Raw genomic sequence first — 107,036 nt, 5'->3', positions numbered from 1 at the left:
CCTTCAGTCGACTCCTTCAGACATTAAGCACCCCCACAGCCCAAATGGAATGATAAAAAAATATATATATTTAGTCTAATAGTCGACTAACGGCAAATTTTGGCCAATCATAGTCAACTATCCAAATCCTTAGTCGGGGACAGCCCTAGTAGTAATATATTTTCACTGTAGAAGTATAGGGTCTTAGCACAGTAGAAGTATAGTATCTTTTTACAGTAGAAGTAGAGTATAGTATCTGTTTACAGTAGAAGTACAGTATAGTATATGTTTACAGTAGAAGTACAGTATATTATCTGTTTACAGTAGAAGTGCAGTATAGTATATTTTTACAGTATAAGTACAGTATAGTATCTGTTTACAGTAGAAGTGCAGTATAGTATCTGTTTACAGTAAAAGTACAGTATGGTATCTGTTTACTAACAAAGCTAACCTGAACCAAGCTAACCTGAACCAAGCTAAACTTACCTGAAATAGTCACTGCAGTCACACAGGAGGGCCTTGTGGGCATTCAACTCAGTGCTGTTGACTTTAATAACCACATCACAGACCCTTCCCTCCAGACGCAGGTCATTAAGGATTGTACAGGACATTGTTTCCTTTTCCATGTGGGGATTTTAAATTGTATCTACAGAATATATTCAAGCTTACAGACAAGTAGCCGGAAACAACAAGTGAGATCTTCACTTGGTCTTCTGCGATCTGAGAACTTCTGAGAGAATTGTTGAATATATAATGTACCAAATGTTCTAGAATGTTCTATTATGACATCATACTGTGACATCACAAATGTTCTAGAATGTTTGATTATGACATCATACTGTGACATCACAAATGTTCTAGTGTTTGATTATTACATCATACTGTGACATCACAAATGTTCTAGAATGTTTGATATGACATCATACTGTGACATCACAAATGTTCTAGAATGTTTGATTATGACATCATACTGTGACATCACAAATGTTCTAGAATGTTCTAGAATGTACTATTATGACATCATACTGTGACATCACAAATGTTCTAGAATGTTCTATTATGACATCATACTATGACATCCAGTGATGGGAATAACGCGTTAGTTTTTTCAGTAACGAGTAATCTCGTATTTAATGTTGCCCAGTTGTGGCCTGTTGAGGGGCAATACATATCAAAAGTTCCAAAACAGCTATTGTGTTTGTATTTGTATGATCCACTATATAAACATAGTAATCATAATATCTACATACATGGCATTTGATTGGAGGCTAGTCTCACTTTGTCCCACAGCAACATTAAAATAGTTTAGATTTGTGTATGTTGTTTATGTAACAAATTTACTTGAAAGTAACGCAATAGTTACTTTCTGAAGTAACTAGTTACTTTTCTAATTTGTAACTGAGTAAGTAATTTAGTTACTTTTTGGAAGAAGTAACTAGTAACTGTAACTAGTTACTTTTTAAGAGTAACTTGCCCAACACTGCCTACCACACGATTAGCTTAGACTGTAGCATCTGATGAATATCTACCACACGATTAGCTTAGACTGTAGCATCTGATGAATAACTACCACATGATTAGCTTAGACTGTAGCATCTGATGAATAACTACAAACGATTAGCTTAGACTGTAGCATCTGATGAATAACTACCACACGATTAGCTTAGACTGTAGCATCTGATGAATAACTACCACACGATTAGCTTAGACTGTAGGTGTATTATGATCAGTAATGCCGGTAACGCGTTACTAAGTAACGCGTTATTGTAATCTGATTACTTTCCCCCGAAAATAGTAATCTAACGCGTTAATCTTTAAAAGCCAGTAATCTGATTGCAGTTACTTGTCCAAGTGGCTGTGCATTACTATTTCGTTACTATCTCATCATAAATTCATAATGCAGGCGGAATGCAGTATTTTATTTAGTTTTCGACAGTCAAAAATACATTTTTGAGCTGTTTTTCTTATTTGGGAGTGACGTGGTGTGGCAGTGAAAGGGTTACACAAGAATGTGGCCCGCGGCGTGACTGGACTCTCTGTCTGTGAGTGACTCTGCTTTGGCCCAATCACATTCCCCATCCACAGTCTGCGAATCAGAGGCAGAGTAGGGCGGGTCTTCACAGCACGTCATGTGACATATGCGCCAATCGTGTGACAGCAGGGCTCCGTTGCATTCGTCTGAGAATTCCACCCCAAAACGCTTACAGGAAGAAAAAACGCGGCTTATTATTATTACCGAGGCGCGCGGCTTATTATATTATTAAAACAGCTACTTGTGGGCACTCATAAAAACACCGTGGTCTACAAGTTGTTTAGCGAGAGAGGATGGTGGTAATGTGCTTCAATAGAACAATGGATCAATGCCATGTCAAAACTCGGCTCCGCTGATTTGAAGGGCTCTGCAGTGTACACACACAGACACACACACACGCGTGCGCGCACACACGGGATCGCAGCAGCCACACACACATTTCCACTGTCCAATAGACAAGCGCCCTTTTCGACCGCGTGACATTGTTCAGATGTTTCAACTTCACCCCCAGAACCGCACCGAGTCCACCAAAACTATATGTGAAAGCGACCTAAACGTAAATACTGTCTACCGCTAAAAACAGCACATCCAATTGCATTGAAAGCATCTGGAATCACAACACTACGACGCTTCGACTAGGTACAGGAGGACTCGGAGGCCAGCCAAACAGCAAAAGAGAGAGATTGATTAATGTATATTTGATGGTGGCAGAGCAAAAGCTCTTATTTGCCAGATTTACAGTTAATTTACATGTTAAAGAGAGACTGATTGTATGTTTATAGAGAGACATTTATAAAAACAATTTAATAGTTACAGTTGATATAATTGAATAGTTCAGCCTGCATTTGTTAGATGTGAATGGATACACTGGTTTTGTAAAACCACTGGCTGGCTGCTCTAATGCTGTGAGCATCATAGACTGTTGCTTTACCATACTTGATGGTACAGAAGCTGAAGCACTAGTTTAACAATTTACGTTATGTGCAGAGAAACAAGTTAAAAACAATTTATGCACTTTCAATAAAGCGTTTAAAAAAAACGGTTGGGGGAACGACGACGACTTCGTAACCTAGTTACTTTCAAAGTAACTAAGTTACTCTGATAATCAAGTAATCAGTAAAGTAACTTGGATTACTTTTTAAAGGAGTAATCAGTAATCAGTAATCGGATTACTTTTACAAGTAATCTGTGGCATCACTGATTATGATAATAAAATGTGTGTAGATGTAAAGCTGAGTAACATTAACATTGAGTAACATTAAAGTTAAAGAGTTGTCTCCCACTGCCAAGACCCTGCCAAGTCGTATTTGGCAAATTTACTGCATTTATATAGTGCTTTTATTTAGTTTATACCTCACATTCACTTACACATTCACACACCAACGGTAGTCGCAACCCTGCTCATCAGAAGCAGTTAGGGGTTAAGTACACTTTGACATGCTGTTGGGAGGATCTGGAATCGAACCAGGAACCTTCCGATTGCCAGACAACCGCTCTACCTCCTGGGCCACCTGTCACCCCCCTATCCTTGTAGAGACCAAGGATAGCTGGAAATGTGTAAATCTTGTGTCAATTTGACGTGGTGTAAAAGTTATTTCTTGTCAAAGTTGTACATTTTGATCTGTGATTATCGCACCACTATCTGGCCAATCAGTGTGATATTTGTTGCGAGGCATTAGTTCACCAAGATCTACCAATGTGGAGTTTTGAGAATAGCGCCACCGTGCCTGGTAGCAGGATTCCACTCCAGTAGGAGGTAAGCCAGAGCCATATTTTCTGAAAATGTGCCATACATACCCAAGTAAATGGAAGATTGCTCCACTTCGACATGGTCCATTTGCATGTTATTGGTATCTATGGACATCTATGGACCTCAGGGAATGTATTCCCAGTGTCAGAAATATTGTGTCTGTTACTAGGCTTGAGTAAATTGTAATGAACCAAAGGAGAATATAAATTATTATTATTATGTTTTTTCCCCCTTCATCTTTGATAGTGAATGCCACCATGCTAACATTGACCAGGCATGGAACATTGTCATTGAGCTCATTCAGCACCTTCTTGAGATCAGGTGTACTAGAAATCTAAGCATATTAACAAAGGGCAGATGATTTACAGGGCTTTTTGGAGATACAGTAGTGAATTTTCACATCCGGTCACATGCAATATGAATATAGAATATAAATGACATCTGACCCCGATTAGTTGAATAGTCGACTAATCGATCGAAAGGAGACGTAGTCGACTGCCAACCTCTTAGTCGAATGCAAAAATATATATATAATACTTTTTTTGTATAATTTTTTCCAAAAGCAAAGAGGCCTAGAAGCGTGGCTAACGCTAATGGTACGCATACCAGCAATGCTAACTGCCTAAGAAACACTGAAGGCACTGAAAGAGGATTTCACTCATCTAATGAACACACTAGAGTAGACAAATATCAAGATGTATCAATTGCATACTTTAGCATTCATTCGGGGGGTAGTCGACTATTAGTCGACTATCAGCCAATCAAAGTCGACTATCCAAATCCTTATGGCCAAGTCACACATCTATGGATCGGCCAACATTACCTGTCTATATAATTTGTTCCTCAACATTAGCTTCTAACTGTAGCAGGCTGCAGCTTGCTGGCTAACGTTAGCTTCTAACTGTAGCAGGCTGCAGCTTGCTGGCTAATGTTAGCTTCTAACTGTAGCAGGCTGCAGCTTGCTGGCTAACGTTAGCTTCTAACTGTAGCAGGCTGCAGTTAGTTTATAAAACATTACCTGTCTATATAACGTTGAGGAACAAATGATATAGACAGGTAATGTTTTGAACAACTATCGTTACGTTTAGAATGGAATGTATCGGCAAAGATCGTTAGCTCAAAGCTATTCCGGCCAGTTTATCAACTTCCTGTCATTTAGAAATATGATTTTATAGTGAAAATCATTACCAAAACGTCCGGAAAAACCTCACGGGAGCATTATAGACTGTCATACAAATGTACAAATGCTATAAGGTGGCAAGAAATGCACTATAAACAATACTTTGCGGCGTCGTTTCTTGCGCTAGCTCCTGTTAGCCAGCATTAGCCTTAATTAGCGTGAGCAAGTAAACTAACAGTAAACGTTTTTACATGAAATAAAGCCCAAAAACCCTGCTGACAAACGTTTGCTTATTAAATACATTCTATACTATAATAATACAAACGTTTCATTACCTCTCTGTGACGACAAAGTCGTTTAAATAACGGGAGAAAAGTAGCTAAAAACGATGTATTTGGATGGGACAGGAAGTACCATTCGCAACCTGAAGTCAGCCGGAAGTGCCTACTTTCAGGTTGTGCAAGTGGAGAATATGCATGATCGTGTGCAAACGTGCACACACACAAACATTACACACAAACATTGTGCAAATAATGTAAATATGCACACACATACACTTTTCAACAAATGTCCCCGTTTTGTTTTTAATGTAAAAAGAGCGATACCTTATCACCCAATCAAATGGTTACAAACAATGGCAGTGGACATGTTGCTAAACATTAAGAGCACGCAGGCTCCGCCCCCCATGATCACATGTATTCTTAGAGCACAATCATATATAAATTACATATATACCACACCACTTCTACCAAGACAATGATCGAGTAAAACCTTCTCGGTTGCTCTGGCACATGCGGGTGAAAATAAAATACAACCCTTTCCTTATGAATATGTATTTTTTTCTTTGTATTTAAAAAAAAAGGGGAATGCTTACATTGTCATAATTCACGTACATTCTTCCTGGGCCCCAGGACAGTTCAGTCTGTATTTGTGAGCATGAACACACCTCTCTCTCCTAAAGCTAGACATCAGAGAGAACCCTCTAATCAGTGATGTCACTGGGATGTAAAATCTGGGGGGCGCTTCATAGACAATGAAGGGGGCTCTGACAAAAATATTATATTGAATTTTAACACCCATATGAGGTTATGTTCTAGTATTACTAAAATATTAAGCAGAGTTCTCTCACCTAAATGTGGTTTATATTCCAGTGTTGCTAACAGCTTGGAACCAGCATTTAAAACTCATTTGTGTGTAATAGCTCAGACAAACATTTTACGGCCTCACAAATTCAGAGGCCCATTCATGGAGCAGAGATGGATTTTAAACCCAGATGACATCACAGGAAGAATATAAGTGAATACTTAAAGTGGGCGCCATTTCCCTTCCAGTGGGGGGGGAAGGTTACAGGACACATTCATTGCGGACACGATTCATTAACCCCGTCTGCTCCGTTCCCGTCGACCACTCCTTCCCGTCGGTTCAGTCCTTCCACCCGCTAAAGCGTTAAAGTCAACAAGTCAACAGTGCAAAACTGTGCTATTTGGTTAGCTAACGACCCGGCTTCCCTTTTATCTTTGTCTTTAAAAAAAAGAAGAAAAAAAAGGTCCTCCGTGTCCGTCGTCCTACCAAAAGGTTTCCGTGGGGCTTTCAGAGCCCGTCAGCCCGTCAGCAGGGCCACGTTAAGACCGGGTGGAAGGGTCCAAATGTGGTCCGGAGTCGCGCCATTTTATCCACCAGTAGCGGTACAAGAGGTGGGGCCTACTGGGACGTCCATCACCCCGACATGGTCATGTTCATTGGTGGTCATTAAGGTGGATCGGTGGGCGTTCTCTATAGAACCAAAGAGAGAGATGGGTGAATCGCTTCACGCCTTGAACACCACTGACATTATCGTTTGTCGATGGTACACAGGAGTCGGGACCGACCTGGAACTCTCCATATAACCCAGAGAAAGAGAGGTGAGCATATCCTGTGTCGGACAACACCCCTCACTACATCCTATGCCGTCTGCCCCACCCTCACTACATCGCTGGTTGTGTTGTGTTGTGTTGCTCCTCCTCCTCATCCTGCTCCTCCTCTTCTTCCACCTCCTCCTCTTCCTCCTCCTCCTCTTCCTCTTCCTCCTCCTCCTGCTCCTCCTCCTCTTCCTCCTGCTCCTCATCCTCCTCCTCTTACTCCTCCTCCTCCTCTCCTACTCTTCCTCATCTTCCTCCTCCTGCTCCTCCTCTTCTTCCCCCTCCTCCTCTTCCTCCTCCTCCTCTTCCTCCTCCTCTTCCACCTCCTCCTCCTCCTGCTCCTCCTCCTCCTCCTCCTCCTCCTCCTCCTCCTGCTCCTCATCCTCCTCCTCTTACTCCTCCTCATCTTCCTCCTCCTCCTCCTCCTCTTCCACCTCCTCCTCCTCCTGCTCCTCCTCCTCCTCCTCCTCCTCCTCCTCCTCTTCCTCATTCTCCTCCTCCTCATCCTGCTCCTCCTCCTACTCCTGCTCCTCCTCCTCTTCCTCCTCTCCTCCTCCTCCTCCTCCTGCTCCTCCTCTCCTCCTCCTCCTCCTCCTGCTCCTCCTCCTCCTCCTCATCCTCCTCCTCCTAGTCCTCCTTCTCCTCCTCCTCCTCCTCCTCCTCCTGCTCCTCCTCCTCCTCCTCCTCCTCCTCCTCCTCCTCCCCCACAGCGTACTGGCTCATGTTAGGCAGGCCATGCATTATGCAGCAGCTTAGGCCTCGGTGCCGGATATTCATGTCCTCGGCTGCAGTCCACCTGTTGCTGCTCTGGTCGTAGCGCTCCACCTTGGAGAGGGAGATGAAGCCATTGATGCCTCCGACCACGAAGAGCAGGTCGTCCAGCACCGCGATGCCAAAGTCGGTGCGGGGGGTGAGCATGTTGGGCAGGGCGCTCCAGGAGTCAGTCAAGGGGCTGAAGGCCTCCGCGCTACGCAGGACGTTTCCACCGTCACACCCTCCCACCTGAGGACAGGACACGAGAGGAATGTTTTAGTGTGTGGCTCAGGCAGGCAGACACTGTATTAATCCATTTAGGGAAATGAGGGCATCACAGAAGCATTGAAAGTCAAATGATAAAAATATCTAGTATAAAGCATTTGTCTCTGTGTGCACCTACCGCATAGACCTGTCCTCCATATGCAGCAACTCCTAGTCCCAAACGCCTGCTGCTCATGGGGGCGATCAGAGTCCACTGGTCGGTGTCTGGGCTGTAGCACTCAGCTGTGAGCAGACACCCCGTCCTGTTCCAGCCACCACAGATGTAAACCTGTAATAAGAAAGAATATTCTAATTTAGTTTATATATTCCATTTGATTTCATTCTACTTTAATTGTCTGTTAATGTTGATGCACCAAAGGACCCAGACACATCTTTTGTATGTGCAAGCTTACTTGGCAATAAAGACATTTATGATTTCTGATCTAACGTTCCTTGTGTTCATCTAGCACCCTGTGCCCCTCAGTTCCACCCACCTTGCCCTGGAGGGCTGCTGCCCCGGCGTTGCTCCTGCGCTCCAGCATGGGTGAGATCACTGTCCACTGGTCGGTTTCAGGCTCGTAGCGCTCGGCGGTGTTCAGTATCCTGTCTCCGTCCCACCCTCCCATGGCGTAGATACAGCCGTCCAACACGACCACGCTGACGTCACAGCGGCGTGAGTGCATGGGAGCCGCCTGCAGCCAGCTGCGAGTGACGGGGTTGAACCTGCTCACACTGCTGAGACGCTGTACGGCGTAGCCCAAGCCACCGACGCAGTAGACCAGACCGTGGAGATAAGCGGTGCCGTGGTCCCACCGGGGACTCTCCCCCTCAACGCTCACGTCCATCCATCCACCGGCTCGGATATCGTAAGCCTCCATGGTCACGCTGCCACCACTCCAGCCTCCGATGGCCAATAGGACCTCCTGGGGCAGGCGTGGGCGGGTCAGTGGGTTTGGGAGCCTGTCGGAGCCAGGGGGGTTCAGGACGCTGAGGATGAGGGGCCTGCAGTCGTGGCTGTCCCTCACCACAGGGTTGTTCTGGACGTTGTTCCTGAAGTAGTCAGGCCTCATCAAGCCCATGCGAACCTGGGAAGAGACAAGCAGACAGCGGGTACAACTTAGACATCGGTTGTAGACGGTTTCTGTTGCTAGGGAACAGTTTGGACCCAAATGTTTGAGAACCACTGTACTAGGGAACCTAGTGTTGTTTTAATGTAATGCACAGTAATACAATTTTTTTTTAAATTTTTTTATAAATGTTTTTATTTTATTTTATTTTCATACATAAAACAGAACATAACACTACAATAATAACAATAACAATAACAATAATAATAATAATAATAATAATAATAATAATAATAATAATAATAATAATAATAATAATAATAATAATAATAATAACAATGACAACAGCGACGACAACAATAATAACAGTAACATGAATCATAATGACCTTGACAAGAGACAGACAAACAAGAAAAAGTAAAATAATAAAAATAAAATTTAAAATAATGTGGCTCAGGCACTAGCAACCATGTTTGTGTATCCGTAATACAATTAGTTACCTTGGGCAGCAGCAAAGGGATGTGTGTTTTACGCTCCTCACGGGAGTGGTCGATCCAACGGAGGACGGCCTCGAACACCGTCTCCTCGCTCTTCACGTTCAGATCATCTCTCTCGATGATGTCCACCAGTTGCTGCGGGGACAGCTCCACAAACTCCTGTGAGACGTGCAACATCTCCTCAAAGTGGCACACGATGAAGAGATGGGCCTTGCGCCTCAGGTCAGGGCAGCAGTAGATGTCTGTGAACCTCCAGATGCCGACACAGTTTTCCAGAGACAGCTGGCCTTCTAGGAAGTCAGAGCACGCTCCTACTATGCCAGTGACGCGAAGCTGGTCTGCAGCCACCAGAAGCTCTTTCACGTTCTCTGCTGTCACCAGCACAACGCGTGTGTAGGCGTACTCTATGATGAGCTGCATCATACCCGGGGACACCCCAGGGATACTGTAGACTGCTTTCTCTGAGTCGCTCCAGCGAGTGAAGAGGGCTCTGTGGGACGCAGAGTACAGAGATATCTGATGAGTAAACAGTAAGCAACATTCTGTCCTGTGTAGTAATTAGGGCTGACCCCTATTAGTTGAATAGTCGACTAATCAGTCGAAAGGAGCCGTAGTCGACTGCCAACCTCTTAGAAGCGTGGCTAACGCTAATAGCACGCATACCAGAGGCCAACTGCCTAAGAAAACAGGCACAGAGGTACTGAACGAGGATTTCACCCATCTAATGAACACACTAGACTAGACAAATATCAAGATGTATCCATCAGTGGACCAATTGCATGCTTTTGCAGAGGACAACAAGCCTTCAGTCGACTCCTTCAGACATTAAGCACCCCCACAGCCCAAATGGAATGATAAAAAAATATATATATTTATTATACTTATTTTTATTTCTTTTATATAGTCGACTAACGGCAAATTTTGGCCAATCATAGTCAACTATCCAAATCCTTAGTCGGGGACAGCCCTAGTAGTAATATATTTTCACTGTAGAAGTATAGGGTCTTAGCACAGTAGAAGTATAGTATCTTTTTACAGTAGAAGTAGAGTATAGTATCTGTTTACAGTAGAAGTACAGTATAGTATATGTTTACAGTAGAAGTACAGTATATTATCTGTTTACAGTAGAAGTGCAGTATAGTATCTTTTTACAGTATAAGTACAGTATAGTATCTGTTTACAGTAGAAGTGCAGTATAGTATCTGTTTACAGTAAAAGTACAGTATGGTATCTGTTTACTAACAAAGCTAACCTGAACCAAGCTAACCTGAACCAAGCTAAACTTACCTGAAATAGTCACTGCAGTCACACAGGAGGGCCTTGTGGGCATTCAACTCAGTGCTGTTGACTTTAATAACCACATCACAGACCCTTCCCTCCAGACGCAGGTCATTAGGGATTGTACAGGACATTGTTTCCTTTTCCATGTGGGGATTTTAAATTGTATCTACAGAATATATTCAAGCTTACAGACAAGTAGCCGGAAACAACAAGTGAGATCTTCACTTGGTCTTCTGCGATCTGAGAACTTCTGAGAGAATTTTTGAATATATAATGTACCAAATGTTCTATTATGACATCATACTGTGACATCACAAATGTTCTAGAATGTTTGATTATGACATCATACTGTGACATCACAAATGTTCTAGTGTTTGATTATTACATCATACTGTGACATCACAAATGTTCTAGAATGTTTGATATGACATCATACTGTGACATCACAAATGTTCTAGAATGTTTGATTATGACATCATACTGTGACATCACAAATGTTCTAGAATGTTCTAGAATGTACTATTATGACATCATACTGTGACATCACAAATGTTCTAGAATGTTCTATTATGACATCATACTATGACATCCAGTGATGGGAATAACGCGTTAGTTTTTTCAGTAACGAGTAATCTCGTATTTAATGTTGCCCAGTTGTGGCCTGTTGAGGGGCAATACATATCAAAAGTTCCAAAACAGCTATTGTGTTTGTATTTGTATGATCCACTATATAAACATAGTAATCATAATATCTACATACATGGCATTTGATTGGAGGCTAGTCTCACTTTGTCCCACAGCAACATTAAAATAGTTTAGATTTGTGTATGTTGTTTATGTAACAAATTTACTTGAAAGTAACGCAATAGTTACTTTCTGAAGTAACTAGTTACTTTTATAATTTGTAACTGAGTAAGTAATTTAGTTACTTTTTGGAAGAAGTAACTAGTAACTGTAACTAGTTACTTTTTAAGAGTAACTTGCCCAACACTGCCTACCACACGATTAGCTTAGACTGTAGCATCTGATGAATATCTACCACATGATTAGCTTAGACAGTAGCATCTGATGAATATCTACAAACGATTAGCTTAGACTGTAGCATCTGATGAATATCTACCACATGATTAGCTTAGACTGTAGCATCTGATGAATATCTACAAACGATTAGCTTAGACTGTAGCATCTGATGAATAACTACAAACGATTAGCTTAGACAGTAGCATCTGATGAATAACTACAAACGATTAGCTTAGACTGTAGCATCTGATGAATAACTACAAACGATTTGCTTAGACTGTAGCATCTGATGAATAACTACCACACGATTAGCTTAGACTGTAGCATCTGATGAATAACTACCACACGATTAGCTTAGACTGTAGGTGTATTATGATAATAAAATGTGTGTAGATGTAAAGCTGAGTAACATTAACATTGAGTAACATTAAAGTTAAAGAGTTGTCTCCCACTGCCAAGACCCTGCCAAGTCGTATTTGGCAAATTTACTGCATTTATATAGTGCTTTTATTTAGTTTATACCTCACATTCACTTACACATTCACACACCAACGGTAGTCGCAACCCTGCTCATCAGAAGCAGTTAGGGGTTAAGTACACTTTGACATGCTGTTGGGAGGATCTGGAATCGAACCAGGAACCTTCCGATTGCCAGACAACCGCTCTACCTCCTGGGCCACCTGTCACCCCCCTATCCTTGTAGAGACCAAGGATAGCTGGAAATGTGTAAATCTTGTGTCAATTTGACGTGGTGTAAAAGTTATTTCTTGTCAAAGTTGTACATTTTGATCTGTGATTATCGCACCACTATCTGGCCAATCAGTGTGATATTTGTTGCGAGGCATTAGTTCACCAAGATCTACCAATGTGGAGTTTTGAGAATAGCGCCACCGTGCCTGGTAGCAGGATTCCACTCCAGTAGGAGGTAAGCCAGAGCCATATTTTCTGAAAATGTGCCATACATACCCAAGTAAATGGAAGATTGCTCCACTTCGACATGGTCCATTTGCATGTTATTGGTATCTATGGACATCTATGGACCTCAGGGAATGTATTCCCAGTGTCAGAAATATTGTGTCTGTTACTAGGCTTGAGTAAATTGTAATGAACCAAAGGAGAATATAAATTATTATTATTATTATGTTTTTTCCCCCTTCATCTTTGATAGTGAATGCCACCATGCTAACATTGACCAGGCATGGAACATTGTCATTGAGCTCATTCAGCACCTTCTTGAGATCAGGTGTACTAGAAATCTAAGCAAATTAACAAAGGGCAGATGATTTACAGGGCTTTTTGGAGACACAGTAGTGAATTTTCACATCCGGTCACATGCAATATGAATATAGAATATAAATGACATCTGACCCCGATTAGTTGAATAGTCGACTAATCGATCGAAAGGAGACGTAGTCGACTGCCAACCTCTTAGTCGAATGCAAAAATATATATATAATACTTTTTTTGTATAATTTTTTCCAAAAGCAGAGAGGCCTAGAAGCGTGGCTAACGCTAATGGTACGCATACCAGCAATGCTAACTGCCTAAGAAAACACTGAAGGCACTGAAAGAGGATTTCACTCATCTAATGAACACACTAGAGTAGACAAATATCAAGATGTATCAATTGCATACTTTAGCATTCATTCGGGGGGGTAGTCGACTATCAGCCAATCAAAGTCGACTATCCAAATCCTTATGGCCAAGTCACACATCTATGGATCGGCCAACATTACCTGTCTATATAATTTGTTCCTCAACATTAGCTTCTAACTGTAGCAGGCTGCAGCTTGCTGGCTAACGTTAGCTTCTAACTGTAGCAGGCTGCAGCTTGCTGGCTAACGTTAGCTTCTAACTGTAGCAGGCTGCAGTTAGTTTACAAAACATTACCTGTCTATATAACGTTGAGGAACAAATGATATAGACAGGTAGTGTTTTGAACAACTATCGTTACGTTTAGAATGGAATGTATCGGCAAAGATTTCATATATTTTATTTCATACTTATCTTGTCATGCACAGTCTCTGGAGCGCAACAGTAAGAAGCATTTTGTACAAAAGTATTCTGTACTTCTGTATGACAACTATTAAAGAAACTTGAAACTTGAAACTTGAAACAAAGATCGTTAGCTCAAAGCTATTCCGGCCAGTTTATCAACTTCCTGTCATTTAGAAATATGATTTTATAGTGAAAATCATTACCAAAACGTCCGGAAAAACCTCACGGGAGCATTATAGACTGTCATACAAATGTACAAATGCTATAAGGTGGCAAGAAATGCACTATAAACAATACTTTGCGGCGTCGTTTTTTGCGCTAGCTCCTGTTAGCCAGCATTAGCCTTAATTAGCGTGAGCAAGTAAACTAACAATAAACGTTTTTACATGAAATACAGCACAAAAACCCTGCTGACAAACGTTTGCTTATTAAACGTTTGCTTATTAAATACATTCTATACTATAATAATACAAACGTTTCATTACCTCTCTGTGACGACAAAGTCGTTTAAATAACGGGAGAAAAGTAGCTAAAAACAATGTATTTGGATGGGACAGGAAGTACCATTCGCAACCTGAAGTCAGCCGGAAGTGCCTACTTTCAGGTTGTGCAAGTGGAGAATATGCATGATCGTGTGCAAACGTGCACACACACAAACATTGTGCAAATAATGTAAATATACACACACATACACTTTTCAACAAATGTCCCCGTTTTGTTTTTAATGTAAAAAGAGCGATACCTTATCACCCAATCAAATGGTTACAAACGATGGCAGTGGACATGTTGCTAAACATTAAGAGCACGCAGGCTCCGCCCCCATGATCACATGTATTCTTAGAGCACAATCATATATAAATTACATATATACCACACCACTTCTACCAAGACAATGATCGAGTAAAACCTTCTCGGTTGCTCTGGCACATGCGGGTGAAAATAAAATACAACCCTTTCCTTATGAATATGTATTTTTTTCTTTGTATTTAAAAAAAGGGGAATGCTTACATTGTCATAATTCACGTACATTCTTCCTGGGCCCCAGGACAGTTCAGTCTGTATTTGTGAGCACGAACACACCTCTCTCTCCTAAAGCTAGACATCAGAGAGAACCCTCTAATCAGTGATGTCACTGGGATGTAAAATCTGGGGGGCGCTTCATAGACAATGAATACGACAAATATTATATTGAATTTTAACACCCATATGAGGTTATGTTCTAGTATTACTAAAATATTAAGCAGAGTTCTCTCACCTAAATGTGGTTTATATTCCAGTGTTGCTAACAGCTTGGAATCAGCATTTAAAACTCATTTGTGTGTAATAGCTCAGACAAACATTTTACGGCCTCACAAATTCAGAGGCCCATTCATGGAGCAGAGATGGATTTTAAACCCAGATGACATCACAGGAAGAATATAAGTGAATACTTAAAGTGGGCGCCATTTCCCTTCCGTTGGGGGGGAAGGTTACAGGACACATTCATTGCGGACACGATTCATTAACCCCGTCTGCTCCGTTCCCGTCGACCACTCCTTCCCGTCGGTTCAGTCCTTCCACCCGCTAAAACGTTAAAGTCAACAAGTCAACAGTGCAAAACTGTGCTATTTGGTTAGCTAACGACCCGGCTTCCCTTTTATCTTTGTCTTTAAAAAAAAAAAAAAAAAGGTCCTCCCGTGTCCGTCGTCCTACCAAAAGGTTTCCGTGGGGCTTTCAGAGCCCGTCAGCAGGGCCACGTTAAGACCGGGTGGAAGGGTCCAAATGTGGTCCGGAGTCGCGCCATTTTATCCACCAGTAGCGGTACAAGAGGTGGGGCCTACTGGGACGTCCATCACCCCGACATGGTCATGTTCATTGGTGGTCATTAAGGTGGATCGGTGGGCGTTCTCTATAGAACCAAAGAGAGATGATGGGTGAATCGCTTCACGCCTTGAACACCACTGACATTATCGTCCGTCGACGGTACACAGGGTGCTGGAACTCTGCATATAACCCAGAGAAAGAGAGGTGAGCATATCCTGTGTCGGACAACAACACCCCTCACTACATCCTACGCCGTCTGCCCCACCCTCACTACATGGCTGGTTGTGTTGCGTTGACGACGGTAACCGTTCCATACAGGCAGGAAGAAGTGGACATCCTGTATCTCAGGTATCAGGCCCCGATGGCCTCCATGGGTTTCATTGTGTGTATTGGTAGTGATTAGTTTGATACAGTATATAGGTACTCTGTACCGAGTGTGTTGTTGTTGGACCTCAGGCTGGCTTCTGTGGTGCTGTGTGCACCCTGTGTGTCCTTGGCCTCACCACAGTGTTACCACATGTTAATGGTGATGGGGCTGATTGGTGGGCATCGTCAATCTGCCCGGAGAGAGAGAGAGAGAGAGAGAGAGAGAGAGAGAGAGAGAGGGGCACACTACCCTCAAAGAGAGAGAGGCACACTACCCTCAAAGAGAGAGAGAGAGAGAGAGAGAGAGAGAGGTGGCACACTACCCTCAAAGAGAGAGAGAGAGGTGGCACACTACCACCAGAGAGCGAGAGAGAGATAGGTGCCACACTACCCCCCAGAGAGAGGTGCCACACAGAGAGAGGTGCCACACTACCCCCCCCCCAGAGAGAGGTGCCACACAGAGAGAGGAATGCCTGGTGTATCTCCACCAACACGTCGGGCTCTTCTCCTAGATGTTCTGAGAGAGCAGTCGGACCTTCTTGGCGCTGACCAGCCAGCTCCGGAGATCCTGGACGGAGGGAAGCTTCATCCGGTCTCTGTTCTTACTGTAGACGTTGAGGAAGATGCCGAACAGGACCAGCAGGCCGCCCCAGATGTACCTGAAGAGGAGGACACGGAGGGCACTTCAAGAAACAGCAACATTTGGGGAAACCACTGATCACTACACCATTGATCCTCTCCGTCAGGGTCTTAACCACTACATCATTGATCCTCTCTGTCAGGGTCTTAACCACTACATCATTGATCATCTCTGTCAGGGTCTTAACCACTACATCATTGATCCTCTCTGTCAGGGTCTTAACCACTACATCATTGATCATCTCTGTCAGGGTCTTAACCACTACATCATTGATCATCTCTGTCAGGGTCTTAACCACTACATCATTGATCCTCTCTGTCAGGGTCTTAACCACTACATCACTGATCATCTCTGTCAGGGTCTTAACCACTACATCATTGATCATCTCTGTCAGGGTCTTAACCACTACATCATTGATCCTCTCTGTCAGGGTCTTAACCACTACACCACTGATCATCTCTGTCAGGGTCTTAACCAATATACCATTGATCCTCTCTGTCAGGGTCTTAACCACTACATCATTGATCATCTCTGTCAGGGTCTTAACCAATATACCATTGATCATCTCTGTCAGGGTCTTAACCACTACACCATTGATCCTCTCTGTCAGGGTCTTAACCACTACATCATTGATCATCTCTGTCAGGGTCTTAACCAATATATATTGATAATCTCTGGACACAGTGTAAACTCTAACTCAAAGTTAGGTGAGCAGGACACTTACTGGAAGGTGAAAGGCTTTGAGAAGAACATGAAGGAGAGCACGATGGTCATGGCCTTCCGTCCGGTGGTGACTGCAGACGGCGTGAAGGAGACCGTTAGTTAGAACAACATGTCGCGTCCTCAACCTTCCCTGGAAACTGTAGCTTAAAAAGGGATCGTTCAGATTTGTTGGAACTCTAGCCCTATTCCCCCACTTGTCATTAGCAATGTTAGTCGAGCTCTTTCTATCCAGAAGGTCAAGGTTCCGTCTCTGTACAAGCTGACTGGAGAACTGGTCACGGTGCTTGGATATGTGTGCGAGATGATGTGCTAACTAAATCAGCATTCGTTTTCGGTGACCTGGGATAATAATAATAATAAATAATAAACGTATACGTTTACGTTGTATAGCACCTTACATACAAAAACTGCAGCTCAAAGTGCTTCACAACAGAAAAAGACAGACATACAATGAGCACATAAAGTGCAGACATATAAAATCACAGTTTTTCACATTAGGATCTTAACATCCCAACAGGCCACCTTGTTTATGGTTTGATTCAGTTTTAAAAATAGACAATAATAAAAATAATAAGATAGAATAGACAGAGTAACATAGTGCAGTGCAATAAAATAGTAGAATAGAATAGATATAAAATGAGCACATGAAGTGCAGACAGACACATACAAATGTTTTTACAGTGCAATAAAACAGTTCTGGATTACCGTTTTAACAGTTTAAAGTCGTCTTTACCTTCTCCGTTTGGTAAAACATAATAGATAACATAATAGGATAGAGCAGAACTGAACAGAATAGAATAATAGCAGCTCTCACCCGTGACTGCCACCAGGGCTCCGAAGAGTTTGATCAGCGCCAACACGAAGGAGATGCCGAAGTAACCCGTCAGGGAGAAGAAGAACGCGTAGCCGTACGTCGTCACGGGATGCTGAGGGGACAGAGGGTTCAGGGGGAGTTACTTTCACTGCCACACGACAGCCGGTTAACCCGTTCACTGTGGCAATACAGAAGGTTAGCCCTTTACTATCACACAACCGCGGAGCTAATGATGCTAATGATGGAGCATCACCGTCGGTTGTGTGATACCAAAGGGCTAACCTTCTGTCGTGTGACAGTGAAAGGGTTAAGGCGAGACAGCCTAAGGGCGAAGAGGCAAATATTATATTTTAATAGATATCACTATGAAACTTTCCCAACTAAGAAAAAATTTATTGCAAGTTTTCTGAGATTTTATGTTTATATATTATGCAAAATAGGCGTCACCTAATTAAATATGCGCTAATTTGCATCCATCACCAGGAACAGAATCACCAAACATAGGATGATGCCAGATTAAAGATTTTAGTTTCATTATGTTGAAAAATAAAATACAATGCATACGACATACATAGAATATACGATGGCGATAACAAACAGTTAAAACGGTCTGAAACGCTGGCGCCAGGGAGTAGAGATGGGAAAACAAAACAGCATGCAAAACAAAATACATTGAATGTGAATTCATAGTCCTGTCGTCAGGCGACCTCTGACCTCTGAACAGAAGGCTACTGCAGGGCCCAGACCCCCCACCATGAACAGGCCGGTCAGGATGTACAGGAAGCCGATGGAGTACGAGTACAGCACCTGCAACACAAACCAGTACAAACCAGTCACATCACACACACAAACCAGTACAAACCAGTCACATACCAGTCACATCACACACACAAACCAGTACAAACCAGTCACATCACACACACAAACCAGTACAAACCAGTCACATCACACACACAAACCAGTACAAACCAGTACACACCAGTCACATCACACACACAAACCAGTACAAACCAGTCACATCACACACACAAACCAGTACAAACCAGTCACATCACACACACAAACCAGTACATACCAGTTACATCACACACACAAACCAGTACACACCAGTCACATCACACACACAAACCAGTACAAACCAGTCACATCACACACACAAACCAGTACAAACCAGTCACATCACACACACAAACCAGTACAAACCAGTACACACCAGTCACATCACACACACAAACCAGTACAAACCAGTCACATCACACACACAAACCAGTACATACCAGTTACATCACACACACACCAGTCACATCACACACAAACCAGTACATACCAGTTACATCACTGTGTCATCAGCGTAGTTTGAATTGTACTGTGTCGTCAGCGTAGTTTGAATTGTACTGTGTAGTCGGTGTAGTTTGAATTGTACTGTGTCGTCAGCGTAGTTTGAATTGTACTGTGTAGTTTGAATTGTACTGTGTAGTCGGTGTAGTTTGAATTGTACTGTGTAGTTTGAATTGTACTGTGTAGTCGGTGTAGTTTGAATTGTACTGTGTCGTTTGAATTGTACTGTGTAGTCGGTGTAGTTTGAATTGTACTGTGTAGTTTGAATTGTACTGTGTAGTCGGTGTAGTTTGAATTGTACTGTGTAGTCGGTGTAGTTTGAATTGTACTGTGTCGTCAGTAGGGGTGTAACGGTACACGGAAGCCACGGTTCGGTACGTACCTCGGTTTTGGGCTCACGGTTCGGTACACAGGAAAACAATATTTATGATTATTATATATTTATAATAATAATTATTATTATATATCATTATTTTTTATTAAGTTATACTTAGTTCCACCTAGGCTTGCTAGTCAGTCAGTGATAACGGTGTCATTCTGTGTTCAGGAATCCACTCGAGTAAATTACTTGCCTACTGCCGCCTCCCCCCACCGTTGTATAGTTTCACTTTCACTTCTAGAGTAGATTTTACTTCATGTGACGCAGAGAAAGACTAGAGAAGAGATGCCATGTTACGCAACAATGAGAGGATTTATCAATGTTTTGGATTTAAACACCGGAGCAGCTCGACTGGAGAGGAGCTCAAAGGACCAGTCCAGATCAGCAAAAGTACGCTTGCGTGTTTTTATTTTGTTTCCTTTTTTTCTCTCGGATCAGCTGGAAAGTAGCGCAAAAGAAAGTTGGTGTGTTTGTGTGTGTGCGTGTCTTTCCATTGATTAACATTATTAGGCGAACAAGAAAACGATGAAAATGTTCAGCCTATTGTATATGCTGTGTTACAAACATATTGTATGTATGGTTTTGTTTCAGTAACGCCTGTAGGTAAGGGGAGGAGAGGAGAGGAGGGGAGGAGAGGAGAGGAGAGGAGAGGAGAGGAGAGGAGGAGAGGAGAGGAGAGGAGAGGAGAGGAGAGGAGAGGAGAGGAGAGGAGAGGAGAGGAGAGGAGAGGAGAGGAGAGGAGAGGAGAGGAGAGGAGAGGAGAAACAGCCGAGTGCAGCAGAGTGCGCGTTCATTTGTTCCGTCGGCTTGTTCATGCCTTTACAAGCTTCAACGTTTTATTCATCATCTAAATGTGGCAATCCAAGCTTGATATGCAACGTTAAATGAATGACCTTCTGACTGTTAGTAAGCCAGTGTAAAGTAAAGTAAAGATATTGAGCATAGCCTTTCACCTAGTGGTATGTATGAAACGTATTCTTCGTATGGCTGCACGTACCGCACCGTGAGACACGTACCGTAAATTCGCGTGACGAATACATGTACCGTTACACCCCTAGTCGTCAGCGTAGTTTGAATTGTACTGTGTCGTCAGCGTAGTTTGAATTGTACTGTGTCGTCAGCGTAGTTTGAATTGTACTGTGTCGTCAGTGTAGTTTGAATTGTACTGTGTCGTCAGCGTAGTAAGAATTTGTACCATTTCAGAGTTGGAGCCATTATGGAGCTTCATTGCTTTCTCCTGCACGTTCCCAATGGCAGCGTCCGCACATAACGCTAGGGATATGAGCATCACACCTGAAAAACACACACACACACGCACGTACGCAAATATTGTTTTAGAGCATGGAAATATGACCACATGTGTAAAAGGTGCTGAAGATCAAGCTTGATGCGAGTTTAATGCCCTCCTCAGAACATTTGTCCAGCCCATAATATTATTATTAATAAAAATATTATTTCTTGGTGTACATCGACAGCAGGAGACATATGATGAGAAAATAAACACAAGTCAGTCGCCTCCACAACGAGGCTGAAACGCGTCCTCTTTTGAACCCTTTGTGGTGTGAGATTCCTCCGACTTATATCTTGGAATTCTAGAACTATATACTGTAGCTCTCAACGAATTCTAGAACTATATACTGTAGCTCTCAACGGCCAGTAGTCACTATGACATCACCATTAGAATGGTTTCATTCAGAACACTTTAATTTATTTAGAAATACTTTATTTAGAAATACCTTATGTAGAAATACTTTATTCATCACAAGGGAAATTCTGCGTTTTCACTGGATGTGAAGTTGTTGAAAGACTTATTTTCATTTCCTTTTACAGTTCTTGAAACAAAACCCTTAACACATTCCCGCCCGACCACGGATAAATCCGTGTTTCGAATCCAACGGTTGAGGACCAATCACGGACATGTCCGTAGCAAGCTTGTTTTGGCTTTTATTCCATTTTAATAACCTACTCAATGTCACCGAGCAGCACTGCAGAAGTACCCTACTCTTTTGAATTCGAAAAAGTGCATTACCGGCCAGATCCTCTTAGGGCGCTATCTCGATAATGCAGTGTTCCCTGTGGCAGAAGTTGTCTTGTTTTTTATGGAACTCCAATGTAGTTTTCTGCTAACATGAAGCGATGCCTATAGGCTGTAGCTTGGAATACGTTTTGGGACGCGGATTTCAGTGTGCAGTAAAGGAATATATCATCAGCCAATGGACATATCGATCTACCAGATGGCGATCGATAACTGGGAAATCATTTGGGGAATCCAACCGGCCCACGGTAAGATCTTTTTCACGTAAATTACATGCTGATCAGGGCTTGTTATGATAGCCATCCACCCGGTCAGCGAATGTGGCTACTGAGGCTAACGCGGTTATTGGTAATCAATAATCAGAAACGACGTCCCCCGCCCCCCCCCCCTTTCATGCATTCATGGTGGACCATCATATCGATTATATGCAGTTTGAGTTTTAACTGTAGCTTCTGTATCCGAAATGCCATTGGATTTAACGTTAGTAGCTTAGCGGCCTGTATCTCGCCTTCCAGGAAATATACTAGACCAAATCCCTTATAACGCTTATATTCAAGACGCTATAAAATGAGAACGTATTGATGAAAATTTTTTTCTTTAAGCCATTTTGAAGGGACGGTTTATGGTGTCAATTGACAATGAGAATGGACAGATAGCAATACTATAAAGTATAGATTTAGCTCTACAAACAGCCCCACGGACTATGCAAGTCTATTATGAAATGCTGGCCGTCTAGAGTGATTTTAGACGGATCCAAGTGTTAAAAGGAACACGCCAACATTATAGGACATGTGCTTACCGTCTTCCCCAGAGAGAGACAAGAAGATGGATACCAGTTTCCTCTCTGTGCGTTCAGTAGAAAGCTATCCGGCTTAGCACAAATGAATGGAAGCGAATACGGACCAGCTAGCCTACAGTAGCTGTTGGCCAAAAACAGCTCTCGCAGGGGTGTTAAGATAGAATATAGGTCTGTATCCGCCTCCATTCATTTGTGCCAAGTTAGGCTAGCTTGGAGTCGGATAGCGTTCTACTGAACGCACAGAGAGGAAGTTCTTCTTGTCTGACTCTGGAGAAGATGGTAGTGCATTTCCCATAATGTTGGAGTGTTCCTTTAACCCTTTCACTACCACACTACAGACGGTTAACCTTTCACTACCACACTACAGACGGTAAACAGTCTGTAGTGTGGCAGTGAAATGGTTAACCTTCTGTAGTGTGGCTGTGAAAGGATTAGCCCGTTGTCGTGTGGCAGTGAAAGGGTTAACCTGATGTATTGTCGCAGTGAAAGGATTAACCATTTTGGTAGTGTGGCAGTGAAAGGGTTAAATGTGTTCAGGGTATTCTGGTGTGGTGTTGTGGCTTAAAACTGTTACTACCGGACCTCGTTCAGAACACGGCCAGCACTTCCACCACAGGACTCGGCAAAGTCAGCTTAAGTATTTCATACAATTTAATGTAAAATAAACTATTTGAACTATCCCTTTAAAACCCTTTCACTCAGGGACCGAAACTAAAGCCCGCCGCCCGCCAGGGGCGGTCAGTTTTTACCGTTGGCGCTTGACACTTAGAGGGCTGCCCGCCGTGTGACGTGTAATCAATCAAGTTCATAACGATACTCTTATTTTGAAAATCTGTGCAGGTCTCATTTCCGCCCCAAGCGCATCTCCAGTCATAATATCGATGGCTCTGGCAGTTAGCAACAATTAGGTTCGTATGATACTCTTATTTTGAAAAAAAACGTGGCAACGAGTCATATCCGCCCAGCCCTGCAGCGGGATACTATTGGCTAAGGGCTTCTGCTCGCAGTGCTCATGTCAACACAGGCAGTCTGCTCTAGAAGAGCGGACCTCCGTTACTGTTTAAACAATGACCCAGTCAACTATTCACTTTTAGTTTAATACATGACGAGGCATTGTCTAACGGTATCTAGCTGGCTAGCTACTGATAGCTGCTGATATCAACAAATGCTCCAGCAATAGTCGAGTGCGTAATACCTCCGTTCCCTCGTTAGCTCGCGTTAGCTAGCTCACGTTAGTCGATCTGTCCCAGTAAACTAAATTGTCTTAACGTTATCTACCGGGCTAGCAGTAGCTACAGATAGCTCCTGATATCAATGTCTTATAACATTGATTGAATGCGTATTCTAGCTGAGGGCATTTGCCTATTGTCAGCGACTTTGGGTCCTTGAAAAGCGCTATACAAAATAAATGAATTATTATTATTATTATTATTATTATTATTATTATGCGTGTGTGTAAATGCGTGCCTGTGTGTGTAAATGCGTGCCTGTGTGTGTAAATGCGTGCCTGTGTGTGTAAATGCGTGCCTGTGTGTGTGTGCGTGCCTGCTTGTGTATATGTGTGCCTGTGTGTGTGTGTGTGCAGTGTGCGCACGCCTGTGTGTGTTCCAGCAGTCCTGTAGCTGGGAGCCCTTGGCCCCCGGAGAAGAGAGCAGCCCTGTCAGTGTGTCATCATCCCGCGGAACCTGCCAGGCTTTTATGAAATACCAAATTACTAATTGGCCCGGCGTTGGGTTTCCCGCATGGCAGTAACAGTGTAATATCTGCTCCTCCATTAGAGGAGACCGACACTGTGAGCCACGTCCTCCGTACCCTCCTGCTGCGCTGGCAAGTCTCTGTCATTTCACACCGAGAGGAGCTGAGCCAGAGACACACGGACATAACAAAGACACACACACACACACACACACACACACACACAAGCAGGAGATCATCAAGGACGAAACAAAAGACTTTCCTAACATTTCCTGCCAACTTGGGATATCGCTGTTGTTGTTCTGCCTTCTGATGGCGTGTGGCAGCCTGTTAGCTCTGTGTGAGGCGTCACCGGAGACCTCCTGCATCTGATGAATCTACCACGCGATTAGCTTAGAGACTGTAGCATCTGATGAATATCTACCACACGATTAGCTTAGACTGTAGCATCTGATGAATATCTACCACACTATTAGCTTAGACAGTAGCATCTGATGAATATCTACCACACGATTAGCTTAGACTGTAGCATCTGATGAATAACTACCAAACGATTAGCTTAGACTGTAGCATCTGATGAATAACTACCACACAATTAGCTTAGACTGTAGCATCTGATGAATAACTACCACACGATTAGCTTAGACTGTAGCATCTGATGAATAACTACCACACTATTAGCTTAGACAGTAGCATCTGATGAATAACTACCACATGATTAGCTTAGACTGTAGCATCTGATGAATAACTACCACACGATTAGCTTAGACTGTAGCATCTGATGAATAACTACCACACGATTAGCTTAGACTGTAGCATCTGATGAATAACTACCACATGATTAGCTTAGACTGTAGCATCTGATGAATAACTACCACATGATTAGCTTAGACTGTAGCATCTGATGAATAACTACCACACGATTAGCTTAGACTGTAGCATCTGATGAATATCTACAAACGATTAGCTTAGACTGTAGCATCTGATGAATAACTACCACATGATTAGCTTAGACAGTAGGTGTATTATGATAATAAAATGTGTGTAGATGTAAAGCTGAGTAACATTAACATTGAGTAACATTAAAGTTAAAGAGTTGTCTCCCACTGCCAAGACCCTGCCAAGTCGTATTTGGCAAATTTACTGCATTTATATAGTGCTTTTATTTAGTTTATACCTCACATTCACTTACACATTCACACACCAACGGTAGTCGCAACCCTGCTCATCAGAAGCAGTTAGGGGTTAAGTACACTTTGACATGCTGTTGGGAGGATCTGGAATCGAACCAGGAACCTTCCGATTGCCAGACAACCGCTCTACCTCCTGGGCCACCTGTCACCCCCCTATCCTTGTAGAGACCAAGGATAGCTGGAAATGTGTAAATCTTGTGTCAATTTGACGTGGTGTAAAAGTTATTTCTTGTCAAAGTTGTACATTTTGATCTGTGATTATCGCACCACTATCTGGCCAATCAGTGTGATATTTGTTGCGAGGCATTAGTTCACCAAGATCTACCAATGTGGAGTTTTGAGAATAGCGCCACCGTGCCTGGTAGCAGGATTCCACTCCAGTAGGAGGTAAGCCAGAGCCATATTTTCTGAAAATGTGCCATACATACCCAAGTAAATGGAAGATTGCTCCACTTCGACATGGTCCATTTGCATGTTATTGGTATCTATGGACCTCAGGGAATGTATTCCCAGTGTCAGAAATATTGTGTCTGTTACTAGGCTTGAGTAAATTGTAATGAACCAAAGGAGAATATAAATTATTATTATTATGTTTTTTCCCCCTTCATCTTTGATAGTGAATGCCACCATGCTAACATTGACCAGGCATGGAACATTGTCATTGAGCTCATTCAGCACCTTCTTGAGATCAGGTGTACTAGAAATCTAAGCAAATTAACAAAGGGCAGATGATTTACAGGGCTTTTTGGAGATACAGTAGTGAATTTTCACATCCGGTCACATGCAATATGAATATAGAATATAAATGACATCTGACCCCGATTAGTTGAATAGTCGACTAATCGATCGAAAGGAGACGTAGTCGACTGCCAACCTCTTAGTCGAATGCAAAAATATATATATAATAATTTTTTTGTATAATTTTTTCCAAAAGCAAAGAGGCCTAGAAGCGTGGCTAACGCTAATGGTACGCATACCAGCAATGCTAACTGCCTAAGAAAACACTGAAGGCACTGAAAGAGGATTTCACTCATCTAATGAACACACTAGAGTAGACAAATATCAAGATGCATCAATTGCATGCTTTAGCATTCATTCGGGGGGGTAGTCGACTATTAGTCGACTATCAGCCAATCAAAGTCGACTATCCAAATCCTTATGGCCAAGTCACACATCTATGGATCGGCCAACATTACCTGTCTATATAATTTGTTCCTCAACATTAGCTTCTAACTGTAGCAGGCTGCAGCTTGCTGGCTAACGTTAGCTTCTAACTGTAGCAGGCTGCAGCTTGCTGGCTAACGTTAGCTTCTAACTGTAGCAGGCTGCAGCTTGCTGGCTAACGTTAGCTTCTAACTGTAGCAGGCTGCAGCTTGCTGGCTAACGTTAGCTTCTAACTGTAGCAGGCTGCAGTTAGTTTACAAAACATTACCTGTCTATATAACGTTGAGGAACAAATGATATAGACAGGTAATGTTTTGAACAACTATCGTTACGTTTAGAATGGAATGTATCGGCAAAGATCGTTAGCTCAAAGCTATTCCGGCCAGTTTATCAACTTCCTGTCATTTAGAAATATGATTTTATAGTGAAAATCATTACCAAGACGTCCGGAAAAACCTCACGGGAGCATTATAGACTGTCATACAAATGTACAAATGCTATAAGGTGGCAAGAAATGCACTATAAACAATACTTTGCTGCGTCGTTTCTTGCGCTAGCTCCTGTTAGCCAGCATTAGCCTTAATTAGCGTGAGCAAGTAAACTAACAGTAAACGTTTTTACATGAAATACAGCCCAAAAACCCTGCTGACAAACGTTTGCTTATTAAATACATTCTATACTATAATAATACAAACGTTTCATTACCTCTCTGTGACGACAAAGTCGTTTAAATAACGGGAGAAAAGTAGCTAAAAACAATGTATTTGGATGGGACAGGAAGTACCATTCGCAACCTGAAGTCAGCCGGAAGTGCCTACTTTCAGGTTGTGCAAGTGGAGAATATGCATGATCGTGTGCAAACGTGCACACACACAAACATTACACACAAACATTGTGCAAATAATGTAAATATGCACACACATACACTTTTCAACAAATGTCCCTGTTTTGTTTTTAATGTAAAAAGAGCGATACCTTATCACCCAATCAAATGGTTACAAACGATGGCAGTGGACATGTTGCTAAACATTAAGAGCACGCAGGCTCCGCCCCCCATGATCACATGTATTCTTAGAGCACAATCATATATAAATTACATATATACCACACCACTTCTACCAAGACAATGATCGAGTAAAACCTTCTCGGTTGCTCTGGCACATGCGGGTGAAAATAAAATACAACCCTTTCCTTATGAATATGTATTTTTTTCTTTGTATTTAAAAAAAAAAGGGGAATGCTTACATTGTCATAATTCACGTACATTCTTCCTGGGCCCCAGGACAGTTCAGTCTGTATTTGTGAGCATGAACACACCTCTCTCTCCTAAAGCTAGACATCAGAGAGAACCCTCTAATCAGTGATGTCACTGGGATGTAAAATCTGGGGGGCGCTTCATAGACAATGAAGGGGGCTCTGACAAAAATATTATATTGAATTTTAACACCCATATGAGGTTATGTTCTAGTATTACTAAAATATTAAGCAGAGTTCTCTCACCTAAATGTGGTTTATATTCCAGTGTTGCTAACAGCTTGGAATCAGCATTTAAAACTCATTTGTGTGTAATAGCTCAGACAAACATTTTACGGCCTCACAAATTCAGAGGCCCATTCATGGAGCAGAGATGGATTTTAAACCCATATGACATCACAGGAAGAATATAAGTGAATACTTAAAGTGGGCGCCATTTCCCTTCCAGTGGGGGGGGAAGGTTACAGGACACATTCATTGCGGACACGATTCATTAACCCTGTCTGCTCCGTTCCCGTCGACCACTCCTTCCCGTCGGTTCAGTCCTTCCACCCGCTAAAGCGTTAAAGTCAACAAGTCAACAGTGCAAAACTGTGCTATTTGGTTAGCTAACGACCCGGCTTCCCTTTTATCTTTGTCTTTAAAAAAAGAAGAAAAAAAGGTCCTCCCGTGTCCGTCGTCCTACCAAAAGGTTTCCGTGGGGCTTTCAGAGCCCGTCAGCCCGTCAGCAGGGCCACGTTAAGACTGGGTGGAAGTGTCCAAATGTGGTCCCCGTTCCGTGTGCCTGGGATCAGGCGGCCATTTTATCCACCAGTAGCGGTACAAGAGGTGGGGCCTACTGGGACGTCCATCACCCCGGGCCCGACATGGTCACGTTCATCGTGGTGGTCATTAAGGTGGATCGGTGGGCGTTCTCTATAGAACCAAAGAGAGAGATGGGTGAATCGCTTCACGCCTTGAACACCACTGACATTATCGTTCGTCGACGGTACACAGGAGTCGGGACCGACCTGGAACTCTCCATATAACCCAGAGAAAGAGAGGTGAGCATATCCTGTGTCGGACAACACCCCTCACTACATCCTATGCCGTCTGCCCCACCCTCACTACATCGCTGGTTGTGTTGTGTTGTGTTGTGTTGACGGTAACCGTTCCATACAGGCAGGAAGAAGTGGACATCCTGTATCTCAGGTATCAGGCCCCGATGGCCTCCATGGTTTCATTGTGTGTATTGGTAGTGATTAGTTTGATACAGTATATAGGTACTCTGTACCGAGTGTGTTGTTGGAACTCAGGCTGGCTTCTGTGGTGCTGTGTGCACCCTGTGTGTCCTTGGCCTCACCACAGTGTTACCACATGTTAATGGTGATGGGGCTGATTGGTGGGCATCGTCAATCTGCCCGGAGAGAGAGAGAGAGAGAGAGAGAGAGAGAGAGAGAGAGAGAGAGAGAGAGAGAGAGAGAGAGAGAGAGGGGCACACTACCCTCAAAGAGAGAGAGGCACACTACCCTCAAAGAGAGAGAGAGAGAGAGAGAGAGAGGTGGCACACTACCCTCAAAGAGAGAGAGAGAGAGAGAGGGGCACACTACCCTCAAAGAGAGAGAGGCACACTACCCTCAAAGAGAGAGAGAAAGAGAGAGAGAGAGAGGTGGCACACTACCCTCAAAGAGAGAGAGAGAGGTGGCACACTACCACCAGAGAGCGAGAGAGAGATAGGTGCCACACTACCCCCCAGAGCGAGGTGCCACACAGAGAGAGGTGTCACACAACCCCCCAGAGAGAGGTGCCACACAGAGAGAGGTGCCACACAGAGAGAGGTGCCACACAGAGAGAGGTGCCACACTACCCCCCCCCCAGAGAGAGGTGCCACACAGAGAGAGGTGCCACACAGAGAGAGGCATGCCTGGTGTATCTCCACCAACACGTTGGTCTCTTCTCCTAGATGTTCTGAGAGAGCAGTCGGACCTTCTTGGCGCTGACCAGCCAGCTCCGGAGATCCTGGACGGAGGGAAGCTTCATCCGGTCTCTGTTCTTACTGTAGACGTTGAGGAAGATGCCGAACAGGACCAGCAGGCCGCCCCAGATGTACCTGAAGAGGAGAACACGGAGGGCACTTCAAGAAACAGCAACATTTGGGGAAACCACTGATCACTACACCATTGATCCTCTCCGTCAGGGTCTTAACCAATATACCATTGATCATCTCTGTCAGGGTCTTAACCAATATACCATTGATCATCTCTGTCAGGGTCTTAACCACTACACCATTGATCCTCTCTGTCAGGGTCTTAACCACTACATCATTGATCATCTCTGTCAGGGTCTTAACCAATATATATTGATAATCTCTGGACACAGTGTAAACTCTAACTCAAAGTTAGGTGAGCAGGACACTTACTGGAAGGTGAAAGGCTTTGAGAAGAACATGAAGGAGAGCACGATGGTCATGGCCTTCCGTCCGGTGGTGACTGCAGACGGCGTGAAGGAGACCGTTAGTTAGAACAACATGTCGTGTCCTCAACCTTCCCTGGAAACTGTAGCTTAAAAAGGGATCGTTCAGATTTGTTGGAACTCTAGCCCTATTCCCCCACTTATCATTAGCAATGTTAGTCGAGCTCTTTCTATCCAGAAGGTCAAGGTTCTGTCTCTGTACAAGCTGACTGGAGAACTGGTCACAGTGCTTGGATATGTGTGCGAGATGATGTGCTAACTAAATCAGCATTCGTTTTCGGTGACCTGGGATAATAATAATAATAATAATAAATAATAAACTTATACGTTTACGTTGTATAGCACCTTTCATACAAAAACTGCAGCTCAAAGTGCTTCACAACAGAAAAAGACAGACATACAATGAGCACATAAAGTGCAGACATATAAAATGACAGTTTTTCACATTAGGATCTTAACATCCCAACAGGCCACCTTGTTTATGATTTGATTCAGTTTTAAAAATAGACAATAATAAAAATAATAAGATAGAATAGACAGAGTAAAATAGTGCAGTGCAATAAAATAGTAGAATAGAATAGATATAAAATGAGCACATGAAGTGCAGACAGACACATACAAATGTTTTTACAGTGCAATAAAACAGTTCTGGATTACCGTTTTAACAGTTTAAAGTCGTCTTTACCTTCTCCGTTTGGTAAAACATAATAGATAACATAATAGGATAGAGCAGAACTGAACTGAATAGAATAATAGCAGATCTCACCCGTGACTGCCACCAGGGCTCCGAAGAGTTTGATCAGCGCCAACACGAAGGAGATGCCGAAGTAACCCGTCAGGGAGAAGAAGAACGCGTAGCCGTACGTCGTCACGGGATGCTGAGGGGACAGAGGGTTCAGGGGAAGTTACTTTCACTGCCACACGACAGCCGGTTAACCCGTTCACTGTGGCAATACAGAAGGTTAGCCCTTTACTATCACACAACCGACGGCGATGCTCCATCATTAGCATCATTAGCTCCGCGGATGCTAATGATGGAGCATTACCAAAGGGCTAACCTTCTGTTGGAGGAGTGTGATACCAAAGGGCTAACCTTCTGTCGTGTGACAGTGAAAGGGTTAAGGCGAGACAGCCTAGAGGCGAAGAGGCAAATATTATATTTTAATAGATATCACTATGAAACTTTCCCAACTAAGAAAAAATGTATTGCAAGTTTTCTGAGATTTTATGTTTATATATTATGCAAAATAGGCGTCACCTAATTAACTCTTTCAGTGCCACGCCTGGTTTTCCGTTTTACCGCTTGAATGCCACCATCGGCGCCAATGTTAACGTTAATATCGCCTAATCTATGTTTTAAATTATGGCTAAGTGTCTAATCTGCCCATCGCATTATCAAAGACTATTTTCCAGTCAGTGCTGTGAAGACAGATTGTTTTTTTATCGCGTCGTTTCCGTTTCAGAGCAGTTAGAAAAGCCCCCGTTTTGATATAAAAACAGCTCATTCTGGAGCATTCTATGAAAATCGTCTTTTAGTGGAATATTCCACAACGTTGATATTCGTCGGCCTTTTTATGAATCGTTTTCAAATAAACGCTAGATGATCAATATTATACGTGCACGCACGCACATTACGGCCGCGCACTGATAATCGCTCCGTTGATTACCTCACGGAGTTTTACAGTGAAACCGAAAGAAGACATTTCACAAAACAGCTTATAACTTCATCAAACTTACTCCGATTATCCTACCACTGATAACATAGAGTCCTTACCTGACATCAGATGGTATCCAACTGGTATATTCCAATTCCTGATCACCATTCGAAAAAATCTATACGTGTATGGATCCAACGCGACACAGTAGATCTCTATGATCCGCGGGGATCTGAGGCTCCAGAATGAACTGTGGTAACCCCGGCTGGATCAGTGAACTGGAAAATGTGGAGTACCGGATTTTTTTCCCCATTCATTTTCATTGAGTCCATTCCAAAATCACTTATGTCATCTGGGAGACGACAGGGGGCGCTTTTTTCCACAGTGATCGTCGGCGCCCCTCGGCTATACTCGGGTAGGCTCGGGTGATGCAATAATTTTTCAGATCGCAAAAAAAAAAAAAAAAAAAATCCGAGAAATCTCGTGAGTGGCACTGAAAGGGTTAAATATGCGCTAATTTGCATCCATCACCAGGAACAGAATCACCAACGTTGGATGTGATGCCAGATTAAAGATTTTTGTTTCATCATGTTGACAAATAACACAATGCATACGACATACATAGAACATACGATGGCGATGGGTCTACAAACAGTTAGAGCGGTCTGAAAACGCTGGCGCCAGGGAGTAGAGATGGGAAAACAGCGTGCAAAACAAAATACATTGAATGTGAATTCATAGTCGTCTCGTCAGGCGACCTCTGACCTCTGAACAGAAGGCTACTGCAGGGCCCAGACCCCCCACCATGAACAGGCCGGTCAGGATGTAAAGGAAGCCGATGGAGTACGAGTACAGCACCTGCAACACAAACCAGTACAGACCAGTCACATAACACACACAAACCAGTACAAACCAGTCACATCACAGACACAAACCAGTACAAACCAGTCACATCACAGACACAAACCAGTACATACCAGTCACATCACACACACAAACCAGTACATACCAGTCACATCACACACACAAACCAGTACATACCAGTCACATCACACACACAAACCAGTACAAACCAGTCACATCACAGACACAAACCAGTACATACCAGTCACATCACACACACAAACCAGTACAAACCAGTCACATCACACACACAAACCAGTACAAACCAGTCACATCACACACACAAACCAGTACATACCAGTCACATCACACACACAAACCAGTACATATCAGTCACATCACACACACAAACCAGTACAAACCAGTCACATCACAGACACAAACCAGTACATACCAGTCACATCACACACACAAACCAGTACAAACCAGTCACATCACACACACAAACCAGTACATACCAGTCACATCACACACACAAACCAGTACAAACCAGTCACATCACACACACAAACCAGTACATACCAGTCACATCACACACACAAACCAGTCACATCACACACACAAACCAGTACAAACCAGTACTTACCAGTCACATCACACACACAAACCAGTACATACCAGTCACATCACACACACAAACCAGTACAAACCAGTACTTACCAGTCACATCACACACACAAACCAGTACATACCAGTCACATCACACACACAAACCAGTACAAACCAGTTACATCACACACACAAACCAGTACATACCAGTTACATCACACACACACCAGTCACATCACACACAAACCAGTACATACCAGTTACATCACTGCGTCGTCAGCGTAGTTTGAATTGTACTGTGTATTCAGTGTAGTTTGAATTGTACTGTGTATTCAGCGTAGTTTGAATTGCACTGTGTCGTCAGCGTAGTTTGAATTGCACTGTGTCGTCAGCGTAGTTTGAATTGCACTGTGTCGTCAGCGTAGTTTGAATTGCACTGTGTCGTCAGCGTAGTAAGAATTTGTACCATTTCAGAGTTGGAGCCATTATGGAGCTTCATTGCTTTCTCCTGCACGTTCCCAATGGCAGCATCCGCACATAACGCTAGGGATATAAGCATCACACCTGAAAGACACACACACACACACACACACACACACACACACACACACACACACACACGCGTACACAAATATTGTTTTAGAGCATGGAAATATGACCACATGTGTAAAAGGTGCTGAAGATCAAGCTTGATGTTGAGTTTAATGCCCTCCCTCAGAACATTTGTCCAGCCCATAATATTATTATTAATAATAATATTATTTCTTGGTGCACATTGACAGCAGGAGACATATGATGAGAAAATAAACACAAGTCAGTCGTCGCACAACGAGGCTGAAACGTGTCCTCTTTTTAACCCTTTGTGGTGTGAGATTCCTCCGACTTATATCTTGGAATTCGAATAGAATTCGCAACGAATTCTAGAACTATATACTGTAGCTCTCAATGACCAGTAGTCACTATGACATCACCATTAGAATGCTTTCATTCAGAACACTTTAATTTATTTAGAAATACTTTATTTAGAAATACTTTATTTGGTAGAAAAGAGGGTAACCACTGCGCTCAGACAGGTGCGTAGTCCAACATTAATTATGCGAAAAAAAGGGAGGTAGGGACCGCACTCGGAATATCGTTGTTTTTTATTTTACAAGTTGTTTAAAGGACACAAAACGTTTTCAGCCATCCGGCCTTCATCAGTGTGCTATACTTTATTTATCACGAGGGAAATTCTGCGTTTTCACTGGATGTGAAGTTGTTGAAAGACTTCTTCTCTTTTCCTTTTACAGTTCTTGAAACAAAACCCTTAAAAGGAACACGCCAACATTATAGGACATGTGCTTACCATCTTCCCCAGAGAGAGACAAGAAGATGGATACCAGTTTTCCTCTCTGTGCGTTCAGTAGAAAGCTATCCGGCTGCAAGCTAGCCTAGCTTAGCACAAATGAATGGAAGCGAATACGGACCAGCTAGCCTACAGTAGCTGTTCGCCAAAAACACCTCTCGCAGGGGTGTTAAGATAGAATATAGGTCTGTATCCGCCTCCATTCATTTGTGCCAAGTTAGGCTAGCTTGGAGTCGGATGGCGTTCTACTGAACGCACAGAGAGGAAGTTCTTCTTGTCTGACTCTGGAGAAGATGGTAGTGCATTTCCCATAATGTTGGTGTGTTCCTTTAACCCTTTCACTACCACACTACAGACGGTTAACCTTTCACTGCCACACTACAGACGGTAAACAGTCTGTAGTGTGGCAGTGAAATGGTTAACCTTCTGTAGTGTGGTTGTGAAAGGATTGGCCCGTTGTCGTGTGGCAGTGAAAGGGTTAACCTGATGTATTGTCGCAGTGAAAGGATTAACCATTTTGGCAGTGTGGCAGTGAAAGGGTTAAATGTGTTCAGGGTATTCTGGTGTGGTGTTGTGGCTTAAAACTGTTACTACCGGACCTCGTTCAGAACACGGCCAGCACTTCCACCACAGGACTCGGCAAAGTCAGCTTAAGTATTTCATACAATTTAATGTAAAATAAACTATTTGAACTATCCCTTTAAAACCCTTTCACTCAGGGACCGAAACTAAAGCCCGCCGCCCGCCAGGGGCGGTCAGTTTTTACCGTTGGCGCTTGACACTTAGAGGGCTGCCCGCCGTGTGACGTGTAATCAATCAAGTTCATAAAGATACTCTTATTTTGAAAATCTGTGCGGGTCTCATTTCCGCCCCAAGCGCATCTCCAGTCATAATATCGATGGCTCTGGCAGTTAGCAACAATTAGGTTCGTATGATACTCTTATTTTGAAAAAAACGTGGCAACGAGTCATATCCGCCCAGCCCTGCAGCGGGATACTATTGGCTAAGGGCTTCTGCTCGCAGTGCTCATGTCAACACAGGCAGTCTGCTCTAGAAGAAGTTTAAACAATGACCCAGTCAACTATTCACTTTTAGTTTAATACATGACGAGGCATTGTCTAACGGTATCTAGCTGGCTAGCTACTGATAGCTGCTGATATCAACAAATGCTCCAGCAATAGTCGAGTGCGTAATACCTCCGTTCCCTCGTTAGCTCGCGTTAGCTCGCGTTAGCTCGCGTTAGCTAGCTCACGTTAGTCGATCTGTCCCAGTAAACTAAATTGTCTTAACGTTATCTACCGGGCTAGCAGTAGCTACAGATAGCTCCTGATATCAATGTCTTATAACATTGATTGAATGCGTATTCTAGCTGAGGGCATTTGCCTATTGTCAGCGACTTTGGGTCCTTGAAAAGTGCTATACAAAATAAATGAATTATTATTATTATTATTATTATTATTATTATTATGCGTGTGTGTAAATGCGTGCCTGTGTGTGTAAATGCGTGCCTGTGTGTGTAAATGCGTGCCTGTGTGTGTGTGCGTGCCTGCTTGTGTATATGTGTGCCTGTGTGTGTGTGTGTGCAGTGTGCGCACGCCTGTGTGTGTTCCAGCAGTCCTGTAGCTGGGAGCCCTTGGCCCCCGGAGAAGAGAGCAGCCCTGTCAGTGTGTCATCATCCCGCGGAACCTGCCAGGCTTTTATGAAATACCAAATTACTAATTGGCCCGGCGTTGGGTTTCCCGCATGGCAGTAACTAGTGTAATATCTGCTCCTCCATTAGAGGAGAGCGACACTGTGAGCCACGTCCTCCGTACCCTCCTGCTGCGCTGGCAAGTCTCTGTCGTTTCACACCACGAGGAGCTGAGCCAGAGACACACGGACATAACAAAGACACACACACACACACACACACACACACACACACACACACAAGCAGGAGATCATCAAGGACGAAACAAAAGACTTTCCTAACATTTCCTGCCAACTTGGGATATCGCTGTTGTTGTTCTGCCTTCTGATGGCGTGTGGCAGCCTGTTAGCTCTGTGTGAGGCGTCACCGGAGACCTCCTGCATCTGATGAATCTACCACGCGATTAGCTTAGAGACTGTAGCATCTGATGAATATCTACAAACGATTAGCTTAGACTGTAGCATCTGATGAATATCTACAAACGATTAGCTTAAACTGTAGCATCTGATGAATATCTACCACACGATTAGCTTAGACTGTAGCATCTGATGAATATCTACCACACGATTAGCTTAGACTGTAGCATCTGATGAATAACTACAAACGATTAGCTTAGACTGTAGCATCTGATGAATATCTACCACACGATTAGCTTAAACTGTAGCATCTGATGAATACCTACCACCAGTGATGGGAATAACGGCGTTACTAACGGCGTTCGTTTTTTCAGTAACGAGTAATCTAACGGATTACTCTTCCAATCTTAATAACGCCGTTACCGTTACTGCCAAAAAATGCCACGCGTTACTATGCAGTTTTTTTCATCAGACAGATCTCTGCGCCAACACACACACACACGCCGCGCATCGCCAACACACACACGCCGCGGCATCGCCGACACACACACACACACACGCCGCGCATCGCCAACACACACACACACACACACGCCGCGCATCGCAGAAACACACACACACACACACGCACGTCGCCAACAAACAACAACAACAACATTCTCCCCGCTGGACTCACGCTGATCAAATAAAAAAAGAAACATACTTTTTCGGACTGATCATCTGAGCTCCTCTCCAGTTAAATCCAAATAATCCTCTGCCATTGTTGTAATATGTAATCTGTTCTCTAGTATTTAGTCTCGTGCAGTTAAATCCTCTCTAGAAGGGAAAGTGAAACTTACCAAGCCTATAAGTTGTTAAAGGGGCAGTAGGCAATTCATTTACTCTGGATGCCTGAACACAGAATGACACCAGTATCCCACGGCAAGCCTATAGAAAATTATTCTATTTAATAATAATAATTATAATAATGATCATAAATATAATATATTTAAAAAAAGTAATTAAAAAAATGTATTGTATTAATAATAATAATTATACATATTTTTTTTCTGTTGTACCAAACTCGTACCGAACCGTGACCCCAATACAGAGGTACGTACCGAAACGTGGCTTCTGTGTACCGTTACACCCCTAATCTATTGTGTTTGTATTTGTATGATCCACTATATAAACATAGTAATTATAATATCTACATATACATGGCATTTGATTGGAGGCTAGTCTCACTTTGTCCCACAGCAACATTAAAATAGTTCAGATTTGTGTATATTGTTTATGGAAAAAATGTACTTGAAAGTAACGCAATAGTTACTTTCTGACGTAACTAGTTACTTTTATAATTTGTAGCTGAGTAAGTAATTTAGTTACTTTTTGGAAGAAGTAACTAGTAACTGTAACTAGTTACTTTTTAAAAGTAACTTGCCCAACACTGGTCATCATACAGCATAAGTACATTACAATGAAAATAAGTGGGGCATCCAACCCGAGTGCAAATGTAACAGTAAAGTGCAATAGTAATATTAATATAGTGATTAAGCTGGGTATAAGATATATACATTTGTTCTACTGAGTATAATGCTAATCACATGTATGTACAGAGTTGTAATATATTTAAATGTTTAAAAAATGTACCCCAGTTGCTATTGCATGCACATATTTGTGTTTTATTACACGTATATGTACATACATACCAACTATTCACCTGTTTTATTCTCCACCCATCCATAGCAACACTATTATCACCGACATCCAAGAAGGGGGATCCCCCCTTGAACGGCCCTTCTAAGGTTTCTCTCCTCCACATCGCCTGTGGTGCTTTTTTCCTATTGCTATAGGTTTTTCCTTACCTTCGCTGGGGTATGTCTGGGAGTGTTGCATTTATTATTTTACATTTATTTTGGATTTCATGGTGGGTTTTTTGTTCTTGATTTATTGGGATGTTTCTTCTTGAATAGTTTAAAGAAGACTTGTCCGGCCCATGGGGACATTAACTTGTGATTTCGGGCTTTACAAATCAATTTGATTTGATTTAATATGCATTTATATGTCCAGTGATACAGGTATAAAGACACTATGGTCAGGCACTCTACTACTGGCCCCTGAGCAGCTAACACTGGAGCGGTTAAAGCTGAGGTGCCTTGCTCAAGGGCACAGCGAGCAGGCATGTGCACACATAGAGCCCAACAGGTGCACAAGCACCTGCCCTTTTGTGCCTCATAAAAAAGTGCCCTTTTTATGCCAATTATTTTTACCATACTTTCTTTTTTACCTCCATATAGAGAGAGTGATCTGCAATCTGCTTGGGTTGGGGGTGCAATTCCTAACAGGCTCAACCATATGGATAAAAGTTCCCATATTATGTGCATTACACAAACTAAAAACAGATATTACATTACATTACACAAACTAAAAACAGATATTACATTACATTACACAAACTAAAAACAGATATTACATTACATTACACAAACAAAAAAACGATATTGTCTGAATTACTAGAAGAAAGAAATGCACCACCTTTGGCTGATAGTAATTTATTAATTTCTTAGGATTTCTTTTGGTCTAATAAATGTTTAAAGGTCAACCTCCACGTTGTATTTTTGTTCAATAAACAATGTGGACTAGGCCAACAGTGACTTTCATGAAGAATTGGAAAAAAAAGTATTGAAATTGACCCAGTTTTAGCATTTTTATCAAAACATTTTGTCTGCCCAACACAATCAACATGCACATGCATATTTTAATCAATGGTTTATAACGTGCACGTGTAATGTCGTCACAACAGGTATTGGTCACCAGGGGGCTCACCAGTGGGCGCTGAGAGTCACACAGCTAGTGGCAGGCAGAGAGCCTTGCTACCATAGATATATGCTTGCTACTACTAGCCGAATGGAAATGTATCTGTTTCACCTCACTATTGCTCCGTGATTATAGCCATCCATCCATCTCTAAAGCTAACCACTATTTGTAAAAGCCACAACCACGTTACCATATTTGTAATAATGTAAATCATTGTGTCGTTGTACACATATTGTGTTTATAACGTTAGTAGATAACATAGCTTAGCTTGGTAGCTATTGTGCTAACAACATATCCCGACATCCGGCTCGCTGGCCGGCATGAACGGCCGACCCAAAATGGTTCTCTCCTCTCTGTACACCCCGACCCGTCCCCACGGGTGCCCTGCCGGGGGGCCCATGGACGCGACGGCGGCGGCAGCCGCAGGGCGCCCGAGCCCGCAAAGGCTAGTGTTACACGATAGCTATGAGCTAACTAGCGCTGCGGGCTCCGGCGCCCTGCGGCCGCCGCTGTTGTCGAGTCCACAAGCTTCACTCGGTGCATCAGTCACGAAAGGGGCTATGATGAGCTTGGCAAGCCAGAGTAAAACACAGTTTTCATTCAATCAATCAATAACAACATTAACCAGACTCTCGTTGTGTCTATTATGCTAACGCTAACGTTACCTCATTGTGTCTATTCTACACAGATAGCCTCTCGTGTCTATCTGCTAACGTTAGCATTAGGCTAACTAACGTTACGTCCCTAACCCCCAACAACAAGCGTAACTAATCAGCGATCTTTTTGTCAGACTAAACTCTCCGCTCGGTGGCAAATTGTGTTGATGTCGGTTTTGTTTCATCAATAAATGAGGCAGAATACACAGTGACTGTATCCTTTTTTATTGCACTTGTTTCTTGCTGCAAACATACAAAAGACATCCTACGCGAGACATTAAAGATGGCGGCGTTCTGTTTCCGTTCAGACTCCCCAAACAGTGACGTGTCTCTCTTCTGACCAATCAGTGGTCTGCAGTTTTTCACGTGTCATTTCTGGAGCTCTCATGCTGATCATCAGCAGCCCTGCCTCCCCACACGGAGACAAACTGAGTACTTTATTTTAGTGGAAAAGCAACATTAGATTCGGCTCATTAATATGCAAGCCACACCTGTTGTGACGTCGGCGTTTGATAAGCTTTTTTGATTCGCGCGTGCATGTTATTCGTGCATGGACCTTTTTAACTCTTTCAGAGTGGCATTTCCGGTGTCAAATGGAAAAAAATAAATAATGAAATTATATACCAATGATGTAAACTACCCATAATTGATCAGTAGGGTTTAACCTAGAGGTTGGGCTTTAAGGTTCTTAGATGGATCCCCTGCTGCCTCCTCCTCCTGCTCCTCCTCCTCCTCCTCTTCCTCATCTTCCTCCTCCTCCTCCTCCTCCTCCTCTTCCTCATCTTCCTCCTCCGCCTTCTCCTTCTCCTCCTCTTCCTCATCTTCCTCGTCCTCCTTCTAATCCTCCTCCTCCTCCTCCTCCTCCTACTCTTCCTTCTAATCCTCCTCCTCCTCCTCCTCCTAATCCTCCTCCTGCTCCTGTTCCTACTCTTCCTCATCTTCCTCCTCCTCCTCCTCCTGCTCATCCTGCTCCTGCTCCTACTCTTCCTCATCTTCCTCCTCCTCCTCCTCCTTCTCCTCCTCCTCCTCCTCCTCCTCTTCCTCATTCTCCTCCTCTTCCTCCTCCTCCTCCTCCTCCTCATCCTGCTCCTCCTCTTCCTCCTCCTCCTCCCTCCTCATCCTCCTCCTGCTCCTCCTCCTTCCTCCTCATCCTCCTCTTCCTCCTCCTCCTCTTCCTCCTCCTCCTGCTCCTCCTCTTCCTCCTCCTCCTTGTCCTCCTCCTCCTCCTGCTCCTCCTCCTCATTCTCCTCCTCATCTTCCTCCTGCTCCTCCTCTTCCTCCTCCTCCTCCTAATCCTCCTCCTCCTCCTCTTCCTCATCCTCTTCCTCATCCTCCTCCTCCTGCTCCTCCTCCTCATTCTCCTCATCCTCTTCCTCCTCCTCATCCTGCGCCTCCTCCTCCTCTTCCTCCTCCTCTTCCTCCTCCTCTTCCACCTCCTCCTCCTGCTCCTCCTCCTCATCCTGCTCCTCCTCTTCTTCCACCTCCTCCTCTTCCTCCTCCTCCTCTTCCTCTTCCTCCTCCTCCTGCTCCTCCTCCTCCTCCTCCTCTTCCTCCTGCTCCTCATCCTCCTCCTCTTACTCCTCCTCCTCCTCTCCTACTCTTCCTCATCTTCCTCCTCCTGCTCCTCCTCTTCTTCCCCCTCCTCCTCTTCCTCCTCCTCCTCTTCCTCCTCCTCCTCTTCCACCTCCTCCTCCTCCTGCTCCTCCTCCTCCTCCTGCTCCTCATCCTCCTCCTCTTACTCCTCCTCCTCCTCTCCTACACTTCCTCATCTTCCTCCTTCTCCTCCTCCTCCTCCTCTTCCTCATTCTCCTCCTCTTCCTCCTCCTCATCCTGCTCCTCCTCCTACTCCTGCTCCTCCTCCTCTTCCTCCTCTCCTCCTCCTCCTCCTCCTGCTCCTCCTCCTCCTCTCCTCCTTCTCCTCCTCCTCCTGCTCCTCCTCCTCCTCCTCCTCATCCTCCTCCTCCTAGTCCTCCTTCTCCTCCTCCTCCTCCTCCTCCTCCTGCTCCTCCTCCTCCTCCTCCTCGTCCTCCTCCTCCTCCTCCACGGGGAGCAGCGTACTGGCTCATGTTAGGCAGGCCATGCATTATGCAGCAGCTTAGGCCTCGGCGCCGGATATTCATGTCCTCGGCTGCAGTCCACCTGTTGCTGCTCTGGTCGTAGCGCTCCACCTTGGAGAGGGAGATGAAGCCATTGATGCCTCCCCCCACGAAGAGCAGGTCGTCCAGCACCGCGATGCCAAAGTCGGTGCGGGGGGTGAGCATGTTGGGCAGGGCGCTCCAGGAGTCAGTCAAGGGGCTGAAGGCCTCCGCGCTACGCAGGATGTTTCCACCGTCACACCCTCCCACCTGAGGACAGGACACATGAGAGGAATGTTTTAGTGTGTGGCTCAGGCAGGCAGACACTGTATTAATCCATTTAGGGAAATGAGGGCATCACAGAAGCATTGAAAGTCAAATGATAAAAATATCTAGTATAAAGCATTTGTCTCTGTGTGCACCTACCGCATAGACCTGTCCTCCATATGCAGCCACTCCCACTCCGCTACGCCTGCTGCTCATGGGGGCAATCAGAGTCCACTGGTCGGTGTCTGGGCTGTAGCACTCAGCTGTGAGCTGGAAGTAGCCACCACCAGTGATGCCACAGATTACTTGTAAAAGTAATCCGATTACTGATTACTGATTACTCCTTTAAAAAGTAATCCAAGTTACTTTACTGATTACTTGATTATCAGAGTAACTTAGTTACTTTGAAAGTAACTAGGTTACGAAGTCGTCGTCGTTCCCCCAACAGTTTTTTTTAAACGCTTTATTGAAAGTGCATAAATTGTTTTTAACTTGTTTCTCTGCACATAACGTAAATTGTTAAACTAGTGCTTCAGCTTCTGTACCATCAAGTATGGTAAAGCAACAGTCTATGATGCTCACAGCATTAGAGCAGCCAGCCAGTGGTTGTACAAAACCAGTGTATCTATTCACATCTAACAAATGCAGGCTGAACTATTCAATTATATCAACTGTAACTATTAAATTGTTTTTATAAATGTCTCTCTATAAACATACAATCAGTCTCTCTTTAACATGTAAATTAACTGTAAATCTGGCAAATAAGAGCTTTTGCTCTGCCACCATCAAATATACATTAATCAATAGGGAAAGTCCTCCTGTACCTGAATGAATGAATGAAAACTTTATTTAACAGATTGCAGAATGGGTACAATATACAGTACGGCTCAATACACACAATTGTTAAGGGGATGCAGACCAGAGAAAGACGTTTGTCTTGTTTACATCAGGGTCCCCCATTTTCAATTCATAGTCGAAGCGTCGGCTAGTGTTGTGATTCCAGATGCTTTCAATGCAATTGGATGTGCTGTTTTTAGCGGTAGACAGTATTTTGACTGAGGCTACGTTTAAACGAGCGTTTTGGGGTGGAAGTCTGAACAGAAACCGCAAAAGTCTTCTTGCGGTTTCACTTCGTTTAGACAAGCGTTTTGTAAATGAATTCTCAGACGAACATAACAACGGAGCCCTGCTGTCACCCGATTGGCGCATATGTCTCATGACGTGCTGTGAAGACCCGCCCTACTCTGCCTCTGATTCGCAGACTGTGGATGGGGAATGTGATTGGGCCAAAGCAGAGTCACTCACAGACAGAGAGTCCAGTCACGCCGCGGGGACACATTCTTGTGTAACCCTTTCACTGCCACACCACGTCACTCCATAATAATAATAAGAAAAACAGCTCAAAATGTATTTTTGACTGTCGAAAACGAAATAAAATACTGCATTCCGCCTGCATTATGAATTTATGATGAGATAGTAACGAAATAGTAATGCACAGCCACTTGGACAAGTAACTGCAATCAGATTACTGGCTTTTAAAGATTAACGCGTTAGATTACTATTTTCGGGGGAAAGTAATCAGATTACAATAACGCGTTACTTAGTAACGCGTTACCGGCATCACTGGCCACCACAGATGTAAACCTGTAATAAGAAAGAATATTCTAATTTAGTTTATATATTCCATTTGATTTCATTCTACTTTAATTGTCTGTTAATGTTGATGCACCAAAGGACCCAGACACATCTTTTGTATGTGCAAGCTTACTTGGCAATAAAGACATTTATGATTTCTGATCTAACGTTCCTTGTGTTCATCTACCACCCTGTGTCCCTCAGTTCCACCCACCTTGCCCTGGAGGGCTGCTGCCCCGGCGCCCCACCTGTGCTCCAGCATGGGTGAGATCACTGTCCACTGGTTGGTTTCAGGCTCGTAGCACTCGGCGGTGTTCAGTATCCTGTCTCCGTCCCACCCTCCCATGGCGTAGATACAGCCGTCCAACGCGACCACGCTGAGGTCACTGCGGCGTGAGTGCATGGGAGCCGCCTGCAGCCAGCTGCGAGTGACGGGGTTGAACCTGCTCACACTGCTGAGATGCTGTAAGGCGTAGTCCAAGCCACCGACGCAGTAGACCAGACCGTGGAGATAAGCGGTGCCGTGGTCGGCCCGGGGACTCTCCCCCTCAACACTCACGTGCATCCATCCACCGGCTCGGATATCGTAAGCCTCCATGTCAATGGTCACGCTGCCACCACTCCAGCCTCCGATGGCCAATAGGACCTCCTGGGGCAGGCGTGGGCGGGTCAGGCGGTTTGGGAGCCTGTCGGAGCCAGAGGGGTTCAGGACGCTGAGGATGAGGGGCCTGCAGTCGTGGCTGTCCCTCACCACAGGGTTGTTCTGGACGTTGTTCCTGAAGTAGTCAGGCCTCATCAAGCCCATGCGAACCTGGGAAGAGACAAGCAGACAGCGGGTACAACTTAGACATCGGTTGTAGACGGTTTCTGTTGCTAGGGAACAGTTTGGACCCAAATGTTTGAGAACCACTGTACTAGGGAACCTAGTGTTGTTTTAATGTAATGCACAGTAATACATTTTTTTTTTTTTTTTTTTATAAATGTTTTTATTTTATAATAATAATAATAATAATAATAATAATAATAATAATAATAATAATAATAATAATAATAATAATAATAATAATAATAATAATAATAATAATAATAATAATGACAATGACAACAGCGACGACAACAATAATAACAGTAACATGAATCATAATGACCTTGACAAGAGACAGACAAACAAGAAAAAGTAAAATAATAAAAATAAAATTAAAAATAATGTGGCTCAGGCACTAGCAACCATGTTTGTGTATCCGTAATACAATTAGTTACCTTGGGCAGCAGCAAAGGGATGTGTGTTTTACGCTCCTCACGGGAGTGGTCGATCCAACGGAGGACGGCCTCGAACACCGTCTCCTCGCTCTTCACGTTCAGATCATCTCTCTCGATGATGTCCACCAGTTGCTGCGGGGACAGCTCCACAAACTCCTGTGAGACGTGCAACATCTCCTCAAAGTGGCACACGATGAAGAGATGGGCCTTGCGCCTCAGGTCAGGGCAGCAGTAGATGTCTGTGAACCTCCAGATGCCGACACAGTTTTCCAGAGACAGCTGGCCCTCTAGGAAGTCAGAGCACGCTCGTACTATGCCAGTGACGCGAAGCTGGTCTGCAGCCACCAGAAGCTCTTTCACGTTCTCTGCTGTCACCAGCACAACGCGTGTGTAGGCGTACTCTATGATGAGCTGCATCATACCCGGGGACACCCCAGGGATACTGTAGACTGCTTTCTCTGAGTCGCTCCAGCGAGTGAAGAGGGCTCTGTGGGACGCAGAGTACAGAGATATCTGATGAGTAAACAGTAAGCAACATTCTGTCCTGTGTAGTAATTAGGGCTGACCCCTATTAGTTGAATAGTCGACTAATCGGTCGAAAGGAGCCGTAGTCGACTGCCAACCTCTTAGAAGCGTGGCTAACGCTAATAGCACGCATACCAGAGGCCAACTGCCTAAGAAAACAGGCACAGAGGTACTGAACGAGGATTTCACCCATCTAATGAACACACTAGACTAGACAAATATCAAGATGTATCCATCAGTGGACCAATTGCATGCTTTTGCAGAGGACAACAAGCCTTCAGTCGACTCCTTCAGACATTAAGCACCCCCACAGCCCAAATGGAATGATAAAAAAATATATATATTTATTATACTTATTCTTATTTCTTTTATATAGTCGACTAATAGTCGACTAACGGCAAATTTTGGCCAATCATAGTCAACTATCCAAATCCTTAGTCGGGGACAGCCCCAGTGGCGTCCTTTCAGTAGAAGGCAAGGTATGGCGCGGAGGGGGGGGGGGTGAAGGGGTGGTTTCCCCCCCCTGATAGATTTTTTTTGTCAAATCAGTTGTGCAATAGTCACTTTTGGTGAGTTGTTTCTATACAATTCAGTTATATGACATTTAGGTGACACAGGACTACACAAGCATTTTTAGTATAGAAATGTGTCGACAGACTAAAGCAGGGAACCACAATATTTTGCATACGAATTATGCAGAATGTAATATCATAACTGTCCATTACTTTTCTTGCAATTGAGCCAATTTTCCTTAGGTACGGTTTTGAGGTGTGTGTTCAACAGAATGTAGTATCAAAAACACATTCACAAAAAGTATGGGTTACTGAATGCTGAACTGCACTATTATAATCACTAAGCCAGACCTTACCTGTGTCCCTGTATCACTTGTCTCTGCTGCCCTTTGATAAAAAAAACTTCCCTATGTCCATTTTCCTTTTTTTTTGGGGCATATTTCAGTTAGTCACAGTAAAAGTCACCTAGTAAAAGTGAGATAATTGACAATATCAAAACATGCTAGGGCTGTACCGAATAGTTCGAAGCTTCGTTCATAATGTTGACATTCGAATTCTAAATCAACATAAAAAATTGTAAATTTTTTTTTTTTTTTTTTTTTTTTTACATTTTTATTTGCCAAGGTATGGCGAGTGCCATACCTTGCCATACCAAATGGACGCCCCTGGACAGCCCTAGTAGTAATATATTTTCACTGTAGAAGTATAGGGTCTTAGCACAGTAGAAGTATAGTATCTTTTTACAGTAGAAGTAGAGTATAGTATCTGTTTACAGTAGAAGTACAGTATAGTATATGTTTACAGTAGAAGTACAGTATATTATCTGTTTACAGTAGAAGTGCAGTATAGTATCTTTTTACAGTATAAGTACAGTATAGTATCTGTTTACAGTAGAAGTGCAGTATAGTATCTGTTTACAGTAAAAGTACAGTATGGTATCTGTTTACTAACAAAGCTAACCTGAACCAAGCTAACCTGAACCAAGCTAAACTTACCTGAAATAGTCACTGCAGTCACACAGGAGGGCCTTGTGGGCATTCAACTCAGTGCTGTTAACTTTAATAACCACATCACAGACCCTTCCCTCCAGACGCAGGTCATTAAGGATTGTACAGGACATTGTTTCCTTTTCCATGTGGGGATTTTAAATTGTATCTACAGAATATATTCAAGCTTACAGACAAGTAGCCGAAACAACAAGTGAGATCTTCACTTGGTCTTCTGCGATCTGAGAACTTCTGAGAGAATTGTTGAATATATAATGTACCAAATGTTCTAGAATGTTCTATTATGACATCATACTGTGACATCACAAATGTTCTAGAATGTTTGATTATGACATCATACTGTGACATCACAAATGTTCTAGTGTTTGATTATTACATCATACTGTGACATCACAAATGTTCTAGAATGTTTGATATGACATCATACTGTGACATCACAAATGTTCTAGAATGTTTGATTATGACATCATACTGTGACATCACAAATGTTCTAGAATGTTCTAGAATGTACTATTATGACATCATACTGTGACATCACAAATGTTCTAGAATGTTCTATTATGACATCATACTATGACATCCAGTGATGGGAATAACGCGTTAGTTTTTTCAGTAACGAGTAATCTCGTATTTAATGTTGCCCAGTTGTGGCCTGTTGAGGGGCAATACATATCAAAAGTTCCAAAACAGCTATTGTGTTTGTATTTGTATGATCCACTATATAAACATAGTAATCATAATATCTACATACATGGCATTTGATTGGAGGCTAGTCTCACTTTGTCCCACAGCAACATTAAAATGGTTTAGATTTGTGTATGTTGTTTATGTAACAAATTTACTTGAAAGTAACGCAATAGTTACTTTCTGAAGTAACTAGTTACTTTTATAATTTGTAACTGAGTAAGTAATTTAGTTACTTTTTGGAAGAAGTAACTAGTAACTGTAACTAGTTACTTTTTAAGAGTAACTTGCCCAACACTGCCTACCACACGATTAGCTTAGACTGTAGCATCTGATGAATATCTACCACACTATTAGCTTAGACTGTAGCATCTGATGAATATCTACAAACGATTAGCTTAGACTGTAGCATCTGATGAATAACTACAAACGATTAGCTTAGACTGTAGCATCTGATGAATATCTACAAACGATTAGCTTAGACTGTAGCATCTGATGAATATCTACCACACGATTAGCTTAGACTGTAGCATCTGATGAATATCTACCACACGATTAGCTTAGACTGTAGCATCTGATGAATAACTACAAACGATTAGCTTAGACTGTAGCATCTGATGAATATCTACCACACGATTAGCTTAGACTGTAGCATCTGATGAATAACTACAAACGATTAGCTTAGACAGTAGCATCTGATGAATAACTACCACACTATTAGCTTAGACTGTAGCATCTGATGAATAACTACAAACGATTAGCTTAGACTGTAGCATCTGATGAATATCTACAAACGATTAGCTTAGACTGTAGCATCTGATGAATAACTACCACATGATTAGCTTAGACAGTAGGTGTATTATGATAATAAAATGTGTGTAGATGTAAAGCTGAGTAACATTAACATTGAGTAACATTAAAGTTAAAGAGTTGTCTCCCACTGCCAAGACCCTGCCAAGTCGTATTTGGCAAATTTACTGCATTTATATAGTGCTTTTATTTAGTTTATACCTCACATTCACTTACACATTCACACACCAACGGTAGTCGCAACCCTGCTCATCAGAAGCAGTTAGGGGTTAAGTACACTTTGACATGCTGTTGGGAGGATCTGGAATCGAACCAGGAACCTTCCGATTGCCAGACAACCGCTCTACCTCCTGGGCCACCTGTCACCCCCCTATCCTTGTAGAGACCAAGGATAGCTGGAAATGTGTAAATCTTGTGTCAATTTGACGTGGTGTAAAAGTTATTTCTTGTCAAAGTTGTACATTTTGATCTGTGATTATCGCACCACTATCTGGCCAATCAGTGTGATATTTGTTGCGAGGCATTAGTTCACCAAGATCTACCAATGTGGAGTTTTGAGAATAGCGCCACCGTGCCTGGTAGCAGGATTCCACTCCAGTAGGAGGTAAGCCAGAGCCATATTTTCTGAAAATGTGCCATACATACCCAAGTAAATGGAAGATTGCTCCACTTCGACATGGTCCATTTGCATGTTATTGGTATCTATGGACATCTATGGACCTCAGGGAATGTATTCCCAGTGTCAGAAATATTGTGTCTGTTACTAGGCTTGAGTAAATTGTAATGAACCAAAGGAGAATATAAATTATTATTATTATGTTTTTTCCCCCTTCATCTTTGATAGTGAATGCCACCATGCTAACATTGACCAGGCATGGAACATTGTCATTGAGCTCATTCAGCACCTTCTTGAGATCAGGTGTACTAGAAATCTAAGCAAATTAACAAAGGGCAGATGATTTACAGGGCTTTTTGGAGATACAGTAGTGAATTTTCACATCCGGTCACATGCAATATGAATATAGAATATAAATGACATCTGACCCCGATTAGTTGAATAGTCGACTAATCGATCGAAAGGAGACGTAGTCGACTGCCAACCTCTTAGTCAAATGCAAAAATATATATATAATACTTTTTTTGTATAATTTTTTCCAAAAGCAAAGAGGCCTAGAAGCGTGGCTAACGCTAATGGTACGCATACCAGCAATGCTAACTGCCTAAGAAAACACTGAAGGCACTGAAAGAGGATTTCACTCATCTAATGAACACACTAGAGTAGACAAATATCAAGATGTATCAATTGCATACTTTAGCATTCATTCGGGGGGGTAGTCGACTATTAGTCGACTATCAGCCAATCAAAGTCGACTATCCAAATCCTTATGGCCAAGTCACACATCTATGGATCGGCCAACATTACCTGTCTATATAATTTGTTCCTCAACATTAGCTTCTAACTGTAGCAGGCTGCAGCTTGCTGGCTAACGTTAGCTTCCAACTGTAGCAGGCTGCAGCTTGCTGGCTAACGTTAGCTTCTAACTGTAGCAGGCTGCAGTTAGTTTACAAAACATTACCTGTCTATATAACGTTGAGGAACAAATGATATAGACAGGTAATGTTTTGAACAACTATCGTTACGTTTAGAATGGAATGTATCGGCAAAGATCGTTAGCTCAAAGCTATTCCGGCCAGTTTATCAACTTCCTGTCATTTAGAAATATGATTTTATAGTGAAAATCATTACCAAAACGTCCGGAAAAACCTCACGGGAGCATTATAGACTGTCATACAAATGTACAAATGCTATAAGATGGCAAGAAATGCACTATAAACAATACTTTGCGGCGTCGTTTCTTGCGCTAGCTCCTGTTAGCCAGCATTAGCCTTAATTAGCGTGAGCAAGTAAACTAACAGTAAACGTTTTTATATGAAATACAGCCCAAAAACCCTGCTGACAAACGTTTGCTTATTAAATACATTCTATACTATAATAATACAAACGTTTCATTACCTCTCTGTGACGACAAAGTCGTTTAAATAACGGGAGAAAAGTAGCTAAAAACAATGTATTTGGATGGGACAGGAAGTACCATTCGCAACCTGAAGTCAGCCGGAAGTGCCTACTTTCAGGTTGTGCAAGTGGAGAATATGCATGATCGTGTGCAAACGTGCACACACACAAACATTACACACAAACATTGTGCAAATAATGTAAATATACACACACATACACTTTTCAACAAATGTCCCCGTTTTGTTTTTAATGTAAAAAGAGCGATACCTTATCACCCAATCAAATGGTTACAAGCGATGGCAGTGGACATGTTGCTAAACATTAAGAGCACGCAGGCTCCGCCCCCATGATCACATGTATTCTTAGAGCACAATCATATATAAATTACATATATACCACACCACTTCTACCAAGACAATGATCGAGTAAAACCTTCTCGGTTGCTCTGGCACATGCGGGTGAAAATAAAATACAACCCTTTCCTTATGAATATGTATTTTTTTCTTTGTATTTAAAAAAAGGGGAATGCTTACATTGTCATAATTCACGTACATTCTTCCTGGGCCCCAGGACAGTTCAGTCTGTATTTGTGAGCACGAACACACCTCTCTCTCCTAAAGCTAGACATCAGAGAGAACCCTCTAATCAGTGATGTCACTGGGATGTAAAATCTGGGGGGCGCTTCATAGACAATGAAGGGGGCTCTGACAAAAATATTATATTGAATTTTAACACCCATATGAGGTTATGTTCTAGTATTACTAAAATATTAAGCAGAGTTCTCTCACCTAAATGTGGTTTATATTCCAGTGTTGCTAACAGCTTGGAATCAGCATTTAAAACTCATTTGTGTGTAATAGCTCAGACAAACATTTTACGGCCTCACAAATTCAGAGGCCCATTCATGGAGCAGAGATGGATTTTAAACCCAGATGACATCACAGGAAGAATATAAGTGAATACTTAAAGTGGGCGCCATTTCCCTTCCAGTGGGGGGGAAGGTTACAGGACACATTCATTGCGGACACGATTCATTAACCCCGTCTGCTCCGTTCCCGTCGACCACTCCTTCCCGTCGGTTCAGTCCTTCCACCCGCTAAAGCGTTAAAGTCAACAAGTCAACAGTGCAAAACTGTGCTATTTGGTTAGCTAACGACCCGGCTTCCCTTTTATCTTTGTCTTTAAAAAAAAGAAGAAAAAAAAGGTCCTCCGTGTCCGTCGTCCTACCAAAAGGTTTCCGTGGGGCTTTCAGAGCCCGTCAGCCCGTCAGCAGGGCCACGTTAAGACCGGGTGGAAGGAAGTGTCCAAATGTGGCCCCCGTTCCGTGTGCCTGGGATCAGGCGGCCATTTTATCCACCAGTAGCGGTACAAGAGGTGGGGCCTACTGTGTGACGTCATCACCCCGACATGGTCACGTTCATCGTGGTGGTCATTAAGGTGGATCGGTGGGCGTTCTCTATAGAACCAAAGAGAGAGATGGGTGAATCGCTTCACGCCTTGAACACCACTGACATTATCGTTCGTCGACGGTACACAGGGTGCTGGAACTCTCCATATAACCCAGAGAAAGAGAGGTGAGCATATCCTGTGTCGGACAACAACACCCCTCACTACATCCTACGCCGTCTGCCCCACCCTCACTACATCGCTGGTTGTGTTGTGTTGTGTTGCAACCATTGGGAAGCTTCAGCTTATCCAAAACTCTGCAGCTCGATTACTAACTCATACAAGGAGAAGAGAACATATCACTCCAGTCCTGGCCACTCTGCACTGGCTTCCAATAACTCATAGAATTGATTTTAAGGTCCTTTTCCTAACATATAAAGCTCTTAATGAGCAAGGCCCAAAATACATAGCAAATTCCCTAGTTAGTTATCTGCCCTCAAGAACGCTACGGTCATCCACTACAGGTTTACTAGACACGCCCAGAAACCAAAAAAGGATAGGAAGTATGGCATTTGCCAACTATGCCCCAAAACTATGGAACACACTACCAACACACATCAGAAACGCCAGCTCTATACACATTTTTAAAGGAAAATTAAAAACGTACCTATACAGTCTAGCTTACAAATAGTTATGGCTTGGAAAAACCTGATGGATCCATGAGGCTAGGATAAGCCTTGTGGACCCAACTTTTTAGATGAAGGAACGGGTACATAGGAGACACGCCTCCAGTTTTTAAAAAGTTTTTGACACGCCTCAGCTTCTGAGCTGAAGGAGTGTTTTTGCGGACCTCCCAAACTTTCAAACTTTTTAGATGAAGGAATGGGTACAATAGGAGACACGCCTCCAGTTTTTCAAACGTTTTTGACACACCTCAGCTTCTGAGCTGAAGGCGTGTTTTTGCGGACCTCCCAAACTTTCAAACTTTTTAGATGAAGGAATGGGTACAATAGGAGACACGCCTCCAGTTTTTCAAAAGTTTTTGACACGCCTCAGCTTCTGAGCTGAAGGCGTGTTTCTGCGGACCTCCCAAACTTTCAAACTTTAGACTGTTTTCTTTATGCGTTTTTCTTTTTCTTTCTTTCTACCACAAGACGCGGCCACTGATGGGTCCATGGGACTTGGATAAGTCCTGTGGACCCAACTCTGGCCACTGACCACATGAGCGAACGGGTACATACGCACACAAATACACGGCCACTGATGGATCCATGGGACTTGGTAAAGCACTATGGACCCAACTATGACCACTGATAAAAACGTAACTACACTAGCATTATAAGACCTAAACATTGCTACCTACCATACAAGTGCATTGGTTTAGTGCATTTCCGGTTGCCACTGAGCGGAAATGTTTGTGCGGACCTGTTCTCCCAAACTGGTAAGCAAATGACTGTTTTTACGTTATTTTCATTTTTACGTTACTATTATTATTATTATTATTATTATTGCTTTTATCGTTATATATGCCTATAATTGTGTACAGCACTTTGAGCTACATGACATGTATGAAAGGTGCTTTATAAATACTTACTTACTTACTTGACGGTAACCGTTCCATACAGGAAGGAAGAAGTGGACATCCTGTATCAGGTGTGCCCCGATGGCCTCCATGGTTTCATTGTGTGTATTGGTAGTGATTAGTTTGATACAGTATATAGGTACTCTGTACCGAGTGTGTTGTTGTTGGAACTCAGGCTGGCTTCTGTGGTGCTGTGTGCACCCTGTGTGTCCTTGGCCTCACCACAGTGTTACCACATGTTAATGGTGATGGGGCTGATTGGTGGGCATCGTCAATCTGCCCGGAGAGAGAGAGAGAGAGAGAGAGAGAGAGAGAGAGAGAGGGGCACACTACCCTCAAAGAGAGAGAGAGAGAGAGAGAGAGAGAGAGAGAGAGAGAGAGGCACACTATCCCCAAGAGAGAGAGAGAGAGAGAGAGAGAGAGAGAGAGAGAGAGAGAGAGAGAGAGAGAGAGAGGCACACTACCCCCAAAGAGAGAGAGAGAGAGAGAGAGAGAGAGAGAGAGAGAGAGAGAGAGAGGGGCACACTACCCTCAAAGAGAGAGAGGCACACTACCCTCAAAGAGAGAGAGAAAGAGAGAGAGAGAGAGGGGCACACTACCCTCAAAGAGAGAGAGAAAGAGAAAGAGAGAGAGGGGCACACTACCCTCAAAGAGAGAGAGGCACACTACCCTCAAAGAGAGAGAGAAAGAGAGAGAGAGAGAGGGGCACACTACCCTCAAAGAGAGAGAGGCACACTACCACCAGAGAGCGAGAGAGAGATAGGTGCCACACTACCCCCCAGAGCGAGGTGCCACACAGAGAGAGGTGTCACACAACCCCCCAGAGAGAGGTGCCACACAGAGAGAGGTGCCACACTACCCCCCCCAGAGAGAGGTGCCACACAGAGAGAGGTGCCACACTACCCCCCCCCAGAGAGAGGTGCCACACAGAGAGAGGAATGCCTGGTGTATCTCCACCAACACGTCGGGCTCTTCTCCTAGATGTTCTGAGAGAGCAGTCGGACCTTCTTGGCGCTGACCAGCCAGCTCCGGAGATCCTGGACGGAGGGAAGCTTCATCCGGTCTCTGTTCTTACTGTAGACGTTGAGGAAGATGCCGAACAGGACCAGCAGGCCGCCCCAGATGTACCTGAAGAGGAGGACACGGAGGGCACTTCAAGAAACAGCAACATTTGGGGAAACCACTGATCACTACACCATTGATCCTCTCCGTCAGGGTCTTAACCAATATACCATTGATCATCTCTGTCAGGGTCTTAACCAATATACCATTGATCATCTCTGTCAGGGTCTTAACCAATATACCATTGATCATCTCTGTCAGGGTCTTAACCAATATACCATTGATCATCTCTGTCAGGGTCTTAACCACGACACCATTGATCATCTCTGTCAGGGTCTTAACCAATACATCATTGATCCTCTCTGTCAGGGTTTTAACCACTACATCATTGATCATCTCTGTCAGGGTTTTAACCACTACATCATTGATCATCTCTGTCAGGGTCTTAACCACTACATCATTGATCATCTCTGTCAGGGTCTTAACCACTACATCATTGATCATCTCTGTCAGGGTCTTAACCACTACATCATTGATCATCTCTGTCAGGGTCTTAACCACTACACCACTGATCATCTCTGTCAGGGTCTTAACCACTACACCATTGATCCTCTCTGTCAGGGTCTTAACCACTACATCATTGATCATCTCTGTCAGGGTCTTAACCAATACATCATTGATCCTCTCTGTCAGGGTCTTAACCAATACATCATTGATCATCTCTGTCAGGGTCTTAACCAATACATCATTGATCCTCTCTGTCAGGGTCTTAACCACTACATCATTGATCCTCTCTGTCAGGGTCTTAACCACTACATCATTGATCCTCTCTGTCAGGGTCTTAACCACTACATCATTGATCCTCTCTGTCAGGGTCTTAACCACTACATCATTGATCATCTCTGTCAGGGTCTTAACCACTACACCACTGATCATCTCTGTCAGGGTCTTAACCACTACATCATTGATCCTCTCTGTCGGGGTCTTAACCACTACATCATTGATCCTCTCTGTCGGGGTCTTAACCACTACATCATTGATCCTCTCTGTCAGGGTCTTAACCACTACATCATTGATCATCTCTGTCAGGGTCTTAACCACTACACCACTGATCATCTCTGTCAGGGTCTTAACCACTACATCATTGATCCTCTCTGTCAGGGTCTTAACCAATATATTGATCATCTCTGTCAGGGTCTTAACCACTACATCATTGATCCTCTCTGTCAGGGTCTTAACCAATATATATTGATAATCTCTGGACACAGTGTAAACTCTACGAGCAACGAGCAAAGTGGGCCAAAGTGAGGTGAGCAGGACACTTACTGGAAGGTGAAAGGCTTTGAGAAGAACATGAAGGAGAGCACGATGGTCATGGCCTTCCGTCCGGTGGTGACTGCAGACGGCGTGAAGGAGACCGTTAGTTAGAACAACATGTCGTGTCCTCAACCTTCCCTGGAAACTGTAGCTTAAAAAGGGATCGTTCAGATTTGTTGGAACTCTAGCCCTATTCCCCCACTTATCATTAGCAATGTTAGTCGAGCTCTTTCTATCCAGAAGGTCAAGGTTCCGTCTCTGTACAAGCTGACTGGAGAACTGGTCACAGTGCTTGGATATGTGTGCGAGATGATGTGCTAATAACTAAATCAGCATTCGTTTTCGGTGACCTGGGATAATAATAATAATAATAATAATAATAATAATAAATAATAAACTTATACGTTTACGTTGTATAGCACCTTTCATACAAAAACTGCAGCTCAAAGTGCTTCACAACAGAAAAAGACAGACATACAATGAGCACATAAAGTGCAGACATATAAAATCACAGTTTTTCACATTAGGATCTTAACATCCCAACAGGCCACCTTGTTTATGGTTTGATTCAGTTTTAAAAATAGACAATAATAAAAATAATAAGATAGAATAGACAGAGTAAAATAGTGCAGTGCAATAAAATAGTAGAATAGAATAGATATAAAATGAGCACATGAAGTGCAGACAGACACATACAAATGTTTTCACAGTGCAATAAAACAGTTCTGGATTACCGTTTTAACAGTTTAAAGTCGTCTTTACCTTCTCCGTTTGGTAAATCATAATAGATAACATAATAGGATAGAGCAGAACTGAACTGAATAGAATAATAGCAGCTCTCACCCGTGACTGCCACCAGGGCTCCGAAGAGTTTGATCAGCGCCAACACGAAGGAGATGCCGAAGTAACCCGTCAGGGAGAAGAAGAACGCGTAACCGTACGTCGTCACCGGATGCTGAGGGGACAGAGGGTTCAGGGGAAGTTACTTTCACTGCCACACGACAGCCGGTTAACCCGTTCACTGTGGCAATACAGAAGGTTAGCCCTTTACTATCACACAACCGACGGCGATGCTCCATCATTAGCAGCATTAGCTCCGCAGATGCGGAGCTAATGCTGCTAATGATGGAGCATCGCCGTCGGTTGTGTGATACCAAAGGGCTAACCTTCTGTCGTGTGGCAGTGAAAGGGTTAAGGCGAGACAGCCTAGAGGCGAAGAGGCAAATATTATATTTTAATAGATATCACTATGAAACTTTCCCAACTAAGAAAAAATGTATTGCAAGTTTTCTGAGATTTTATGTTTATATATTATGCAAAATAGGCGTCACCTAATTAAATATGCGCTAATTTGCATCCATCACCAGGAACAGAATCACCAAACATTGGATGTGATGCCAGATTAAAGATTTGTTTCATCATGTTGAAAAATAAAATACAATGCATACGACATACATAGAATATACGATGGCGATAACAAACAGTTAAAACGGTCTGAAACGCTGGCGCCAGGGAGTAGAGATGGGAAAACAAAACAGCATGCAAAACAAAATACATTGAATGTGAATTCATAGTCCTGTCGTCAGGCGACCTCTGACCTCTGAACAGAAGGCTACTGCAGGGCCCAGACCCCCCACCATGAACAGGCCGGTCAGGATGTACAGGAAGCCGATGGAGTACGAGTACAGCACCTGCAACACAAACCAGTACAGACCAGTCACATCACACACACAAACCAGTACAAACCAGTCACATCACACACACAAACCAGTACAAACCAGTCACATCACACACACAAACCAGTACAAACCAGTCACATCACACACACAAACCAGTACAAACCAGTCACATCACACACACAAACCAGTACAAACCAGTACACACCAGTCACATCACACACACAAACCAGTACATACCAGTCACATCACACACACAAACCAGTACATACCAGTACATACCAGTCACATCACACACACAAACCAGTACACACCAGTCACATCACACACACAAACCAGTACAAACCAGTCACATCACACACACAAACCAGTACATACCAGTCACATCACACACACAAACCAGTCACATCACACACAAACCAGTACATACCAGTTACATCACTGTGTCGTCAGCGTAGTTTGAATTGTACTGTGTCGTCAGCGTAGTTTGAATTGTACTGTGTAGTCGGTGTAGTTTGAATTGTACTGTGTAGTTTGAATTGTACTGTGTAGTCGGTGTAGTTTGAATTGTACTGTGTAGTTTGAATTGTACTGTGTAGTCGGTGTAGTTTGAATTGTACTGTGTCGTCATTAGGGGTGTAACGGTACACGGAAGCCACGGTTCGGTACGTACCTCGGTTTTGGGCTCACGGTTCGGTACACAGGAAAACAATATTTATGATTATTATATATTTATAATAATAATAATTATTATATATAATTATTTTTTATTAAGTTATACTTAGTTCCACCTAGGCTTGCTAGTCAGTCAGTGATAACGGTGTCATTCTGTGTTCAGGAATCCACTCGAGTAAATTACTTGCCTACTGCCGCCTCCCCCCACCGTTGTATAGTTTCACTTTCACTTCTAGAGTAGATTTTACTTCATGTGACGCAGAGAAAGACTAGAGAAGAGATGCCATGTTACGCAACAATGAGAGGATTTATCAATGTTTTGGATTTAAACACCGGAGCAGCTCGACTGGAGAGGAGCTCAAAGGACCAGTCCAGATCAGCAAAAGTACGCTTGCGTGTTTTATTTTTTTCCCTTTTTTTCTCGGATCAGCTGGAAAGTAGCGCAAAAGAAAGTTGGTGTGTTTGTGTGTGTGCGTGTCTTTCCATTGATTAACATTATTAGGCGAACAAGAAAACGATGAAAATTTTCAGCCTATTGCATATGCTGTGTTACAAACATATTGTATGTTGTAGTGCCGAGAGATGGGAGTCGGAGACGGTAGCTCGGTAGAGCGAACAGCTTTTATTCAGTACACAAATACAACATGCTACGGCTACGTTGCGTGCAGAAGACTGACCCGTGGTGGCAGTAAGTGCCACCTCCTATAATGTTCGGGCGGAACTCTTGTTCCTAACAATAGTTCCGTGGGTGAATTATGTACAATTAACAATCACTACACAAGCCCCCCCAGAATTCAACCATGGTCAAAATCTCCACGGCGGGGAGAGACAACGACCCGGCCGCGGCGTGAGCGGACAACCCGGGGCGCGGTGCAAGCGATTGCGCCCTCCACGGCGCCCGGGGGCATGAACCGGCCACGGTGAGTGCGGAAAGCCAGGGGCGGGGAGGTAGGGGCGGCGCAAGCGCCCGTGTCCTCCCCGACACCCGGGGGCACAGACGTCGACGAGGCCAACGGCGGCTCCGTCGTTGGCGGGTCCCGGGGTAGCGGCGGACGGCCCCGGCGGGGGGAGAGGGCCAGCTCTAAGGGCTGGGAAATGTCTATGTGGGCGGGTTCAATCTTGTGGTGGTTGTACCCCACCTCAAAGGCGAGCCTTCGCCAGTCCTCAGGGGCCTGTGGGCTAGGGTGTCCGGTGGATAGGTCATCCCGCAGCGTCGGACCCGAGTGACCAATCGCGACGTCCTCCAGGCGTAGACTGGAATCTGCAGTCCCGAGGGCCTGGATGTCGTGGTCGGAGGCCTGTTCCGAGCCCCTGTCGACGTAGTCGAGGTCCGGCTGTACAGCTCCGATGACGACGTTGGGCTTCTCGGCGACGTGTCCCGCGGCGCCCTCGGAATCGTACGCGAGCTCTTGTCGTGCCGACCATGGCTCCGCTACCTTTGACTCAGACGTCGTGAGGGGTTCGTGGTCGGTGAAAGCTGTAAGAAGGCCGCCGTATGTCGCCCCCTCGCGGACACATGCCAACGAAGCCCGTGTCTGTGCGTTTATTAGGCGGCCATGTCTAATGTCCACGAGGAGACCGTGTGCACCCAGGAAATCTGCCCCCAGTAGTGGGAACGAAATGTCGGCCGTGATGCAGTCCCACGTGAACCGCTGGCCCCCAAAACACAGTTCCACGGTCCTTGTACCGTAGGTGCGGATAGGGGTATCGTTGGCGGTCGTCAGGCGTGGACCTCTATTATCGCCGGCGGTGTCCTCTTTCGTAGCCGGCAGGACGCTCCTCTGAGCTCCGGTGTCGCAGAGGAATTTGCAACCGGAGAGTGTGTCTCTAATGAAAAGCAGCCGGTTCGACATACCTGCGCTCACCGCTGCTACTGGGCGCAGGTGTCTGCATTTACGCGTTATGCCGAACGTGCAAGGGGAACGGCATCTTGTCGCCCTCGCGCCGAAACGTGCGTGGTAATAACACAGGCCTGCGGCCGCGCTGCTCCTGATCTTCCTCGCCCCTCCCCCCTGCGGCGTGTAACCGCATGTCGAGGCTATTAGCCCTGGGGCAAAGTGTCGAGTGGCCAGGTAGAAGCGGTCAGCCTCTTCTGCTAAAGCCCGGGGATCCGTAGCCGCTGTATTGGCAAGTGCCGTCTGCACGTGTGGCGGCATGTGCCTGAGAAACAGTTCGATAAACAGGAAATCAGGCCGTTCTGCACCCAGCAGGTTTAACATCATCTCCATGTGCTCCGAAGGCTTGCTGTCCCCCAAGCCTCGTAAAGCCAGCAAGCGTCGGGCCCGCTCTGACTGTGACAACTCGAATATACTGAGTAGGTGCGTCTTAAACGCCTCATATTTATTCCGTGCAGGCGGAGCTGTTATGAAGCCTACCGTCCTCGCCGCTGTAGTGCTCCCGAGGCTCGAGACGACGTGGTAATACCTCGCGGCGTCGTCGTCAACCCCTCGTAGGGCGAACTGCGCCTCTGTTTGCGCGAACCACGCCGCCGCAGAATGCTCCCAAAACTCCGGCAATCGAATAATAACGGCATCGTTTGCCATGTTCGGTTCGGTCCCTGATACTTCAGCGAGACCAATGTCGGGGTCACCAGTGTAGTGCCGAGAGATGGGAGTCGGAGACGGTAGCTCGGTAGAGCGAACAGCTTTTATTCAGTACACAAATACAACATGCTACGGCTACGTTGCGTGCAGAAGACTGACCCGTGGTGGCAGTAAGTGCCACCTCCTATAATGTTCGGGCGGAACTCTTGTTCCTAACAATAGTTCCGTGGGTGAATTATGTACAAATAACAATCACTACAATGTATGGTTTTGTTTCAGTAACGCCTGTAGGTAAGGGGAGGAGGGGAGGAGAGGAGAGGAGAGGAGAGGAGAGGAGAGGAGAGGAGAGGAGAGGGAGATGAGAGGAGGGGAGGAGAGGAGAGGAGAGGAGAGGAGAGGAGAGGAGAGGAGAGGGGAGGGGAGGGGAGAGGAGGAGAGGAGAGGAGAGGAGAGGGGAGGGGAGAGGAGAGGAGAGGAGAGGAGAGGAGAGGAGAGGAGAGGAGAGGAGAGGAGAGGAGAGGAGAGGAGAGGAGAGGAGAGGAGAAACAGCCGAGTGCAGCAGAGTGCGCGTTCATTTGTTCCGTCGGCTTGTTCATGCCTTTACAAGCTTCAACGTTTTATTCATCATCTAAATGTGGCAATCCAAGCTTGATATGCAACGTTAAATGAATGACCTTCTGACTGTTAGTAAGCCAGTGTAAAGTAAAGTAAAGATATTGAGCATAGCCTTTCACCTAGTGGTATGTATGAAACGTATTCTTCGTATGGCTGCACGTACCGCACCGTGAGACACGTACCGTAAATTCGCGTGACGAATACATGTACCGTTACACCCCTAGTCGTCAGCGTAGTTTGAATTGTACTGTGTCGTCAGCGTAGTTTGAATTGTACTGTGTCGTCAGCGTAGTTTGAATTGTACTGTGTCGTCAGCGTAGTTTGAATTGTACTGTGTCGTCAGCGTAGTTTGAATTGTACTGTGTCGTCAGTGTAGTTTGAATTGTACTGTGTCGTCAGCGTAGTAAGAATTTGTACCATTTCAGAGTTGGAGCCATTATGGAGCTTCATTGCTTTCTCCTGCACGTTCCCAATGGCAGCGTCCGCACATAACGCTAGGGATATGAGCATCACACCTGAAAAACACACACACACACGCACGTACGCAAATATTGTTTTAGAGCATGGAAATATGACCACATGTGTAAAAGGTGCTGAAGATCAAGCTTGATGCGAGTTTAATGCCCTCCTCAGAACATTTGTCCAGCCCATAATATTATTATTAATAATAATATTATTTCTTGGTGCACATCGACAGCAGGAGACATATGATGAGAAAATAAACACAAGTCAGTCGCCTCCACAACGAGGCTGAAACGCGTCCTCTTTTGAACCCTTTGTGGTGTGAGATTCCTCCGACTTATATCTTGGAATTCTAGAACTATATACTGTAGCTCTCAACGAATTCTAGAACTATATACTGTAGCTCTCAACGGCCAGTAGTCACTATGACATCACCATTAGAATGGTTTCATTCAGAACACTTTAATTTATTTAGAAATACTTTATTTAGAAATACCTTATGTAGAAATACTTTATTCATCACAAGGGAAATTCTGCGTTTTCACTGGATGTGAAGTTGTTGAAAGACTTATTTTCATTTCCTTTTACAGTTCTTGAAACAAAACCCTTAACACATTCCCGCCCGACCACGGATAAATCCGTGTTTCGAATCCAACGGTTGAGGACCAATCACGGACATGTCCGTGGCAAGCTTGTTTTGGCTTTTATTCCATTTTAATAACCTACTCAATGTCACCGAGCAGCACTGCAGAAGTACCCTACTCTTTTGAATTCGAAAAAGTGCATTACCGGCCAGATCCTCTTAGGGCGCTATCTCGATAATGCAGTGTTCCCTGTGGCAGAAGTTGTCTTGTTTTTTATGGAACTCCAATGTAGTTTTCTGCTAACATGAAGCGATGCCTATAGGCTGTAGCTTGGAATACGTTTTGGGACGCGGATTTCAGTGTGCAGTAAAGGAATATATCATCAGCCAATGGACATATCGATCTACCAGATGGCGATCGATAACTGGGAAATCATTTGGGGAATCCAACCGGCCCACGGTAAGATCTTTTTCACGTAAATGACATGCTGATCAGGGCTTGTTATGATAGCCATCCACCCGGTCAGCGAATGTGGCTACTGAGGCTAACGCGGTTATTGGTAATCAATAATCAGAAACGACGTCCCCCGCCCCCCCCCCCCCTTTCATGCATTCATGGTGGACCATCATATCGATTATATGCAGTTTGAGTTTTAACTGTAGCTTCTGTATCCGAAATGCCATTGTATTTAACGTTAGTAGCTTAGCGGCCTGTATCTCGCCTTCCAGGAAATATACTAGACCAAATCCCTTATAACGCTTATATTCAAGACGCTATAAAATGAGAACGTATAGATGAAAAAATGTTTTCTTTAAGCCATTTTGAAGGGACGGTTTATGGTGTCAATTGACAATGAGAATGGACAGATAGCAATACTATAAAGTATAGATTTAGCTCTACAAACAGCCCCACGGACTATGCAAGTCTATTATGAAATGCTGGCCGTCTAGAGTGATTTTAGACGGATCCAAGTGTTAAAAGGAACACGCCAACATTATAGGACATGTGCTTACCGTCTTCCCCAGAGAGAGACAAGAAGATGGATACCAGTTTTCCTCTCTGTGCGTTCAGTAGAAAGCTATCCGGCTTAGCACAAATGAATGGAAGCGAATAGGGACCAGCTAGCCTACAGTAGCTGTTGGCCAAAAACACCTCTCGCAGGGGTGTTAAGCTAGAATATAGGTCTGTATCCGCCTCCATTCATTTGTGCCAAGTTAGGCTAGCTTGGAGTCGGATGGCGTTCTACTGAACGCACAGAGAGGAAGTTCTTCTTGTCTTCTTGTCTGAAGAAGATGGTAGTGCATTTCCCATAATGTTGGTGTGTTCCTTTAACCCTTTCACTACAGACGGTTAACCTTTCACTGCCACACTACAGACGGTAAACAGTCTGTAGTGTGGCAGTGAAATGGTTAACCTTCTGTAGTGTGGCTGTGAAAGGATTGGCCCGTTGTCGTGTGGCAGTGAAAGGGTTAACCTGATGTATTGTTGCAGTGAAAGGATTAACCATTTTGGTAGTGTGGCAGTGAAAGGGTTAAATGTGTTCAGGGTATTCTGGTGTGGTGTTGTGGCTTAAAACTGTTACTACCGGACCTCGTTCAGAACACGGCCAGCACTTCCACCACAGGACTCGGCAAAGTCAGCTTAAGTATTTCATACAATTTAATGTAAAATAAACTATTTGAACTATCCCTTTAAAACCCTTTCACTCAGGGACCGAAACTAAAGCCCGCCGCCCGCCAGGGGCGGTCAGTTTTTACCGTTGGCGCTTGACACTTAGAGGGCTGCCCGCCGTGTGACGTGTAATCAATCAAGTTCATAACGATACTCTTATTTTGAAAATCTGTGCAGGTCTCATTTCCGCCCCAAGCGCATCTCCAGTCATAATATCGATGGCTCTGGCAGTTAGCAACAATTAGGTTCGTATGATACTCTTATTTTGAAAAAAAACGTGGCAACGAGTCATATCCGCCCAGCCCTGCAGCGGGATACTATTGGCTAAGGGCTTCTGCTCGCAGTGCTCATGTCAACACAGGCAGTCTGCTCTAGAAGAGCGGACCTCCGTTACTGTTTAAACAATGACCCAGTCAACTATTCACTTTTAGTTTAATACATGACGAGGCATTGTCTAACGGTATCTAGCTGGCTAGCTACTGATAGCTGCTGATATCAACAAATGCTCCAGCAATAGTCGAGTGCGTAATACCTCCATTCCCTCGTTAGCTCGCGTTAGCTAGCTCACGTTAGTCGATCTGTCCCAGTAAACTAAATTGTCTTAACGTTATCTACCGGGCTAGCAGTAGCTACAGATAGCTCCTGATATCAATGTCTTATAACATTGATTGAATGCGTATTCTAGCTGAGGGCATTTGCCTATTGTCAGCGACTTTGGGTCCTTGAAAAGCGCTATACAAAATAAATGAATTATTATTATTATTATTATTATTATTATTATTATGCGTGTGTGTAAATGCGTGCCTGTGTGTGTAAATGCGTGCCTGTGTGTGTAAATGCGTGCCTGTGTGTGTAAATGCGTGCCTGTGTGTGTGTGCGTGCCTGCTTGTGTATATGTGTGCCTGTGTGTGTGTGTGTGCAGTGTGCGCACGCCTGTGTGTGTTCCAGCAGTCCTGTAGCTGGGAGCCCTTGGCCCCCGGAGAAGAGAGCAGCCCTGTCAGTGTGTCATCATCCCGCGGAACCTGCCAGGCTTTTATGAAATACCAAATTACTAATTGGCCCGGCGTTGGGTTTCCCGCATGGCAGTAACAGTGTAATATCTGCTCCTCCATTAGAGGAGAGCGACACTGTGAGCCACGTCCTCCGTACCCTCCTGCTGCGCTGGCAAGTCTCTGTCATTTCACACCGGGAGGAGCTGAGCCAGAGACACACGGACATAACAAAGACACACACACACACACACAAGCAGGAGATCATCATCAAGGACGAAACAAAAGACTTTCCTAACATTTCCTGCCAACTTGGGATATATCGCTGTTGTTGTTCTGCCTTCTGATGGCGTGTGGCAGCCTGTTAGCTCCGTGTGAGGCGTCACCGGAGACCTCCTGCATCTGATGAATCTACCACGCGATTAGCTTAGAGACTGTAGCATCTGATGAATATCTACAAACGATTAGCTTAGACTGTAGCATCTGATGAATCTCTACAAACGATTAGCTTAGACTGTAGCATCTGATGAATATCTACAAACGATTAGCTTAGACTGTAGCATCTGATGAATCTCTACAAACGATTAGCTTAGACTGTAGCATCTGATGAATATCTACAAACGATTAGCTTAAACTGTAGCATCTGATGAATATCTACCACATGATTAGCTTAGACTGTAGCATCTGATGAATATCTACCACATGATTAGCTTAGACTGTAGCATCTGATGAATATCTACAAACGATTAGCTTAGACTGTAGCATCTGATGAATAACTACAAACGATTAGCTTAAACTGTAGCATCTGATGAATCTCTACAAACGATTAGCTTAAACTGTAGCATCTGATGAATAACTACCACACGATTAGCTTAAACTGTAGCATCTGATGAATACCTACCACCAGTGATGGGAATAACGGCGTTATAAATAACGGCGTTACTAACGGCGTTAGTTTTTTCAGTAACGAGTAATCTAACGGATTACTCTTCCAATCTTAATAACGCCGTTACCGTTACTGCCAAAAAATGCAGCGGGTTACTATGCAGTTTTTTTCATCAGACAGATCTCTGCGCCAACACACACACACACGCCGCGCATCGCCAACACACACACACACACACGCCGCGGCATCGCCGACACACACACACACACGCCGCGCATCGCCAACACACACACACACACACACACACGCCTCGCATCGCAGAAACACACACACACACACACACGCACGTCGCCAACAAACAACAACAACAACATTCTCCCCGCTGGACTCACGCTGATCAAATAAAAAAAGAAACATACTTTTTCGGACTGATCATCTGAGCTCCTCTCCAGTTAAATCCAAATAATCCTCTGCCATTGTTGTAATATGTCATCTGTTCTCTAGTATTTAGTCTCGTGCAGTTAAATCCTCTCTAGAAGGGAAAGTGAAACTTACCAAGCCTATAAGTTGTTAAAGGGGCAGTAGGCAATTAATTTACTCTGGATGCCTGAACACAGAATGACACCAGTATCCCACGGCAAGCCTATAGAAAATTATTCTATTTAATAATAATAATTATAATAATGATCATAAATATAATATATTTAAAAAAAGTAATACATTTTTTTTTTACTTTCTGAAGTAACTAGTTACTTTTATAATTTGTAACTGAGTAAGTAATTTAGTTACTTTTTGGAAGAAGTAACTAGTAACTGTAACTAGTTACTTTTTAAAAGTAACTTGCCCAACACTGCCCATCATACAGCATAAGTACATTACAATGAAAATAAGTGGGGCATCAAACCCGAGTGCAAATGTAACAGTAAAGTGCAATAGTAATATTAATATAGTGATTAAGCTGGGTATAAGATATATACATTTGTTCTACTGAGTATAATGCTAATCACATGTATGTACAGAGTTGTAATATATTTAATTGTTTAAAAAATGTACCCCAGTTGCTATTGCATGCACATATTTGTGTTTTATTACACGTATATGTACATACATACCAACTATTCACCTGTTTTATTCTCCACCCATCCATAGCAACACTATTATCACCGACATCCAAGAAGGGAGATCCCCCCTTGAACGGCCCTTCTAAGGTTTCTCTCCTCCACATCGCCTGTGGTGCTTTTTTCCTATTGCTATAGGGTTGTCCTTACCTTCGCTGGGGTATGTCTGGGAGTGTTGCATTTATTATTTTACATTTATTTTGGATTTCATGGTGGGTTTTTTGTTCTTGATTTATTGGGATGTTTCTTCTTGAATAGTTTAAAGAAGACTTGTCCGGCCCATGGGGACATTAACTTGTGATTTCGGGCTTTACAAATCAATTTGATTTAATTTTTTTTTCTTTCATTTCAACCTTTATTTAAAATCGTAAGCATCTGAGGTTTCCCTCATTTACAGAAACGACGATTGTACAGTACATAATAAAAACAATATTCACAGAAATTTAAACACCAGAGTAAAACAAATTAAAAACGTTTAAAAATAATTTTAAAATATCAACTAAAACAGTTACAGGTAGTCACACAATGGTCTGAAATCATACATTTAAACATTCCAAGGGAAGGGAGAACCTCCAATTTATCGTGAGTTGAAGGACATTCCATGAGTTAGAGGCATCAAAGGAAAAGGCTGACTTCCCTAGCTCAGAACAAATCTGAGGAACCCTAAGAACCATCCAGTCATTCGATCGAGTTGAATAGGTTCCAATATTCCAATTTAACAGTGAGGAGATATAAACAGGTTGTTTACCAATAAGGGCTTTAAAAATGAATAAATACCAGTGTTTGTTGCGCCTTTCTGCAAGAGAAGGCCAACCCACCCTATCATACAGGACACAATGGTGAGTATCATATCTGTCACCAGTTATAAATCTGAGAGCTGAGTGATATGCAGAATCCAGAGGTTTAAGAGTTGATGCCGCAGCATGCCTATAAATTACATCACCATAGTCCAAAACTGATAAGAAGACTGATTCCACAATTCTTTTTCTACTAAATAGAGGAAAATTGGATCTGTTTCTGTACAGGAAACCAATTTTCTGTCGCAGTTTAGTGGCAAGATTTTCCTCATGGAACTTAAATGTTAATTTCTCGTCAAGCCACAGGCCAAGATATTTATACTCAGTGACTCTCTCTATACAAGAGCCACTGACAGTAGATATCCTCACATCATCAAGGTTAATATTCCTTGCTCTTGAAAATAACATAAACTTTGTCTTACTAGCATTAAGAACCAATTTAAGACTAGTAAGGGCATCCTGTAGAGCATAAAAGGAAAGTTGCAATTTCTCAAAGGCCAGCTGTACAGAGTCTGCAATACAGTACACAATTGTGTCATCAGCTTACAGATGGGCATGACATCCATACAAAGAAGAAACAATATCATTAATATAAATTGTAAAAAGGACAGGACCCAAAACTGAACCTTGTGGCACACCTTTAGTCATGACCAAGAATTCTGATTGTGCTTGACCTAACTTCACACACTGCCGCCTAGAAGATAGATAATCCTGAAACCAGACACAGGCATTATCATCCAACCCAATGTTAGATAGTTTCTTTGCATTTATATGACCAGTGATACAGGTATAAAGACACTATGGTCAGGCACTCTACTACTGGCCCCTGCGCAGCTAACACTGGAGCGGTTAAAGCTGAGGTGCCTTGCTCAAGGGCACAGCGAGCAGGCATGTGCACACATAGAGCCCAACGGGTGCACAAGCACCTGCCCTTTTGTGCCTCATAAAAAAGTGCCCTTTTTATGCCAATTATTTTTACCATACTTCCTTTTTTACCTCCATATAGAGAGAGTGATCTGCAATCTGCTTGGGTTGGGGGTGCAATTCCTAACAGGCTCAACCATATGGATAAAAGTTCCCATATTATGTGCATTACACAAACTAAAAACAGATATTACATTACATTACACAAACTAAAAACAGATATTACATTACATTACACAAACTAAAAACAGATATTACATTACATTACACAAACAAAAAAACGATATTGTCTGAATTACTAGAAGAAAGAAATGCACCACCTTTGGCTGATAGTAATTTATTAATTTCTTAGGATTTCTTTTGGTCTAATAAATGTTTAAGGTTCTTAGATGGATCCCCTGCTGCCTCCTCCTCCTGCTCCTCCTACTCTTCCTCATCTTCCTCCTCCTCCTCCTCCTCTTCCTCCTCCTCCTCATCTTCCTCCTCCGCCTTCTCCTTCTCCTCCTCTTCCTCATCTTCCTCATCCTCCTTCTAATCCTCCTTCTCCTCCTCCTACTCTTCCTCCTCTTCCTTCTAATCCTCCTTCTCCTCCTCCTCCTAATCCTCCTCCTGCTCCTGTTCCTACTCTTCCTCATCTTCCTCCTCCTCCTGCTCCTACTCTTCCTCATCTTCCTCCTCCTCCTCCTCCTCCTCCTCATTCTCCTCCTCCTCCTCCTCCTGCTCCTCCTCTTCCTCCTCCTCCTCCCTCCTCCTGCTCCTCCTCCTCTTCCTCCTCCTCATCTTCCTCCTTATCCTCATCTTCCTCCTTCTCCTCCTCCTCCTGATCCTCCTCTTCCTCCTCTTCCTCCTCCTCCTCCTGCTCCTCATTATCCTCCTCATCTTCCTCCTGCTCCTCCTCTTCCTCCTCCTCCTCTTCCTCCTCCTCCTCATCCTCCTCTTCCTCATCCTCTTCCTCATCCTCCTCCTCCTGCTCCTCCTCCTCATTCTCCTCATCCTCCTCTTCCTCCTCCTCATCCTGCGCCTCCTCCTCCTCCTCTTCCTCCTCCTCTTCCTCTTCCTCCTCCTCTTCTTCCACCTCCTCCTCCTGCTCCTCCTCCTCATCCTGCTCCTCCTCTTCTTCCACCTCCTCCTCTTCCTCCTCCTCCTCCTCCTCATCCTCCTCCTTTTCCTCCTCCTCTTCCTGCTCCTCATCCTCCTCCTCTTACTCCTCCTCCCCTACTCTTCCTCATCTTCCTCCTCCTCCTCCTCCTGCTCCTCCTCCTCTTCTTCCCCCTCCTCCTCTTCCTCCTCCTCCTCCTCCTCCTCTTCCACCTCCTCCTCCTCCTGCTCCTCCTCCTCCTCCTCTTCCTCCTCCTCCTGCTCCTCATCCTCCTCCTCTTACTCCTCCTCCTCCTCTCCTACACTTCCTCATCTTCCTCCTCCTCCTCCTCCTCCTCCTCTTCCTCATTCTCCTCCTCCTCTTCCTCCTCCTCATCCTGCTCCTCCTCCTGCTCCTCCTCCTCTTCTTCCTCTCCTCCTCCTCCTCCTCCTGCTCCTCCTCCTCCTCCTCCTCCTCCTCATCCTCCTCCTCCTAGTCCTCCTTCTCCTCCTCCTCCTCCTCCTCCTGCTCCTCCTCCTCCTCCTCCTCCTCCTCCTCCTCCTCCTCCTCCACGGGGAGCAGCGTACTGGCTCATGTTAGGCAGGCCATGCATTATGCAGCAGCTTAGGTAACGGCGCCGGATATTCATGTCCTCGGCTGCAGTCCACCTGACGCTGCTCTGGTCGTAGCGCTCCACCTTGTTGGAGACGGAGATGAAGTCATTGTAGCCTCCGACCACGAAGAGCAGGTCGTCCAGCACCGCGATGCCAAAGTAGCTGCGGGGGGTGAGCATGTCGGGCAGGGCGCTCCAGGAGTCAGTCAAGGGGCTGAAGGCCTCCGCGCTACGCAGGTCGTTTCTACCGTCCCACCCTCCCACCTGAGGACAGGACACATGAGAGGAATGTTTTAGTGTGTGGCTCAGGCAGGCAGACACTGTATTAATCCATTTAGGGAAATGAGGGCATCACAGAAGCATTGAAAGTCAAATGATAAAAATATCTAGTATAAAGCATTTGTCTCTGTGTGCACCTACCGCATAGACCTGTCCTCCATATGCAGCCACTCCCACTCCGGCACGCCTTCTGCTCATGGGGGCGATCAGAGTCCACTGGTCGGTGTCTGGGCTGTAGCACTCAGCTGTGAGCAGACGCCAGCCACCACAGATGTAAACCTGTAATAAGAAAGAATATTCTAATTTAGTTTATATATTCCATTTGATTTCATTCTACTTTAATTGTCTGTTAATGTTGATGCACCAAAGGACCCAGACACATCTTTTGTATGTGCAAGCTTACTTGGCAATAAAGACATTTATGATTTCTGATCTAACGTTCCTTGTGTTCATCTAGCACCCTGTGTCCCTCAGTTCCACCCACCTTGCCCTGGAGGGCTGCTGCCCCGGCCTGGCTCCTGTGCTCCAGCATGGGTGAGATCACTGTCCACTGGTTGGTTTCAGGCTCGTAGCGCTCGGCGGTGTTCAGTATCCTGTCTCCGACCCACCCTCCCATGGCGTAGATACAGCCGTCCAACACGACCACGCTGAGCCCACAGCGGTGTGAGTGCATGGGAGCCATCTGCAGCCAGCTGCGAGTGACGGGGTTGAACGTGCTCACACTGCTGAGATGCTGTCCGGCGTAGTCCAAGCCACCGACGCAGTAGACCAGACCGTGGAGATAAGCGGTGCCGTGGCCCCACCGGGGACTCTCCCCCTCAACACTCACGTCCATCCATCCACCGGCTCGGATATCGTAAGCCTCCATGTCAATGGTCACGCTGCCTCCACTATAGCCTCCGATGGCCAATAGGACCTCCTGGGGCAGGCGTGGGCGGGTCAGGGGGTTTGGGAGCCTGTCGGAGCCAGGGGGGTTCAGGACGCTGAGGATGAGGGCCCTGCAGTCGTGGCTGTCCCTCACCACAGGGTTGTTCAGGACGTTGTTCCTGAAGTAGTCAGGCCTCATCAAGCCCATGCGAACCTGGGAAGAGACAAGCAGACAGCGGGTACACCTTAGACATCGGTTGTAGACGGTTTCTGTTGCTAGGGAACAGTTTGGACCCAAATGTTTGAGAACCACTGTACTAGGGAACCTAGTGTTGTTTTAATGTAATGCACAGTAATACAATTTTTATTTTTTTATTTTATAAATGTTTTTATTTAATTTTCATACATAAAACAGAACATAACACTACAATAATAACAATAACAATAACAATAACAATAATAATAATAATAATAATAATAATAATAATAATAATAATAATAATAACAATGACAACAGCGACGACAACAATAATAACAGTAACATGAATCATAATGACCTTGACAAGAGACAGACAAACAAGAAAAAGTAAAATAATAAAAATAAAATTAAAAATAATGTGGCTCAGGCACTAGCAACCATGTTTGTGTATCCGTAATACAATTAGTTACCTTGGGCAGCAGCAAAGGGATGTGTGTTTTACGCTCCTCACGGGAGTGGTCGATCCAACGGAGGACGGCCTCGAACACCGTCTCCTCGCTCTTCACGTTCAGATCATCTCTCTCGATGATGTCCACCAGTTGCTGCGGGGACAGCTCCACAAACTCCTGTGAGACGTGCAACATCTCCTCAAAGTGGCACACGATGAAGAGATGGCCCTTGCGCCTCAGGTCAGGGCAGCAGTAGATGTCCGTGAACCTCCAGATGCCGACACAGTTTTCCAGAGACAGCTGGCCTTCTAGGAAGTCAGAGCACGCTCCTACTATGCCAGTGACGCGAAGCTGGTCTGCAGCCACCAGAAGCTCTTTCACGTTCTCTGCTGTCACCAGCACAAAGCGTGTGTAGGCGTACTCTATGATGAGCTGCATCATACCCGGGGACACCCCAGGGATACTGTAGACTGCTTTCTCTGAGTCGCTCCAGCGAGTGAAGAGGGCTCTGTGGGACGCAGAGTATAGAGATATCTGATGAGTAAACAGTAAGCAACATTCTGTCCTGTGTAGTAATTAGGGCTGACCCCTATTAGTTGAATAGTCGACTAATCGGTCGAAAGGAGCCGTAGTCGACTGCCAACCTCTTAGAAGCGTGGCTAACGCTAATAGCACGCATACCAGAGGCCAACTGCCTAAGAAAACAGGCACAGAGGTACTGAACGAGGATTTCACCCATCTAATGAACACACTAGACTAGACAAATATCAAGATGTATCCATCAGTGGACCAATTGCATGCTTTTGCAGAGGACAACAAGCCTTCGGTCGACTCCTTCAGACATTAAGCACCCCCACAGCCCAAATGGAATGATAAAAAAATATATATATTTATTATACTTATTTGTGAGAGTGGCTTCTCAGGGTTCCAGACAACATCATAACATGATGATCCCATAGCAAATTTTGGACATTGAAAACATTGTTCCCCTGCAGGAGATGATGATCAGACTAGACACACAATACATTACACACGCACTCCTCTCACTCACACACAGCGATCAGAGTAAGACACACACATACACACTCCTTTCACTCACACACAGCGATCAGAGTAAGACACACACACATACACACTCCTCTCACTCACACACAGCGATCAGAGTAAGACACACACATTCACACTCCTCTCTCTCACACACAGCGATCAGAGTAAGACACACACACATTCACACTCCTCTCACTCACACACAGCGATCAGAGTAAGACACACACACATACACAAATTACACAGTACACACCTCTCACTCACACAGCGATCAGAGTAAGACACACACACAAATTACACAGTACACACACTCCTCTCACTCACACAGCGATCAGAGTAAGACACACACACATACACACACACACACGGACTCCTCTCACACACAGCAAACAAAAGTTATTTAAAGTACACTTCCACTTTAATTTGTATTATTTAATTTATTTATCTTGTTATGAGTGATTGCTGTATTGTTCTTCAAATACATTTTCATTTAAAGTGGCTTAAAGATCCAAATTCAAATGTTTCATGAGTCATTATTTTAATTTGCTATGGGATCATCATGTTATGATGTTGTTGTTTGGTCCTGACAAGAGTCTCAAAGTCTGGGGTGATGGTAGACAAGCAACTCTGAGGTCATGCTCAATGTCCAATCTGTTCCTCTGCTCTGTCTTCAGCTGGACCAGAGCTGAGAAGCCACTTTCACAAAGATGGGTAATTAAAATTTTTTATTTTTATTTATTTTTTTAACATTGGTTTTCGATTAGTCGACTAATCGAAAAAATAATCAGCAGATTAGTCGACTACCAAATTAGTCATTAGTTGCAGCCCTACCTAGTAGTAATATATTTTCACTGTAGAAGTATAGGGTCTTAGCACAGTAGAAGTATAGTATCTTTTTACAGTAGAAGTAGAGTATAGTATCTGTTTACAGTAGAAGTACAGTATAGTATATGTTTACAGTAGAAGTATATTATCTGTTTACAGTAGAAGTGCAGTATCTTTTTACAGTATAAGTCCAGTATAGTATCTGTTTACAGTAGAAGTGCAGTATAGTATCTGTTTACAGTAAAAGTACAGTATGGTATCTGTTTACTAACAAAGCTAACCTGAACCAAGCTAACCTGAACCAAGCTAAACTTACCTGAAATAGTCACTGCAGTCACACAGGAGGGCCTTGTGGGCATTCAACTCAGTGCTGTTGACTTTAATAACCACATCACAGAGCCTTCCCTCCAGACGCAGGTCATTAAGGATTGTACAGGACATTGTTTCCTTTTCCATGTGGGGATTTTAAATTGTATCTACAGAATATATTCAAGCTTACAGACAAGTAGCCGGAAACAACAAGTGAGATCTTCACTTGGTCTTCTGCGATCTGAGAACTTCTTCTTCTTCTTCTTTTGAATTTCCGGCAGATTAGACGCATCGTGGCGTATTACTGCCCTCCGCACTTCTTTTGATGATCTCTTCTTCTTCTTCTTCTTCTTCTTCTTCTTCTTCTTCTTCTTCTTCTTCTTCTTCTTCTTCTTCTTCTTCTTCTTCTTTCTTGGCGTATTTCTTCCCTCCTCATTTCTTATACTACACTAGTGGTGTTCCATCTTTAGGCCTCTTCAACTCACACTTTCTCCTTCTTCTCTGCTCCTCTTGCCTGTCCAATACTAATACATACACTAACGCTATATCCTCTGGTACAACTCTGAAGCATGCAGAAATGTCAGCACTGCCTCTGTGATCAACTGGTGGTTCTCATTATCCATGCCAAAGAATGATTTAAGAGAGAAGGAAGATACTCCCAGCTCTACCAGACTTTTATAAAAGATTTCCCTCTCTTTCCTATACCTTTCACATTTTAGGAAGACATGCCCGACAGTTTCAGTCTCTCCACATTCACACACCCCATCTGGATGTTTGCCCACAATGAACAAGCTACTGTTCAACCCACAGTGCCCCAGCCTCAGTCTACACATCTTCACCCTATCACTCCTTGACCCATATCCCTCCACCTTGATCAGAGAATTGTTGAATATATACTGTACCAAATGTTCTAGAATGTTCTATTATGACATCATACTGTGACATCACAAATGTTCTAGAATGTTTGATTATGACATCATACTGTGACATCACAAATGTTCTAGTGTTTGATTATTACATCATACTGTGACATCACAAATGTTCTAGAATGTTTGATATGACATCATACTGTGACATCACAAATGTTCTAGAATGTTTGATTATGAAAATCATACTGTGACATCACAAATGTTCTAGAATGTTCTAGAATGTACTATTATGACATCATACTGTGACATCACAAATGTTCTAGAATGTTCTATTATGACATCATACTATGACATCCAGTGATGGGAATAACGCGTTAGTTTTTTCAGTAACGAGTAATCTCGTATTTAATGTTGCCCAGTTGTGGCCTGTTGAGGGGCAATACATATCAAAAGTTCCAAAACAGCTATTGTGTTTGTATTTGTATGATCCACTATATAAACATAGTAATCATAATATCTACATACATGGCATTTGATTGGAGGCTAGTCTCACTTTGTCCCACAGCAACATTAAAATAGTTTAGATTTGTGTATGTTGTTTATGTAACAAATTTACTTGAAAGTAACGCAATAGTTACTTTCTGAAGTAACTAGTTACTTTTATAATTTGTAACTGAGTAAGTAATTTAGTTACTTTTTGGAAGAAGTAACTAGTAACTGTAACTAGTTACTTTTTAAGAGTAACTTGCCCAACACTGCCTACCACACGATTAGCTTAGACTGTAGCATCTGATGAATAACTACAAACGATTAGCTTAGACTGTAGCATCTGATGAATATCTACCACACGATTAGCTTAGACTGTAGCATCTGATGAATATCTACCACATGATTAGCTTAGACAGTAGCATCTGATGAATATCTACATGCGATTAGCTTAGACAGTAGCATCTGATGAATAACTACAAACGATTAGCTTAGACAGTAGCATCTGATGAATAACTACAAACGATTAGCTTAGACAGTAGCATCTGATGAATAACTACAAACGATTAGCTTAGACTGTAGCATCTGATGAATAACTACAAACGATTAGCTTAGACTGTAGCATCTGATGAATAACTACAAACGATTAGCTTAGACAGTAGCATCTGATGAATAACTACAAACGATTAGCTTAGACTGTAGCATCTGATGAATAACTACAAACGATTAGCTTAGACTGTAGCATCTGATGAATATCTACAAACGATTAGCTTAGACTGTAGCATCTGATGAATAACTACAAACGATTAGCTTAGAGACTGTAGCATCTGATGAATAACTACAAACGATTAGCTTAGACTGTAGCATCTGATGAATAACTACAAACGATTAGCTTAGACTGTAGCATCTGATGAATATCTACCACACTATTAGCTTAGACTGTAGCATCTGATGAATAACTACCACACGATTAGCTTAGACTGTAGCATCTGATGAATAACTACCACATGATTAGCTTAGACAGTAGGTGTATTATGATAATAAAATGTGTGTAGATGTAAAGCTGAGTAACATTAACATTGAGTAACATTAAAGTTAAAGAGTTGTCTCCCACTGCCAAGACCCTGCCAAGTCGTATTTGGCAAATTTACTGCATTTATATAGTGCTTTTATTTAGTTTATACCTCACATTCACTTACACATTCACACACCGACGGTAGTCGCAACCCTGCTCATCAGAAGCAGTTAGGGGTTAAGTACACTTTGACATGCTGTTGGGAGGATCTGGAATCGAACCAGGAACCTTCCGATTGCCAGACAACCGCTCTACCTCCTGGGCCACCTGTCACCCCCCTATCCTTGTAGAGACCAAGGATAGCTGGAAATGTGTAAATCTTGTGTCAATTTGACGTGGTGTAAAAGTTATTTCTTGTCAAAGTTGTACATTTTGATCTGTGATTATCGCACCACTAACTGGCCAATCAGTGTGATATTTGTTGCGAGGCATTAGTTCACCAAGATCTACCAATGTGGAGTTTTGAGAATAGCGCCACCGTGCCTGGTAGCAGGATTCCACTCCAGTAGGAGGTAAGCCAGAGCCATATTTTCTGAAAATGTGCCATACATACCCAAGTAAATGGAAGATTGCTCCACTTCGACATGGTCCATTTGCATGTTATTGGTATCTATGGACATCTATGGACCTCAGGGAATGTATTCCCAGTGTCAGAAATATTGTGTCTGTTACTAGGCTTGAGTAAATTGTAATGAACCAAAGGAGAATATAAATTATTATTATTATTATTATGTTTTTTCCCCCTTCATCTTTGATAGTGAATGCCACCATGCTAACATTGACCAGGCATGGAACATTGTCATTGAGCTCATTCAGCACCTTCTTGAGATCAGGTGTACTAGAAATCTAAGCAAATTAACAAAGGGCAGATGATTTACAGGGCTTTTTGGAGATACAGTAGTGAATTTTCACATCCGGTCACATGCAATATGAATATAGAATATAAATTACATCTGACCCCGATTAGTTGAATAGTCGACTAATCGATCGAAAGTTGACGTAGTCGACTGCCAACCTCTTAGTCGAATGCAAAAATATATATATAATACTTTTTTTGTATAATTTTTTCCAAAAGCAAAGAGGCCTAGAAGCGTGGCTAACGCTAATGGTACGCATACCAGCAATGCTAACTGCCTAAGAAAACACTGACGGCACTGAAAGAGGATTTCACTCATCTAATGAACACACTAGAGTAGACAAATATCAAGATGCATCAATTGCATGCTTTAGCATTCATTCGGGGGGGTAGTCGACTATTAGTCGACTATCAGCCAATCAAAGTCGACTATCCAAATCCTTATGGCCAAGTCACACATCTATGGATCGGCCAACATTACCTGTCTATATAATTTGTTCCTCAACATTAGCTTCTAACTGTAGCAGGCTGCAGCTTGCTGGCTAACGTTAGCTTCTAACTGTAGCAGGCTGCAGTTAGTTTACAAAACATTACCTGTCTATATAACGTTGAGGAACAAATGATATAGACAGGTAATGTTTTGAACAACTATCGTTACGTTTAGAATGGAATGTATCGGCAAAGATCGTTAGCTCAAAGCTATTCCGGCCAGTTTATCAACTTCCTGTCATTTAGAAATATGATTTTATAGTGAAAATCATTACCAAAACGTCCGGAAAAACCTCACGGGAGCATTATAGACTGTCATACAAATGTACAAATGCTATAAGGTGGCAAGAAATGCACTATAAACAATACTTTGCGGCATCGTTTCTTGCGCTAGCTCCTGTTAGCCAGCATTAGCCTTAATTAGCGTGAGCAAGTAAACTAACAGTAAACGTTTTTACATGAAATAAAGCCCAAAAACCCTGCTGACAAACGTTTGCTTATTAAATACATTCTATACTATAATAATACAAACGTTTCATTACCTCTCTGTGACGACAAAGTCGTTTAAATAACGGGAGAAAAGTAGTTAAAAACAATGTATTTGGATGGGACAGGAAGTACCATTCGCAACCTGAAGTCAGCCGGAAGTGCCTACTTTCAGGTTGTGCAAGTGGAGAATATGCATGATCGTGTGCAAACGTGCACACACACAAACATTACACACAAACATTGTGCAAATAATGTAAATATGCACACACATACACTTTTCAACAAATGTCCCCGTTTTGTTTTTAATGTAAAAAGAGCGATACCTTATCACCCAATCAAATGGTTACAAACGATGGCAGTGGACATGTTGCTAAACATTAAGAGCACGCAGGCTCCGCCCCCATGATCACATGTATTCTTAGAGCACAATCATATATAAATTACATATATACCACACCACTTCTACCAAGACAATGATCGAGTAAAACCTTCTCGGTTGCTCTGGCACATGCGGGTGAAAATAAAATACAACCCTTTCCTTATGAATATGTATTTTTTTCTTTGTATTTAAAAAAAGGGGAATGCTTACATTGTCATAATTCACGTACATTCTTCCTGGGCCCCAGGACAGTTCAGTCTGTATTTGTGAGCATGAACACACCTCTCTCTCCTAAAGCTAGACATCAGAGAGAACCCTCTAATCAGTGATGTCACTGGGATGTAAAATCTGGGGGGCGCTTCATAGACAATGAAGGGGGCTCTGACAAAAATATTATATTGAATTTTAACACCCATATGAGGTTATGTTCTAGTATTACTAAAATATTAAGCAGAGTTCTCTCACCTAAATGTGGTTTATATTCCAGTGTTGCTAACAGCTTGGAATCAGCATTTAAAACTCATTTGTGTGTAATAGCTCAGACAAACATTTTACGGCCTCACAAATTCAGAGGCCCATTCATGGAGCAGAGATGGATTTTAAACCCAGATGACATCACAGGAAGAATATAAGTGAATACTTAAAGTGGGCGCCATTTCCCTTCCAGTGGGGGGGAAGGTTACAGGACACATTCATTGCGGACACGATTCATTAACCCCGTCTGCTCCGTTCCCGTCGACCACTCCTTCCCGTCGGTTCAGTCCTTCCACCCGCTAAAGCGTTAAAGTCAACAAGTCAACAGTGCAAAACTGTGCTATTTGGTTAGCTAACGACCCGGCTTCCCTTTTATCTTTGTCTTTAAAAAAAAAAAAAAAAAAGGTCCTCCCGTGTCCGTCGTCCTACCAAAAGGTTTCCGTGGGGCTTTCAGAGCCCGTCAGCCCGTCAGCAGGGCCACGTTAAGACCGGGTGGAAGGGTCCAAATGTGGTCCGGAGTCGCGCCATTCTATCCACCAGTAGCGGTACAAGAGGTGGGGCCTACTGGGACGTCCATCACCCCGACATGGTCATGTTCATTGGTGGTCATTAAGGTGGATCGGTGGGCGTTCTCTATAGAACCAAAGAGAGATGATGGGTGAATCGCTTCACGCCTTGAACACCACTGACATTATCGTCCGTCGACGGTACACAGGGTGCTGGAACTCTGCATATAACCCAGAGAAAGAGAGGTGAGCATATCCTGTGTCGGACAACAACACCCCTCACTACATCCTACGCCGTCTGCCCCACCCTCACTACATGGCTGGTTGTGTTGCGTTGACGACGGTAACCGTTCCATACAGGCAGGAAGAAGTGGACATCCTGTATCTCAGGTATCAGGCCCCGATGGCCTCCATGGGTTTCATTGTGTGTATTGGTAGTGATTAGTTTGATACAGTATATAGGTACTCTGTACCGAGTGTGTTGTTGTTGGAACTCAGGCTGGCTTCTGTGGTGCTGTGTGCACCCTGTGTGTCCTTGGCCTCACCACAGTGTTACCACATGTTAATGGTGATGGGGCTGATGGTGGGCATCGTCAATCTGCCCAGAGAGAGAGAGAGATAGAGAGAGGTGGCACACTATCCCCAGAGAGAGAGAGAGAGAGAGAGAGAGAGAGAGGCACACTACCCCCAGAGAGAGAGAGAGAGAGAGAGAGAGAGAGAGAGAGAGAGAGGGGGGGTAGCACACTACCACCAGAGAGAGGGAGAGGGATAGAGAGAGAGAGAGAGGTGGCACACTACCACCAGAGAGAGAGAGAGAGATAGAGAGAGAGGTGGCACACTACCACCAGAGAGAGAGAGAGAGAGAGAGAGGTGCCACACTACCCCCCAGAGCGAGAGAGAGATAGGTGCCACACTACCCCCCAGAGAGAGGTGCCACACTACCCCCCAGAGAGAGGTGCACACAGAGAGAGGTGGCACACAACCCCCCAGAGAGAGGTGCCACACAGAGAGAGGTGCCACACTACCCCCCCCCAGAGAGAGGTGCCACACAGAGAGAGGTGCCACACAGAGAGAGGTGCCACACAGAGAGAGGTGCCACACAGAGAGAGGCATGCCTGGTGTATCTCCACCAACACGTTGGTCTCTTCTCCTAGATGTTCTGAGAGAGCAGTCGGACCTTCTTGGCGCTGACCAGCCAGCTCCGGAGATCCTGGACGGAGGGAAGCTTCATCCGGTCTCTGTTCTTACTGTAGACGTTGAGGAAGATGCCGAACAGGACCAGCAGGCCGCCCCAGATGTACCTGAAGAGGAGAACACGGAGGGCACTTCAAGAAACAGCAACATTTGGGGAAACCACTGATCACTACATCATTGATCCTCTCTGTCAGGGTCTTAACCAATATACCATTGATCATCTCTGTCAGGGTCTTAACCACTACACCATTGATCATCTCTGTCAGGGTCTTAACCAATATATCATTGATCATCTCTGTCAGGGTCTTAACCACTGACCACTGATCATCTCTGTCAGGGTCTTAACCACTACATCATTGATCCTCTCTGTCAGGGTCTTAACCACTACATCATTGATCCTCTCTGTCAGGGTCTTAACCACTACATCATTGATCCTCTCTGTCAGGGTCTTAACCAATACACCACTGATCATCTCTGTCAGGGTCTTAACCACTACATCATTGATCCTCTGTCAGGGTCTTAACCAATACACCACTGATCATCTCTGTCAGGGTCTTAACCACTGACCACTGATCATCTCTGTCAGGGTCTTAACCACTACACCACTGATCCTCTCTGTCAGAGTCTTAACCAATACACCATTGATCATCTGTCAGGGTCTTAACCACTACACCACTGATCATCTCTGTCAGGGTCTTAACCACTACACCACTGATCATCTCTGTCAGGGTCTTAACCACTACACCATTGATCATCTGTCAGGGTCTTAACCACTACACCACTGATCATCGGTCAGGGTCTTAACCACTACATCATTGATCCTCTCTGTCAGGGTCTTAACCACTACATCATTGATCATCTCTGTCAGGGTCTTAACCACTACATCATTGATCCTCTCTGTCAGGGTTTTAACCACTACATCATTGATCATCTCTGTCAGGGTCTTAACCACTACATCATTGATCCTCTCTGTCAGGGTCTTAACCACTACACCACTGATCATCTCTGTCAGGGTCTTAACCACTACATCATTGATCCTCTCTGTCAGGGTCTTAACCAATATATATTGATCATCTCTGTCAGGGTCTTAACCACTACATCATTGATCCTCTCTGTCAGGGTCTTAACCAATATATATTGATAATCTCTGGACACAGTGTAAACTCTAACTCAAAGTTAGGTGAGCAGGACACTTACTGGAAGGTGAAAGGCTTTGAGAAGAACATGAAGGAGAGCACGATGGTCATGGCCTTCCGTCCGGTGGTGACTGCAGACGGCGTGAAGGAGACCGTTAGTTAGAACAACATGTCGCGTCCTCAACCTTCCCTGGAAACTGTAGCTTAAAAAGGGATCGTTCAGATTTGTTGGAACTCTAGCCCTATTCCCCCACTTGTCATTAGCAATGTTAGTCGAGCTCTTTCTATCCAGAAGGTCAAGGTTCTGTCTCTGTACAAGCTGACTGGAGAACTGGTCACAGTGCTTGGATATGTGTGCGAGATGATGTGCTAACTAAATCAGCATTCGTTTTTGGTGACCTGGGATAATAATAATAATAATAATTAATAATAAACGTATACGTTTACGTTGTATAGCACCTTTCATACAAAAACTGCAGCTCAAAGTGCTTCACAACAGAAAAAGACAGACATACAATGAGCACATAAAGTGTTTTTCACATTAGGATCTTAACACTTTGGCTGCCTAAGGTTAAATTCATGATATACCATAGATTGCCAGTGCTATTTGTCTATGGAGAAAGTCCCCTTCTTTGCAGGGCTATAACTTTTTAAATTCTATTGCTACATTGCCATTATTAGGGCCCATTCAAAGTCCTATATGTATTGTTCATTGTGTAGCAACGTTAAACTTTTTCATTCACATATCGCTGCTGTCGGGACAAAACCTCATAACTCCAAAAACCCAACTTTTCAGCAGATGAAAAAAACGAACACAGATTTGAGGGTGAATAGAGTTAGGAGGTTTAGACAGATGATCGGTTTAATGCTTTCCCATTGTTTAAACTTTGTAAAACCAACACACACATATGGAGGATGATCTACGGAGTTGATTTATATAATAAAAAAGAAATTCAAAAAATGGAGTTATGAGGTTTTGTCCCGACAGCAGCGATATTCATAGTAAAGTATGGTCTAATGTATAAGTATGTTTTCATCTCTTTCTGCAGCTTTCTCCAGAACGTGATATATAGCCCCAAATGCATTATATTGATGATGAAATACAGTTTGATGGCAATCAGCGCGATATAAAAAATTCCAACTAGACGTACTTCTAGAAGTTACTACACGTCATCTGATGTTGACCGGATGGGCGAGGGGGCGTTTATAATTCCGTGGGCAGCGTTATACCAATCATCTAATGTGGGTCAAATGTTGATAATAGCAGTTAGTATCGAAGACGGTAACGTTACACGCTGAAACTCACCCCAGTCTCCGCGCGCCGGTGGGCGATCATCGTCGAGTATAAATCTTATCATTATGGGATATATTTTTACCCGGTCCATCTCCAGCTTGTATAATGGTATATACGTCCAAATCATGTTGTTTATCGAGTTATTGCCAATCGATCACCGTGTAGCGTGACGAGCCAGAGTCCCATGACCCATAGCGAGCGCCCGGAAGTACTACGGTCGTCATGACAACCTCTATTCAACATCCTGTTTGGCGATTGCGCCGATCGGCCACCAGATGGCGCTCCTGAACCGCCAGAGAGCTCAGTGGGTCCTGCTGGTGGATCTCAGGCCAGCGGAGGGGACATATGAATCCGATCGCAGATTTTTGAAATATTGATATAAGGACGACGTAACGCGTCCTCCGGCAACTTTAGCATGGCCAGCAAAGACGTCTAAAGGCGGGTCCCGGCACTCAAAGTGTTAACATCCCAACAGGCCACCTTGTTTATGGTTTGATTCAGTTTTAAAAATAGACAATAATAAAAATAATAAGATAGAATAGACAGAGTAACATAGTGCAGTGCAATAAAATAGTAGAATAGAATAGATATAAAATGAGCACATGAAGTGCAGACAGACACATACAAATGTTTTCACAGTGCAATAAAACAGTTCTGGATTACCGTTTTAACAGTTTAAAGTCGTCTTTACCTTCTCCGTTTGGTAAATCATAATAGTAGATAACATAATAGGATAGAGCAGAACTGAACTGAATAGAATAATAGCAGCTCTCACCCGTGACTGCCACCAGGGCTCCGAAGAGTTTGATCAGCGCCAACACGAAGGAGATGCCGAAGTAACCCGTCAGGGAGAAGAAGAACGCGTAGCCGTACGTCGTCACGGGATGCTGAGGGGACAGAGGGTTCAGGGGACGTTACTTTCACTGCCACACGACAGCCGGTTAACCCGTTCACTGTGGCAATACAGAAGGTTAGCCCTTTACTATCACACAACCGCGGAGCTAATGATGCTAATGATGGAGCATCGCCGTCGGTTGTGTGATACCAAAGGGCTAACCTTCTGTCGTGTGGCAGTGAAAGGGTTAAGGCGAGACAGCCTAGAGGCGAAGAGGCAAATATTATATTTTAATAGATATCACTATGAAACTTTCCCAACTAAGAAAAAATGTATTGCAAGTTTTCTGAGATTTTATGTTTATATATTATGCAAAATAGGCGTCACCTAATTAACTCTTTCAGTGCCACGCCTGGTTTTCCGTTTTACCGCTTGAATGCCACCATCGGCGCCAATGTTAACGTTAATATCGCCTAATCTATGTTTTAAATTATGGCTATGTGTCTAATCTGCCCATCGCATTATCAAAGACTATTTTCCAGTCAGTGCTGTGGAGACAGATTGTTTTTTTTATCGCGTCGTTTCCATTTCAGAGCAGTTAGAAAAGCCCCCGTTTTGATATAAAAAACAGCTCATTCTGGAGCATTCTATGAAAATCGTCTTTTAGTGGAATATTCCACAACGTTGATATTCGTCGGCCTTTTTATGAATCGTTTTCAAATAAACGCTAGATGATCAATATTATACGTGCACGGACGCACATTACGGCCGCGCACTGATAATCGCTCCGTTGATTACCTCACGGAGTTTTACAGTGAAACCGAAAGAAGACATTTCACAAAACAGCTTATAACTTCATCAAACTTACTCTGATTATCCTACCACTGATAACACAGAGTCCTTACCTGACATCAGATGGTATCCAACTGGTATATTCCAATTCCGACACAGTAGATCTCTATGATCCGCGGGGATCTGAGGCTCCAGAATGAACTCTGGTAACCCCGGCTGGATCAGTGAACTGGAAAATGTGGAGTACCGGATTTTTTTCCCCATTCATTTTCATTGAGTCCATTCCAAAATCACTTATGTCATCTGGGAGACGACAGGGGGCGCTTTTTTCCACAGTGATCGTCGGCGCCCCTCGGCTATACTCGGGTAGGCTCGGGTGATGCAATATTTTTTCAGATCGCAAAAAAAAAATAAAAATCCGAGAAATCTCGTGAGTGGCTAGCAACCACCTATAAAAAAACACGAGAAATCTTGTGAGTGGCACTGAAAGAGTTAAATATGCGCTAATTTGCATCCATCACCAGGAACAGAATCACCAACGTTGGATGTGATGCCAGATTAAAGATTTTTGTTTCATCAAATAACACAATGCATACGACATACATAGAACATACGATGGCGATGGGTCTACAAACAGTTAGAGCGGTCTGAAAACGCTGGCGCCAGGGAGTAGAGATGGGAAAACAGCGTGCAAAACAAAATACATTGAATGTGAATTCATAGTCCTGTCGTCAGGCGACCTCTGACCTCTGAACAGAAGGCTACTGCAGGGCCCAGACCCCCCACCATGAACAGGCCCGTCAGGATGTACAGGAAGCCGATGGAGTACGAGTACAGCACCTGCAACACAAACCAGTACAAACCAGTCACATCACACACACAAACCAGTACAAACCAGTCACATCACACACACAAACCAGTACAAACCAGTACACACCAGTCACATCACACACACAAACCAGTACAAACCAGTCACATCACACACACAAACCAGTACAAACCAGTCACATCACAGACACAAACCAGTACATACCAGTCACATCACACACACAAACCAGTACAAACCAGTCACATCACACACACAAACCAGTACAAACCAGTCACATCACACACACAAACCAGTACATACCAGTCACATCACACACACAAACCAGTCACATCACACACACAAACCAGTACATACCAGTCACATCACACACACAAACCAGTACAAACCAGTCACATCACACACACAAACCAGTACAAACCAGTCACATCACACACACAAACCAGTACAAACCAGTTACATCACTGCGTCGTCAGCGTAGTTTGAATTGTACTGTGTCGTCAGCGTAGTTTGAATTGCACTGTGTCGTCAGCGTAGTTTGAATTGTACTGTGTCGTCAGCGTAGTTTGAATTGCACTGTGTCGTCAGCGTAGTAAGAATTTGTACCATTTCAGAGTTGGAGCCATTATGGAGCTTCATTGCTTTCTCCTGCACGTTCCCAATGGCAGCATCCGCACATAACGCTAGGGATATGAGCATCACACCTGAAACACACACACACACACACACACACACACACACAAATATTGTTTTAGAGCATGGAAATATGACCACATGTGTAAAAGGTGCTGAAGATCAAGCTTGATGAGAGTTTAATGCCCTCCCTCAGAACATTTGTCCAGCCCATAATATTATTATTAATAATAATATTATTTCTTGGTGCACATTGACAGCAGGAGACATATGATGAGCAAATAAACACAAGTCAGTCGTCGCACAACGAGGCTGAAACGTGTCCTCTTTTTAACCCTTTGTGGTGTGAGATTCCTCCGACTTGTATCTTGGAATTCGAATAGAATTCGCAACGAATTCTAGAACTATATACTGTAGCTCTCAATGACCAGTAGTCACTATGACATCACCATTAGAATGCTTTCATTCAGAACACTTTAATTTATTTAGAAATACTTTATTTAGAAATACTTTATTTGGTAGAAAAGAGGGTAACCACTGTGCTCAGACAGGTGCGTAGTCCAACATTAATTATGCAAAAAAAAAGGGAGGTAGGGACCGCACTCGGAATATCGTTGTTTTTTATTTTACAAGTTGTTTAAAGGACACAAAACGTTTTCAGCCATCCGGCCTTCATCAGTGTGCTATACTTTATTTATCACGAGGGAAATTCTGCGTTTTCACTGGATGTGAAGTTGTTGAAAGACTTCTTCTCTTTTCCTTTTACAGTTCTTGAAACAAAACCCTTAAAAAGGAACACGCCAACATTATAGGACATGTGCTTACCATCTTCCCCAGAGAGAGACAAGAAGATGGATACCAGTTTCCTCTCTGTGCGTTCAGTAGAAAGCTATCCGGCTTAGCACAAATGAATGGAAGCGAATACGGACCAGCTAGCCTACAGTAGCTGTTGGCCAAAAACACCTCTCGCAGGGCTGTTAAGATAGAATATAGGTCTGTATCCGCCTCCATTCATTTGTGCCAAGTTAGGCTAGCTTGGAGTCGGATGGCGTTCTACTGAACGCACAGAGAGGAAGTTCTTCTTGTCTGACTCTGGAGAAGATGGTAGTGCATTTCCCATAATGTTGGTGTGTTCCTTTAACCCTTTCACTACCACACTACAGACGGTTAACCTTTCACTGCCACACTACAGACGGTAAACAGTCTGTAGTGTGGCAGTGAAAGGGTTAACCTTCTGTAGTGTGGTTGTGAAAGGATTAGCCCGTTGTCGTGTGGCAGTGAAAGGGTTAACCTGATGTATTGTCGCAGTGAAAGGATTAACCATTTTGGCAGTGTGGCAGTGAAATGGTTAAATGTGTTCAGGGTATTCTGGTGTGGTGTTGTGGCTTAAAACTGTTACTACCGGACCTCGTTCAGAACACGGCCAGCACTTCCACCACAGGACTCGGCAAAGTCAGCTTAAGTATTTCATACAATTTAATGTAAAATAAACTATTTGAACTATCCCTTTAAAACCCTTTCACTCAGGGACCGAAACTAAAGCCCACCGCCCGCCAGGGGCGGTCAGTTTATACCGTTGGCGCTTGACACTTAGAGGGCTGCCCGCCGTGTGACGTGTAATCAATCAAGTTCATAACGATACTCTTATTTTGAAAATCTGTGCAGGTCTCATTTCCGCCCCAAGCGCATCTCCAGTCATAATATCGATGGCTCTGGCAGTTAGCAACAATTAGGTTCGTATGATACTCTTATTTTGAAAAAAAACGTGGCAACGAGTCATATCCGCCCAGCCCTGCAGCGGGATACTATTGGCTAAGGGCTTCTGCTCGCAGTGCTCATGTCAACACAGGCAGTCTGCTCTAGAAGAGCGGACCTCCGTTACTGTTTAAACAATGACCCAGTCAACTATTCACTTTTAGTTTAATACATGACGAGGCATTGTCTAACGGTATCTAGCTGGCTAGCTACTGATAGCTGCTGATATCAACAAATGCTCCAGCAATAGTCGAGTGCGTAATACCTCCGTTCCCTCGTTAGCTCGCGTTAGCTAGCTCACGTTAGTCGATCTGTCCCAGTAAACTAAATTGTCTTAACGTTATCTACCGGGCTAGCAGTAGCTACAGATAGCTCCTGATATCAATGTCTTATAACATTGATTGAATGCGTATTCTAGCTGAGGGCATGTTGAATGTGATTTGACACAAGAACAGTAACGTTATAAATGGGTCCAGCTGCATCGCCGGAGAATCCTTGCATGCTGAATGTAGGGTCTAGCTGAATATAGGGTCTAGCTGCAGGGCCGGAGAATCCTTGCTGGAGCTGGAGGCTACTCAAGTATACACACAGACAGTGGAGCTGTTTGCAGATAGCAAGCATTTTGACTTATTGCGTGGTGGCGATGTCTCGCAGATAATACAACTACAAGTATGATTATATAATATATATTTTATTTAAATTTTATTTTATATAAAATATATATATATTTTTTTTTAATCAAAAAAATGTTGGCAGGTAAGAAATATGCTTGGCGGGTAGACTCTTCCCATCTACCCGCCACTGGCCGGTGAGTCAAAAAGTTAATTTCGCTAGTTTCACTGCCACACGACAGAAGGTTAGCCCTTTACTATCACACAACCGACGGCGATGCGGAGCTAATGATGCCAATGATGGAGCATCGCCGTCGGTTGTGTGATAGTAAAGGGCTAACCTTCTGTATATTGTCACAGTGAAAGGGTTAACCGGCTGTCGTGTGGCAGTGAAAGGGTTATTAAGAGACCTACCTGTGGCGTTGAAGTTGGTGTGGTGTTGTAGTGTGGCTTAAAACTATTACTACCGGACCTCGTTCAGAACACACGGCCAGAACTTCCACCACTAGGACTCGGCAAAGTCAGCTTAAGTATTTCATACAATTTAATGTAAAATAAACTATTTGAACTATCCCTTAAAGAGACCTACCTGTGGCGTTGAAGTTGGGGGCGACGGTGCTGTCGGCGAGTGTGAACCAGATGAGACCCAGACTCATACACAGAGCAGCGCCAACGTCTGCCAGGTTGTAGCGCTTACCTGTTGAAACACACACCCAGGTGGGGAGGACACACACACACAGGTGGGGAGAACACACACAGACAGGTGGGGAGAACACACACACAGGTGGGGAGAACACACACACCCAGGTGGGGAGGACACAGAGAGTGACAGAAGGAAAGAAAGAAAACAAGAAAGATTGAACAAAATAAAAAGGAAAGAAAGAAAGAAAGAAAGAAAGAAAGAAAGAAAGAAAGAAAGAAAGAAAGAAAGGAAAGAAATAAAGAAAAAAAATAAGGAAAGATAGAAAGAATGAACAAAAAATAAAGAAAGATAGAAAGAAAGATAAAGAAAGAATGAACAAAAAATAAAGGAAAGAAAGAATGACAGAAAGAAAGAAAACAAGAAAGAATGAACAAAAAATAAAGAAAGATAGAAAAGAAAGATAAAGAAAGAATGAACAAAATGAAGGAACGAAAAGAAAAAAATAAGGAAAGATGGAAAGAATGAACAAAAAAAGAAATATAGAAAGAAAGAAAGAGCAAAATAAAAAGGAAAGAAAGAATGACAGAAAGAAAGAAAACAAGAAAGAATGAACAAAATAAAAAGGAAAGAAAGAAATAATGACAGAAAGAAAGAAAACAAGAAAGAATGAACAAAATAAAAAGGAAAGAAAGAATGACAGAAAGAAAGAAAACAAGAAAGAATGAACAAAAAATAAAGACGGATAGAAAGAAAGAAAGATAAAGAAAACATGAACAAAAGAAAGGAAAGAAAGAAGGAAAGATAGAAGGAAAGACAGAAATAATGAAAGAAAGAAAGATTATTAATTCCTCCCCACTGTACTTTGTATCTGACATTCTGAACTCTCACTCACATTATATTCCAGTTTCTCACAGAGGAGAAGTTTAAAGATTACACTCGTCTGACAACTACAAGTTTCAAACACGTTCAGAATCCGAGGAGATTGAGAGAGAGAGAGAGACAGAGAGGGAGAGAAGAGGGGAGAGAGAGGAGAGAGAGGATAAGAGAGATAGAGAGAGAGGAGTGGAGAAGAGAGATAGAGGAGAGAAGAGAGAAAGAAGAGAGAGATGAGAGATAAAGGAGAGAGAGATGAGGGAGAAGAGAGAGAGAGACAGAGAGGAGAGAGGAGAAGGGAGATAGCGAGAGGAGAGAGAGATAGAGAGAGAGAAATAAGAGCGAGACAGAGAGAGAGACAGAGACAGAGAGAGGAGAGAGAGAGAGGAAAGAGAGAGAGTCCCTGGCGAGCATCAGATCAGTGGGAGTTGATAGAGAGAGACAGAGAGGAGGGAGAGAGAGAGAGAGAGCAGTGGGAGTTTAGAGGCAGGTGTGTCTCCAGGTCGTCTCAGCAGGGGTTCTGCTTTGAACAGCTGAGCTGCTGAGACTGACTGACTGACTGACTGACTGAATACATGATGGATACCTTCATTAGAGCTTAAACTCAACTTAGAGGTAGAGTTGCCTCACTATCGTGTGTTTATTGAAATCATCAGTTCACAGCCTGGTACGGATATACTGATGAACGCCTCATGAATATGTAACAGTGCCTTCGGAAAGTATTCAGCCCCCTTCACTTTACACATGTTGTGTTGTAGACTTGATACAATTTGTGTGTATTTTCTGTGTAGTTTGAATTGTACTGTGTAGTCAGTGTAAATGGTAAACGGTGCCTTTATATAGAAGTTTTATCCAAATCGCTTTACATTTTTTGTTCCTCACATTTTACACATTCACTCACACATCGATGTTGGAGGCGACCATGCGAGGTGCCAACCTGCTCATCAGGAGCAATTAGGGGTTAACTAGGCCTGCCGCGATAAGCAATAAATCGATTAATTGCCGCGATAATTAAAATGAATGCAATGATTTTGACGGGCGCGATTAATTGCTATTTGCATGTTTGTTTGAGGCGGAATCAGTGCCCCTTGTCAGTCACTGTCCGTGTTGGGAGGCGGGCCGCTGGCTTTACTACAGAGCACAGCACAGGAGCTCCGTGGGGCTAACGTTACCCCTCATTGTGTCTATTCTACTAGCATTAACGTTACTCATACAAACAATCAATAGCGAGTTATATTGATCACGCTATGTACGATAGCCATGCTAAAACGCTAGCACAACATTAGCACCTAACCTAACAACAAGCCTTAACAAGTCAGCAATCTTTTTGCGAGACTAAACTCTCCGCTCGGTGGCAAATTGTGTTGATGTCGGTTTTGTTTAATCAATAAATGGGGCAGAATACACAGTGACTGTATCCTTTGTTTATTGCACTTGTGCCTGCTGCAAACATAATGATTATGAAATCCTATGCGAGACATTAAAGATGGCGGCGTTCTGTTTTCGTTCAGACTCCCTCAGACTAGTGACGTGTCTCTATTCTGACCAATCAGTGGTCTGCAGTGTTTCACGTGACTTTTCTGGTACCACTTCTACCAATAAGATGCATGCATCTCACTTCTACTCGCTTGGAACCACCACGACAGAGCAGGGACTAAAAAAGTACCCGATAATCACAACAATACTTCCGGTCCGGTCGGTGGGCTTCAAAATAAAAGTCTAAAACACCGGAAAAGACGGAGCGGTGGGCTTCAAAATAAAAGTTTGGGGAAATAATAAATTTCTCCAAAAAAAAATTCTCTAACCGGGTCGCAATAATATCGCTTATCGCGATATTTTCGGGGGCAATTAATCGCCCAGCAAAATGTGTTATCGTGGCAGGCCTAGGGTTAAGTGTCTTGCTCAAGGACACTTCTGACACGCTGCCCGGGAGGAGCGGGAATCGAACCGGGAACCTTCCGATTACCAGACGACCGCTTTACCGCCCGAGCCACCAGTGTAGTTTGAATTACACGGTGTATTCAGTAGTTTAAGTTTATTTAGGATCCCCATTACAGTCGTTGCCTTAGAAACAACTCATTCTAGTTGGGGTCCACACAAAAGACAACATAAAATATAACCATCACGATGTACATTTACACAGTCACAATTAACAATAAAAACTACTGAAATTAATAAATCTAATAATAATAAAACAAAGAAGATGGGAAGTCTTCTTACCGTAATAACATTTTAATGTTTGCTTAAGCACCACAATTCTAGTCAGTCATCACCTCAGAGAACATTACAGTTTGAATTGTACTGTGTAGTCAGTGTACATTACAATTTACTCTCTATTTTTCTGCCATCTATTGTATGCTTATTGTATGTCTGCACTTTATGCATTTTTATTTTAATTTTTTTTTACTGTGAAGCACTTTGAGCTGCAATTCTTGTATGAAAGGTGCTATAAAAATAAAATGTATTGTTAAAATAATAACAATTATCATTACATGTAAATGGTAAATGGCTGCATTTATATAGCACTTTTATCCAAAGCGCTTTACAATTTGTTCCTCACATTTCACCCATTCTCTCACACACTCACACACCGACGGCGGAGGCGACCATGCAAGGAGCCAACCTGCTCATCGGGAGCAATTAGGGGTTAAGTGTCTTGCTCAAGGACACTTGGACACGCTGCAGGAATTTGATCAGGAACCTCCGGATCACCAGATGACTGCTCTGCCTCCTGAGCCACTGTCACCCCCCACCGGTTAACCTAACCGGGAGAGGTGTTAGTTGGACAACGCCTAGGCTAACCGGCACTGTCCGCTTCCATTCATTGTGCTAAGCTAGGCTAACGTGCAGCCAGATAGCTTTCTACTGAACGCACAGAGAGGAGACTGGTATCTATCTCCTTGTCTCTCTCTGGAGAAGACGGTAAGCTCTAATTTCCCAAAATGTTGGCGTGTTCCTTTAAAGTTCAGTCAATATCACACGTGTCTCCACCACTGACCTTGTATGAACACGCCCCCCACCATGACGGGCAGCAGCTTGCAGCACTTGAAGATGACCTGCGTGGGGTAGTTCAGGTAGCCCAGCGAGGTGTTGGAGAGCCCCATGGTCCCCACGGTGAGCACCGCGATCACCATGTAGGTCTTCCCCGGGATCCTGGAGAAACCACCACACACACTTATTATCGGTATTGGTTAAAAAGAAAAAGAAAAAAAACGTTTTCTTTTTACATTTATTTAACCTTTATTTAACCAGGCAAGCAAGTAAGAACATATTCTTATTTTATTTATTGTCAAAAGTATGCATAATGTTGTGTTAATTCCACGACAAGAGATATGTAATGTTAATTACCTGAAATGATTCCGTTTTTTGGGGGGGGGGGGGAACCCTGCATATATCGGTATCGGTTGATATCGGTATCGGAAATTAAGAGTTGGACAATATCGGTATATCGGATCAGTAAAAAAGCCAATATCGAACATCCCTACTTATTACTGGAGTTCTGTACAAACCTCGCATGTCCATTGTGACTGATATTCAGGTAACCGCCGCTTTTTTACAATACGTACTTCCAGCGCTAAACTTTAACATCCAAGATCCAACTTTCAGATTAGAAGGTGGAGAAGATCAAATAATGACTCAAGATCCAGCAATAGCATAGACACATCTTGTCCATTAAATTTTTTTTTTCAGAAACATATTTTAGGTAAAAATGTAAGGAGAAAATAGCAGATTTCAGAGCAACCCGCCATCTTTATCAAGATATCTTCACACATTAGTAACTATGGCGATTGTGGCTGCAATTCTGAATGGCTGAGGGAGGGTTCTTGTCACAGCTGAACTTGTACACAATTCCTGTGAGTCTATTGAACACATCTGTATGTTTTCTTTTCAAAAAAAAAAAAAATCATTGTTTTGTATTTCTAATCAAGTACTGTAGAGCAGCAGTTTCTGCCCTTCAAGATTCCAAGCTGTTTTTGGCTGGGCTCCGCCTATACTCGCAATGCACATTGAGTGACAGTCACCCACTGCACTGGCAGATACCTTTTGGGGGAGAGAGAGAGATAGAGGGACTAATTAATTTCACCGCGGGGGGGGGGGGGGGCATAATCCCACAGGACAATGCATTGGTAACTTGTTTCAAATGACAATATATACCCCGTGAATATTAGTGCACGGATCAGAATACGCGTGGGAGCGTGATACAGCGAGTACAAGAGAGAGAGAGAGAACGAGCAAGCGAAAGCCTCCTCCCAGTCCCATTACCTTCCCACCCGTTTTATATAGTTCTCTGGTTGATTCACGATGTGTGTGTGTGTGTGTGTGTGTGTGTGTGTGTGTGTGTGTGTGTGTGTGTGTGTGTGTGTGTGTGTGTGTGTGAACAGCTGAAGGTCTCTGCTAAATAACCGCTTCCGCATTATTTCCACTCGCTGCTCATCTAAACTTATCACAGTTGATTGTGGGCGTGGCGGTGGCAGATCAGTGCCTATTCACGTCAGCGAGCGAGTCCAATCAGAATGGCTTGGTTCAGTGGGGGAGGACCTTGTCTCATCTGAACTGGAGGAATGCGCCAGAAATAGAATTTGAGACCTAGACAGTGTTGGTACAAGCCCCTCATTCTATAAAAACAATGAAAAACACAGCCAATGAAAAACATCGACCTATTTCACAATGTAAAAAAAGAAAACATGTTTCTGAGTGAAGTGTAGCTTTAATGTACTGATTCCTCAAGTACCGATTCCTCAAGTACCGATTCCTCAAGTACCGATTCCTCAAGTACCGATTCCTCACAGCCTGATTCCTCAAGTCCTGATTCCTCAAGTACCGATTCCTCAAGTACCGATTCCTCAAGTACTGATTCCTCAAGTACCGATTCCTCAAGTACTGATTCCTCAAGTACTGATTCCTCAAGTACCGATTCCTCAAGTACCGATTCCTCAAGTACCGATTCCTCAAGTCCTGATTCCTCAAGTCCTGATTCCTCACGTCCTGATTCCTCAAGTCCTGATTCCTCAAGTCCCGATTCCTCAAGTACTGATTCCTCAAATACTGATTCCTCACAGCCTGATTCCTCAAATACTGATTCCTCACAGCCTGATTCCTCAAATACTGATTCCTCACAGCCTGATTCCTCACAGCCTGATCCTAATCCCTGTTGTGCGAGGAGGCCGTAGCTGAAGCTGTTGCCGATTGAGAGAGAGCGTGCGCTCAACCTCCTACCCAGAGTAAACGACAGTAAATACAATAAAGTATGTCGCCTAGCAACAGCGGAGTACTATGAACTAGGGATGTCCGATATTACCGGCCGATATTGGCATTAAAATGTGATATCGGAAATTATCACCGGCCGATATTGGCATTAAAATGTGATATCGGAAATTATCTGTATCGGTTACATTTTTTTTTTACATTTATTTAACCTTTATTTACCCAGGCAAGCAAGTAAGAACAAATTCTGATTTTATTTGTTGTCAAAAGTATGCATAATGTTGTGTTAATTCCACAACAAGAGATATGTAATATTAATTACCTGAAATTATTCCGTTTTTTGGGGGGGGGGGGGGGGGAACCCTGTATATATATATATCGGTATCGGTTGATATCGGTATCGGAAATGAAGAGTTGGACAATATCGGTATCGGTAAAAAAGCCAATATCGAACATCCCTACTATGAACACTACCTTCTGCGCTTGTCCTGCGTCAGCTGCAGCTCCACCAGACCAAACATGGAGTAGAAGCCAAACTGGACCAGCGTGAGGTACCAGCCGAAGGGCTTGAAGCCCTCCACAGAGAAGATCAGCTCCTGCAAGAAACAGGAGAGGAACCATCACACACACACACACACCAGGCCACGTGAGCGGATCGGCGCGGCCGAGAAATCCGCTCTTCGCTCTTTAAAGCTTGGTCCGCTCCGCTAATCACTCATGTTGACCCCGCCCCCAAGTCGCTCTCCGCTCGCTCCCCGCTCACCTTGAATCGAGCGCTCCCCGCTCCAGATCGCTCGGCAGTTTTTTTTCTTCTTTTTTTGGAGCATGGTGTAAATGAGCTCAAACTACAACAGTCTACACCCCCTGGGCCCCTTAACAATTGTTTGTATTGAGCCGCATTGTAATTGTAGCCATTCTGCAATGTTAAATAACGTTGTTTATCCATTCACTATCTCTATTAAGCGATGATAGGCTAGCCGAGCCACAATGCTATGGTCGCTGCCATTAACGTTAGCATGTAAGCTAACGTCAACAACAATGGCGTCGATACTTTTTCCTAACTGGAGTGAGTGTGGGGTTCACCCTTCTCATTGGTTGAAAATGGCCTTCATGTTTGTACATCGCCATCTGTTGCTTTGGCATTGTACTGCATGTATATATTACATCAGTGTTAAACCACTGTGAGCGGCCTGGAGTGGATTGGAGCGGAGGAGAACTCTCGCTCCGGACGTCGCGCCGACTCATTTTAAAACCCACTCCTCGCTCACGTCAAAACCGGCCGCTCCGCGCCCCGCGCCGCTCACGCTCCGATCCGCTCACATGCACTGACACACACACACCGTCACATTCTGTACACGTTGGATTTTCAATTGATGTGGTGTGAAAAAATCTGAGATTTTATTTGTAGGCCATATCGCCCAGGCAGCCCTACCTGCAGGTAGCCATAGATGAGGTAGAAGAGGAAGACTCCGGCCACGCAGATGAAGAACTGGGTGGGCGTGCTGTAGCCGCTGAGGTTGATGCCCAGGACTCGGAGCTCCTCCACGGACTTGATGTGCGGCGACATCATCACCTCCGTGGAGGAGGGCATGGAGATGGAGATGTGCTTCCGCGAGCTGTTGTAGCCCATCAGGCCGAACTTGGCGCTCATGGCGTCCGCCGGGGCCTGGTGGGCAGACAGAGGGTTGAGGGAGAGTTAGTCGTCTGTGACTGTGGTTGAAATGGTTGCTACCGAAGCTGCAGCTAGATTACCTACTGGATCCCACTCTGTTCTGACCCTTTCACTGGATGGTAATATACTGTATATGGGTACCGAATTCTGTACTTTTGAGGTACCGAACCGAAACACGTCGGTACTACCGAGTATCGATTCAAGTGAGATACAGATTTTTTTTTTTTTTTTTACTTTTTTCTTTTCGTGTCAACGTTCACACGCACAATATACGCTTACCTAGGATTTGACTTGATTCAACAACAAAGCAGTCGGAGCAATGGCAAGCCGAAAACGGTCGAAATTGTAGTTATTTGAAGTTTGGATTTTTTTTTTTACGACCGAGGTAGGTACATTTAATTTCTTGAGACTAAAGTACCGAAAAAAGGTACCATTGGGTACCGGTATCGATTCACAGGTACCGGTACCGTATATGTTCAAATGTGAAAGGTACCCATCCCTAATACTGTACACTAGAAGATCATGTTTACATATCAAGTGAAGACGTGAGGGAGAGGTTGTCATTGACAATTATTCATTGTTGTTGTTGTTGTTAATCTATGGATTGGAACACAAAATGGTTTGCAGGCCTAACTTTCGGGGTCACCATATGGCAGTACTAGAACTGCGCCCTGAGAGGGAGGTTGGCCCTGGGTGGGCGGTTCGAAGGGTCAAAGTGTATCAAACAGGAGGGAAGACTGTCAAGTTTTAAACTGTGGACATCAAACAGAGAAGGTAAAGACGACTTTGAACAGTAATCCAGAACTATTTTAATGCACTGTAAAATATATATATATTTTTTATCTATTCTATAATTTTATTGCACTATTGCACTATTTTACTCTGTCTATTTTATCTTACTCTTTTTATTATTGTTTATTTAAAACTGAATCAAACCATAAACAAGGTGGCCTGTTGGGATGTTAGATCCTCATGTGAAAAACTGTCATTTTATATGTCTGCACTTTATGTGCTCATTTTATGTCTTTTTTCTGTTGTGAAGCACTTTGAGCTGCAGTTTCTGTATGAAAGGTGCTATACAAATACAGTTTATTATTATTATTACAAAATGTAATCCTCAGCCGAGTATGTCAGTTTACTCAATTTGGGTATATAGGACTGAAAAGGTTTAAAGGAACATGCTAACATTATGGCAAATGTACTAACCGTCTTCCAGAGTCAGGCAACAAAATAGATACCAGTTTCCTCTCTGTGCCTTCAGTAGAAAGCTATTATGGCTGCAAGCTAGCCTAGCACAGCACCAAATGAATGGAAGCGGATACAGACCACTAGCCGTAAAACTCTGGTCCGTATCCGCTTCCATTCATTTGTGCTGCTAAGCTAGGCTAGCTTGCAGCCAGATACTAGCTTTATACTGAACACAGAGATGACATTTGTATTGTTGTGGAAATTATTCTAAGAGAAGAAAACAATGAGCTGAGTAATTCTGATTGAGTCGAGTTGTAAAAAAAAATGAGCATAGATTTATTCTCTGTGATCACAGAAAAAGTGCTCAGTTACTAAATCAGAGACCAAGTGTACACAAGCATCTGAGGCCTAAAAGAAATTATGGTTTGTTTCCGGTTGCCGACCGACCCTGCCGATTTAGGTGCGACCAAATATATTTTATGAGTTAAAAAAAATAAAAATAAAAAAAATACAGTTTCATAGAAATCTTAGTCAAACCTTTAGTATTATGGATATTAAACATGCTGGCAGAGTACATGCATCCATGTTGTTGTGAACATTTTAATTAAATAAAGAAATTCCCTATCCATAGTCGCAGTGGGAAAGAATAAAATAAAAAATCAAATAAATTCCCTACCTACCCAATGGCCTTAACTGACAACCAACAGGAAACAAACAATTCTTTTTGTTATGCCTGACCAGGAAATGAGACAGAACCTTGGTCAGACGTACAATTAAATACATCACTGAACACGACATGACGTACATTAAGATGAAACATAAATGTAACATGAAAACTAGTGATGCACCGATGTGAAAATTGTGGCCGATACCGATAACCGATATTAATATTGCTGTTCTGGCCGATACCGATATTTACCGATGTCGATATCTCTGTATAGAAAACACTTTTTTATGATAATCAAATAAAGAGCTATTTTCCAAAACGCATAATTTTTTTAACTTTTGTAACTTATTTTCAGAAATGACTGATATTTTGAAACTATTTAAGGCCAAAACATGTAAAAAGAAGAAAAAAAAGATAAAAAAAATAAAGAAAACGTTTTTTTTTTTTAAATATCGGCCCTATCTTGATATCGGACCGATACCGATGTGTAAAAAAACTGCCATATCGTCCGATATTATATCGGCGGCCGATATATCGTGCATCACTAATGAAAACAGAAGATAAGTCTAAAGGTTTGTCGTCCCTGAGACAAGACTGGAGTCAAGATTAAAGAAGAAAAGAACAAGATGTGATTTACTAAGAAATGTCTATCTGTCCTCCTGGCCCTTGAGGTTGTTTTAAGAACATCAGCCAGACAGTCGCCCTATAGTGTCTTTGAGCTCTGCTAGTTGACCTATATTAAACTAGTCAAGGCTATCGAATATGTATGATAGAATATGTATTTCAACACAGATCTATAATGGCATGATAATATTTCCATTACAGTATCTATCCTTGTGTCTGACTCTGGAGAAACGCATTTATGTCTTATTTCTTACGGATGTAAAGCACTTTGAAGTGAAGTGAACTGCATTCCCCTGTAAGAAATGTGCTATACAAATATAAGTTATTATTCTTTTATTTCCCATAATGTTGGCGTGCTCCTTTAAGAGGTTTAAAAGGGTGAGAAAGAGGGGATCCTCCTTTTCAGCATAAATTGATTAAAGCAGATTTTAAAACTAAGAATTCACCTGCCCACCTCAACCCACTCATTGTCAGATTCAGATTTGTATTTGGCACATCCTCCATACTATACAGCATACATGAGTGTCCTGAACTAATCAAACATTGATATTAGACTATATTATGTTTGTCTAGGATATAATAATGCATTATACTGCTCACATCAAATGGCACTCTTGTGTTATTATTATATAGGGGATATATATTGAACATTATTATTTAGGGGTGGGACGATACATCGACAGGGTTCCCACGCTTGCCTTGAATTTTTTTCCATACTACCTCCTGATTTTCCAGGTACCATATTAAGTGATGATCTATAGGCCCCTGAAGTTTTCCGCCCCCCCCCCCCCCTCACACACACAACCCCCTAGGACACCTGACTACTTACTTGATTTAAAAGATGTACCAGTCAAGGCTACATTGTAAATGCTTAGAGATTATGTCTTATTGATAATATCAATGCATGAAATAATGCAACAAGCTGTAGATGAACAACAATTTATTGAACTGGAACACATGAGCACTGGGATTGATATATGTTCTCTCTTCCACTTCTCTCCTATCTCATCCTGTCCTCCTCTCCACACCTCCCCTCGTGTCCGCTCCTATCTTCTTTTCCTACTCTTCTCAACTCCTCGTAATCATAATCGAAATTAATCGTTGTGAGGTTGCATCGTTTCACCCCTACTACTCTTACTCTGTAAAAGCGTTTGTAAAAGCTTTTGTAAATCAAACTGGTTATCGTTATGAGAGCTAACCAGGGGCGGATTTAGGATTATAGGAGATTTTTTTTGCAGGCAAGCGGCAGATTTTTTTTGAATTTAATTAACCTGTACGTGCAATTTCCTGCAATATAGAGCCTTCAATCATGACCAATAAAGCTGCTCTTTTCACTATAAAAGTCAGTTAACCATAACGTAGTTATGGTTAGATTTATATATTGGGGGGGGGGTATATCATATTTTTCATATGATCAAAAAGTGGTGGAGCAAGAGCATACCTTTGCTCCCCCAAGTTCAATAGTGGGAGAGCAGAGATGCTCCGAATGCTCTTATGGCCAGGCGTCTATGATTCACTGATACAAAGTAAAATAGTGCAGTGCAATAAAATAGTTAGTAAAATAGAATAAAATAATGCAATAGTGCATTGCAATAAAATAGTTATCATCGTATTTTTTCGGGAGGCCGGTAAGGAGTGCATTACAGTAGTCGAGTTGGCTTGAAATAAAGGCATGGATCTGGTTTTCAGCGTCCTTTTGATTTATAAATGCTATGTTTCTAAGGTGGAAGAATTAAGTTGTCAACTTGTTGATTGTGATTTAAAGCTTAGGTCTGAGTCTACCATGACACCAAGACTTAACTCACTCAAATACAGTTAGCAGCTGGATAGACCACAGATGGAAATTAGCTTCTGCTAAATCTGGTGCAAACATATTTTCATGTAACAATGATGAATTGTCAGAAAAAAAAAAGATTTTTTTTTTTTTTTAAATAGATTCAGGGCTTTTCAGAAAACATTCGGGGCTTGAGCCCAAGTAGCCACCCCCTAGCCCCGCCCCTGGAGCTAACGTTGGCTAGCTACTGTACCTGGTGCTGGCTAACTGGCTCGTTATGAGAGCTAACGTTGGCTAGCTACTGTACCTGGCGCTGGCTAACTGGCTCGAGTCGTTATGAGAGCTAACGTTGGCTAGCTACTGTACCTGGAGCTGGCTAACTGCCTCGTTATGAGAGCTAACGTTGGTAGCTACTGTACCTGGCGCTGGCTAACTGGCTCGTTATGAGAGCTAACGTTGGCTAGCTACTGTACCTGGCGCTGGCTAACTGGCTCGTTATGAGAGCTAACGTTGGCTAGCTAGTTAGCAAGATTGCACTGCTTACTAACTAACGTTGATAAACCCAGGTTTACCACACAGTTAAAACACAGCTAATTACATTTGAGGATAAACTTGCATAAGAAGTTTCACTCAAGTTTCACTGTAGATGCCAAGGCTCCATTGGCTCACCAAGCTGCCTGCATCAAATTCCAACATCCAATATACCATATAGGATGCCAAGAGCATGCTCTACAACATGGGATCATCCATTTCTTTCTACAGTAAAAGCTGTTCACGTGTAAAGGGTTTTTATAAACTCATGTTAATTCTGTGCTCAATAGTTAAATTTTATTACACATCATCCAATACAATTTTCCAGGACAACTGTTTCTATTTCCATGTAATTGGTCACTTTTGCTCAGTTTCCATACCTTTCCATACCTGGAAAATGAATCCCATGAATCCCATGTTTTCCATGTTTTCCAGGTCCGTGGGAACCCTGATCGATCCAGATCGATACATCGATGTAATTATCAACAATCGAATCGGATCGATGCGATGTAATAAGATCGATTCATATCGATACTCTTATTTTGAAAATCCTGTGGCGAGTCTCATATCCGCCCAAGAACAACAGCAGAAGCTCCGTGTGTGTAGATGTTACAGCATAGCATTCTCCCTTTCTGTGTGTGTGTGTGCGCGCGCGTCTTTGGAAAGACCAGATGAGGTCAGAGGAGTTTGATGTTTAAATGTTATTTAAACATAAACAATATAATACATAATAAATGTAGGCCTATACATGATCATGCAACATCAACAAATTGTTGTAGGAACGGTTTGGGAGAGGGAGGTTGTGAGTTTTGAGTTCCAAAAAATGTAGCTTAAAGTTTAAAGCTCAATATATAAAAACCTGGCACTTTACAGTGAACAGGAGGTCTATTTGTATTAAAAACAATAGATTGATTTTCCTTTAAATGTCTGGAAGAGCTCAAAAATACAAATGTCAAATGATATTTTCATTACCTTTTTTTTGTTGATCTAAATGTTACTGATTGTGTTAAATGATGATATCATCTCATATCGATTGCAGGCACCTGAATCTAAATCGTATCGTATTGTATCGTGAGAGACTTTGTGATATCGGCAAATATCGTATCGTTGTCCAAAGAATCGATATCGTATCGTATCATGATGAAACTGGTGATTCCCACCCCTATTATTATTACACATGAATCCAATTGTGTGTGAACGAATGAGTGGGAATTACCCATGAAAACATAAAAGCAAAACATATTATTATAAGCTAACATTATAGTTGGGACCTTGTCGTTGAGACTACTTACTGCAAAGAAGGGATTGACTGGTGGTTGATGATAATGTACAGTTTCTTCCCCCTCAAATGTCTTTTTAGACTATTTTTGTATCACAAACAGTAGTGTATTTGTAAATCTGGTATGTCATAAATGTCTACATGTAGCAGTACTGTCTATCTGTATGTCATATATGTTATGATGAATTGAAAATGGGGGACCCTGATGTAAACAAGACGAAAGTCTTTCTCTGGTCTGCATCCCCTTAACAATTGTATGTATTGAGCTGTACTGTATTGTACCCATTCTGCAATCTGTTAATAACGTTTTCAATCAATCAATCAGACTACTTAGTGCAAAGAAGGGATTGACTGACGTGACTGACGTTACACCTTAACAGCTTGTTGGTCCAAAGCTCATCATTAGCTTCATAGCAGCCTAGTGCAGTAACGTTAGCATGTTGCTATATCTGTTGCTATCTGACATATAGCTTGCAATAAGGTTAACATACGATAGTTATGCGCTTTGCATGTATATAGCTACAACTGATGACAACCTGTGAGAAAAATATAGTTTTCTTGTCTTTCTAACTTAGTTCCCATATCTAGCCAGGAGGCTAACAACAAGCTAGTAGTTAGAGAGGATACCTTCAGCGACACTTCCGGGTGTCTTTAGGTTAGCTTCTCATGTTCTCGAGAGGTGATCCAGGTCAATATCATGTTCCTTGAAGGTGACATGTCCGTCTGTCGTCTATTATGAGTGTTTTCATATTTCATAAACAGCCAGAACCACACAGAGCAGCTCGTTAGCTCGTTAGCTTCACGCTGCTGGACTTTGCTGCTGCAGTGGCACTGTGGCACAGTGGCAGGAGTTCAGCCAACAACTTCCGCCCCGCGGTGAACTCTGACCCCGTATGAACGACGTCATATATTAACTCATTGACAGTTTCTTGAAATGGGGCTGTAAAGTTGCTTATTATTATTATTATTATTATTATTATTATTATTATTCTTTAAAAAAAAATTATAACTATCTGGAAAATATGCTACCAAACAGGAGAGTATTACTTATATTATAGATTATATTATTATTACTGTTTTTTATTTTTTATTTCTTCTCACATTTGCATACATTCTTCTAATAAAAAAAGATAAACCATATTTTGTCTTCTTTTACATTTTATATATTTTTTATTTTATTTCAATTGGCACTTGCTTTTAATTGAGATTGCAACTACTATATTATTGTTCATGAGTGTTATTTATATATCAATTCTCTGCTGCTATTCATTTGTCTATAACACCCACAGTATGTAGATCGTATGTATTTACATTATGCATCTCTTTCCTTTTCTTCTTTAACATCATAGACTATTCTATTTATTTATCCATATTTTGTTACAATCTTGTCAGATGATAAGAACAACAGAAGGAAAGGTAACAGTAAATTGCAATAACAATATACAATGTACAAGTGATTAAACTGGAATATATATATATATATATAAATGAGTACTACTGAGTAATAATGCTAATCTGTACAGTGTTACAGTAGTAGTGTGTACAGCGATACAGGTATAAAACACAATGGTAGTAATAGACAGTCTATTACTGTCATGCAATGTGGTTTGTATGTGTTGTGTGGACCCCTGGAAAGGTAGTTCCTACAAGGGCAGTCGTATAATGATCCTAATAAACTAAACTAAACTAAACTAAACCAAAATAAACCAGGACAACCAAACTAAACTGAATTGAGATACCTAGAAGGAAATGCATCTGACACCAAACAGCCTCCTCTCGCCACAGAACCTACCTCGTTTGAAGAGTCCATCATTAGAGAGTACAGACCTGTTGGGACGCTGTCTTTACTGTAAGACTTCACGCGTCGCTAACCACCGTGCACACTGACTGCTCACCTTGTCAATCCAGTCCATCCACATTGTAATACTATGCTCATGTCCCACATACACTGATAGGCTCGCCGCAGGAGACATCTCCACAGCCTCATAGAGAGAAGACGTTTATCTCCGGGGCTTTCTGCCAGAGGGCCTTTCTAACAGAATCCCAGCTCCTTTCTTCTGATTTCTATGGAGAAACCATGGCACTCCCCTGACTAAAAGTATAATGGAGCTCTATGGAGAAACCATGACACTCCCCTGACTAAAGTATAATGGAGCTCTATGGAGAAACCATGGCACTCCTCTGACTAAAAGTATAATGGAGCTCTATGGAGAAACCATGGCACTCCCCTGACTAAAAGTATAATGGAGCTCTATGGAGAAACCATGACACTCCCCTGACTAACAGTATAATGGGGCTCTATGGAGAAACCATGACACTCCCCTGACTAAAAGTATAATGGAGCTCTATGGAGAAACCATGACACCCCTCTCACTAAAGGTTGTTACAATAACGTCAGAATGTCTTTTTGAATGAATACAGCATAGCAATGATACGAGAAGCCATGAGACGTGATAATGTTACCCAGTGATTTAGTGTAGTGATTTAGTGTAGAGGGAGAAGAGAAGGGGTCCTAGGACCGAGCCCTGGGGGACACCCCCGTCCGCAGGGGGCGGGTGGCCGACAGGGTCCCTCTCCATGACACTTGGTAGGAGCGGTCATTGAGGTATGATGTCAGCCATGTCAGCGCAGAGCCAGCCACTCCCATTCCTGCGAGGGCCGCGAGGAGGATCTGGTGGTTGACTGTGTCGAAGGCTGCAGCTAGATCTAGGAGAATCAGGACAGAGGAGAGCCTTCGCTTTTGCTAAGCTAGATGTTTGTTTAAAAAACCATTCTGAAGGCAGAAACTACATGTTTCTTTTTAAAACTTTCTGAAGCCAGAAACTATATTTCTTATAATAATCTTTTGTTTGAGCCCCTATGTGGCCCCT

General features: G+C 43.2%; 3 protein-coding genes across 4 annotated transcripts; all 3 read right to left on the bottom strand.

The window, feature by feature from the left end:
• Positions 1-16,285: 16,285 nt before the first annotated feature.
• LOC311247769 (adenosine 3'-phospho 5'-phosphosulfate transporter 2-like) lies at positions 16,286-21,012 on the bottom strand. The gene is made up of 5 exons (XM_084338770.1): positions 20,918-21,012; positions 18,720-18,812; positions 18,006-18,117; positions 17,193-17,262; positions 16,286-16,487 (listed from the first exon to the last, which is right to left on the bottom strand). The coding sequence occupies exons 1-5, from the start codon at positions 21,008-21,010 to the stop codon at positions 16,337-16,339; spliced, it is 519 nt and encodes a 172-aa protein (XP_084194896.1). The 5' UTR covers positions 21,011-21,012; the 3' UTR covers positions 16,286-16,336.
• An 8,737-nt stretch (positions 21,013-29,749) lies between these two features.
• Positions 29,750-54,118, bottom strand: LOC311247768 (adenosine 3'-phospho 5'-phosphosulfate transporter 2-like; the record flags this gene model as incomplete). The annotated part of the gene is made up of 5 exons (XM_084338769.1): positions 29,750-29,951; positions 30,261-30,330; positions 31,080-31,191; positions 32,734-32,826; positions 54,047-54,118. 5 exons carry the CDS (start codon positions 54,116-54,118, stop codon positions 29,801-29,803), a joined length of 498 nt encoding a protein of 165 aa, XP_084194895.1. The 3' UTR covers positions 29,750-29,800.
• An 834-nt stretch (positions 54,119-54,952) lies between these two features.
• LOC311247766 (adenosine 3'-phospho 5'-phosphosulfate transporter 2-like) lies at positions 54,953-104,999 on the bottom strand. 2 transcript variants are annotated; one of them, XM_084338768.1, is made up of 10 exons: positions 104,794-104,999; positions 97,864-98,097; positions 96,906-97,027; positions 94,225-94,379; positions 90,300-90,407; positions 62,332-62,429; positions 58,004-58,096; positions 57,249-57,360; positions 56,415-56,484; positions 54,953-55,154 (listed from the first exon to the last, which is right to left on the bottom strand). In XM_084338768.1, the coding sequence occupies exons 2-10, from the start codon at positions 98,080-98,082 to the stop codon at positions 55,004-55,006; spliced, it is 1,128 nt and encodes a 375-aa protein (XP_084194894.1). In that variant the 5' UTR covers positions 98,083-98,097; positions 104,794-104,999; the 3' UTR covers positions 54,953-55,003. The 2 variants fall into 2 exon arrangements, with proteins under 2 accessions (XP_084194894.1, XP_084194893.1); XM_084338767.1 differs by lacking the exons at positions 54,953-55,154; positions 56,415-56,484; positions 57,249-57,360; positions 58,004-58,096; positions 62,332-62,429 and adding exons at positions 81,692-81,935; positions 83,026-83,095; positions 85,034-85,145; positions 86,633-86,725; positions 87,318-87,415.
• Between the last annotated feature and the right edge of the window lie 2,037 nt (positions 105,000-107,036).

This window comes from Notolepis coatsorum (genome assembly GCF_963971535.1).
Source record: "Notolepis coatsorum genome assembly, contig: SCAFFOLD_300, whole genome shotgun sequence".
Lineage (NCBI taxonomy): Eukaryota > Metazoa > Chordata > Actinopteri > Aulopiformes > Paralepididae > Notolepis > Notolepis coatsorum.
Note: the sequence above shows the minus strand (reverse complement) of the source record. Positions and strands in the feature narration are given on the sequence as shown.

Bases quoted from the DNA above. Each gene is read 5' to 3' on its own strand.
- LOC311247769 (XM_084338770.1), bottom strand. From the start codon at position 21,010: ATGCTCATATCCCTAGCGTTATGTGCGGACGCTGCCATTGGGAACGTG. The intron at 18,118-18,719 runs GTCAGAGGTCGC...CTGTCCCCTCAG, and splicing joins CAGTAGCCTTCTGTTCAGAG to CATCCCGTGACGACGTACGG. The intron at 16,488-17,192 runs GTAAGTGTCCTG...CCTCCTCTTCAG, and splicing joins TCAAAGCCTTTCACCTTCCA to GTACATCTGGGGCGGCCTGC.
- LOC311247766 (XM_084338768.1), bottom strand. From the start codon at position 98,082: ATGAGCGCCAAGTTCGGCCTGATGGGCTACAACAGCTCGCGGAAGCAC. The intron at 97,028-97,863 runs GTAGGGCTGCCT...TGTTTCTTGCAG, and splicing joins TCATCTATGGCTACCTGCAG to GAGCTGATCTTCTCTGTGGA. The intron at 62,430-90,299 runs GTAGGTCTCTTT...TGTGTTTTTCAG, and splicing joins CCCCAACTTCAACGCCACAG to GTGTGATGCTCATATCCCTA.